The 142080-nt window shown below is 45.2% G+C and overlaps 5 protein-coding genes and 1 pseudogene across 17 annotated transcripts; 2 read left to right on the top strand and 4 right to left on the bottom strand.

Moving 5' to 3' along the window:
* Positions 1-27573: 27573 nt before the first annotated feature.
* Positions 27574-31327, bottom strand: ITGB1BP2 (integrin subunit beta 1 binding protein 2). The gene is made up of 11 exons (XM_006217646.4): positions 31035-31327; positions 30724-30773; positions 30577-30633; positions 30354-30499; positions 29576-29670; positions 29416-29474; positions 29203-29273; positions 28984-29083; positions 28602-28715; positions 28291-28353; positions 27574-27957 (listed from the first exon to the last, which is right to left on the bottom strand). Exons 1-11 carry the CDS (start codon positions 31096-31098, stop codon positions 27730-27732), a joined length of 1047 nt encoding a protein of 348 aa, XP_006217708.1. The 5' UTR covers positions 31099-31327; the 3' UTR covers positions 27574-27729.
* Positions 31328-31732: 405 nt separating this feature from the next.
* NONO (non-POU domain containing octamer binding) lies at positions 31733-44813 on the bottom strand. Its single transcript, XM_006217647.4, has 11 exons — positions 44678-44813; positions 39006-39164; positions 37939-38132; positions 36436-36737; positions 35745-35840; positions 35355-35551; positions 34937-35021; positions 34425-34527; positions 33809-33848; positions 33470-33579; positions 31733-32756 (listed from the first exon to the last, which is right to left on the bottom strand). The coding sequence occupies exons 2-11, from the start codon at positions 39154-39156 to the stop codon at positions 32622-32624; spliced, it is 1413 nt and encodes a 470-aa protein (XP_006217709.1). The 5' UTR covers positions 39157-39164; positions 44678-44813; the 3' UTR covers positions 31733-32621.
* A 200-nt stretch (positions 44814-45013) lies between these two features.
* On the top strand, positions 45014-68811 carry ZMYM3 (zinc finger MYM-type containing 3). 7 transcript variants are annotated; one of them, XM_031675262.2, is made up of 28 exons: positions 45014-45127; positions 45508-45639; positions 50832-51010; positions 52328-52605; positions 55184-55866; positions 56813-56856; positions 57175-57247; positions 57658-57952; positions 58189-58366; positions 58721-58939; positions 59235-59385; positions 59619-59734; positions 59904-59990; positions 60122-60272; positions 60509-60681; positions 60884-61049; positions 61720-61817; positions 61900-62062; positions 62340-62455; positions 62593-62767; positions 62951-63097; positions 63731-63834; positions 64184-64352; positions 64652-64803; positions 65412-65526; positions 66044-66298; positions 67099-67216; positions 67337-68811. In XM_031675262.2, exons 4-28 carry the CDS (start codon positions 52598-52600, stop codon positions 67527-67529), a joined length of 4149 nt encoding a protein of 1382 aa, XP_031531122.1. In that variant the 5' UTR covers positions 45014-45127; positions 45508-45639; positions 50832-51010; positions 52328-52597; the 3' UTR covers positions 67530-68811. The 7 variants fall into 7 exon arrangements, with proteins under 7 accessions (XP_031531122.1, XP_015106183.1, XP_072812755.1 ...); XM_015250697.3 differs by lacking the exons at positions 45014-45127; positions 45508-45639; positions 50832-51010; positions 52328-52605 and adding an exon at positions 53734-53805; XM_072956654.1 differs by lacking the exons at positions 45014-45127; positions 45508-45639; positions 50832-51010; positions 52328-52605 and adding an exon at positions 53818-53985 and having other exon boundaries at positions 57181-57247; positions 62343-62455.
* Positions 68812-78851: 10040 nt separating this feature from the next.
* On the bottom strand, positions 78852-111755 carry GJB1 (gap junction protein beta 1). 5 transcript variants are annotated; one of them, XM_072955727.1, is made up of 2 exons: positions 111619-111755; positions 78852-80380 (listed from the first exon to the last, which is right to left on the bottom strand). In XM_072955727.1, the coding sequence occupies exon 2, from the start codon at positions 80362-80364 to the stop codon at positions 79510-79512; it is 855 nt and encodes a 284-aa protein (XP_072811828.1). In that variant the 5' UTR covers positions 80365-80380; positions 111619-111755; the 3' UTR covers positions 78852-79509. The 5 variants fall into 5 exon arrangements, with proteins under 5 accessions (XP_072811828.1, XP_006217714.1, XP_015106199.1 ...); XM_006217652.4 differs by lacking the exon at positions 111619-111755 and adding an exon at positions 85782-85870; XM_015250713.3 differs by lacking the exon at positions 111619-111755 and adding an exon at positions 83471-83524.
* On the top strand, positions 82843-82967 carry LOC116279225 (U2 spliceosomal RNA; annotated as a pseudogene).
* A 7977-nt stretch (positions 111756-119732) lies between the features above and the next one.
* Positions 119733-141812, bottom strand: NLGN3 (neuroligin 3). 3 transcript variants are annotated; one of them, XM_006217654.3, is made up of 8 exons: positions 141689-141811; positions 138471-139127; positions 137768-137827; positions 133832-133891; positions 131962-132111; positions 125340-125525; positions 122422-123211; positions 119733-121609 (listed from the first exon to the last, which is right to left on the bottom strand). In XM_006217654.3, exons 2-8 carry the CDS (start codon positions 138925-138927, stop codon positions 120766-120768), a joined length of 2547 nt encoding a protein of 848 aa, XP_006217716.1. In that variant the 5' UTR covers positions 138928-139127; positions 141689-141811; the 3' UTR covers positions 119733-120765. The 3 variants fall into 3 exon arrangements, with proteins under 3 accessions (XP_006217716.1, XP_006217717.1, XP_006217718.1); XM_006217655.3 differs by lacking the exon at positions 137768-137827 and having other exon boundaries at positions 141689-141812; XM_006217656.3 differs by lacking the exons at positions 133832-133891; positions 137768-137827 and having other exon boundaries at positions 141689-141812.
* Between the last annotated feature and the right edge of the window lie 268 nt (positions 141813-142080).

Raw genomic sequence — 142080 nt, 5'->3', positions numbered from 1 at the left:
AAAGAACTTTAATTAGTAAGGAGATTTAATCAGTAATTGAATACTTCCCAACAAAGAAGAGCTCAGGACCAAACAGCTTCACTGGTGAATTCAATCAAACATTTAAAGAAGAATTGACACCAGTCTTCCTCAGACATTTCCAAAAACTTGAAGAGGAGGAAACAGTTTGTAACTCACTCTGTGAGGCCAGCATCACCCTGATAGCAAAGCCAGATAAAGACACCACAAGAAAAGAAAACTACAGGCCAACATTACTGATGAACATGGATGCAAAAATCCCCAACAAAATACTAGCAAACTTATTTCAACAGCACATTAAGGGGATCATATACAATGGCCAAGTGGGATTTATCCCTGATATGCGAGGATGGTTCAACATACACAAATCAATTAATGTGATACCTGACATTAACATAATAAAGGATTAAAATCACATGATCATCTCAGTAAACACAGAAAAGGCATTTGACAAAATCCAAAACTCTTTCATAATAAAAACACTCAAAAAAAAAAACAGGAAAAGAAGGGAACTTCCTCAACATGATAAAGAGCATATATGAAAAACCCACAACTAACATCATAAACAATGGTGAAAAATGAAAAGCTTTTTCCATAAGATCAGGAATATCTACATTTGTCACTCCTATTCAACACAGTAGTGGAAGTTCTAGCCAGCAATTAAGCAAGAAAAAGAAATAAAAGGCAACCAGTTTGGAAAAAAAGAAGTAAAATTATCTCTGTTCACAGATGACATGATCTTATGTGTAGAAAACCCTAAAGATTCCAGCAAAAAAAAACTATTATAGCTAATTTGAAAATTCAGCAAAATTGTAGGACACAAAATCAACACGCAAAAATCAGTTGCATTTCTATACACTAGCAATGAAAACCACAAAACATTTTTGAACTAAATTAAAGAAATAAATAAATGGAAAGACATCCTTTGTCCATGGATGGCAAAACTTGATATTGTTATGATGAAAATACTCCTCAAAGTGATCTACAGATTCAGTGAAATACCAATCAAAATTCCAATGAAAGTTTTTGCAGAAATAGAAAAATCCATCCTAAAATTCACATGGAATCTGAAGGGACCCTGAATAGCCAAGACAGTCTTGAAAACATATCAAAGTTAATAAGGGAGGAAATAAATAAAATAGAGATTAAAGAAACAATAGAAAAATCAATCAAAGTTAGAGGACCCATACTTCCATATTTCAAAACTACACACTATTACAAAGCTACAGTAGTCAAAGCAGTGTGTTACTGGAATAAGGAAAAACACATAGACCAATGGAATAGAATATGGAGCCCAGAAATAAAGCCTCACATATATAGTTAATTGATTTTCAGCAAGGTGCCAGAAGATTCAATAGGGAATTGCCAAGCTTTTGAACAAAAGCACAAGCAACAACAACAACAACAACAACAACAAAATAGATAAATTGGAATTTGTCAAAATTAAAATCTTTTGTACATCAAAGGATACTATCAAGAGAGTGAAAAGACAATATATGGGATGGGAGGAAAATATTTGCAAATCATATATCTGATAAGGGATTAATACCCAGAATATAAAAAGAAATCCCACAACTCAAACAAAAAGTCCAACCCAATTCAAAGATTGGCAAAGGACTTGAATAGATATTTCTTCAAAGAAGATATGTACAAATGGCCAATAAGCACATGAGAAGATTTTCAACATGATTGGTCATTAGGGAAACACAAATCAAAATTACAGTGTGATACAACTTCATACTTATTAAGATGACCATGATTAAAAAAATGGAAAATAACAAGTGTTAGTGAGGATGTGAAGAAATTGGAAATCTAGTCAATTAATTTATGACAAAGAAGTCAAGAATATACAATGGAGAAAGGACAGTCTCTTCAGTAAATGGTGTTGGGAAAATTGGACATCCACATGCAATAGAATAAAACTGGACCACCATCTTACACCATACATAAAAATTAACTCAAAATGGATTAAAGACTTGAACATAAGACCTGAAACCATAAAACATCTAGAAAATGTAGGTGGTAAGCTCCTTGGTATAGATCTTGTTGATGATTTTTGAATCTGACATCAAAACAAAAGCAACAAAAGCAAAAATAAACAAGTGGGACTACATCAAACTAAAAAATTTGTGCACAGCAAAGGAAACCATCAACAATGAAAAGGCATCCTACTAAATGGAGAAAATAATTGCAAATCTTATATCTGATAAAAGATTACTATCTAAAATATACAAAGAATACACATCAATAGCAGAAAAAGAAACAATCTAATTAAAAATGGGCAGAAGATCTGAACAGACATTTTTCCAAAGAAGACATATAGGTGTCTAACAGGTACATAAAAAAATACTCAACATCATTAATCATCATGGAAACACAAATCAAAACCCCAATGAGATATCCCCTCACACTTGTTAAAATGGCTATTACAAAAAAAAAAAAAGAGAGAGAGAGAGAAATAACAAGTGTTGGCAGAGATGTAGAGAAAAGGGGAACTCTTGTGCACTGTTGGTAGGAATGTAAATTGGTGCAAGCACTATGGAAAACAGTATGGAGGTTCCTCAAAAAATTAACAATAGGACTACCATATGATCCAGCAACTCCATTTCTGGGTATTTATCCAAAGAAAACAAAAGCAGTAATTTGAAAAGATATATACACTCCCATGTTCACTGCAGCATTATTTACAATAAGATAAAGAAAAAATGTAACTGTCCATTGCTGGATGAATTGATAAAGAAATTGTGGCATACATTTGCAGCAACATGGATAGAGCTAGAGATGGTCAGACTAAGTGAAGTAAGTCAGACAGAGAAAGACAAATACCATATGATATCATTTATATATGGAATCTAAAAAAATAATATAAATGAACTTATTTGTAAAACAGAAAGAGATTCACAGACATAGAAAACAAATTTATGGTTACCAAAGGGGAAAGCAAGGAAGGGATAAATTAGGAGTTTGGGATTAGTAGATACAAACTACCATACATAAAATAGATAATCAACATAGTCCTATTGTATAGCACAGGGAACTACATTCAATATCTTGTAATAACCTACAATGAAAAAGAATATGAAAAAGATATAACTGAACCACTATGCTGTACACCAGAAACTAAAACAACATTGTAAACCAACTAAACTTCAATTAAAAAAATAAATTGTGGTATATATATAAAAATATATAACTATATATATAATACATACATATATATATATATAAAATTCAGCCATAAAAAGAATGCAATCTTGCCACTTGCAACAACTTGAATGGACCTCAAGGGCATTATGTTAAGCAAAGTAAGACAGAGAGACAAACACTATACAATTTCTCTTATATGTGGAATTTGAAAACAATAACAACTAAAAAACACAAGCTTATAAATACATAGACCAAACTGGTGGTTGCAAGAGGCAAAGAGGGGTTTCAAGAAGTGGGGGGAATTGGGTGGGAGAAATGGGTGAGCTGTATGGTTTAAAATAAATTGAAGAAATTTTTTGAATTGAATAAATTGAAATAAATCTATTTAAATAAACTGAATAATTTTTAAAAGGAAATTAGAACTTTTGTGCTTTGCTGATGGAAATGTAAAATGTTTGCAGCTGCTGTGGAAAATAGTTTAATGGGTGGTTTCTCAGACTTACCATTTGATACAAAAACTCCACTCCTAAGTATAAACCCAAAGAAATTGAAAGCAGGGACTCAAACAGATACTTGTACACAAATGTTCATAGCAGCATTACTCACAATAGCCAAAAGGTAGAAATGACCTGTGTCCATCAACAGATGAATGGATAAATAAAATATGATATGTACATGCAATGGAAAATTACTCAGCCATAAAAAGGAATAATATTCTGATACATGCTACAATAAATATGAACCTTGAAAACATTATGCTAAATAAGACAATTACACTCATATGAGGTACCAAAAAAGGACAAATTCATAGAGACAGAAAGTAGAATTGAGTTTACCAGGGCTGTTGGGAAGGAACAATAAACAAGTATTGTTTAATGGGTACAGAGTTTCTCTTTGGGACGGTGAAGAAGTTCTGGAAATAAATAGTGGTGAAAGTTTTACAATTCATTAATGCCAATGAACTGTACACTCTAAAATAGTAAATATTATGTTATATATATTTTTCCATAAAACATGCAAAAAGAAAATCAAAGGCTAAAGGAGAAATTTAGAAAATGTATTTCAACCCATATGACAAAGACCTGATTTTCTTAGGATACAAAAAGCTTTCACAAATTGATAAGAAAAGAGAATTAGAAATAGACAACTAGGCAAAGGACATGAGCCGTACACACACACACACACACACACACACACACACACACACACAAAAGGAAATATATGTGACTTTTAAGTATATTAGAAAGCTTAATCTTACTCATAAGAAAAAGATTGTGTTAAGATATTACTCTTATCCTATAAAATGGCAATATCAGAAAGTTTGATAATATATTGTTTAGGCAAGGCTGTGGAGAAACATTCATTCTCATATTTTGTTGTTGGATTGTAAATTGGTATATCTTTTGTAAGGCAACTTATCAAAAAATGTTTAAAGTTCATATGCCTTTTTATTGGTAAGTAACAGAAAACCCAACTCCAACAGGCTTAAACAATAAAAAGGATTTATTGGTTCAAATAACTGCAAATTCAAGGGGATGAGTGGGCTTGGAAATTGGTTTGATTCTGTGAATCAGCAATATCACCAAGGACCTAATTTCCTTCCATCTGTCAGTTCAGTCTTCTAAAGTGTGAGCTCCATTGTAAATGTGACTCCCCTCTTGGTAGCAAATAGGCTTCATCACTTGACGTCTTCGTGTCAGCTACACCATACTGTCCAAAAGAAGAGACAAAGCTGGCTTTTGTTCTCTCTCAGAAGAGCAAAGAACAAAAATAAAGCAAAACAAAACAGTAAAAACCTTCTTCCCCCCAAAACTTCAAAAAATATTCTCTAACATTTCATTAACTTGAACTGGATCACTGGTGCATTCCCAAACGTTCCCCTTGACAAGACCGTGGTATGCATTGATTGGCTGACGCCTGTGTTGCCTGAACCGATCACTGAAGCATGGTGGTGGAGGGGAGGACTTGCCCTGATTGGGTTTCATGGGTAGTGCACCCCCTCAAGAAGCTTTGGGTAAGATCAATTCCACCCCTTCAAACTTTATGACTGCTAAACAATGGGGAAGCTATGGAACAGATGTTGGGCAGGGAATAACATCAACCACTATATACTTTGATCCAGCAACCATACTTCTAGGATTGTATCCTAAAAATATACTGACACATGTATACAAATAAGTATGTTGTAGGAGATTGTAGTAACAGGATATTGGAAACAACCAAAATGCCTGGCACTGGTTGAATAAATTATGATATAGCTATACAAAAGAATAAGGCAGCTGTAAATGTATTGATATACACAATCTGAAAGATACATTAAGTGAAAAAAGCAGAGTGAATAGCTGCTACCATTTGTGAAAAAAGAGAGAGGAGATGGACGTATAGATATGATGTATCTTAAGTGAAAAAAGAAAAATAAACTTACATTTTTATCAATAAACCAGACCAGATAAATTTCCAAACACTTGTGCACACACACATATACGCCCATTTATATTTGCATATGCATGATTTGCATGGAATATACCTGGAAGATAAACAGGAAACTGACAGTGGGAGGTCTCTGGAAAGGGAACCAAGGGAACTAGGGAATAGGGGTAATATATAACTTTAATTGTATATCCTTTTATACTGCTCACATTGGTTTTTTTATCATATGCATGTATTTTAAGTTAAAAAATATATACTTATAAGTTTCTATATTTTACCTGTCAGATTGTCAAAGATAAAAACATTTGTTAATAGATTTTTTTTTTGGTCAAGATGGCAGAGTAGGAAGACTCTGAACTCACCTCTCACAGACACACCAATATAACAACTATTTACAGAGCAACTATTCATGAGAAAGATCAGAATCTAACAGAAAAGATCTTTTACAACTAAAGAAATAAAGAAGGAACCACAACGAGATGAGTGGGAGTGGCAGAGTCACAGTGTAGTCAAGACCCATACCTCACACATAGAAGAATAATTACAACTGCAGAAATTCTCCCCAAGGTGCGATGGGTCTCAGCCCCACATCAAGCTCCCCAACCTGAGGGCCCAGCATCAGGAAGATGATCCCTCAGAATGTGAGGCTTTGAAGGCCAGTGGGGCTTACAGGGCTGTGGGAAATAGAGACTGCACTCTTAAAGGGAGCACACAAAATCTAACACATTCCAGGACCCAGGGCTGAAGCAGTGATTTGAAAGGAGCCTGGGTCAGACCCACCTGCTGATCTTGGAGAGTCTCCCAGAGAAGCAGGAGGCAATTGGAGCTCACCCTGGGGACACAAACACTGGTGCTGGCAAGTGCCATTTTGGGATCCACCCTCTAGTTTGTTAGCCTTGGTACCCAGCCCTGCCCGTGCCCACCAGCCTATAGGCACTCATACTGGGATGCTTCAGGCCAAGCAACTAACCAGACAGGGACACAGCCCCACCCATCAGCCGGTAGGCTATCTTAAGACCCCCTGAGCCCACAGCCATCCTGGGAAATGGCCCTGTCCACAGAGGACCCAGGACCTAGCCCCAGACACCAGTATGCATGCACTAGACCTGGAACCCCCAGGGCCCTGCAGCCAGAAACCCCAGGACCCATCTCTGCCCCACAATGGACAGGTACCAGCCCCAGGACCACTGCAACCCTACAGTCTGTCATGGAAAGACCCAGCCCAACCACCAGCAGGCTAGCACTAGCCACAGGACCCAATGGGCCATGACTTTACCCACCAGCAAGCCAACACCAGCTCTGAGACACCTTGAGGCCCTCAGCCAGCTGCTCCAGGATCCAGCCCCAATCATCAGGCTGACACAAGCTTCAGGACACCCCAGACCCTGCAGCCATGTCAAGAACTGGCTCCATCCACCAGTGGTGTGACACCAGCTCTGGGACCCCTGGCCCTGCAGCCAGAGGCCCCAGGACCTGGCTCTGCCCACCAGTGGGCCGGCACTGGCCCCAGAACCCAGCTTCACCTGTGAGTGGGTGGGCACCAGTGGCAAGATCTCCTGGACTCCTAACCCATCCAACTAGTGGTCAGACACTAGTCCCAGGACCACCGTAGCCCCAGAGCCTGCCATATCAGGACCCAGCCAAAAGACCAGCAGGCAGAGAGCAGCCCTGATAACGTCTGGGACCCTGGCCTTGCCCACCAGCTGGCCAACTCCAGCTCTGGGACCTTAGGCTCTTCAGCCAGTGGCCCCAGGATCCAGCTGCACACACCAGTGGGCTGATACCAGTTTCAGGACCCATAAGACCCTAAGCCAGAGACACCAGGACCCTGCTCCGCACAGCAGTGATTTGGCACTAGCCCTGGGCCCTAGCCACACCTATCAGCTACAACACCAACTGTGAGATGCCTTGGATTCCTTAGCCAGCCATTCCAGGATCCAGCCCTACTCACCAGTGGGCCAGCACCAGCATTGCGACACCCAGGAACCTGCAGACAGCCATGTCAGGAACCAGCCCCACCAACCAGCAGGCTGACACTAGATCCAGAAAACCCAGTGCTGCAACCACATACCCTAGAAACTGGCTCTGCTCATCATTGAGCCAGGACTAGTCTGGGACCCCTCAGGGTCCCTCAGCCAGGATCTCGTGACCTGCCCTTGCCAACCAGACAGTAGCCTTCACAAAATACAGGGCCTGACACTCAGACAGACCAGGAGCCAGCCATGCCTACCAGATTGCCCACAGTAGTCAGCCCATCACAACAGAAGAGCCCACGCAGCCCATACAGAGGGCACCCCCTAGAGCATATAGTTCTGATGACCAGAGGGAAATGCACTGCTGGGATGCATAGGACATCTCCTACAAAAGGCCACTTCTCTAAGGTCGGGAAACATAACCAACCTACCAGATATATAGGAATAAAAATAGCAAAGTAGGCAAAATGTGGTGACAGAGGAACATGTTCCAAATGAAGGAACAACATAAAACCTCAGAAGAACTAAGTGAAGTGGACATAGGCAATCTACCCAATAAAGAGTTCAGGGTAATGATCATAAAAGTGATCAAAGAATTTAGGATAAAAATAGATGAACAGAATGAGAAGTTAGAATTTTTTAATAGACTTTATTTTTTTAGAGCAGTTTCAGGTTTATAGCAGAATTGAGTAGAAAATACAGAGTTCCCACATAGCCCTCCCCACCTACATGTATATACTCCCCTACCCTCAATGACCCTCATCAGTGTGGCATATTTGGTACAATCGATGAACCAACATGGGCACATTATTATCAACCAAAGTCCATAGTTTACATTAGGGTTCACTCTTGATGTTGTACATTCTATGGGTTTTGACGAATGCATAATGACATGTAGCCACCACTATAGTATCATACAGAGTAATTTCACTGCCCTAAAAATCTATCTATTCATTCCTCCCTCCCTCCATCTCCCCAAACCCCTGGAAACGACAATCTTTTTATTGTTTCTGTAGCTGTGCCTTTTCCGGAGTGTCATTTGGTTGGAATTGTACAGTTTGTAGCCTTTTCATACTGGCTTCTTTCATTTAGTAATATGTGTTTTTAAGTTTTTTCTGTCTTTCATGGCTTGATAAATCTTTTTTTTTTTACTGTACATATATTTTTTAGTATATGTGCTGCCAAAGCGAGCACAACTGCACATATATTTTTAAATTTACATATATGTACTGTTCGTTGCTTCTAAGAATGTTTAGGGCTTTAGCTTTTTAAAGTTACATAGTTATCAAAGGAATAAAGCCAACCACAAAATAAGAATTAACTCAAAAAGATACATACACCTTGCTATTAACAGCAACGTTATTTACAATTGCCAAGATATGGAAGCATCCTAAGTGCACATCAATAGTTGAATAGATAATGGAGATGCAGTGTGTGTGTATATATGTGTATGTGTGTGTATTTTATAGTTTTATTCATATATATATATATAAAAAGAAGGATATTTTGCCATTTGTGGCTCTTCATTCACTTTTTTTTTACTTCAAAAACCAGAATTTTATAACTGGCAGAGACATTTCCATTACATCAAAAACAACAAAACACCTAGAAATAAACTTAACCAAGGAGGTTACCTATACTCTGAAAACAGAAATGACACAAAAAAAAAATGGAAAGATTTCTTGTGCTCTTGGAGTAGAAGAATCAACACTATCAAAATGGCCACACTACCCAAAGCAATCCACAGATCCAACACAACCCCCATCAAAATACTCACAACATTCCTCACAGAACTAGAACAATTCCCAAATTTATAAGGAACCACAAAAGACCCTGAACAGCCAAAGCAATCTTTTGTAGGTCTCTCTTTTTTTTTTCTTTCTTCTTTTTGTTCTCTTTTCTTATGATTTGATGACTAGAGAAGGTCCTTTAACATTTGTTGTAAAGCTGGTTTGGTGGTGCTGAAATCTTTTAGCTTTTGTTTATCTGTGAAGCTTTTGATGTCTCCATCAAGTCTGAATGAGAGCCTTGCTGGATAGAGTATTCTTGGTTCTAAGTTTCCCCCTTGCATCACTTTAAATATATTGTGCCACTCCCTTCTGGCCTGTAGAGTTTCTGCTGAAAAATCAGCTGATAATCTTATGGGAGTTCCCTTGTATGTTATTCGTTGCTTTTCTCTTGCTGATTTTAATATTTTCTCTTTATCCTTAGTTGTTGTCAATTTGATGACTATGTGCCTTGGTGTGTTCCTCTTTGGGTTGATTCTGTGTGGTACTCTGTGTGCTTCCTGGACTTAGGTGACTGTTTCCTTTCCCAATTTGGGGAACTTTTCGGTTATTATCTCTCCAAAATTTTTCTCAGGTCCTTTCTCTCTTCTCTTTCTGGGACCCCCATAATTAATGCAAATATTAGAGCACTTCATGTTGTCCCAGAGTTCTCTTAAGCTACCCTCATTTATTTTCATTCTTTTTTTTTCTGTTCTGCAAGAGTGATAGCCACCAATTTGTCTTCTAGCTGACTGATCCGTTCTTCTGCCTCTTAATCTATTCTTGCTTCCTTCTAGTGTGTTATTCATTTCAGTAATTTTATTCTTCAACTTTGTTTGGGTATTCTTTATATTTTCCTACTCTTTGCTAACAACTTCGCTCTGTGCATCTATACTCTTCTTCAGTTCTCTGAACATCTTGGCCATCATTACTTTAAATTCTTTCTTAGATAAACTGCCTATCTTCTTATCATTTATTTATTCTTCTGGGATTTTATCTTGTGCGTTGGCCTGGCAGATATTCCTTTGGTGCCTCATATCATCTATCTTTCTATGTGTTTGTGGATTCCTTCCACAGGCTTTGGGATTGCTGTTTTCTTATTTCTAGTATCTGCCCCTGGTGGATGAGGCTGGACTAGAGGCTTATGTGGGTTTCCTGGCAGGAGGAGCCAGTGCCTGCCCACTGTTGGGTGAAGCTTGGTCCTGGACCTCTGGTGGGTAGGGCTATGTCTAGAGGCCTTTGTGGCTTAGGAAGTCTTCTGATGGCTGTTGCTGTGTTCCCACCCTGTATGTTGTTTGGCCTGAAGCTTCCCTACAGGCTCTTGGGTGGGGCTAGGTCTTGGTGCTAATGATCCAATCAAGGTGTCAGCCTCCAGGAAAGCTTATGTAGATGGACACTCTTGGAATGTCTGCCACCAGCTTTTATGTCCCCTGAGTGAGCCACAGCCATCCCTCCACATCCCCAGGAGACCCTCTAAATCCAGCAGGCAGATCTGGCCCAGGTTCCTATGAAAACACGGCCTCTGCCCTTGGATGTGGTGCACATGAGTTTCTGTGGATGCTTCTCCAGTTAATAGAGTCTCCGTTTCCCCCAGTCCCGTGGGGCTCCTGGAGCCAAGCTCCCCGGCCTTCAAAACCAGATGTCCTGAGGTCTCCTTCTCTTCCCAATGCCAGGACCTGAGCTGGAGAGCCTGACGTGGGGCTTAGAGCTCTCACTCTTGTGGGACTTGTAGGATACGAAATTAATACACAGAAAACTGTTGCATTTCTATACACTAACAATGGATGATCAGAAAAAGAAATAAAGGAAACAATCTCATTTATATTGAATTACAAAGAATAAAATACCTAGGAATAAATCTAACTAAGGAGGCAAAAGACATGTACTCAGAAAACCAAAAGACACTGATGAAAGTAATCGAAGATGACACGTATAGGTGGAAAGATATACTGTGTTCATGGACTGGAAGAATTAATAGTTAAAATGGCCATATTACTCAAGGCAATATACAGGTTTAATGCAATCCCTATCAAAATATCCAGGGTATTTTTCACAGAACTAGAACAAATAATTTTAAAATTTGTATGGAAACACAAAAGACCCTGAACAGCCAGAACAGTCTTGCAAAAGAAGATCAGAACTGGAGGAATCACACTCCCTGACTTCAGTACAAAGCTGCTACAGTAATCAAAACAGTATAGTACTGGCACAAAAGTAGACACATATGTCAGTGGAACAAAATAGAGAGCCCAGAAATAAACTCACGCACTTATGGTCAACTAATCTATGACAAAAGAGGCAAAAATATACAATGGAGAAAAGACTGTCTGTTCAATAAGTGGTGCTAGAAAAACTGGACAGCTACATGTAAAAGAATGAAATTAGAACATTCTCTAACATCATATAAAAAATGCAAAATGCATTAAATACCTAAATGTAAGACCAGAAACCATGAAACTCCTAGAACATAGGCAGAACATTCTTGGAGATAAATTATAGCAATATTTTTTGGACCTATCACCAAAGGCAAAGGAAATAAAAACAAAAATAAACAAATGGGACCTAATTAAACTTAAAAGCTTTTGCACAGCAAAGGAAACCATTGACAAAACAAAAAGACAACCTACTGAATGGGAAAAAATATTTGCAAGTGACATGACCAATAAGAGGTTAATATCCAAAATATATAAACAACTCATACAACTCAATATCAAAAAAACTCACAAACCTGATCCAAAATGGGCAGAAGACCTGAATAGACATTTTTCCAAAGAGGACATACAGATGGTTAACAGATGCTCTACACTGCTAATCATCAGAGAAATGCAAATCAAAACCACAATGAGATATCACCTCTTACCTGTCAGAATGGCTATCATCAAAGAGACAACAAATAACAAGTGTTGGTGAGGATATGGAGAAAAGGGAACCCTCGCTGTTGGTGGGAATGTAAATTGGTGCAGCCACTGTGGAAAACAGTATGGAAATGCCTCAAAAAACTAAAAATACTTAACTACCATATGATCCAAAGAAAATGAAAACACCAATTTGAAAAGATATATGCAATATTCATAGCAGCATTATTTACAATAGTGAAATATAGAAGCAAGCTAAGTGTCCATCAACAAATGAATGGATAAAGAAGATATGGTATATATATATATACAATGGAATACTGCTCATGCATAAAAAAGAATGAAATTTTGCCATTTGCAACAACAAGGAGGGACCTGGAGGGTATTATGCTTAGTGAAATAAGTCAGAGAAAGACAAATACTGTATGTTATCACTTACATGTGGAATCTAAAAAAACCCAAAAGAATGAATATTTTTAAAAAACATAAAAAGACTCACAGATACAGAGAACAAACTAGTGGTTACCAATGGGGAGAGGGAATGGGGAAGGGGGAGGGGATTAAGAGGTACAAACTACTATGTATAAAATAAATAAGTACAATGCCATTTGCAGCACCATGGATGGACCTAGAGATCATCATTCTAAGTGAAGTAAGCCAGAAAGAGAAAAAAAAAACCACATATCACCCATATATGGTATCTTAAAAAAAAAAAAGGGACACTATGAACTCATCTACAAAACAGAAACAGACTCGCAAACTTAGTAAACAATCTTATGGTTACTGGGGAAAGAGGGTGGGAGGGGATAAATTTGGCAGTTTGAGATGTACAAATGTTAGCCACTGTATATAAAAATAATTTTTTTAAAGTTTCTTTTGTATAGCACAGAGAACTATGTTCAATATCTTATAATAACTTTTAATGAAAAAAATATGAAAACGAATATATGTATGTATATGCATGACTGGGATGTTGTGCTATACACCAGAGATAGACACGTTGTAATTGTACTTCAATAAAAATTAATTAATTAATCAATCAAGTTAAAAATAAATAAGTACAAGAATATATTGTAAAACACAGGAAATATAGCCAATATTTTACAACTTTAAATGGAGTTATAATCTATAAAAATTTTGAATCACTATGTTATACACCTGAAACTAATATAATATTGTGAATCAACTATACCTTAATTTTTAAAAATTGTTAATAGTTGGCAAGGATGTTGGGAAACAGACCCTCATGTATACTGTTGGTGGGTTTATAAATTAATACATCCTCTTTGGAAGGCAATTTGGCAAAATCTATTAAAATTAATAATACACATATTTCTCCTAGTACTTACACATCTAGGAGTTATCCTGCTCATATACATATTGGCAAAGATGCATGAATAAACATATGCACTGCAGTAGTGTTGTAGTAACAAAAGACTAAAAACCATTTAAATATCTATCAATAGAGGATTTATTAATTACATTATGATATATCCATAAAATGGAAGTTAATTTTAAGAAAGTAGAATTCTACACAGCAAGGAAAAAGAACAAACTACTGATATATTCAACACAGATGAAGCTCACAGACAATGTTGAATGAAAGTCGGAAGCAAAGAGTACAAACTCTGTATGATTCCGTTTATATGAAATTCAAACACAGGCAAAACTAATCTATGACCATAGAAGTCAGAAAGTGGTTAATCTTGGGAGTGGATAATGACTGAGAGGGGGCTCATGGAGATAGCCTCTGCAGTGCTGGAAATGTTTTGTATTTTGCCCTAGGGGTTGGTTTTACAGACATATACATATGTAAAAATGTATACTTCATATTTGTACATTTTACTATGTTATACTTCAATCAATAAAAAAAAAGAAATGAAGTGGTATATATAATATACTGATACAGAGTGAATTTCAAGATATATTTTAAGTATGTGTGGAGATACATACATATCTTTATCTGTACCCGCATATATGGTGCACTGGCAGAAAGCAGAAGAAACAATGAGTAACTAAAACTCTACTGGGTAATTGCTGGAGCAGACTTTTGCTCTGAAGTCATCTGGTCCCTGGTGGCCTACAGCCTAAGTTTTAAAAGCCTCATGTTTACAGGTGGTATCTAATTAGAGTTCAGGCAAAGAACAGAGAAAATAGTGGAGCAGCAGTATTTGAAGAGTAATAGCTGAGAACTGATGAAAAATGTCAGTCTTCAAAACTCAGGAATCCCAAACAGGAAAAAGAAAACAAAGACAGAAATCCCCACCCAGACACATTGTAATGAAACTTCAGAACATCAAAGAGAAGATCTTAAAAAGACCAAGATACTCTGTGTCTACTTATAGAAGTATACAGCACTACGTATCACATATTCTTGCCCCCCAACAATAGAGGAGAAAAACCTAAATCTAATCAAGCATCTAGACTTAATCAATATTCAGGAAATACAAGGAATAGGGGAAAACCACCACAGGGATGCAATTACTAAAATCCATTTTATGTAAAGTGCTATAGGAAAACCATTCCGTTTTTTCAACAAATAAATCCTATGGGAGGATAAAAAAGGGAGAGAAGGAAGGGGCACCTATAGATTAATAGATTTAAGGAACATATCAACCAATTGCAGTGTATAGTCAGTATTTTTTAATGTTTTATTTATTTATTTATTGTTTGGTTTTTTGTTTTTGTTTTAGCAGGGAGATAATTAGGTTTGTTTGTTTGTTTGTTTGAAGGGAGGTACTGAGGATTGAACCCAGGACCTTGCGCATGCTAACTATGCTGTGTATCGCTGAGCTATACCCTCCCCCCTAATCTGTATTTGGATACCGATTCAAACAAACTAAAAATAAACACACACTTATGAGACAATCAGGAAAATTTGAACAATGATTGTACATTTGATGATATTAAAGAATTGTTAATTATTTAGAGGTGGTAGTTTTGTTGTAATGTTTATGAAAAGTCCTTATGTTTTAGAGATATATACCAAAATAGTTATGGATGAGATAAAATAACACGATGTCCGATATTTGCTTCAGAATAAACTTGATGTGTGGGTAGGGGAGCAGGGATTAGTGGAATATAGATGAAACAAGATTGGCCATGAGTTAATAATCACTGAAGCTAGGTGACAGGTACGTGGGAATTCAGTATACTATTTTCTTTACTCTTGTATGTTTGAAATTTTCTATAATGAAAGCAGGGGGAAAAAACCCAAAAGAAAAGACAGATTGATTACCTATAAAGAAATGGCTGAAAGCTGATCTATCAACAAAAAAAAATCAGGATATAGAATCGTGTTTATAGCATGCCACTATTTGTATAAAAATAACATATTCACATATATGCTTATATTTGCATTGATTTATCCCTGGTAGTTCACGTAAAAATTGCTACTAGGAATTGCCTCTCAGTAAGGGAACTACAAAACTGGGGAATACAAATGGGCAACTCTTCACATAACCTTTGGCACTATTTGAATTTTTTATCCTGTGCTTGTATACCTTAAAGATATTTTCTCAGTAGGCTAGGGACAGGAGAATTTTATAACTCGATAAAGAACATAGAAAAAAACTGCAATCATCATACTCAATAGAGAAATACTAGTGGCATTCACCTTAAAGTCAGAACAAAAACAAGAATATTCACCTGATTTCACAACTGTTACTGAACATTGCCCTGCAGGTTCTAGTCAAAACATTAAGACAAAAGAAAATGAAAGTTATAAATGTTGTAAAGGAAGAGCCATAAAATGCCCTTGTTTATATATGATATATAGACAGTCTAAGAGAATGAACTGAGATACTATTAAAATTAAACAGAGACAGAGTTTAATTTTTAAATTAGTAACTTCTCTCTATAAAAACAGTATCCAATTAGAACACAGAACGGGAGAAAAAAGTCCCATTCACAGCAGTGAAAATAAATTATAGGAATAAACCTAACAAGAACCATACAAAATATTTACATGAATAAAATTACAAAACACTACTGAAGACTGTAAGTATGAAGATTTGACAAATGGATAGATGTACAATATTTCTGAATAAGAAGATTCATAATTGAAAACAAATGTTCAAATAAGTATAAATTCCTATAATAATCTCATTAGGATTTGGGAGGAAAGGGTAGGAGTACTAAATAAATTGGTTCTGAAGTTCACCTGGAAGGACATATAAAAAGAGCCAAAAAAACTTAAAAGATAGAAATGAAGGAAGACTTATTTAATAGATTATCAAGTTATTATATAAAGCTGTGATATGTTTCAAGAATAGATAAATATATCAATAGAACTGAACAGAGAGGCAGTTACATGTGAGAATTTAGTATATGACAAACATAGCATTTCAAATCCCTTCTGAGGCACTACTAAAAGTATACTAAAATAATATATAAAATATGTACAAACCCCAAAGGACAAAAAGTTCTGGGGGTTCTCTAGATGCAGGAAAGCCATTTGAGAAATGGTAACTGAAATAGTAGTTGGGAAGAAATTTTGGTATAGTACAGAGAAGGATACAGATGAGAAGGTGACATTTTACCAATAAAACCATGGAAAGGCTCCAAGATCCAAGACATCAGGTACAGCAGAAGATCGGCATGACATATGGGGCTGAAGACAGAGTTTAACTGAAATTCTGTACATGAATATAGTCATCACCCCTTATCCGCAGGGAATATTTTCCGAGACCCCTAGTGGATGCCTGAAATCACGGATAGTACCAAACAAACCCTATATACATATACTATGCTTTTTTCCTATACATACATATCTATGATAAAGTTTAATTTATAAATTAGGCACAGTAAGAAAATATCTGAATTGTCAGCATCTACTCTTGCACTTTGGGGCCATTATTAAGCAAAAGGCTTACTTGGACACGAGCACTGCGACACTGAGACAGTTGGTCTGATAACCTCCAGGATAGCTACTAGTGACCAATGGGGGGGTAGTGTATACAGCATGGATAAGCTGGACAAAGGGAAACTGAAACCGTGGACAGTGAAACCATGGATAAGGGGGACCACTGTATTAAGTAAAAATATGCTTACCCTTTCCTGTAACCAGAGGAAATACAAGATAAAAACGAGATACCATTATTTGCACATCTGGTTGGTAAAAATTATTTTTTAATTGATAACATAAAGTATTGATGAGTGTATTGGGGAAACTGGTACCTCATACCCTGTTGGGTGGCCATGTAAAATTGAAACAGCCTTTGTGGCGGGAAATTGAGCAATATCTATTAACATTTTAGATGTATAAGGATGTATATACCTTCTTCCCAGCAATCCCACTTCTAGGAATCTATCCTCAAGAAATATTAGCACAAATATTCAAAGATACCTGTACAATGATTTTCATTGCTGCATAATTTGTAATAACAGAAAATTGGAAACAACCTAACTGCCCACCAATAAGGAAATAGATAAATAAATCATGGCATATCCATACAATAAAGTACTATGCAGCACAAGCAAGAACGTCAGAGATCTATATACATTGACATGGAAATATCTTCAAGGACTTTATCTTCAGTAAAGTCATATGCTTAATGATTAAGTAAGTTATAGAAAAATATTATAGAATGATTCCAAATTGGCCAAAAAGAAAAAAACAAACTTCTCCATATGTATGTAGGTATCTGCTCAAACTTAGTGTCTCTACATGTTATATGCCTATCTCTGTTTGTAAATGCATAGAAAACGTCTGTAAGGATACACACCAAACAGCTAACAGTGATTTTCTCTGAAGAACAAATTTAAGGGTTCAAAATATTGTATTTTCCATTTCATTCACTTCTGCAAGTTTTTTTGTTTCTTAAAGATGAAGGAAAATCATACCAATAAGTTGAATGTTTAAGTGTCAGATTGATGCAGATAATACTCAAATCTATCTTCAGTGCCGACTTGTCTCATGAACTCCAGTTTTGCATTGACAATTAACTGCCTGCCAGTATTTCCATTTGTATGCTTTGCCATCATTTCAAACTCATACCTAAAATAAAGTTCACTATGAGAATATTCAAATAATATTCGTTCTAGTTCCTGGTTTTCCTATTTCTGTTAAAAGCACTAGCCTTCTACCTGTTACTTAAGCTTGAAGCCTTGGAGTGGTTATCTTATACCCATCCCTCCCCTGTTAGAAGAAAAAAATCAAGTCCAAGGTTTTTTTTATTCTTTTTAAATAATATCTTACATGTCTCTTTCCTGTCTTTCTTTGCCACCCAAATTCAGGCCCTTCATTCAACAAACACTTATTGAGTGCATATTATGTATGTGCTAGGCAGTTTTAGGTGCTGGGAATTGTGCAGGAAGACCTATATGCTAGTGAAATAATATACAAGTAAAAAATTATTATGTAATAATGTTGTTAGCATTTATAATGCTTATCCTGTGCCAGGCACTGTGATAAATTCTTTAGATATGTTAATTCATTTAATACTCCCAATGACCCCATGATACAGGCATTATTAACACTATTCTGTAGTTGGGGAAACTGAGGTCCATACCTCTTGAGTAGTTTAAAGTCAGAGAGTTAGTAAGTAGTCAAGATTTGAACCCAGGCAGCCTGATGGTATAGTTTGTCCTCTTAACTGTTATGCTATATTGCTTCTCATGTAAGGAAACCTCAGTTGATGAAAGGGCTTTGGAGAAAATCAAACAGGGTAATATGATAGTAACTTGGATAGTTAGGTGCCAATTTGGAGAAGATGGTCAAGAAAGGCCTCTCTGAGAGGTGATTTGTTTATGGAAGGACTCAAGTTTGACCTGTAAAGTTGCTCACTCTGCATTTTGCTAATTGCATAGGCATCGTACAGTTTCTATGTCTGTATTTCCTGCAATTGGCAGCTGGACCCAAAGGCTAGATCAAACTCAGGCTCCATCCCTTTTGTATGACTATAGGATAGACATAATGTCTGATGTCTTTTTATAATCTGAGAAGCTGTTGATGCTTACTACCTCTATCTATTTATTGTGGATTGCAAAATGGTGATATTCTACCTTTATTTCTTTTTATTCATTGTACTAGTTTTGGAAAAAGACATATCCCCTAATCTACTATTTTGTTACCTAGTTTATCTAGGAAAGGCAGGATAAGTGCTTGCTTCTCTCCCTTCATTGATGAATTTTTGAGATTGTGAATTGTTTCCATATCATGAGTGGTGATATTTGAGCTGAGACGTGAATGACAAAAAAGAGCCAGCTACTCAAAGACCTGGAGGAAGACTATTCCCGGCAGGGGGAGCAGATAGTACACAGGCACTGAGGAAGGAGTGAACTGCTTAAGTTTAAGGAACACAGAAGACCAGCAATGGCCACATTATTTTTACTCCTACCTTTGTTATGGACTGAATGTTTGTGTCCCCCTAAAATTCATACATCGAAATGCCATCCCCCCATGTGATGGTATTAGGAGGTGGGGCTTTGGGAAGGTAATTAGGATTGGATGAGGTCACGAATGGGACTAGTGCCCTTCTAAGAGTCATGAGAGAGTTTGTGCTTCCTCTCTCTGCTCTCCACCTGGTAGAGGTCCCTTGCCAGAACTCGACTCTGCTGGCACCCTGATCTCAGACTTCCAGCCTCCAGAACTGTGAGAAATAAATTTCTGTTGTTTATAAGCTACCCAGTCTATGGTACTTTGCTCACAGCAGCCTGAACTGACTAAGACATATCTCTTAAATCTATTATTCTCTCCTCCATTCTTATTAACCCACACCCACTTAGTCTGGGGTCTCATCTTTCTCCCCTGGCCCACTGCAATTCTCTTCAATTGGGTGCGCTGCCTCCAAGCCTCTATCTCTTCCACCCTAGTCAATTAACTTCTTACTTACAAAAAGCTTTCAATTCGGTGTATAATTTTTTTGGTGAGAATGTATCCATAATTTTATTAATGGATGTTATTGGCAAAAGAAGATCGATTTAATGGAGGGAGGTGTTTGCTAGAAAGTATTGCTGGACATCAGAGAGCACAGGCTTTGTAGTTAAATCTGGATTTGAGTCCCAGCTCTGACGCCTGACAGCTGTGTGACCTAGGGAAAACTATGTAACCTCCCTGAAGCTCAGTTTCCTCATCTATTAAAAAAAATAATCCTTTAATACACTGTTGTGAGAATTAAGTGAAAATATATATCCTCATTTGAGATATATGTACATATAATATAGAAATATAGATCAGAAAATATGTGTATGTATACACATATTTTATTACAGTGCTTAGATCACAGTAAAGGTTTAATAAAGAGTAGTTTAATTTTTGTATTCCCCTTCCCACCATGTATCTTGCAGAAGTTCTAGTTTCGGTGATGAATTCCACCTGTTTAAACCTCAGTCATTGCTAAGAGCTGTCCTAGAGCCATCTGAGAAGATCCAAAACCTAAGGACCCAACTGGGATCTTAGAAGAGCTTGATACCACACACCTCTAGCCCAGCAGAGTCTCTTTGAAAAGCCTGCCTGGGAACCAGTGAGGCCCTTGGTTGATCAGTGATATCTCACATTGATTTAATGCTTTTCCAAACCACTTTTAGTCTCTGATCACCTCATCCCTAACCTCAGCGGGATCTCTAGAGGTACTTTACCTCTCACTTCATCCAGATCAGTAATTATCTCCCAGTTACACCAGATTCAGTGTTACTGACTCTGGGACCCCTGCCTTTCTGCTCCTGAAGTCCCAGAACACTGCCAGAGGGAGAACCAAGCAGACCAATATAAATTCACACTGTCCAATTTCAACTTGGCCCTTGCAGCTGCTCAGCAACCCTTCTATTTGTCTCATACATTCCCTGGCACTCTCCCCATGGAGGCTGTTCCAGACCTTCCTCTTCTCAAATTCCAGCTCCTCCTGTTCCACTCCTTCAGACTAGTACACGCACTTTCATCAGATCTTGACAATTCAACGACATTTTAAAAAACTGTTTAATGGAGAATTTAAAACATGTACAAAAGTAGACAGAATAGTATAATGAATCCCCATTTACCAAACACTCAGCTTCAACTAGTATTGGTTCTTAGACACTCTTGTTTCATCTATTTCCTCCACCCCATAATATTTTGGAGCAAGTCCCAGATACGACATCATTCCATACCTAAATATTTCAGTATATATCTTTAAAAGGTAAGGGTTCTTTTTAAAAAAGCATAATTGTAATACCATTAGCACAAATAAAATAAACAAGCAATATTTCCTTAATATCATCAAATACCAAGTCAGTATTTAAATTTCCAATACTTTCAAAAATGTCAGAAGAATTTTTTCAGTTTTTGTTTGAATTAGTATCCAAATAAAGTCCACACATTGTGATTGGTGGATATGTATTATATATCACTTTTAAACTGAAAGTTCCCCGTCGTCTTTTTTTTTATCCTTACAATTTTTTGTTGGGGAAGTTGGGTTGTTTTTCAGTAGAGTTTCACAGTCTGGATTTTGCCAATTACATCTCTGTTGTATAGATTAACATGTTTCCTTGACCTCTGTTTGTTGTATGTAAGACCAATAATGTCTGTACAATGCATACTCTATATTCATTGACCTGTTTTCAGTGTTGTGGGGAAATTGTCCATGTGATCAAAGAAGTGGAAGCTCTCTGGCCCGTAGAGTGACTCAGGAAGGAGCTAGGACCTCTTTAGCAGGACTGAAACAGATGGTTGGGGTCAAAGCTCAATAAATAGTAACGGAGGTCCAGGCAAGAGAGGATGGGTGAGGGGCCATGTAGTGTCAGATTTCTACTCTGCTGGTATGTAGAGCAGGACAGTCAGGGAAGCAATGATCAGGCTGAATTCAGAACTAGAAAAGGAGAGGAAGCACTTGAGGCGGCAGCTGGGATTATTTCTCAGGGGATTACTCTACTTGCTATACCCTATTTTCTAAATATATCTTATTCATTTCCACCTCTGTGCCTTTGCCCAGAATGTTTCCTCTGCTTGGAATATCATCTCCATTCTCTCCATTTATCAAAATCCTACATATCATTAATGACCAGTGCAAGTTCCCTCTTTTCCATATTTTTGCTGGTAGAGTCATAAAATATCTCTGAAAGGATAAATAAGAGATCAAGAATGTTGATTGTTTTCCCAGGAAGGGAATTGGATGGCTAGAGGACAGGGTTGAAATGGAGAAAGATATTATTGATTTGTTGCAGGAGGGACAGTTAATCTGATGAAAGTATCTAATGTGAAATCTGTGGAAGTAGAGGCAGGGAGATTGGAATTTGTGGTTTGGGGAAAAAGAGGAAGGTCTGGAACAGCCTCCATGGGGAGAGTGCCAGGGAATGTATGAGACAAATAGAAGGGTTGCTGAGCAGCTGCAAGGGCCAAGTTGAAATTGGACAGTGTGAATTTATATTGGTCTGCTTGGTTCTCCCTCTGGCAGTGTTCTGGGACTTCAGGAGCAGAAAGGCAGGGGTCCCAGAGTCAGTAACACTGAATCTGGTGTAACTGGGAGATAATTACTGATCTGGATGAAGTGAGAGGTAAAGTACCTCTAGAGATCCCGCTGAGGTTAGGGATGAGGTGATCAGAGACTAAAAGTGGTTTGGAAAAGCATTAAATCAATGTGAGATATCACTGATCAACCAAGGGCCTCACTGGTTCCCAGGCAGGCTTTTCAAAGAGACTCTGCTGGGCTAGAGGTGTGTGGTATCAAGCTCCTCTTCTAAGATCCCAGTTGGGTCCTTAGGTTTTGGATCTTCTCAGATGGCTCTAGGACAATGACTGAGGTTTTAATCAGTAGCTGTGTGACCTCAAGCAAGCTATTTCTTTCTCTAAGCCTTGGTTTCCTCATCTATAAGAATTTGGGATAATAATGCCTCACAGAGCAGGTGTGTGGATTAAGTAAAATAATGTGGGTAGAAGTGCCCTGCACAGTGGCATTCTATACATGATACTTTACTCCCTCAGCAGGTGAATACAATTTTCCTTAATCCTGAAGTTGATGCAATGGTATGGTAAATATGTTATCACTTTATAGAGTAGCAAACCTGACAGTCAAGAAAATCCTATTTTCTTACTGAAATAAAAAAGTGAATATTAGAGATGTGTCCTTCCTCTCTGAGGGAAAAAAAAAACACCCCAACCTTCCCAATAGGCTGAGGTGCAAGCTTTTGGTGAAGAGAAAGAGCAGTAGTAGTGGTACTAATAATAGCAAACACTTATATAGTACTCACTATATGCCAGACACTGTTCTAAATCTGCATTAGCTATTATTATTATAATACACAGATCTGGACCTCAAAGGAAAGATATGGCCTAGAGATAAAAATGTGTGAGTCATTGCATGTAGGTGGTATTTTACGTCATGGGCCTAACTGAAAGTGTCTAGAAGGGAGTTATATACATGGAGACCAAGCCTAGACTGAGTCCTGAGGAACTTCATCACTGGAATGCCAGGTAGAAGAGGAGGAGCCTGTAAAGGAGACTGAAAGGAATGGTCAGAGAAGTAGGAAGACAAGCAAGAGGAGTGGTGAGTCACAGAAGCCAATGTAGGAAATGTAGTTCAAGAAAGAAACCATCACGAATGTCAAATTTTGCTTGAGAGATCAAGTGAGATGAGGACTAAAAGTATCCATTGGATTTAGTGACTTGGTGGCCAATGGAGACCTTACCACCACAGATTGAGGGGGTTGGAAGTCAGATCGAAGTATGCTGTGAACGGAGTAGGAAGAAGGAAATGGAAAAAGAGGGGTTATTTCAAGAAATTTGGTTATAAAGGTAAGTAGGGAGTTAAACAGTAGCTGGAGAGGGATGTGAAGTCAAGAGAAATTGTTTTTTTAAGATTGGAGAAACTGGAGCATGTTTAAATGTCAATGAAAATACCCAATGAGAGGGAAAGGTTGAACAAGCAGGAAAGAGAAAGGATAATTAATAGTATAAAACAGACTCATAAACATAGAATACAAACTTGTGGTTGCCAAAGGGGGTGGGGAGGTGGGAAGGGACAGACTGGGAGTTCAAAATGTAGAATAGATAAACAAGATTATACTGTATAGTGCAGGGAAATATATACAAGATCTTATAGTAGCTCACAGCAAAAAAACAATGTGACAATGAATATATGTATGTTCATGTATAACTGAAAAATTGTGCTCTACACTGGAATTCGACACAACATTGTAAAATGACTATTACTCAATAAAAATGTTAAAAAAAATAGTATAAGGTTTCTGGGAAGGTGTGAAGGGATGGGATACTATGAAATGAGAAGTACAAAAGGAGGTAGGGAGAGGATTTGTGCTATTGTGAACAAATATGTAGATTTGATGGTGGGAAGTGGGGGATTAAATGAGATAATACATGCAAAGCATTTAGCATAGTGACTGGCAGGTTAGCTTGTATCAGAAGTGGTAGCTGTGGTTATTGTTATTGTTGTCGTTAATAATGTTATACACCTGTTTGAAACTTTCTTACATTCTGGACTTTGGGCTATGTAAAATGAGCTAGCACATTACTTTACTAATGATGCAAATTTGAAGTTTTTTATATCAAGTTTATATCCAACAAGCGTTACTTGAACTTTTTGATTCCTCACCTCCATCCTCTCCAGGAATTCTGAGTAGTTGCTGGTCCCCTGATTTTGATAAGATAGAAAAAAATTTGGACATTTAATATTAGTGCACTTTATGCACTCTTCTATATACATTTTACACCTCTACATTTTAAAAAAAAGTCCTCCAAAGCCCCTATTGATGTTAACTCACCCGCAGAAAAATGACATTAAAAGTAAGCTGTTGCCAGGATTAGAAAGGATCTGAAGGGTTTGGTTCAAGGGGGAAACTTGATTTGCTCTTCAAATCCACAGAATGAGAGCAGAGAGCTGATCCAGAATTGTTGAATATCCTGGAGGTCCAGGAAATCCCTTTACCTCTGATCAAACTTCTCTGCAAGGTGGAGGTCATACCTTTGGATGCATTCCCTAATATCCCCTTATCTTGCCTCAATCTCCAAATCCTTAGCTATGCTATGCTGTGATCCCTCATCTTTGCTGCCCATGTCCACTCTCCCACCCTCATTTCACTTCTAGCTCCCAGTGAAACCTTATGTTCCTTGAATCTGACCTGGGAGGAGAGGGGGCTATGAAAAATACTTAAGACCATCTGAGGCTTGGTGAGCTTCCTAGTTTGATGTTTCTTGGAGGTTGAATCTCCTAGGTTCTTGGCCACCCTGTTGAGGGAGTAAATCTGACTCAAGGGAGACTCAAAAAAGAGACATCACTCCTCTGATTAAGAATCTACAGTTAAAAAGAAAAGGTCTAGAAATTGACACAACATTGTAAACTGACTATAACTCACTAAAACAAAATTAAAAAAAAGAAACGGTCTATTGTGCCTTTTAAACTTTCTTTTAAATCCTTGATCTAGAATTTTAAGCTCCTCCCAATCCAACCACACTCCACTTAACTTTTTTGTTCCCTCCCCTAAACATACCCTCTGATATGTTAGCAGTGGTTACAAGCAGCAAAAGGACTAAGCTTGGAGAGATTCTGAAGAGAAGCATTTACTTCTTCACTGAGTCTTTTACAGTAACAATGTATTGTTTTTGGAATTTAAAACAAAACACAAAAAGTAAAATAAAACACCTTCCTACCCAAGCTTGGCTCTCTCTACTCTTCCATACCCATCCAAATGTCTCATTCTTCAAATTTCCATTCAAAATGCATTTCTTAACCCTCACAGTTATGGTTAATTGATTTTCAACTAGGGTGCCAAGGCAATTCAATGGGGACAGAACAGTCTTTTCCACAAATGGTGCTGAGACAATTGGATATCCATATGCAAAATGTAAATAAAGTTGGACCCCTACTTTATACCACATACAAAAACTAACTCAAGAAGGATCAAAGACCTAAATGTAAGGTCTTTGAAACTATAAAACTCTCAGTTGAAAACATAGGAGTAAATTTTCATGATCTTGGCATGGTTTCATGACATTAGGCAATGGTTTCTGGGATATGACATCAAAAACACAAGCAACCAAAGGAAAAACAGATAAATTAGACTTAATAAAAATGAAAAACTTTTGTGTATCAAAGGACACCATCAAGGAAGTGGAAAGACAACACACAGAATGGGAGAAAATATTTGTAAATCATATATCTGAAAACAGACTTGTCTCCAGAATACATTTTTAAAAAAACAACCTTTTACAACTCAGTAAAAAGAAAAACAACCCAATTAACAAATGCGCAAAGGATCTGAATAGACATTTCTCCAAATAAAATACACAAATGTCCCATAAGCACTTGTCAAGATGCTCAGCATCATAAGCCATTAGGGAAAAGCAAATTAAAACCACAGTGAGATTCCACTTCACACCTGCTAGATGGCGACAAAAAAAAAAAAAAAAAAAAAGACAAACAAGTGTTATCCAGGATGTGGAGAAATTGGAACCCTCTTACACTGCTGGTGGGAATGTAAAATGGTGCAGCCTCTTTGGAAAACATACTGGCAGTCCCTCAAAAGGCTAAAAGTTACCACCTGACCCAGAAATTACACTCCTAGGTATATATCCAAGAGAAATGAAAACATGTCAACATAAAAACTGGAACATGAATGTTCATAGGAGCATTATTCATAATAGCCAAAAAGTGGAAATGACCCAAATGTACCTCAACTGATGAAGAGATAAACAAAATGTGGTATATCCACACAGTGAAATATTATTTGGCAAAAAAATGGAATGAAGTACTGGTACATGTTATAACATGGATGAACCTTGAAAATATTATCCTAAGTGAAAGATGCCTGTCACAATCAACCACATAATGTATGATTCCATGGAGGCAGAAGATAGATGAGTGGTTGCCTAGAGCTATGAATTTGGGGTGAAATTAGGAAGTGACTCATAATGGGTACAGGGTTTCTTTCTGGAGTGATAAAAACATTCTAAAATTGATTGTGGTTGCATAAGTCTGAGTATACTAAAAAAATACTGAATTTTATGCTTTGAATGGGTGAATTGTATGGGATGTGTATTGTATCTCAGTAAAGCTGTAAAAAATGTACTTCTTCCACGGAGCTTTCCCTTTCTACTACAGTCCACATTAATCACTCCATTCTCTCAACTCCTACGATTTTTAAAAACTGTACTGTACAATGTAGCATTCAGTTAAACTACCTGATAATGTTTATTATTATTTCATGGAGAATAGCCTTGACTTGTCAGCCAGACTGTAATTTTCTGGAGAGGAATGAATAAGCCTGTTTCTCAGATACCTCTAAACCACCTAACACATAACTGGGTGCACAGTAAGTACTCAGTAAATACTTGGTGGTTGTGAAGAACAGACTGAATGTGCATGTGCTTGTTTTCACCCATGTGTGTTGAACACACATGGAAGTTGGGGGGAGTGGATATAGTCTTGGATAGTGAGGTGAGAGAACGACACTATGTGAAACTGCAGAATACAAGATTTATTTAAGGGAAAAAACAGCATGGTTTGGACACTTGTTCTCCCCTCCTTCTGCCTCCTGCTGCTCAATGACACCACAGGGCCAACCTAAGGGAGTCACTGAGAGCCTATCTAGACACTTAACTGTCTGGTGTCACTATTCCCCCATCACTTCCTCCTCTTCCTCCTCCTCTGTCCAGCTCAGATCATCATCTGAATCCTCAGGTTCTTCCTCATCCATCTCTAACCCAACCCCTGCCTTAGCCTTCTCAGCCAGTGCATCGGGGTGCTCCAGCTGGGCCCAGGATCCTGGGTCAGCCTTCACCAGGGAGATTTCAACCCGAGATGGCATCAAGGAGACAGAGCTCTGCTCCACGTTTATGACCTGAGGAGGAGGGAAAGATAGAGGAACACAGAAGAGAAAATGAGGAAATCCAAGCGATTGGGATCAGGGTGAGGTGGTGATGAATGACAGGGAGAAAAATTTTAAAAGGTAAGGTGGGAGAAAATATAGGGGAGGAATAAGATCATAGGAAGGTAGAGAGGAAAGCAAGGGGAGAGGGGAGGGGGAGGAGAGGGAGAAAGAGAGAGAGAGAGGGAGAGAACATCAAAGCAAATGAAGAGAAAACCTCCACTTTCCCACTACACTCTTTCCCTCAAGACACCCCCTATTCACCCCATCAGCCTCCCCTTCCTATGCCCCCTTATCTTCACTTACCCCCCAGAGCTTCATCTGTGCTTGGAACACACGGTTACCATCAAAGACAATGTGGACGTGAAGCTGAGAGAAAAGAATGACAGGGGTAGTAACAATCCCCGAAAGTCAGAACAAGTCATTATGACAGAGAAGCAGGCCAGTGGTGTGATCCCTACATCCACAGGTCAGCCAGATACCCCCAACCTAACAGCTCTACCTTCCCCTCACAGGATAATGGAGCCTACATGTTAACTGCCTACGCCAACTCTGCCTGGAAGGTTATAATATCACCCAATTCACTGGCTGCCCATCCAGCATCAGACATTCCTCACCTCAGTTTGACTGGCCTTCACCCAGTTGAAAGCAGGAAGTGGAATCTGGCCATATACAGTCACCACTACTAAGGAATCTGTCTGGTGCCAATCATGACGGCAAGATGCTGGCAGCTAAAGAGAAGGTGTGAAATGTGAGTGGTAAGAATGAACTCTTAACCCAAGAAGAGTTCTCATGGTGTATGTGGAGAAGAGACAGAGTCTCCAAAAGATTAACACTGCCTCAAATTGCAAAACCGCTGGGCTGGTGAAGGATAAGGAGCAGACTCTTATTTGGTCCACGAAGAAGGGAAAGAGAGAGAGCTTGGCCATGAGGTACAGGGAGGAGAAATTATTTCTGGAATTGGGTTTGAATCAAGAGTTCAGGAAAGTCAGGACTTACATGCTTCCCCCAGTCATGTCTACCAACTCTGCATCCTGGCTGTGCCAGGAATGCTCCGAAATCCAGGGTCTGGATGCCACAACAGCTCCAAGACTTCATCCTGAGGTAGGAATAGAATTCAACTAAATATCCTTTCCCCTCCCCATAAGCCACCACTTCCATCTTATGATTAACATTGGGAGAAACCGGTCTAACAGCCCACCCACTCCCCTCCATCACCCCTCATGGAATCGAGGTGCTCCTGGGTGGTAGGTACATGGAGTAGCATCACTCTCTGGGCCTTGGTAAACCTAAGACAGATAAAGGAGAATCAGGAAAAGAATCAGGTCATTTAAAAATGTACCCCGTGCAGCCTCATATCTATACTCAGTCATCTGTCAGGTTTAGCATCTCTCAGTCATATGCTTGAGTCCTCCACGAACTCTCACTTACAGCATCACATCCTGGATTCTGGCAGCTGGCACCAGTCCGGATCAGGCTACTGTCAAGTCCTGGGCAAAGGAAATAGAGTTAGGAACCTATTCATTTCCTCTACCTTATTGCCACTTTCACTAAATTCCACTCTGTGAAGCCTGTCCTATTAGGCACTCACCTGCTCCGGGTTCTTGGTCTAATTCCTTCTGTTCCAGTGCCATTTCCAGGGCTTGGGATATATTTAGTGGAAGCAGTTTTGGAGGCAACTCTGACCTAGAGGGTATGGGTGGTCTGATTTAGTCCTGACCCACTAACTGTGATCAACGGCTCCAACACTCCCACCAGTGGTAATGGAATCGAAGAAGTCTAGTGAAAGCGGGGCAGGGTTGGAGAAGATGGCTAGCAACCCCACTGCCTTTGTTGCCTGTGGACATGTCAAATCCTTGAACCCCGGGTAATTCCCCAGGGCTTCTCTTGCTCATTTACTCAGTTGCTCTAAATCTAATCACATTTCTCTGCAGAACTGCATCATTATTAATTGCAGACCTCATATGACTTTTCTTGTTACTATTTCCACAAAATTAACTCACTCTTTTCTGCAGCCTCCTAGCTGCCAATATATCCTTTGCTTGATGTAGAACTTATTTTAAAGCTCTTTTCCAAAAAGAAAAAAAAGTCATACTCAACAATCCCCCGCATATGATCGCTAAGTACGTATTTGTGAGGGGCTATCTACTGTTGACTCAAAATATCTATCCCATCACCCCATACTACCTTAGAGCAAAGGACGTAATTTCCAGACACGAATTTCCCTTAAGGCATAAAATGTACCCCAAACCTTGACACTTGGGTCTCCTCATATCTCTAGTCCCTAGTTCCCAAACCTCAGTGACCCATCAATCACTCCTAGGAAGCTCCATGAAGTAGGAAAAACCCAGGGATCTCCTCTTCTTTACTTGGGCCTCTCTCGGCGCAAAGTCTCTGCTGACTTTGGAATCATATTCGGAGGGTTTTGCTCCTGAAGTGAGCTGCTTGTGGCAGGGCCCTCAGGTTGAGGGGCCTCAGAGAGCTTCTCAGGACAGTGTGGTCCCACAGTACAGCCCTAGTACAGACAAGGAGAGAGGATTAGGGATAGAATCTTTCTATTAGGGGCAGAATCTAAGGAAGTAAAGAATTTACCTTAATGTTTAAGAACTCAGAGAAATCTACAGTTCGCTTCCGGCAGCAGGACCAACCCTGATAACAAGAGACCCAGCTCAGCTTAGATTCCTGGGTGTGCTTCTTTGGGGAAATGCTTTCTATCCCCCACCCTTGCCTATTCCTCACCTTAAGTGCATCATGGAAGACTGGGACCCCGGGGTGATGGCAACAGGAATCTGTGGATATCAATAGAAGGATCAAGGAAAGAAAGGTAACTATATCAAATATCACTTACCTCTTCCCCAGGTTTATATGCTTACGGTTTTTCCGGATGATGCCAGAAACAAACAAAAAACCAGTAAAGCATGAAGCTCACCTAGACCAATTAAATTAGGGCAAGTACACTAAATTTCTTTCTCTGTTCCTTTAACAGACTACCCATAGCTTACCACTCCCCCAGCACCCAGAGCCCCTTTGGCAAGGTCAGGATTACTCACCAGGAAGGTTGGTTTTGGGGTCAAAGTGCTGCCCGCAGCCTTTGTTATGACAGAGAAGAGACATGGAGGCGTTGGTAGAATGAAAGGGTATTTCAAGGAGTCTGGCTGCTGAGTGGGGAACACCTCTTAGTCCGGAGGCTTTTAGCTGCCTGGAAGGGCCAGCTGTTTCTATCTTTAGTTCAGGAGGCGTACACCTCCTAACATGGGCAAGGGAACTTCAGTTGGCCTCCCCAGCCAATAGGAAAGAGCTCAGGAACATTTTAGCTCTGAGGCTCAAGAAAAAAGGATCAGGCAGAGTAGGACTTGGAACTTGGGTGAGGTCAGCTAACCACTGCTGAGACAGTTTTAGATTTACCATGCCAATTCCAAGCCTCTGACCTACCAGCAGCTGCTCAGAAATGAATACCAATTTTGAGACCCCTCCCAGCGTGGTGAGGGTACCCCTATTCCTCCAGCCCATTTTCTTCCTCTTTCAAAGCAGCCACTTTCCTCCTACCCTCATTACTTCTGTCTACCATGAATAGCCCTGGACCTTTTGTCAAACAGTTCAGCCATAGTATGTACCCAACTTTCGTGTTAGCCTAAATGGGTGATTAATACTTTAAGCAAATGGTCATAACGGATTATTCTTACAGCCTTGTGCTCATCCAAGACGGAACTCCCCTCCCTCCCTTTCCCTTCAAAAACAGCACAGAAAATTAAAAGGTTTAAAATGTATTTTAATAAGTTGCTGTTGCATTACTTCTCCATTTCTCAGAAAACTCCAAAGATATCAGGGACAAATCAAACATGGTACACCAATAAAAAATGCACAGCGTAACTACCTAAGATAGGCGAGGCTAAGAGCTACTGTCCGACCATCAGCATACAGCAACCCTGTTCTCAAGATTGTACTAGGCCTATCAAAAAAAGCTGTGAACAGCAACATCATAGACACAAAAGGGCCATTCCTGGGTTGTTCTTACCCAAGAAAACGATGGAGGCAAGTTAACACAAGATTTTTTAAAGATATACTAAAATGAAAACCTCTAAGAGAAAATGTCTTCCGTAGGACATGAAGGGGTAATATATGGGATACAACAGAACCGTATGTATGCTCTCTGTGACCTCTGTGGACATTTGCCTGAATTCCCACCTGGGAGTGAATGGAGCAATGGGGCCAAGGTCATTGGGGTATGTTTGGTTTTTGTGGTATATGTGGCAGTGTCTCTGGGGTGGGGGGGTGTAAGAACAAGAAAGCAAATAGAACAGGATGGACAAAGAGTGGAATGATTAAGATTAACGGGGGGCTCTAACTGGATCCATTTTCCATGGCTCCCTGCCCCTCCCGGACTCTCAACAATTACATGAGACTTCAGGAATGCACCACACAGAAATGGCTAGTTAAAGGATATACCACACAGAACTGATTTGTTAAATATCGCCCCTCCCTTACCCTCTGCCTCCAGCATACTCCCTAGAGTAGTACAGGCAGGGAAGACCTAACTATTGGGAGGAATCCCTAACACTTTTCCAGGGTAGAATTCTGGCTAGTCCAAAAAGGGTCCTTCTTTTAAGGGTTTTGGGAAACTAGACACTGCAATTTTATTAGTATCGGCGACGTTTGTTTGGAGCAAATTCAGCTCCAGGAGCTGCACGGTTGAATGCAGGAGGGGTTCCACCAATTGCCCCAATTCCTTCCATTGTAGCAGCTTGGCCAAAGCGCTCAGTTGTTGGTGGGGTCTTAAAGAGAAAAAAAGAGGAACATTATAATAGAACCTATGCCATAAGCTTCCCAATAATCTGTAGTCCATTTCCACTCAACTATTCAAGGCTTCTGATGGTAAGGGTGACTAAGCCTGTCACTACTGAATGTCCCTGAAAGGAAGGCCTGAATTAAGGACCCACCCAACTATTCTACCTTTAACTTTTTATCCCTATTTCTATAGGCTAAGCATTATTACACACTAAATTCCTAGGCTGGTAAGTTCTAAGCTAAGTCCTTTTTCCTGAACTAGGTATATGGACAAGGGCAGATCATCACTCTTGACCTCAGCAACTTTAAGCCTATCCAATTTTAACAGTTTGACACTAGAACTAAAAGCACCTCAGGATTGTATGAGCCATATAGCTTTTGGATTCACGTCTGTTTTATGTGGTAATGCCTAGCCTTCATTGCCTTCCCTCTAAAAAAGAACCTATTCACCCAGGGTAGCAACTAAACAGTCAATCAAGACTAGCCAGTAAGACAGAGGTATTTGCTTAATTCCTAGATAAAATATAGTTTAAGACTGGGTTTCCACAAGATTCAAAAACAAAGATCTTGAGGTAACATTTTATGGGTAACAACGATCCTAAAAACTGGTATCTGTTGCAAGATCATGGCAGGCCCAGGGACCACGAAAGCAAAGTCCTTTCTCCTATCACCAGAGTTATTAGGCCCTGAAGTTTATTACCAATCCCAAGGTTCCATCTGGCATCATAGTGGCAGGTCCTGGAGGAGCTGGGGTACCAGCTGGCACAGGAGCAGGGGGCATGGCGCCTCTGTTGTTTATGCCCATAGCACCTAAAACATAGTAGTGTGATCAGTATAGGAGACAGAGATTGTCAATCTTTTTTGTGCCAAAGGAAGCAATTCAACAAGACCTCTGGGTTAAGACATGTTACCCTCCCTCCAAGATGATGCTCCCAGAAATGCCAAGCCCTTAAATCTGGACTAGGTAGGAGAAGCTACATAGTTCACCAGAGACAAAACAAAAAAGGAAATCAGAGCCATTAACCTCCTAAGTCCTTACCTCCCATAGCCATCTGGCCCATCCGAATCTCCTGCTCTCTCTGAAAAACAAAAAACACTCAAGACAGTCCAAGACAGCACTGCATTCATTCTACCACAATCCACTGAGTACCATATACTGAGGGAAACAAGAGTGATAACACATCCTAAATGCACTGAGACCAAGCTGAGGAACATCAATAGCTCCTTGCTAGTTGTACAATGAGTTCAAGGTCAGAGCTACTAGGACACAAGTCAGTTTCCTACTAGGAATAGAAGGAGATGAAAGGGGAGAGAGAGTTGATTTCTTCTAGGGCTCCAACCTGTACAACTGCCGAGGACATCAGAAGACTAGTCAAGGCAGGCTGCTACAGGACTGGATATATTTCATCCTGTAGTCACTGAGTTTAAACAGCATACACTGGGCCACAGCTTTTCATCCTAAATTGCCTGTGAGGCAAGAAGAGCTCCTCTTCAAACCTTACCTTTCCGTCTTATGAATGTTTCTTTCTAAAAAGAGTGTCAGAATGAAAAAATCGGTCATAGCCTGGTGTGTTTTATAGTCCTAATGGACAATTCATGGTGGGTTTGTCATATCATGACTGGCCTAGTATACCAAGGGCACATGGGAGATATACCGCATCAGGGAAGGTTCCCTTGAATCCTTCCTGCTGTCGCCGCATCATTTCTTCTTGTTGCCGCCGCATCTCTTCCTCACGGCGCCTGCGCTCCTCCTCCTGCCTACAGAGTCACCGTGATATTTAAGCAGAGGCATTCCAGAACTTGAGCAGATTATCTTAATAGGGGACTCGGCCAAGGAGATCAAGAGCCTACTGAAAACTATCATCTCTCCAGGAAACTCACTGTTAAATGTGCCCAGCCCTAAAGCAACCCACGTGTGTCCTTCAGGGGAAAAAGTTCTTTCCCAAAGGAGCCAGCCTCATGAGACCAGCACTCAGCTGCTTTCTCTTTAGGTGCGGTCCCAGGTAATTCCTAGAACCACAAGCTGAAACACCTCCCATCTAAAGAGAGAACTTGAGAAGCAGCCAGCACATTTACAAATGCATGAGGGTAGCATGGCGGTAGGAAGCAGGAGTGAGACATTACCTTTTAGAGTTGTCAGAGAAAGAACATTTGGAAAAAGAGTTACCTGAGCTCCAGCTGCTTTCGTTTTTGCACTTCTTGGTTGTGCAGCTCTTCCATCCTCCGAAGTTCTTCTTGACGTCTCATCAAATCTAGAAAAATAACAGATTGAGAGTATTCTTCATTCTCCTCATACAAGCCCAATTATTTTCCAAAGATACAGAAAGCAAAGGGGATATTTAATCTGAGTGGCCATCTGAGGTATCCAGATTCCAAAAATGAAGTCAAACCTATTATTTCCTTCTCCACAGAATCCAGTATCCTCTCCCACATCTCCAAGCTCATTTGCCTACCAAGATCAATAAAATATTTCAGAGAATAAAAGTAGAAGTTTAGGTCTTTCTCTACTGATCCATACAAAGAAACACCTGAAAAAAGTTATTTTGTCCTTCTTCTAGTTTTAAGACTTACAGGCCTATACTCACCCTGCCTCATTAGCATGACCTGGTGCTCATGGCGAGCAGCCTCCATCTCCATCTCCAGCTTCTCACGAGCTTCCTTGATGTTGCGGTCCACTTGGTCCTGCTGCTGCTTCTCCATCTCAATTAGTGCCTTCCAGCGCATGGCATACTCATACTCAAAGGAGCCAGGCTGTGCAAATCTGGGTGGCTGCTCTCTCTCCCTATGGACAAGGTTCCTGGGTTACTAAAACTGTCCAAGATTCCCCCAGCTAAGCACTGCATTCCTCCTGAGGGCCAAGATAATGGCTGCCAGTGAACACATATAGCAAAGACATGCCTCTTTTATATATCCCTTTACAAGCTTCCTTAAGAATAGGCAAACACCCTAACAGGGAATCTGTCATGACCACATACTTGTGAAATTGTTGGTTCTTTATAACCAGCTTCTCTGGAAGTCCCTCTTCATCATCTAACTGGTCCATGGGCTCCACAGTCACAGGCCGAGGAAATCTGGGAGAAAAATAAACTCAGTGTTAATCAAATTATACCCTACATTAGGCTACCTCTCTACATGTGTCACTGGCACAATGAACTAGTTGGGGTCAGGACTAGACAATTAAACATAATTCTGAAGGGGTTTTTATACCCAGCCCCAAGTAACTGAGTCCTTTTAATGACATTATGTTGAATTATGTGGTTGACAGGATGAAGTCAGGTTTCAGATCTCTGAATACAGCCTTTAAGTAGGTAGAGTAATTAAGTGCAGCCTATATATCTGGTATCCACAGAACTCAAGATAATGACTTTGGATAAATACTGAGATGATGCATGCACAAAACAACTTTTCAGAGTTCTAAAACTTCAAAGTAAGGGGAGATTTAACACTGATTAAATAAAAACCTTCCAAAAGACTGAAAAGGTTTTTATTTCTTAATTCTCATACCATTTCCATTCATTTAAGATTACACTGAAAACCTTACTACAAAGCTGAATTGTATCAAGTCTTTAAATGAACACAGGAACACGGTTCCTAGAGGTTAACTCCCAAGACCACAGAAGGAAGTAGCAACCTAAGGTATATTTCTAAAAATGACCCTTCACTCACGTGGTTAGCAGGAAGGAGCCTTCACTGCATCTGTCCAGAGCTTTCCGAGCAGCTGGCTTCCCTGAGAATTCAACAATGCCTTTTCCTGAGGGCCTTCCTCGATCATCCACAATGACCACAGCCCTCTCCACTTGGCCAAACACAGAAAAGGCTTCCTCCAGCAGTTCATTGGACACATACTGAGGAAGGTTTCGGACTGTAAGGGATGCACTATGGCAGGCAAAACGCACACGCAGCTGCTTTCCACGGAGTGGCATGTTGTCCAGCTCTACTTTGGCAATCTCTGCGAGGGTCCGGGTTTCCTAGGAAGCAAAGGACGTCAGAATAACAGTTTTTGTCAGTTATTTTGTCAGTTTTGTCTAACTTTGTCAGTTAGACAAAGACCACCTGCATAGCCATCAAGAGTCTGAAGTAGCATAGCTCAATACCCCAATGTCTCAAAACAAACAAACAAACCCCTTGGCAACACACATACAAAGAAACATGACTAGAAATGGAAGAATGGAGTCATGTGTTTCAGATAAGTCTTTGGTTAGCCTAATTGCTCTGATGGCCTTGCAATAAATCAATTGGAAATTCTAGAGTTAATACCACTTACATGGTCATCAGTATCACAGGTTATTCTCTGAAGTGGTAGCAGATCATCTGGGCAACAATGACCAGCATAAAACCTACCCTTACAATATATCAGCCACAATATTTTAATTTTAGCTAGCTATATACAGGTTTAAGCAGAACCATCAGGCCCTCCAAGAGGCTTCTTTAGAGCCACAGACTTTGATGGGATCCCCCTCCATGTTACTAATGAGAAATCTGAGCCTCAGAAAAAATGACTTGCCTACAAAGTCTTGATTAGTGGTAGACCTGGAATGAAGACTAGTTCTGATCATATCCAGTGATCTTGCTAGCACATTATGTTCCTTATTTACAGAGATAGATAATGACTAGAAAGGTTTCCCTCCATATACTTAAACACATTTCCTAAATCAAATCAGATTTTAAAAAAAGATCTACGCTTAAAAACGGTCATGATAAAATAAATGTTACATTATGTGTATTTCAGCACAATCAAAAAAATTTTAAAGTAGATACAATTAAAACTGTCTTCTCATGGTTTTGAAGAGTCTTAAGTGAGACAATACATGTGTTAGGGCTTTGGAAATAAATTATATAAACCTTGATCATTACTAAAACAAAAACCTTTTTCCATTTTTCTGAAAAAAATCTAACTTACTCAAATATTTATGGGGGTAGTAAATAGGGGAAGAGTATAAATAAAACAGTATTAACTCTGAGTTGACCTTTGAAACAAAACAAAAACCTATGAGGAAAAATAAAAATAAAATCTGCATTTTTCTGTCCTGTTCCACCAACTATATAATCACAAAGCTTTTAAAAAAACACCATCTGAGAATTCTTTCTACTTCCTAATTTTCCATATCCATCATTCCCCAGCTTCCCCATATTTTAGAGTACATGCTGTAAAAGCCCACAGTTGCTCACCAAGCGGATAAAGCCAAAGCCCTTATCCTTATGAATGAAGACTTCGCCTGCCTTCCCATATTTCTCAAATAGTTTCCTCATTTCCTCCTCAGTGATGTCAGGAGGAAGATTGCCTACGAAGAGCCGGCTACGTTGGGTGAAGGTCTTCTCTCCTGGTTTCCTAAAATTCTTCAGGTCAATAGTCAAGCCTTCATCTGAAAGACGACACACAGTCACTCAAAAGATTGGGGAAAGAGATTTACAGTCACATTCTTATAGTTACAAGTGCAGCTAGATTAGGAAACTTAATTGCTATAGAGAAGTCAAACACTATTTCCCAATGAAATCCATCCACCAACCACTTATAAGTAAATTGCACCTTAGAATGTGAAAGCAGTGTGCAGAGATCTGGGGGACTTCTCAACAGCTGTACTATGGGCCAGGAGTCAACACAGAACAAGTCAGAGACAGAAAGACAATACAGGAGCTTTTTGGTCAAACATAAAATTAAGCAAGTCCCTATGTCAGAAGGGATCAGACTTTTAAGACATAATTGCTCCATTTCCCATCTCCCACCAATCTTCATAATCTTAAGAGTTCCCACTCTTTCAGGCTTGGGGTAATGGAATGAAATGAAATGAGTTAGGAAAGAGTATTCTTTGTAGGACTCTCTAGAAATAAAGAGGGTTGAGGTTGCTTCTAGTCTTGGAGGCATACAACAGGTGCTCAAAGTTTGCTGAATGGATGGGAACATACTTTAAAGACTTTTTACTGATTAAAAATGATTACCTCTAAGAACCAAGCTCTGAGGTAAAACACGCAGCCATGTGTTTAGCAGTAAAATGTGCCAATACAGCAAAGCAACCTGTACTCAACTGCTATCCTTACAACATGTCTGTCTGCTCTTTATTTCAGAGAATCAGCCCTTTTCTATCCTAAGAAGCCTTAAGAGGTAAATAGTGAAAAGAACAACAAAGGTGTGCCACAAAGGCCTATTCCTTTATAACCCCAAGAGTATAATCTAAAAAATCAAGAAACTGTTCCCAAGAGGGAACCTATTTCTACCCCATTACCTAGCATGTACTCACTCTGGCTGCTGGCTTGCTGCCCATTTGCAGGTATTGGTGGAGGTGGTGGCTGCTGCTGTTGCTGCTGGTGGTGCTGCTGATGGTGATGCTGATGATGCTTCCTTGGAGTGTGGTTTTGCTTTTCCAAGTTAAAAGTCTTATTGCTCTGCATTTTTACACCTTGAAAAAAAAATGTGTAATGTCAAATACATTCAGTGCCAAGAACACAGTCAGTCATCTTCCTGATGACTTACATGTGGTATCTTGGCTTTTGCCAAATCCAAACAATTGGTTATTTTGAGCAAGTATGGCAAAGGAGTACAATTCAAAAGTCTAAAAACAACCAGCACTAGCAGTTGTGTTGCACACAGAAACCATAGTCAAGTACTAGATAAAAACAGCTTGCACTAGAATGACTTGAGGAAACTTCCAGTTCAATAATTATGTGCATCAATAACAAACCTCCCCCCAAAGCTTCTACTTCTTAAAAATTGGCCCTATCATATTAAAGCCAGGGGATAATAACATTAAAGCACATTTAAAAAAACACTATGATTGAAATAGATTCTAGCTATCACAAAAACTAATAAATAAGTTATTCTTCACTGGCACCTCGCAGTCCTAGCCTACTGCAGATACTGTGAAATGAACAGCAGGAAATGTATGGACAGTGGAGTTAGCCATACTTAGATTTGAAGCATGGTCTTAACACTTACTTACTAGCTATGTACTACTCAGTAAATTATTTCACCTGTTTCTTAAGCTGTTATAAAGGGGATAATAAAAATACCTATCTCTCAAGGTAGCTATGAAGATTAATTAAATGTGAAGACGCAAGTTCTGTACTGGCATATAGTAAGCACTCAGTAAACATTGTTACTATTCACAATGGAAAGATAAATGACTACCAAAGCAATAAAAGCAGCAAACACAGAAAAGAATATACAATCACAAAATCTTAAATTCTGTCATTTGATGGTTTAAAAATGGAAATTTCCTAATGGATCAAGTTAAGCTGAGGACCATCTTCCTCATCCAAAGGCAGTTCTCCAGTAAATAAAAGGGCAAAATCAATCCTAATCTTTCCCCCTAAACAAAAGACCCTCCAGCCAGATTTAACTTAAATTGCAGAAAAGGACCTTTTTTTACTGAATACTGTATTGGTAACATTGTGTGAGTCCTTTAAAATAAATTATATTCCTCAGATGAAGCAAATGTGACAAAGGCTTGGTAACTGGTACTTTTTTATTGAAGTATAGTCAGTTTACAGTGTGTCAATTTCTCATGTACAGCATAATAGTTCAATCATACATATACATACATGTATTTGTTTTCATATTCTTTTCCATTATAGGTTACTGCAAGATGTTGAATATAGTCCCCTATGCTATACAATAGAAACTTGTTGTTTATCTAAGGCTTGATAACTTGATTTTGGATGATGCGTATTAAGAATACTTTTACGTGTATCAAAGCTTTAGTACATTTCACATCATATCCTACCAAAACTGAAAACATCAATGCAATTATTAATTTCTGTATCTATAAGTTGTTTCATTAAGAAAATAGGTAACAAGAGCTATAAAGATGTTCATATTCTTTAACTCAGGAATCCTACTTCTAGAAATTTATCCTAAGAATTTTAAAATATAAAAACTATATCCATGAACTAATCAATGTAATGGACTCTATGGTAAAACAATAAAAATGACTTAAATATCCAACACTAGGGGCAATGTTTTTAATAGGTTATGTACATCAATACAGTAGAATGTTACACAGCATTAAAAATATAAAGACTATGTAAACATGAAAATGTTTGATGCTTTAAGAGGGAAGGGGTTTTACTAAAAATGCATGAATGTAGACCAGAAACAGAAAGCAGGCAAAAATGAAAACTGTTCTGCTTGTAGGTTATTCATAATTTTTTTTTTACTACTTCAACAAATAGTCACTGAATGCTTACTATTTGCTAGGCACTACTGTAGGTGCTTGGGATTCATCAACAAACAAAGCAAAGATTCTTGCCTTCAGCAGGGATAACCTTCCAGTGAGAGACAAAGCAAGACATATAATAATTAAATTAGATAGTACTTAAGAAGAGGTTAACTACTGGGGGTAAATAAAAGAAGTAGGGGAGCCAGAAAAGTGGACAGGAGGTGAAGGGGGAAGACTGCATTTTTAAATACAGCTGTGAGGTTATTAACTACACTGGAAAATAAGACGTTTAAGCCAAGACTGGAATTTTCACATTTATATCATTTCATCAATCTTATGTTTCTCATTAATAAGGTACCTATTACAAAATGCATCTTTAATACAGAAAACTTAGAAATAAAAACAAAAATAAAACAAAAACCCAAAGACCGACCACTAAACACTGTTAATTTTGGTATATACTCTTTCATTGATTTATGTATTTGTACGTACTGTAAATGGGATATTATAAAAACTATTTTGTAACCTACCTTTTCTACTTAATGATACACAACGGACAGCTCTCATATCACTGAATCTTTCACATTAATTGTTAATGAACACAGTATTCAGCTGTCAACCAAGCCCCTATTGTGTTGGGCACCTGGACTGTTTCTAATTTTTTGCCATTATAAACAATGCTCACAGCTAAATCTTGGGGGCACATCCGTGAGTAAATACTCCTCCCACAATTTCCATTTTTGCTTGTCTACCTTTAAGACATACATTATCATTTCAATAACTGCAATCATAAATGCATCATTGTATATCACCCCTTCATTTCTACAGTGTCAACATAATTCCAACTTTTAATGGCTACATAAAGTCCACGTGGGTGTACACTAATTTACTCTACTCCCTACTATGAGACGTTTTGGCTGTTTAGTTTTTTTCCTATTATAATGCCACAATAAATATCTTCTTGCTTACAGCTTTATGTTTATTTCCTTAGGAAAAATTCTAAACATAGAACAATTCAATGTCTTTGTGACTCTTGCCACATAGTGTAACAACTTTGAATACCATGAGTAAGTTTAGCAGTTTCACAGCAAATGGGATAATTTTAAAAAAAAGGAAATCATGTTTTTAAGAATAAGATAGAAAAGTAGAAAATTAAAACATACAAAATTTAAAGTCTACTGCAGCCACAGCTGGGGATGCATAAGGTGGACATTAAAATCAGATCTTTTCCTATTTGGGTCCCACGTATTAAAACACCTCCCCAGTCCCTTGACCCCAAAGTGGTCTATAGCAGAAACGGAAATTATTTTCACAGCCATCTCTCCAACTAGTTCTTCTTACCTCTGGCTAGAATCCAAAGAGCCTTTTTTCCCCTCCAGCTTTTAATTTAGGAGTCATTGGCCCTAGCCTCAACACCCCAGCATCCCACTCAGGAATCCACAACTTATATGCTAATAGAAATTCTTATAGAGATCCATTCAAAGCTGAAAAATTATAAAAACTCTGTATTTAAATCTTAACCACACCTCACCACTCCATTTCAAAAAGGCCATTTTACAACTTGTTAGTAGAAATGATCTCCTTGAGGATAAAGCACTGGGATGTTGTAAAGCATTTAAGATGACTTCAAGGTAGGTTACTTTTGGTTTTAGAAAGTATAGCCTGGTAGTTAAGATGATAATACCAGATATTTATCGATCACTTTATGTCGAGCACTGTGCTTAAATCTCTATTATCTCATTTAGTGTTCACAACTATTATTCTTCTGAATAAGAAAACTGATGCACGTCCAAGATCACACAAATGTGATGGAGCATGGAGTAGAACTCAGGTCTGTTGAACTGTAAAGCTCATATTCATCAATGCGACAAAATGCACTCACCTTGATTTTAGGGTTTAGAATACAAAAACTTACTAGCATGTCAACCTCTGGGCCTCAGTTTCCTCACCTATAAAATGGGGGTAACATCTATCTCACAGGGCTGGTTATTTTAAGGATTAAATGAGACTATGTACACAGCTGTCACTTGTTCTGCTGGCAACCATTACCCTTATTTCTACATATGGTGGGTGCTCCAGTTAGACAAATGTCATCAATTACATTCTTCCCCTCTTCTGGATTCTAGCAAAAATCATGTTTTACAACCAAATTGCCTACCTTTGTGTTTTTTAAAATAAATGTCTCCAGAATGCTAATCTTTATCATCTTTCCCTTCAGGTTATTTCCCAAGCAGGCATTCAATGATGAACCCTAATCATTGTATAAATCTCCTAAAACAGTGCCCACAGGGTAGCAAGTACTCAGTAAGTATTGTCCCTATCTATCATCCACTTCTGATGATGACCACCAATGTAATTTGGAAATATGTGCAGATATCTCTTCTGAGTAATAAATTCACTGCCCCCTGACCACTGGGCCTCTGGGAAGAGAACAAAGCACAAAGATGAGCAGTAAATATTTTGGTCTACTCATCTGTCCTAAGGACTAACTCTGATGGACTTTCTGGAGAGGAAGTACGTATTGTTGTTAGAAAGACTGGGGCTATCAGGCACAACGCAGTTGCACAAATGTTTAGATACAGGACCAAATACTAAATTACACATTCTGAAATCTAAATAAATGTCCCCTTAATTTCCAGGAAAAGGATCAACTTTTTAAGTGGAAACTGTGGAGGAAAATCAGGTAAAAATCTCCCAGATGGAGAGCCTGAAAGCTATAGGAAGCACTGGTATGGTAAGGTCCCTTCCTAAGAGTCTCTTAGGGCCTTTCAATCAGTAACAAGGAAGTTGGATAAGAACACAGTATAAATCTAGCCAATAGCCCCCCCTCCATTAGAGTTGCCAAATTCATCAAATAAAAATACACTACAGTTAAATTTGAATTTCAGATTTTTAAAAAATGAGTGGTTTTTGGTGTAAGTCCCACGCAATGTATACTAAAAAATAATCTGTCGTTTTTGTGAAATTCACATCTAACGAGGTGTCCTGCATTTTATCTGGTAAACCTTACCCCCTACCTCAAGTTAAACTGAAGATAGCAAGGTGCCTCCCAGTCCCCTCTAACCTCGACTTGTCTGTTAAGAACACAAAGAAAAGTGTCAGCTTACGACAACAGTTTCTCCAAATGGAAAATACTCGATAGGAAATCCATAAAATTAATTTTCATTTAAAAAAGTGATGCCATAAATGAGTCGGGTAGCTAGGCAACAAGAGTTAAAAAAAAAAAAGAGGCCTCCAGGAACCTGCCTACGAAAGCGGCGGGATCTGCACTAGCAAATGAACTTCCCAGCTAAGAGTTCTGACAAAGAAACATCGCTCGGGGGGCCCCAATTTCTCCTTCGGAATTAATGGCCTCGCTAGGCCGAGAGGAGGAGCGCCCGACAAAGCGCCTCCTCCTCCAGCCGCGACTTCAGGGCTCTCGGATAATAGACCCCACACCCTCAGGCCCACGGCGGCTCCAGGGCCAGGGAACTTACTGACAGGGCTTAGATTCCAGGATGAGTCGCACAAAGGAACAGGGCGGGAAGGGAAATGCGAACCAGGTTAAAGCAGAAGGCGAGGCGAGTTGAGAGCGATGGGCCCCCGCGGGTGGGCTGAGGAGGCCGTGTGGCGGCAGGGACAAGGCCTCAAGGGGCCTCGGAGCGAACGGCCCATCTCCCTCCAAACCCAGCCTTGCCCTCGGCTCTTCTTTCACAGATTGTCGCGAGAAATGTTACTCCCCTCTCGAACAAGAACTCAGTCGTCCCCAAACTCACCCTCTACCGACTGTTTTCTCCTCAGAGTAACGGCGACGCTACACGGCCTCTACCGTCCCGAGAAAAGAGCGCGCGACCGCCGGAAACGAGACGACGGAGCTCGGTGCCTCCCAAGGGGTACAAAGGGGCATTCTCAATTGGCTAGCCGACCTGCCAATCAAGGTTTATCTCCAGAGGCGGAATCGTTTTTCCACCATTCCTTCGATCTTATTGGCTACTGAATGCGAAAGACTTGAGTTCGTGTGAACGACAGATGGGGACAAAGAGCGAAGCTTTATACCGAATGCGCATGCGCAAGTTGCGTCCGCTAGAGACGGAAAAGGAAGGGGGGAGGGGGATAAAGCAATAGGTGGGTGGAGGGTCGGAGGGAGAGACATCAACGGACTAACGGAAAGACTGAAAGACCAAGTGATGGGAGGAGGAAAGGAGAGGGGGAAAAAAGGGAGAGAGGTGAAAGTGGAAAGAGAGAAGGCGAGAAAATGTGCGCGTAGGCGTGCTCTGAGAATCCCTGCACTGCGCCTGTGCAAGCAGCAAGAGTAACAATGTCATTGTATTCAGCGTAGTTGATCTAGCCTTTTCCTTCTGAAAAAGTGCCCCGCCATGTTTCTTTTTTCACACTCCTCATTAGGGCTTGCACTCTGACACTCCTTACTTAATCGGATTTCTAGTTGCTTCTGCTGCTGCCAGGTCTACTCCTGAAGCCCAACCGAAATAGTCGTCACTATGGTTACGGTTATAGAAAAGTGTGGGGGAAGGGAGGGTGGATCGATACTTTAGTCTGCGTGATTACACAGAATTGTAACTAGCACTTTCGTTTCCATGGTAACCAGGGAACCCAGCAGTCCAAACACCATTATTGTTCCTATGATTTACTGAGAGATTCAACAGGTGTCATCTTTGCCATGGATACATAGTAGGCCTCCAGAGAAGACTGATTCTGTATTCCACAGGATGCCAATCAGGTAATCACCTTCATTTTTCAGTAATGCCTATTAGCCCTGTGGTTAATCCAGGGCTACAAGGCACAAGTGATAGGTGTTTATAGTTAATTCCCACTGATTAATTAACATTCAAGGTTTCAGGGTGTCCCAACTGGCACCATCTTCTGTGGGAACTCAGTGATCTTGATCTGCACTGTCCAATAGAATCTTTTGCAACAATGGAAATGTTCTATATCTGCTCTGTTCAGTACAGTAGCTTCTGGCCATATGTGGCCATTGAAGGCTTGAAATATGACTAGTGTGACTGAGGACCTGAATTGTTAATTTCATTTAATTTTAATTAGCTAAAATTTAAATGGTCACATATGGCTAGTGGCTACCATATTGGACATATCCAGATAAATGGTTCCCATTTTGAGAATAAAGGATACCTCTGTTATGAAAAAGGCATTTTTTTCCCTGCTCACAGAAAAAAAAAATCAACACCCAAGAGTAAAAAAAGAAAAGTCTCCGTGTACCCATTACAAACAATGGTTACAATTATGACTACATTCTTGCATTTCTATTTTTTATGTTTGTACTGTCTTGGTCAAACAGAAAAGTTTATACCTTTTATACATGTAGGATTAAGCTATACATTTCTGAGCCATGACTTTCTCACTTAAAAAGTACTTTAGCTGTCTTTCCATATAAATGCATAAAGATCTATGAGGACTTTTAATATCAAATATTTTAGACTCCCACATGATTGTTTTTGTGTCTGTGGAGTGAAAAAATACATAATTACAAACAAGCTACAATAACATTTTAGTGAACTTATTCTTTGTTAATCACATCAGTTGTTTACACCATTGGAAAACTAAAATAACAAAAGATAAAATGCACCTTGGTGTTATCTCCTCAAGGCAATCACAACATAGCAGAGAAATGTTAATGGAAACAATTTCAGTACTGTAGGCAAATAAAATCATAGTATCATATTAGAGGTAAAAGTAGTGCAGCTCGGCTTGAGTGGATTGAGAATGGTTTCATAGAAAAGAACACCCTGAACTGAGTCTTAACAGACTCAGAGATCAGTGTGCAAAGGGTCAGAGTCAGAATGACTTATGTTTTAGGTAATTTGTCATGGCTGAAGAGAAGTGGGGAGGCTGAGTGACAGGAAGTCAGGCTAGAGAGAAAGGCATAGGCCAAATAATTAAGGGCCTGTGCCATGCTGAGGATTTTTTATTTCATAGGTGATGGAGAGATATTGAAGGGTTTTTTTCTGATTATAAAAGTAATATATGCTTGTTGAGGGAACAATTCAAAAATACACAGAAGTGTAAAAAATCATAATAATTTATTCCCACTATGCAGAAATAACTGTTAACATTTCGGTATATTTTCTTCCAGACGATCTATCACAGATATACACAGACGCATATGTGTGTGTTCATATAGAGAGGGAGAGAGCAAGACAGAGGCAAAGACACTGAGAGACAGAGATAAAGAGAATAAATTTTTTCCATGTATGATAGGTTTGAACTGCATAAAGATCAATGTATTAATGTCCTGAGGTTGCTGTAAAAAATTATCACAAACTTGGTAACTTAAAGCAACAGAAGTTTATTCTCTTACAGTTCTGGAAGCCATAGTTCTGAAGTCAGTATCATTGGGATGAAATCAAGGTGTCTGCAGGTCCATGATCCCTCAGGAAGTTCTAGGGAAGACTTTCTTGTCTCTTTCAACTTCTGATGGCTGCTGGCATTCCTTGGCTTGTGGCTGCATCACTCTTAATCTCTGCCTCTGTGGTCACATGGCCTTTTCTTTTTCTGTGTATGTCAAGTCTTCCTCTGCCTCTCTTTTATAAGAACACTTGTCATTACATTTAGGGACCACTTAGAAAATCTCCCCACATTAAGATCCTTAACTTAATCACATCTGCAAAGTCCTACTTTTTTGCCATATAAGGTAACATTCACAGGCTCCAGGAATTTGGACACAGGTATCTTTGGGTGGGGGTCATTATTCAGCTTACCACAATCACCCCAGCAACAGTGCATAGAAAAGATTGGAAGAGATAAGCTAGGAGATGGGGACATCATTTAGGATACAATCATAATTTCAGGTGAAAGATGAGGAAGTCCTAAACTAAGACAGTGGTTGCAGGGATAGAGAAGAGGAAACCAAATCTAAATATTTAGGGGGAGGGTATAGCTCAGCAGTAGAGTGTGTGCTTAGCATGCACGGTCCTGGGTTCACTCCTCAGTACCTCCACTAAAAAAATTGAATTGAAAATTAATTTAAAAATACATTAAGAAACCTAATTACCACTCCCCCCACTGCAAATAAATAAATAAATAAATACATACATACATACATACTTAGAAGGTAGGATCAAGGGGACTTAGTTAAATGTAGAGGGTAAGGAGTAGAAGACGACTAGAATGATTCACAGGTTTCTGGTATGGGTGCCTGGTTGTCTGGTATTGCCATTAACCAGGTTTGGAAAGAGAGGAGGCAGAGCACCATTGGAGGGAAAGTCAATCAGTGTGGTTTTGGTCAAGTTGAGTTTAAGGTGAGAGGAGCCAGCCAACAGAGCAAAAGGTTCAAAGCAAGGCTCTGAGAGGTCAAAGTGTTTTCTAATTATCATTATCAATCATATAATATTTACTGAATATTTCAAGGTACTAAACATAATAATATGGGGGTTTTCAGTACTAAGGATGATTTCTGTCCTCAGTAAATGATCAAGTAACTAGATAAACAGGTAACATCAAAGAAAAGTGAAAGGGGGAGCGTATAGCTCAGTGGTAGAGCACATGCTTAGCATGCACGAGGTCCTGGTTCAATCCCTAATACCTCCACTAAATTAATTAACCAAATTACCTCTCCCCCCACAAACAAGTGAATGGCCTAGTATGCAAGACTGTCTTAAGAACTATAAATGGATGCCACCTGTATTCAACATTGCACTAGAGGTTCTAGCCAGGGCAACTGGCAAGAAAAAGAAATAAAAGGAATCCAAAATGGAAAAGAAGAAGTAAAACTATCTCTACTTGCAGATGACATGATCTTGTATATAGAAAATCCCAAGGAATCCCCTAAGAAAATGATTAGGACTAATAAATGAGTTCAGCAGGGTTGCAATATACAAGATCAATATACAAATCTCAATCGTATTTCTATACATTTGCAATGAAGAATTTGAAAATGAAATTCTATTTATGATAACATGAAAAAGAATAAAATGCTTAGGAAAAAAATTAACAAAAGAAGTAGAAAACTTATACTCTGAAAACTACAAAACATTGTTAAAAGAAATTCAAGAAGATCTAAAAATATGGATTTTGAATAATCAGATGACAAATGTTAGCAAGAATGTGGAGAAACTGTAACTCTGCTGGTAGGAATATAAAATAGTATAGCTACTTTTTTTAATTCTTATTTTTTATTGAACAGTAGTTGATTTACAGTAGTAATTTAAGATGTACAGCAAAGAGATTCAGTTATATATATATATACATACTTTGTTTTCTGTTATAGCTCATTATGAGAAATTGAATATAGTTACCTGTGTTATACAATTGGTCCTTGTTGTTTATCTGTTTTATATGCAGTAATGTGTATCTATTAATCCCAAACTCCTAATCTATCCCTCCACTCCTACTTTCCCCACTAGTAACCATGGTTTGTTTTCTATGTCCATGAGTATATTTCTGGTTTGTAAATAAAATTTGTATCTTTTTTTTAGATTCCACATATAAGCAACATCATTATGGTATTTGTCTTTCTCTGTCTGACTTCCTTCAGTTAATATGATAATCTCTAGGTCCATCCATGTTGCTGTAAATGGCATTAAAATAGTGCAGCTACTTTGGAAGACAGTTCCTCAAACAATTAAGCATAAAGTTATCATATGATCCAGAAATGCCACCCCTAGTTATTTACCCAAGAGAACTGAAAACATGTATTCACATAAAAGCTTGTAAAAATGAATGTTTATAGCAGCATTATTCATTATAGCCAAAAGGTACATCAACTGATGAATGGTTAAACAAACATGGTGTATCCATGCAATGGGATATTACTCAGTTATAAAGAAGGAATGAAGTTCTGATACATGCCACAACATGGATGAACCTTGCAAACATTATGCTAAGTGAAAAAAGCCAGTCATAAAAGACCACATATTGTATGATTCCATTTAAATGAAATGTCCAGAACAGGTGAATCTGTGGAGAAAGAAAGTGAAATAGTGCTTGCATAAGGCTTTGCAGAATGGGGAGATGGGGAGAGATAGCTAAAGGGTACAAGTTTTCTTTTAAAAATGATGAAAATGTTGTAAAATCGACTGTGGTAATTAATGGTTGCATAGATCTGTGACTATACTAAAATCCATTAAGTCATACACTTTATCTTTTTAACTTTTTTGTGGGGGGTAATTAGATTTGTTTATTAACTTTCAGAGGAGGTACTGGGGATTGAACCCAGGGCCTCATGCATGCTAAGCATGCACTTTACCACTTGAGCTATACCCTCCCCCTAGTCATATACTTTAAATGGCCAAATTGTATAATATATGAATTCTATCTCAGTAAAGCTCTTATTAAAAAAAAGAAGTGTCAGTGGGACCTGAAGAAGTAGTATTAACCTAAGTTGATTTCCCAAGGGACAGCACCATAGCAGAAAGTCCTGTGGAGATCTTGGGACCCACATAGACCCTAGGGCATGTGTCTCATAAAGTCAGTTGAACTTCTGTGGAGTAAATTAGGGTATGTTGCCTTCTTAGCTGAGAGAGATGTTTGGACAGGACAGAGTAAATGGTAAAGAGTGGAGTGTAGTCAGGATCACACTAAGTCAGACTGCCACCATTGGACTTGCTGATGAGGAATAGGTGCTATTTGACTACATTTCACTTATCCTTCTTTTTAAAGATAAAGATGAAGATTCCTTATCTTTGCCTGCCTGCCTTTGCTCCCCACTTGTTTCACTCATCTCTTTCCTTCTTAAGCCTTATATTACAGAAATATTACTGCAATTTGAGTTTATTGAGGCTTTGTTCCCCCCTTCCTGATTCATTCACCAACCAATTCATCTGATAAACACATGAGGGACTATGCTAGATGCTGGAGATAGAGATGAGTAAGAACTGGTCCCTATTGTTGAGGAACTCATAGTGTACCATTTCCCCAATGTTCCTCTAAATGCACATTTCTCCTTCTTCATTCCAGGGTACTTTAGACTGGTATAAATCATTAAACAAGAATCCATGTGTTTCTGGAGGTGGTTCTACAGAGTGAACCTCATTCTAATCAAATGGCTGCCAAATACTACCTCCATTTGTTTGATCAAGTTATATGTAGACTCGCCTGTCATGAAAAAATGATGCAAGTTTGACATCCAGCAGCAGGTAAGTAAAGCATGGCACATGCAGATGTGGAATAATATACAGCCATGAAAATTATGTTATAGAACGTATTGTGTAAGATAATTCTAATTATGTAAAAGATATGTATGCAAAAAGAAAATAAAGGACTGGAAGGAGATACATCAAAAAGAGTAGTGGTTATCTCCAGGAATGATAGGTAGGATAAAAGTGATCATTGCTTTCTTCTTTAGACTTTCTATGCTTTCCAAAATTTTTACTGTGAACATTTCTATTTTTGTAATCAGAAAAATATACATATAATTAAAATGAAAGAGCTCTCATGAAGACAGGGATTGAGTTTTTAACCTGTCTTACAGTGCTTTCAGCACTTTTAATTAAGAGTGCTTTATAAGTGGTGAATAACAAGTAATAGCATTGAGTACTATGCCATAACTGGAACAAGGCTGAATATGAGTGTTGAATTGCAGGCCACACTCTTACTCAACACCCTCCCTCTACTCCCCTGTCCCCCATCAGCCCATTCTGTGTTAGAGCCTTTCATCTGTAGCTATACATAGTTAGACATATCAACTGTGGGCACTCTTGGCTTAGTCAAAAAGAAAAAATATATATTTCTTGTAAGGACATAAAGGCTCCAGGCTGTAAAGACCCAAACCATGTCAGCTGTATTTCTCTTATAATTATAATAGTAACAAGTATCTATTAAACACCTGCTATGTGTCAGGCAAGTGTACATCTCACTTCATCCTAACAGCATCCCTATGAGGTATTATTATCTCCAGTATTTCTTTCTAGTCTTTCTTTCTATGCATACAGATATATAGAATTTCTCTACAAAGTTAGTATCATATTTGAACTCCTTTTAAAAAATGTAACATATCAGGAATGTTTTCATGTGTCATTTTTTGGATAGACTTTATTTTTTACAGCAGTTTTAGGTTTGTAGCAAAATAGAGCTGAAAATACAGTTTCTCATATACTCCCTGCCCGCCCTGCCTCCCCCATGCACAGCCTCCCTTGATTGTCAACATCCCCCACCAGAGTGGTGCATTTGTTGCAACTGATGAACCTGCATCATTATCACTCAAAGTCTAGGTAAGAGTTCACTTTTGATACTGTGCAGTCTATGAGTTCTGACAAACATATCATAACATGAATCCACTATTATAGTATCGTACAGAATAGCTCCACTGCCCTAAAAATCCTCTGGGCTCTGCCTCAATCATTTTTTAAAATGTGGTTGTTAATGACTACATCCATTGTACGAATACAACCAAAACTGATTTGACCAATCCCCTATTTGTACATTTAAATTGTTTTCTTCTCTGTGTTTTAAAGATGAGAAAAATAAGACCTGGTGACTCGACAAGTGATGTATCCAAAGTCAACTGGCTAATAAGCAGGCAGTCGAGATTAGAATCCTGGTCTGTCTCCAGAACCCACACGCACTGCCTCTGAATACGCCATCAATCCCCTTTAGATTGTCTCCCCTCGACTTGAAACCAGGCATTCTCCACCGCCAGAGCTGCCAAGGATCCAAGCATGTGTTGAGAAGGGCAGGCAATACAAAGGAACAAGGTGGCCCAACTGCTATGGAACAAATTGAAAATGCAAAAGTAGGTACAGGGACATAGAAATAAGCAGAAAGTGGGAGATGGGTACACAGAACACTGGTTAAAATAAAGGGGAAGCTGGGTTGCGGAAACCTGAAGGGGAAAAACTCTTGCTTTTATCACTGTACATAGGAGAGAGCAAAGATACCCTCAAGGCCATGGGGGGGAGCCAGGAAGGATAAGGTTTCTGGGAAACTGAATGAGACGAGGGAGGATAAAACTCCCGAGGACTATAAGGCTAGGAGAGGCTTAGTGTGGAAGAAAGGCCCAAAGCAAAAAGGCAGGCCAGAGCAGGCACTGGACACCAAACCTACGTGTTCCTAAAAATGTGGCGGGACTCCCTTCCAGCCTGAGCCTCTCCCAGTATCTCAGATACTAAATACTCTCCAGCCCTTAGGGGTTGGAGGAGGGAAGTGGAGAGCGGGGGACTGTAAAGTGCTCTAACTGAGAAAGGATCCTGGCACACATTTTTGAAAGCCACTAGGCCTAATGCTAATGCCCCCTCCCCCTACCCCACTTCTCTAGCTTCAACCCCAGCCACACCCACATGCTAAGGACCATCCAGGAGGGGGAGTGTGTGTGTGCGCGCGTGCGTGCTCGTGCCTAAGAGAGGCTGAGAGACAGAGACGGAGACAAAAAGAGACCCTGAGAGAGAGTGCGCGCCAGAGAGGGAGGGGGGAGAGGGAGAGAGGGACAAGGACAGAAAGAGAGAGGGAGGGAGGGAGGGAGACAGAGACAGAGACAGAGACACAGAGAGAAAGGAGGAAGGAGAGCTGTCGGCCTCGGTGAGGAAAACTACTGAAGAGAGAACGCTGGGGGCTCCTGCAGGAAGACTCAGGGAGAAGATCCCAGAACTTACCCTAAGACTGTTTAAGGAGTGGGGGAGTGTCTTTGCAGGACCCGGTTTGGGGGTCAGCAGGCAGTAACGGTTGCTGCAAAGGCGTTGTCACTGAGCCAGAGCCATTGAACCCACCCTGGGGGGCTGGAGACTAAGCTTAAGACACCCCACAACTATGAGTCTCAGAATGCTTAGTGGGGCCCGAGGCTGCAGACAAGGGGAGGAGGGGCACGTGAGGGCTGGGTCCCTGCCTCCCCCCACCCTCGGCTGTCACTCATTACCTCAACAGTCGGCCAGGGGGCGGGCCCCGGAGAGGTGGGGTTGGGGGGAGGGTAATCTTGGCAGGCGCCTGCTGCATGGCGTAGGTAGGGACTGGGGAGGGGGGCGGACGCCGGGGGGTTGAACACGAGTGGGAAGCGGAGAGAGACACGGGGAGGGGGAGGGGACCGGGAACCATTTGAATGAGAGGAGGGGATCACGGGTAGAGTGGGCTCCAGGAGGTAGGGCGGGCACGGGTGTGACGGGGGGCCAGACTCTTGAGCCAGGTAAGGGAAGCAGGTGCGTAGATCTGTTTTTTGTGGGTTAGTGTACTCGGCCCTTTGGTGGAAAGGGGGTGCCGCCTTCCCCGGGGGCTGGCTTCCAAGCTCCAGAGGCTATCTTTTCCTCTTCAACTAACGGGGCCCCGGGCGGGGGCTCCAGCTCCAGCTCCAGTGCCTGTGTTCCACTCCGCAATTTCCAGGCGTCCACTGGGCTGGGAGTCTCGCGCCGGGGGCCGGCGCTGTCTCGCGAGCCCCCTCCTCGAGCCAGCCAATGGGGTTGGTTGCTGGCGCCGCCCGCCCGCCTGGTGCAGAGCGCTGGGCGCTGTGAGCGGCGCTGCCATTTAAAGGGGCCGCGACCCCTGTCCCGGCTGCTAGGGAGGGAGGTGGAGAAGGAGCGCGGGGCCGTCGCTGTCTGCAGTTCTAGGCTTGTAGCCGATACACTAACCCTGCCGCAGGTAGGGGTCGGGCCTTATCAAGCCGAACCGAACCTGCAGGCGGGATCTCGCAGTAGCCGGGAGGGGGGTCTAAGGAGAAATCGTAGCTCCAAAATGTCTTCCTGTAAATGCCTAAGGTGGGGGGTGGGCAACAGGAGAAGGAGGACTGGGGGAGCAATAGGAAACGGGGACGGGGGCTGAGGAAGTGGGCGACCCTGAAAGGTAACTGGGGGGGGAGGGGTTAAGAAGGGCAGTTTGTGGGGGCGAGGGAAGGGCTGAGGGAGGACCATGCTACGCGGGGAGGGGGGGTGGGGCCAGGCAGGGTGGGTAAAGACCGGGGAGCTGGGGGGCTCTAGAAGAGAGGGAAGGGGAGAGAAACTGAGATCGCGGGGGCGGGAAAGGCTCCCGGTGGCAGCGGCCCTAGGAGACTCCAAGGGGGCGGTCAGCTCGAGTTGGGGGGGCTAAAGGGGAGGGGGAGGGGAATTGGGAGTTGCAATGGGGTGGTGAGGGGTAGGCGGGCGGGTGGAACGATGGACTGCCTGGCGAGTGTGGGCCCAGAGCCAGGGCGGGGAACGCCTCTCCCCACAGGGGGCGCTGTATGGGGGGGGAGTGGTCATTTGGACTAGAGCCTGTGGAAATGCTTGTCGGTTGTGGTGGGGGCGATTCAGGAGAAATCCAAGTGGATGATGGGGTGTGTCCCAGAACCTGTATGAGAAGGAATTCTGGCAAAGACCACCTCTTCTGCCCCCTCTTCTACCCCTCATCTACAGCACATACCCAGTCATCCTCATGGACCCCAGTGATTTCCCCAGTCCGTTTGACCCATTGACCCTGCCAGAGAAGCCCCTGGCTGGAGACCTTCCAGTAGACATGGAATTTGGAGAGGATCTACTGGAATCCCAGACTGCCCCATCTCGAGGATGGGCCCCCCCTGGCCCTTCTCCATCCTCAGGAGCCCTGGACCTGCTTGATACCCCTGCTGGCCTGGAAAAAGACCCTGGAGTCCTGGATGGAGCCACTGAGCTGCTGGGGCTGGGGGGGCTGCTCTATAAAGCCCCCTCTCCTCCAGAGGTGGACCATGGTCCCGAGGGGACCCTTGCATGGGATGCAGATCAGACCCTAGAGCCTGGACCAGGGGGCCAGACCCCTGAGGTGGTGCCACCTGACCCAGGGGCTGGGGCAAATCCCTCTTCACCGGAGGGCCTCCTAGAGCCTTTGGCTCCAGATTCTCCAATAACCCTGCAGTCCCCACATATTGAAGAGGAGGAGACCACCTCCATAGCTACAGGGAGAAGGGGCTCCCCTGGGCAGGAGGAGGAGCTTCCCCAAGGGCAGCCACAGAGCCCAAATGGCCCCCCCAGCCCTTCGGTGGGAGAAACTCTGGGGGATGGAATCAACAGTTCTCAGACCAAACCTGGGGGCCCCAGCCCCCCTGCGCACCCTTCCTTGCCAGGTAGGTTGCCTAATCAGCTGGAAAGTCAAGGCTGGGGAGAGGGTAGGGGTAAGGAGGGTGGCTGTGTGTTTGGGGAAGAAGTGGGGGAGTGGAGAGATAAGAGTAGGGTCGTGTATGGAGGAGCTGGGGGTTTGGAAAGGAGAAGTGGGGGGTGAAGAAGATTAAGGAAAGGAGGGTGGGGGAAGCTCAGTGGCTATGGGGGAGGACTGGGGTGGGTTGGGAAGAGTGGATTTGGCGGGAGAGGTTTCCTTCTTGCCCCAGTGGGCTTTTGGTACCAGGGTCCTTCCTTCAGGATTTGTGGAGGACACCAGGCTTCTTGGTTCTAAGATCTTTCCAGCTGTTTCGTTCTAGATGAGAGTGGGGTTTCTGGGTTCAATGGTTGATAAGTAGGTTCTGGAGCCATCAAGTGCATAGTGATTTCAGAGGAATGGTAAACATGCAGGGCCTAGGATTGTGTCTCCGATAGAGAAGGGCCAGCCTAGACCTGAGAGGCTCTGGTTTCTCCCCAATTCTGCCTAGTGGTGTGTCTCTCCCAGGCTGTGATCAGGGTCTTAGGGCTTATATAACCACCTGAGTCCAGGGGAACCTACCCATACGCTAATGCTTCCTTTTCCCCTTGCTACCTTTGGGTGGTTGCATTTGTTTCTGTTGGTAAACTAAATTCTTGATGAAAGGTGTGTTACCTGTGTTCCCTTACCTCCCAGCGATTGGGACAGAGAGCTGGTGGGAAGGTAGGATTTTTTTTCACGGAGAATAGCTGCACCCCCCCCTACTTAGTGCAGAGCTCGAGGTAACCCTGAGAGGGGCCCCAAGAAGCCACAGGCACTTGAGTTTTCCCTTTCAGTTTTGAGTAAGTTCTTCCCTAGGAATGGAGGCGGGGGTTGGGCCAGGGAGGGGGTGGTGAGGGCAGGCTCAAGCTTTAGGCTGCTTTCTGCTTCCTTTGCAGGAGATGGCCTGACTGGGAAGGCGAGTGAGAAGCCGCCTGAGAGGGTGAGGGGGGGAGGGGATTGAAAGGAGTCTGGTTCCCCCTATAGCTCTGGGAAGGACAGACCCTTCATTTTCCTTCGCAGATGTTGTTCTGTGGAGGGTGTGTGTGAGGAGAGTTAGGAGGAGGGAGGGAGTGCTTGTGTCTACTGCTTCTTAAGGAGAAAGTCCAGCCTCCTTTTCTCCCCTCCTCCTTAAGGGCTGGGCCAGGGGTCCCTCCCCTCCCCCTCCCATCTCTGTACCCCCCTCAAACCCTGTAGTAGTGCAGCTGGCCTTTTAGCCTGCCCATGGTGTCAGCTTTCCTCCCCTCCCCATGTTTCCAAGGTGCAGAAGAGAAGCGAGCGCGTTAGAAGAGTAGAGCCTCCCAAACCTGAGGTTGTGGATTCCACTGAGAGCAGTGAGTAGGACCTGAGGATGTGTGACGGTGTGGGATGTGGCGGGCCACAGGTCTCCTGCCTCCTGAATTGTGAAATGCCTATCTCCGCTGTGGGTTGGCATGGGAATCCCGGGCAGTGGGGGAAATTGAAAACAAGCAGTGAGAATGGAGTTTCCTATTTCCGTTCTGCCATCCCTGTCCCCCGAATCTTCTCACTTGGGTCCCACCCTGCCCCTCCCTGGGAGGTTACAGAGTAACGAAGGGAGAGTGACACTGGTGGCTGGAGATGCCAATGTAATGGGGGGGGCGAGGTGTAAAGCCAGTAACCACAGGGATTGGGATCTCAGGATCAGCTGATCTACCTGTTGGTCAGGTGATGACCAGAGGCCTGGTCCCTCAGCCTTTCTCCCTGCCCCCCACCACTCCCTCAGTTCCAGTGTCAGATGAGGATTCGGATGCCATGGTAGATGACCCCAATGATGAGGACTTTGTGCCATTTCGGCCCCGGCGCTCTCCTCGCATGTCCCTACGCTCGAGTGTGGCACAGAGGGCTGGGCGTTCCTCGGTTGGCACCAAGATGACGTGTGCCCATTGCCGGACACCGCTGCAGAAGGGCCAGACGGCCTACCAGCGCAAGGGGCTGCCGCAGCTCTTCTGCTCCTCATCCTGCCTCACCACTTTCTCCAAGAAGCCTTCCGGCAAAAAGACTTGTACCTTCTGCAAGAAGTACGTGAGGATTCGTTCAAGGGTGTGGGGAGGGCAGGGATCAGGCTGGGAATGATAGCTGAGATGGAGACTCTGTTGGCCAGAGCCTAGCAGAGTGGAACTGGGAGAGGGGGGCAGTTTAAGGAAGGGGTCCAAGAGTACTTTGGTTCTGGAGTCGTTGATCCTAGAGGAGGGGTGGAGGCTGATGAAGTGAGGGGTGGGAACGAGTGAATGCACCAACCTGTACCCCCCTCCAGGGAGATCTGGAACACCAAGGACTCGGTGGTGGCACAGACTGGCTCAGGAGGCTCCTTCCACGAGTTCTGCACGTCTGTCTGTCTCTCCCTGTATGAGGCCCAGCAGCAGCGCCCACTCCCCCAGTCTGGGGATCCCGCTGATGCAACCCGCTGCAGTATATGCCAGAAGACGGGAGAGGTGAGGAAGCTCAATGGGGGCTGCTTTACAGAGCCTGGCCAGCCCTGAGCGGCCCCTGCAATCCTGGGGCTGCAGGGGCCAGGCCCTGTGGAAGAGGGGAGTGGGGAGGGGAGGCAGCTATCGTGAGGGAGCGGATCCAAGGATAGAGCTTCTCCAGGATGTGTGCAGCTGGCCTTCCTTGCCTCCCAGGACCTCACCATCAAGTCGGCAGCCCGATGTGCAGGTTGAGGGGTCCCTGGGCCCACCGCCTGCTGTGAAGGTCTAGGGTGAGGTGGGGTGGGCCGTCCTCGCACTGGGTGGGTGGTGGTGGCCAGGCCCTAGCTCAGGGTGTGTGTGCGTGTGTGTGTGTGGCAGGTCCTGCACGAGGTCAGCAATGGCAGCGTGGTGCACCGGCTCTGCAGCGATTCTTGCTTCTCCAAATTCCGGGCCAACAAGGGACTGAAAACCAACTGTTGTGACCAGTGCGGCGCTTACATCTACACCAAGACCGGGAGCCCTGGCCCCGAGCTCCTCTTCCACGAGGGCCAACAAAAGCGGTTCTGCAACACAACCTGCTTGGGGGCGTACAAGAAGGTGGGGCCGAGGGAGTAGTGCATTAGAGGGCTATGGAAGGGGGTGCGGTTCTTGGGTGATAAATAAAGGTGCCTGATGGGTCGAGGGCTGGGATAAATAAAACAAATAAAGGGGGTTTCCATTGTATCTGTTATGTTTTATTTTTGAAGCTGGCTGGTGGATATACACAGGTCTTTGTTATATCATCATCTATACTTTTTTTTTGTATGCCTGAAATATTTCATGTTTTAAAAATTTAAAAAATAAAAGTGAAGGGACAAATCCAGCCTCAGCCTCTCCTTCCCCATCCTCACAGAAAAACACACGGGTGTACCCATGTGTCTGGTGCAAGACCCTGTGTAAGAACTTTGAGATGCTATCCCATGTGGACCGTAATGGCAAGACCAGCTTGTTCTGTTCCCTGTGCTGTACCACCTCTTACAAAGTGAAGCAGGCAGGGCTCACTGGTAGGTGCAAAGCCCTCTTCTCTGAGACCCCTGCTGGCCTTCCTCCTACCTCCCGTACTCCCTTCTTCTAAAGTAACCCCTGCTGCCCGACTTCGGCCCCAACCACATCTTCCCGTGGATTTCCTGTTCCGTCTCTGCACTGCCTTACACCTTCTGTGTGCTCTCTCTGTCTCTCTGTCTCTCTCTATTTCTCTCTCTCTCTTCCGCTCTCTCCTTTTCTCTCTATGCCCCAGGCCCTCCCCGACCCTGCAGCTTCTGCCGCCGCAGCCTCTCTGACCCCTGTTACTACAACAAGGTTGATCGCACAGTCTACCAATTCTGCAGCCCCAGCTGCTGGACCAAGTTCCAGGTACTCCAGACCCTGGACCAGGGATAAAGGGTGTGGCGGCATAGAGAGGGTATGAGAACTGGGGTAGGTAGGCCTGGGCAGAGCAAAGAATGAGCCTGACTTCCCCTCCCCCCACCCTGCCCACCACGCACATCTCGCCCCTTCCCTTACTTGTCTTCCTTCCCTCCAGCGCACAAGCCCCGAGGGGGGCATTCACCTGAGCTGTCACTACTGCCACAGCCTCTTCAGTGGCAAGCCTGAGGTCTTGGACTGGCAGGTAAGATCCCCCCCCCACCACCCACATCTTGCCATGCGACCAGACTTTGGTCTGAAGAGGCCCTTCCACTTGGCTCTCGTCAGGTCCAGATGTCACAGCCCTGTCCTCCCCGCCCTGTGCCCCCATCCCAGGACCAGGTGTTCCAGTTCTGCTGCCGTGATTGCTGTGAGGACTTCAAGCGCCTGCGGGGTGTGGTGTCCCAGTGTGAGCATTGCCGGCAGGAGAAACTCCTCCATGAGAAACTCCGATTCAGTGGGGTGGAGAAAAGCTTCTGCAGCGAAGGTAAGGAGATGGGGAAGGGGCAGAGGGCTGGGGAGAATGGTAGATTAAGGAGGAGGGCTTGGAATGTGGTCCGTGGGGCAAGGGCCTTCTACTCGGGATGCTCTACCCCGTCCATCCTAAGGCTTTGGGCATGAGAGGCTGTTAGACGTTTCTGGTGTACTGTCTTGAAAAGGTTGGGTCTCGCAGCCCTGGAGATCTCTGTGTCTCTGGACTCTTCCCCCTCACCCTCTTCCCAGGCTGCGTGCTGCTGTACAAACAGGACTTCACTAAGAAGCTGGGACTGTGCTGCATCACTTGTACTTACTGCTCCCAGACGTGCCAGCGCGGAGTCACTGAGCAGCTGGACGGCAGCACCTGGGACTTCTGCAGCGAGGACTGTAAGAGCAAGTACCTGCTGTGGTACTGCAAGGTAAGGGGGGCAGTGCATTAGAGAGGAGGGAGAGGGCAGCAGGGAGCGAGGGCTGTTGTGCCGCAATCAGGGTGTGGACCCATCTCCAGGGAGGGGGCTCCAGGTGGCCCAGCCTCTGAGGGGAGCAGCACGTCCCATCCCAGGGCAAAGGGCTCAGCACATTTGAGGGAGGCAGGTCTGACCATCTTGTTGACACCCTCAGGCTGCCCGGTGCCATGCCTGTAAGCGCCAGGGGAAGCTGCTGGAGACCATCCACTGGCGCGGGCAGATCCGTCATTTCTGCAACCAACAGTGTCTGCTGCGCTTCTATAGCCAGCAGAACCAACCCAACCTGGATACCCAGAGTGGGCCTGAGAGCCTCCTGAACAGTGAGTCCCGGGTAGGGGGCACGCTTTGTTAGGACTGGCCTCGACACTTCTAATCCTGGGCCCAGCCCCTCTCCTGCTTTCTTCCTCTCCTGCTTTCCCCTCATCCCTGGCCAGAACTCCTGGTACCGTGTCCTCTTTTAGCTTCTGGACTGTACAGGTACTAGAGGAGTCTCCTTTAAGGATTCTTAGAGTTAGAGCCTATTGATTTGCTGTAAGGGGTATATTTTAGGGAATGAGTACCTACCCCAGGGAGGGTGGAGCATATGGGGCTGTGGTTTCGTTTTCAGAGAGAAGGAAGTGTCAGCAGAAGCTCTACCTTTAGTGACAGTGAAGATTGGTGTCATTTCCAGAATGTTACCCTGGCCCCTCCGCACTCCAGGGTTACCAAACTCCTGAGGGCCATCTCAGTGGAAGATCTCAAATTATGGGTCATTGGGGAAACAACACTAATCTTCATCCTTCTTGGCAGCCAGGAAACAAAGAATCTTGTTGGCCACTGGTGCTGGGACCTAGAGAAGACTAGACCTGGGTGGTGTGGAGGGAAAAATTCTAGAACTCTATTTACATTTGGTGTTCCTCTTTAATGAGGCTCTCCTGGAACTGGGGTTGGGAAAACAGAGCTGATTCCTCAGATGAGCAGGTGAGAGCATTTGTTTGTTTTGATCTACAGGTCAATCTTCTGAGGCGAAGCCCCAGACACCCTCTCAAACCAAAGTGGAGAACAGCAACACCGTGAAGACTACAGAGGAAAATGGGAATCTGGGCAAGGTCAGGGCAAAATCTAGTAGGGAGGATGGGCTCGGAGGAGGGTGCCCTTGTTGGTGGCACTCATGTTCTTTTGTCTCTGCAGATCCCTGTGAAGACCCGCTCAGCCCCTGCTACTCCCACCCCTCCTCCACCCCCACCGCCCCCAGCAACACCCCGCAAAAACAAAGCCGCCATGTGTAAGCCACTGATGCAGAATCGGGGGGTCTCCTGCAAGGTGGAGATGAAGTCCAAAGGGAGTCAGACAGGTGAGTGGGGGTACCTGGATGCCCCGGGCTGTATTCCCTAGTTTTAGTCCTACAGCTCTGTGCCTGGGAGCTGGACGAGGAGGTTTCTTGAGGTGGCTGAAGTGTCCCACATATTGTTGTTCTAGAATCCCAGAGTTATCTCTCAACATCTGGTTCAAGGGCAGTTTTGTGACACTGAGCATGTGTTAGCACTTTTGGGGGTGACAGACAAGCATCAGGTCCTGGGTCGGATGTGACCCATCCAGCAGAGGCTCTGAGAAGATCCCTTTCTTGTCAGCAGAAGAGTGGAAGCCGCAGGTGATCGTGCTGCCCATCCCAGTGCCCATCTTTGTGCCAGTGCCTATGCATCTGTACTGCCAGAAAGTCCCGGTGCCTTTCTCCATGCCTATCCCGGTAAGTTTCCGCCCTCCCTGGCGGGGCCCTCCGTTACCCTCCCAGGCTGGGGGCCCGCCCCTCCCTCTCCCTCCCACCAGCCATCCCTCTCATCCACCGGGTGGTTCTTGGCGCTTAGTTGGGATTTGTTCCTCCAGGTGCCTGTGCCCATGTTCCTGCCCACTACCTTGGAGAGCACAGACAAGATTGTGGAGACTATCGAGGAGCTGAAGGTGAAGATCCCTTCCAACCCCTTGGAGGCTGACATCCTGGCTATGGCAGAAATGATCGCAGAGGCTGAGGAGTTAGACAAGGCCTCGTCTGACCTTTGTGGTATGCCATGGAAGGTGGTGATGAGGGAGGCGGGGTGCTCCCAGCCTGTCTCTGCTTAAGGGGGTGGAGAGTGGTGATCTCTGAGCCTGGCGGAAGCGGGGAATATTTGGGATCAGCCCCTGAAAGCCTGTGAAGGCACCAGGCAAGAGCTGCAGGGACTAAGCCAGCCTCTCTGCCTCCCAGATCTGGTGAGCAACCAGAGTGCAGAGGGACTTCTGGAAGACTGTGACCTGTTTGGGCCAGCTCGGGATGATGTCCTGGCCATGGCTGTCAAGATGGCCAACGTGTTAGATGAGCCTGGGCAAGACTTGGAGGCGGACTTCCCCAAGAGTGAGTAGGATGCACAGCGTGCCCACTGAGTACAGTACCATCAGGAAAGGAGTATTGCTTGTGACCCCGAGTGTGACCCTGAACAGAAGACTCTCCCAGAAAGCAGTGCCAGAAATACCGGGACAGGTGTACTCTTCTACACTTGAGTCTTGGTTTTTATTTATTTACCTTTTTTATTGAAGTATAGTCAGTTTACAATATTGTGTCAATTTCTGGTGTACAGCACAATGCTTCAATCATATAGGAACATACATATATTTGTTTTCATATTCTTTTTCACCATAGGTTACTATAAGACATTGAATATAGATCCCTGTGCTATAACTATAAACTTATTGTTTATGAGTCTTGCTTTTTTTAATCGTGGTAAAACACATAAAATAAGATGGACCGTCTTAACCATGTCTAAGCGTGCAGCTCAGCAGTGTCAGGAATATCCCCATTGTTGTCAGTTGTGTGCCTGTGCCTCTGAGCACATTCCCAGTGTATAGCTCTGCCGACTCCTAGTGAGTAGGATGAAGCTGTCTGGGAGGCTCCTCTCAAGTCTCCTGGGCAAGTAGCAGGGGTCAGGTGGGAAGACCACAGTGTTGAGGGCTTCAGAAATTGATTTCTTCTTCATTTCCCCTCTAACAGATCCTTTGGACATTAACCCCAGTGTAGACTTCCTCTTTGACTGTGGCCTGGTCGGGCCAGAGGACGTGTCTACTGAACAAGACCTTCCCCGAACTATGAGGAAGGTGAGGGCTGGGGCTGCTGTATCCACGGAAGAGGGATGGAGGCTCAAAGGGCGGGCGGGGGTGGGTGGCTTTTGTAGCCAAGTAGGCAGCCAGCCTGAGTTTGGCCTTCTCGAGCCTCCTTTCTCCACCACCGTGAGTGCTAAGATGCAGCCAAACTCTGTTCTCTCACCAGTTCATCAGAGGTCATCAGAGCTGTTGCTGGGGCTCTATGCTCTGGAAGCTGGCTATGTTCTTCCATCAGTCCCTGTCCCCTGATGGCGGACACTGAGCTGACTAGCTTCCGTGGTGCCCCTGGCCTTACCCCTGCTACCTTTCTCTCACCCACCTGCTCCTTTCTCTTCCCCTCTAGGGTCAAAAGCGGCTCGTGCTTTCAGAGAGCTGTTCCCGGGACTCCATGAGCAGCCAGCCTAGCTGTACTGGACTCAACTATTCCTACGGTGTCAATGCTTGGAAGTGCTGGGTGCAGTCAAAATATGCCAATGGAGAAACCAGCAAGGGTGATGAGCTGCGCTTTGGCCGTAAGTACCCAGGGGAGGTGGAGGGGAAGGGGAGAAGGGGCAGAGCTGTGATTCAGCTCAAGATGTCTATGAGTGATCAGGCTGTGATCAGTTAAGGGTAACCTGTGAAGATGGGGAGAACTTGCAGAATCAGGGGAGATGCTGTCTAGGTTTCCAGGCTGAAGACTCTTTGTATAATCAGTGGGTTTGTTCTGGAGCTGGATGTGACTGAGGGATGAAGGGGTTAATGGTGGAGCTAAATGAAATTCTCCATGTGGACTTGTCTTAATCCCATCCACCTCCACTGTATATCACTGCAGCCAAACCTATGCGTATCAAAGAGGATATTCTGGCCTGTTCAGCTGCTGAGCTCAACTACGGTCTGGCCCAGTTTGTGAGAGAAATCACTCGACCCAACGGTGAACGATACGAACCTGACAGTATCTACTATCTGTGTCTTGGCATCCAACAGGTACCCCTCGCCCCCTGCCCCACTGGCCATCACTCAACACAGCACGCAGGGTCCCCTCAGAAATAATTCCATCCCACTCCCTGTTCCTCAGCTTGAGGTTCCTACCCTGTTCCTACCCTGAACAGGCAGCTTGCCTTTCAGCTCCAGCTCCAGACAGGACAAGATATGGGCAATACGCTTCTAAAATCAAAGGCTGCATTCCAGGACTGTTGGCCAAGGAGCTGTCTTCATTGCTCTCCAAGTCCCCTTTGTCACCCTCAAACCCACTCTAGGAGGGGAAGGATGGGCAGAGCTGGGTTCCCTGAGCGGCGGTAAGGTTTAGTTCCCACTAGGAGAGGCCAGTCATGCATTAGCTGACAAGAGAGTCTGGGCTTGTGAAGAAGCAGCTGTGACCCATCTCCTCCAAACTCCCTCCTCTTCCAGCAAGGCCTCGGTACCGCGGAGCTGTAGGTATCCCTAGGGGAAAGCACGCAGGCTCACTCAATCAAGCAACTGTTTCCCATTGTCTCCTAATTGTCAAGGTCACTGTGCCTGGGGCCTTCGGCCTCTTGGTCTTTCGTCTGGGGCCTGGAGTCTAGCTCTATGTATGTCTGTTTTTCTTTTTCCAGTACTTGTTGGAAAATAACCGAATGGTGAACATTTTCACGGACCTTTACTACCTGACTTTCGTTCAAGAACTCAACAAGTCTCTGAGTACCTGGCAACCCACACTCCTCCCCAACAGTAAGGGACTGGGACTTAGCGACCCCTACACCCTTCCCTCCTTTCCTCCAAGTCCCAGGACATCTGGGCTGCCACTCTTCACAAAGGGTCTGAGGGCAAAAGAGTGTAGTTGGGTGCCTCAGGGTTTAGAGCTCTAGCAGCCGAGCCCTTGTACTTGAACTTGGGGAGGGGATAAAGAGTTAGATCTGAAGAGCTATCTCTGGGCCCCCAAAAAGTGACCAGGGTTTGAGTGGTAAGTGAAGAAAGAAAAGAAAAGGCTGTGGGACTCCTCAAGGTCTCCATCAACCTGCTGGTAAACTTGAGGACGGTGAGCGAAGCTCCAAATGCAGGTGGAAACTGTAGAGAAACATCCGTCCTCCTGTGCAGTGTAGTGGGGTTTCGGGGTTTCACACACAGTGGTCCCTTACAAACGAGTCTGGTGTGCTCAGTGCTTGTGAACAGGGCATCTGGGAGCAGAAGTGGTCTGGTTTGGGTGGTCTATCCCTCCTGACCAGCCTCTCCTCTTTGCCCGTTGCAGATACGGTGTTCTCCCGAGTGGAGGAAGAACACCTTTGGGAGTGTAAACAGCTGGGCGTCTACTCACCCTTCGTTCTTCTCAACACCCTCATGTTCTTCAACACTAAGTTTTTTGGGCTGCAGACAGCTGAGGAACACATGCAGCTCTCCTTCACCAATGTGGTGCGGCAGTCCCGCAAGTGTACCACCCCTCGGGGCACCACCAAGGTGGTGAGCATCCGCTATTACGCACCAGTCCGCCAGCGGAAAGGGCGAGGTACGAGGCTGCCCCCTCTGTGGCTTTTCCCCCCTTCTCTACTTTCCCCTGCCATGCCCCACCATGCCACCAGTTTGGCCCTCTCCATTGCCACTAGCTTCCCTATCCTTCCGTTCCTGAGTTTATAGAAAAGATCAAAACAGCCAGTCCTTCAGTCTGATGGATACTGGCTATTGCATCAACAGGAGGTCACTCAGCTGCCCATTTCCTGCCCTTCCTCATTTCAGAACAATTTCCTTGCTCGCCTGCTTTTCTGGGGAGTGGTGGACAGGTGGAAAGCTGTTGGGTGTGGTTGGCTGTGGGGGAGAGTTGAAAGGAGTGAATGACAGGCTTTCTATGGCTCTTTGCTGGTGGATGTAACTGCAACAGCACCTTGGTTTCCATTCTGGCCCTGGAATCAGGTCCCAGGGTCCCTTCCAGACCTGAGCCTCCACCAGGACTAACGTGCTGGGGGCTGGGGCCATCGCTATTTATCCCTGAAGGTGAGCCCAATCTTGCAGTAGGGTCCATTTTGTCAATTTGAACATGTAACTTCTGAGACCACCTCTTCAGGAAATCAACCTGGGGAAGATGCTAGAGAGAAACTAGCCTTGAGAACCAGGGTGCACTGCAGAGCAACACCCTCCAGAATGTTTGGTTGGTGCGGACAGACTGACTGACTCTTCTACCTGTTTCTTCACGGGGACTGCATTTTGTGTCCCGAGGCCTTACCCCCACCCCTATGCCCTGCATTGTGCTCTTGGAGGAGTCTCGACGAGACTGCACTTTTAATGAGTCTTGGTCACTTGCCTCCTCTACAGACACAGGTCCTGGGAAACGGAAGAGAGAAGATGAAGCCCCCATCTTAGAGCAGCGCGAGAACCGCATGAATCCCCTCCGCTGCCCTGTCAAGTTCTATGAATTCTATCTCTCAAAATGGTGAGTTGGCAGACTTGCAGGAATGTTGTTTGCATGGGGACCCACAGGCTCTACTTTGCCCAGGTACTGATCTCTGTCCTTCCGCCTTCTGCCCACCCCTGACCACCACCACCATTGCAGTCCCGAAAGCCTCCGGACTCGCAATGATGTGTTCTACCTGCAACCTGAGCGGTCCTGCATCGCCGAGTCCCCTCTCTGGTATTCTGTGATCCCCATGGACCGCAGCATGTTGGAGAGCATGCTCAATCGCATCCTGGCTGTGCGTGAGATTTATGAGGAGCTGGCTCGTCCCGGGGAGGAAGATCTGGACTGAGCCCATGTGCTGTCCGTATCCATCTTTCACACCAATGTCTGTCCCGTGGCCGCGTCCCACAGGGCACCTGGCCCTGGAACCAATGCTCCTCATCCTGAAGGGCCCTGACTGCCCTTTTCTACTCATCCATTCCCTGCCTTCCCTAGGAATCCCTGGCTTTTACCTTCTCCCAAACCACTTGACAACCACGGGGCCCCAGTCCTTTGGACTCAGGGACTGGTCTCCCAGTGATGGGCAAAAACCAGCTAGGCCATTTCCTTCATGTTGCAGAGTCAACCCCTCTCCTGGGGCCAGACTCTGGGTGGAGTGTTAATAGCTCTGGTGATCCTATTGGCTTTGAGTTTTCTGACCCGTCTCACATAGGTAAAGGCCCTTGTTCCTAGGTTTGGCCAAGGGAAGAACCCAGCTGCCTTCTCTGCCCCTTGCCCACTTCCTTCTCTACTCTTCCCTGGTACCACTCTGAAGGGTCTGGGATGAAAGATTCAAAATAAACTATGAAAGTAATGAGGGGACCATTTACCTAAAATACAGAGCTTAGACACTCTTCCTCTCCCAAGAGAGAACTGGTTGTTGGAACCCCCTCGCCACCTTGTTCCCCCTGCCCCGCAAGCACCAGCCCTTGGTGCTGCAATGAAAGTATCTTCCAAATGCTTTCTTTTCCTCAAAGGCAGAGAATGACTCTAAGTACGGGGAGCAGACTCCTGTCCCCTTGGTTTTTGTGTTTGTCTCTCTCTGCCATCTTAGGTTGGCATGAGCCATGGTGTCAACATGCTTAGCCCCCTTCTGTAACTGCCTCCCTTTAGTTCAGTGGACGGAGTTCCCAAGGCAAAAACTACCTTCTGACTCGGGTTGGGGCTGGGTTCCCCACTCTTGTTCTTCCCCCATCATAAGAGCCAGGCCAAGCCTGTGGGGGGCCCTGGGTCATGCAGGATGGGAATCTGTGGTCAAAGGATAGGTGAGGAGCTGTGGGCATGGGTCCTGCTCCCACTGCCTCCATCTTCTCCCCGCCCCATCTTGCCTCTGTAGTTCCAGAAAACTCTTAGCATCTGGCAAAGGGGGTACCCAGTTCTTTCCCTGTTGGCTTTGCTGTTCCCCAGCCTCCTTTTTGTGTTTTTATAACTGTCACCAGTTTAGCCACTGTTTAAATTGTATATATTGTTCTGAGGCGCCTGGCCTGTCCCTTCAGTGAGCCATGCCCGCCCTTGTGTTGTAGTGAGAAGCTGTTGTCACGACTAACCTTCTGTCTCTGGAATTGTTTGTTTCAAATAAAGAGTTAAAATTGTCTTTTGCCTTCTCTGGGGGAGGGAGAGCAGTGTTTGGAGGGGTGAGGGAGATAGAAGAGCAGTGCCAAACAACTTCACATCTCTCAGGGTGTAAAGAAGTGAGGTGTCCCACCTCAGTTTGCCAATCATTTCTACCCTCCTCACTGAATGAATCCACTGGGAATAGGGTCCTTGTTATAACCAGTTTCCAAACACTTAAGGGAAAACATGTATTCAACAGCTGTCTGTGAAGGACCTACTGTGTTTAAGGACCTATATGATATGTTTGAGAGAAGACGAAGATTAATTAGACCAGGATCCTATCCCCAGCAGGTTCCCAGGCTAGAGGGGAGACAGACCAGTCGGTTGCAAGACAGGCAGAATGAAATAAATAACCTCGTGCTGTGGGAGAGCAGAGAATAAGGAGCTCATTTCAAGTTTATCCAATGCAAGTTCACTGAGGGAGGTGGCATTTGACCTGGGCCTCAAAGAATAAGTGGGAGGGGTTGGGGGACCGGCACAATCAAAGGCTGTGATTTTCCAACCAGGGAATGACAGGATCAGATCTGTTGCCTTAGGGAGGAGATTCCCTAGAATGAAATGAAGGCTTGGGGGTGGGGCAGGTCTGAAGGCCAGGAGTTCAGTGAAAGGAGTCTGGCTAAGAGATTCTGGAGGCCTCGATGGGGGTTGTGGGCTTAGAGAAGGAAGAGAGGAAGAGTTCAAAATGAGTTTCAGACATTTTGAAGGTCAAGTCCTTAGGCTATGGAGAAGAGAGAACAGAGCATGAAAGCCCGGTTTCTAGACTTGATGATTGGGAAAGTGGGACACCTTTAACCAAGTTGGGAAATGTAGGGACAAAGTTTTGTTGTTATTTTGTTTTGGGTTTTTTGTTTTTGTTTGTTTTGTTTTTTGCTGGGGAGTAGGGGTCAGAGGAGGTTGGTAACAAGTTTGAGGTTTTGATCACGTTGGGTTTGAGACTCCATTGAACCATCTATGTCATGGGCTATGTAACATGGCATAGCAGAAAGAACACCCAAACTTGAGGATTTTTTTTTCCTTCTCCAGCTTTATTTTTTTTGTATAAACATACATATATTCATTTTCATACTCTTTTTCATTAAAGGTTACTACAAGATATTGAGCATAGTTCCCTGTGCTATACAGAAAAAACTTTTTTAAAATCTATTTTTATATATAGTGGCTGACATTTGTAAATCTCAAACTCCCAAATTTATCCCTTCTCATCCCGTTTCCCCTGGTAACCATAAGATTGTTTACTATGTCTGTGATTCTGTTCCTGTTTTGTAGGTGAGTTTATAGTGTCCTTTTGTTGTTTTTTTTAGATTCCACATATGAGTAATATCATATGGTATTTTTCTTTCTCTTTCTGGCTTACTTCACTTAGAATGACAATCTCTTGGTCCATCCATGTTGCTGCAAATGGCATTATTTTATTCTTTTTTATGGCTGAGTAGTATTCCATTGTATAAATATACCACAACTTCTTTATCCAGTCATCTGTCGATTGATACTTAGGTTGTGTCCATGTCTTGACTATTGTATACAGTGCTGCTATGAACATTGGGGTGCATGTATCTTTTCAAATTAGAGTTCCCTGTGGATATATACCCAGAAGTGGGATTGCTGGATCACATGGTAAGTCTGTTTTTAGTTTTTTGAGGAATCTCCATACTGTTTTACATAATGGCTTCATCAAACTACATTCCACTGAGAAGTGTAGGAGGGTTTCCTTTTCTCCACACCCTGTCCAGCATTTATCATTCATGGCCTTTTGACTGATGGCCATTCTGACTGGTCGAGCACCCAAACTTGAGTTTTTAATCATAGCTCTGCCACTGAAACTTGTGCAAGCCTACCTTTCTGAGTCTCCCCTAAAAATGCATTCCTATTCTTCGCTGACTTTCTCACAGAATTGTTGCAAAGATTAGATGAGAAAGTGGACATGAAAGAGCAATACTGATAGTAGATGTTATTGTATATCCTAGGCAATTGGAAATATGGGTCTGAGGCTTAAAAGAGAGATGAGGTGTCTAGTTTTTCAGCTTCATTAAGATATAATTGACATGGAACATTTATAAGTTTAAGATGTACAGTGTGTTGATTTAATACACATGTATTGCAGAATGATTACCACTGTAACATTAGCCAACACCTCCTGTCATGTAATGACAATTTCTTTTTTGTGGTGGGAACACTTAAGATGTCTTGTAGCAACTTTCAATTATATAACACAGTATTGTTGACCATAGACACCATACTATACATCAGATCCTCACACATAATCATCTTAGAACTAGAAGGGTACTGTTTAGCAAACATCCCCGAGCTTTCCCCACCCTCTGCAAACCACCATTTTACTCTCTGTTTCTATGAATTGGGCTTTTTTAGATTCCACATGTAATTGATATCATACAATATTTGTCTTTCTTTTAGCATAATGCATGAGGTGTCAATTTAGAAGTTATCTGCACAGGGCTCCTAGCTGAAGTTCTGGGAGTGGACAAGAACACTCAGGGGAAAATGGAGAGAGACGAGGACCAAAAAATGGTACCTTGGAGAATATCTCCAGTTAACCAGCGAAAGGAACTGAGAAGGAGAGATCAGAGAAGTATGAGGAGCCCCACATCTACCAGGTCCCAGATACAGAACCACCTGATGAAAAGCTATCCTCATACTCCAGGCCAGGATGAAGTCTATTAATTTGCTTTCTCCTTCTCCCATCCTCAGCAGGACTCAGAGCCATCTGGCTCTCCTACCTCCGTCACCTACTGGAACAGAGAAGGGCTTGGTGTCATTTGTTCGACTAGATTTCCGCTCTTTGCCCAGCCTTGTGCTAATCACTAGGGATACAAAGATGAGGAAGAACTTGAGGTTTGCTCTTGAGAATTTTTCAGTCAGGGAGGACCAGGGCTGGGACTGAAGTGAGACAATCAAGGTACTTAGGGTGCAAAGTTTAAGAAGACACTCATTGCCAGGGTCATGTGAGTACAGGGTTGGCCTTTGAACCACTGGGAGAGTGAGTGGCTCCTTAAATTTTTCACACTAGGTGCCTGGATTGCCTCACCCTAGTCCGACCCTGGTGAAGACTCATTTGCCAATAAGATGACCAAGGTAGAAGGTAATTGTTACTCCTTCCATCCCAGGAAATCAAAAAAGACTACAGAGGTGACATGGGAGCTAGGTTCTCATGAGGAGTGGGCAGTTTGTCAGGCAGAGGAGAGCTGCAGGGATCGGTGCGCACAAAGGTACAGAGGTAAAAGAGACCTGGGAGTGTCTTCAGGGAAGGGTGGTTGGGCTGCAGAGGAGGTGGAGAAGGCACAGTGAAAAGGGTGAGGAGTGGTGGGAGGTGGTCCTGGGGAAACAGGGATCAGGTGGTGAAAGGCATCAAATACCATGCCCTGCTAGGGTAAGCAACCATGTCTGTTTGCCCAGGGCCTTTCTAGTTTTAGCAATGAAAGTCCAGCATCCTGGCAAACCAAAACAGTCATACTTTATCCTCCAAGCAGTGGAAAGCCATTAAAGGATTTTCCCAAAGAATTGGCAGGACTGGCGTCATGTTTTAAGGTGACACTAGCGTGTCTGGGGGAATGGAGGAGGACTGGGTACTGAAGAAAGCCGGGAGGCCAGTTCTGGGGAGCCAGTGGTCTAGAAATGGGTACAAGCTTCACCTTTGGCATCTGGCCAACATGAGTTCCAGTTCCCCGGCTCAGTCCTCTTTCCTAGCTCTTTGGCCTGAGCAAGTTACTTAACCTCTGTGGGCCTGTTTCCTCATCTGTAAAATGGGGACAATAATGGTACTTCCATCACTGAAAGGTGAGGATTAAGGGAGATACTGATTAGCATAGGGCCCAGCACACAGCAAGCACTTAATAAACATTAGCTTTTATTGTTTTCCACGGTATCAGTTAGGAGATCATTTCAAGGCCTGAAGGAAGACAGCAGCACGAGGGGAATGTAGAGGAGGAAAGAGACTTGGAAAGGATTTGGGAAACCTTTCTTTGTTGGTTAATTGATTATATTTTAGCACGAATGAGTTTTTGTGGGCATAAATCCTCTGAGGTAGCTGCATCTCAAGACTTTTATCTCTAATTATGGAACGAAAGGCTTTGTCCCTTGCAGGGAAGGTGGAGGGGAAAGAAAAACGAATAAGGGAACTGCTGGAAAACCAAGCATGTGTTTGAGATCCCTAAGGTTAAGGGAGAGAAATAGTGGAGATTTCAAAAGCTTATCTTTTTTTTAAAACTAAGGTTTTTTTGGGGGGGTGGTAATTAGGTTTTCTTTTCCCCATAGTCAAATAAAAGTAGATTTATTTAGAGAGATGTACACAGGGAGGGGGGTGAATAAAGTAAAGGTAGATACACGCTCCATAGACAGAGTGCGGGCTGTCTTGGAAGGCAAGAGAGAGAGACCTTTATTTATTTTTCTTAACGGAGGTACTGGGAACTGAACCCAGGACCTCATGCATGCTAAGCACACGCTCTACCACTGAGCTATACGTTCACCCTCAAAAGCTTATCTTGATTGAGGAATTTGGAAGGTGAGGGTTCTGAATAACTCTCTCCCCACCTTCCCTGCACTCCCCAGATTCCCTTGCTTCCCAGAGATGGACAATTTCTGGATCCTGCTTCAGGCAGAGATCTCTGGAGAAGCCCCCTCCCTCCAGACTGCCCTACCCCGTCTGAGCACAAGGCAGCCCCTTACTCAACTTTCACCATTTCTGTCTTAACCTTAGGCATCCCCAGACGCACATGTGTGTGCAGACAGGCAGACTTGCCTACTTCAGCACACACACGGCAACTGACAACTAGACAGTCAAGAAAGCATATTATTTGGGTGAGACGGAGGTTAGCTCAGTGTTTGAAAGATTTGGTGAATCGCTGGAGGATGGCAAAGATGGGGAGAGGAAATAAAAACAGCACACACTTGTGCAGAATTTACTATCGAATAGGCCCTGTTCTAAGTACTTCATATATAATTAGTGCATTTGATCCTCAGTACAGCCCTGTGACATAGGTACTATTATTATCTCTGTTTTACAAAAGAGGAAACTGAGGCACAGAGTGGCCAGGTAACTTGGCGACAGTGACTATTACTATACGGACTTTTCAGAGAGTCTTCAGTTGACATGGAGAGCAGTTGGTCACCATCCTGAGTAATTACCCTTTCTCTTTGAAGTCTACTGTCAAATCACTCTGCCCTTTCTTCCATAGTTCACTGTCAACCTTAATGCATGGAATTGTGGGAAGGTCTGCCTTGACCTGGATCTCCTCAAGCTCTCCACAGTCTGCCTATGATGCTGAGTACAGAATTGGCTACAAGTATAGTAGGGGCCTAACTTTGAAAAAAGAAGAGTTCTTGGGGGGAGGGTATAGCTCAAGTGGTAGAGCACATGCTTAGCATGCATGAGGTCCTGGGTTCAATCCCCAGTACCTTCATTGAAAAACCAAATAAATAAATAAAACCTAATTACCTTCCCTTGCAAAAAAAGAAAAAACACTTAAAAAAAAGAAAAAAGAAGGGTTCCTCCAGGTGATAGCCGAGAGTTCAAATTCCGGTGCCAACTTCTACACATAGCATAGGAGACCCTTCATGACCTGACCCCAACCTGCTTTGCCAGTCTCACCTCCTACTACGACCCACCCCATGCACCCTCCCAGGCATTCTCTGCTCTAGAACACACTCTGCTCTTTTCAAGACTTTGTGCATGCGTATAACCTCTTCCCAACTGCCCTCCATTGAACAGCCTAAGCACCTACTCTGTGTTAAGGTTATGCAAGTAATTACTACACAATTTGATAAGCACTCTAATCAATGTGCACTCGGGTATCCTTCGGGTCTTCAGAATGGCGGGAAGACTCTTTCTCTTGGAGGGACTGGTGGGGAGGGCCAAGGAGAAGACCGTTGAAGGCTTCACATCGGAAATGACTTTGGAGCTGAGTCTTGACTGATTAGGAGGCTACTCATCAAGGAAGGGGAGGGAAATCGCCCAATGATCTTTGGATCCTCCATCTCCCCACACTCAGACATCAAGTTCTCGTGTTGATTCTACGTCCAGAGTGTCTCTCACCTTTGTCTCCTCTTATTCCTCCTGTCACAGTCCTAGTCCCATGGGCCCCACTTGGGCTATTGCCATAGCTCCACAGTGGTCATGTGGCCTCTGGTCTTCCCAACTCCTGGCCCACTCTCTCTGCGGCTGCCAGAGTGAGCTCCCAAAGCACAAAGCTGCAGGTGGCACTCCCCTCCTCAAAACCCTTCATGGTTTCCACCAACTATAGGACCGTCTTAACCCCTTATAATGACACACAAGGCCCCTCATAAGCTGGTCACAGTTTATCTTATCTTTCTTATGGTTTTATCTTTCCCACCTCCCCACGAGCTACTCTACTCCTCCAATCCTTTACAGCGGATTATTTTGTCTAACTCTGAAGACAACGGCACACCCTTTCAGATATCTGTGTGTTTTCTGCCTGCTTTATTCCCTGTTCCTAGAATGCCCCAATCCTTTCCCCACCTGACAAGTTCAGACTAGCCTAGTCCAGGAATCAAAGGGAGCCAAGTGTGGTGGGCTTTTATAGCCCCCTCTCTCTCACAGGTCTGGTCTGGCATTTAACTATTGTGGAATCAGTAAATGGTACAGGCATTCCCCTCTGGCCACCACTGTGTGCACCCAGGCTATCTGACTGGGCATCTGAATAAGTTCATGGTTGCCATGCCAATTCTCTATGGAGACTGCAGCCTGCTTGGAAATCCCAACTCAGCTGGCTGGGGCCTTGACTACTGTCCTAGTTGGGCCAGCCCCTTCATCCAGGAGCTAACTCTGTTCCTTTGCCCCTAACTCTGGGTATCTCTGCACACAGATTCCTCTAAAAGACCATGAACGTTCTTAGAAGCATCACTACCATGAGAGAGTGCAAGAAGCTCCTGTTACTCGGTCTTTTCTGCCCCTAAATAAGACCCCATAAATATTGATCCTGAGGGAAGAGGGAAATAGCTCAGTGGTAATGCTCATGTTTAGCATGCACAGAGCCCTGGGTTCAATCCCCAGTACCTCCATTTAAAATTAAATAAATTCTTTAAAAAATTGATCCTCAAATGAATCATGCACAAGAGAAATTTGCAACATCTCTTGGATTTTGCCATTTAGACAGCTGTCCATTCCCTGGGGGAGCTATCCCTATTGTTGCCAAGTTCCTTCTGCTTGCTCCAGTAAATGGCACAAGCATTCTGAACCACAAGCATAGCTGAACCAGCTTCACTCCTTTTGGCTCCTTGTGAGTTCTAGCATGCCCTAAGGCTGTGGTCTCAGCGCTTCTGATACTATCAGACCTCACTTTACAGTGTGTCACTGCCTTTGGAACACATCTTGTTTGATTCTCACAAAAGCTCCGTGCAAGCTGCAGAGAGATTCTCATCAACCCTCTGTTGCCGATGAGGAAGCTGAGACTGGGAGACCATTAAGCGTAAAGTGTCCAGGGTGGGGGAAGGTAAAGCTCAAGTGGTAGAGCGCATACTTAGCATGCACAAGGTCCATGCACGAGGTCCTGGGTTCAATTCCCAGTACCTCCTTTAAAAATAAATGAACCTAATTACCTCCCCCCAAAATAAAAAAAAAATAAAAAATGAAGTGTCCAAGGGGATTGAGCTAATAAATGGAGAACCAGGTCTCCTAATTCCCTTGCCGTCTTCACTATCCCAGTCACTCAACTGAGTGTCTACTGTGTGGCAGGGACTAAGCCTTACTTGCCTCCTCTTTCTCTCTTACACTCTTGTGATGGAGCCTCAAATAAAATCATCAGTCCTGGGGTTCACCTGACTCATCCTTCTCCCTCTGTGCTGTACTGCATACACCAGTTCCCTTCAAGGTTCCTTTGGCCTTCTCCCACCAGGAGACAAGAGTAAGCTTCATAGGACACAAGAGTAAGTATCCTTAGGAGAGTAGAGCTCAGTGGTAGAGCACATGCTTATCATGCACGAGGTCCTGGGTTCTGTCCCCAGTACCATCATTACAAATAAATAAACCTAATTACTCCCCCCTAGAAAACCAAAACATTTGGAGGGTGGGGGTATAAGTGTGTGCTTATCATGCACGAGGTCCTGGGTTCAATCTCCAGCACTTCCATTACAAAATAAATAAATTAATTTAATTTACCCCCCCAAAACAAAAAAAATTGCAAACAAAATTTTGGGAGGTTGTGGGTATAGCTCAGTGGTAAAGTGAGTGTTTGGCGTGCCCAACGTCCTGGTTTCAACCCCCAGTACCTCCATTAAAAAAAAAGGAATAAGCCTCCTCCTTTTGGCTGGAACACCCAGCCCAGGAACTTGTTTGTCCCACCACTGCCCCCTGGAGAGGAAAGTTTCAATCTGGACTTGGAGCCTCTTTCCAACAGGGCTTCATAGAATCTTTTGAAGAGAAACTAGATTTCTGAGGTGATGGATTGAACACTTCTCCATGTGGGAAGCACGTGAGGTTCCTTCGTGGAACCAGGATGGAATTTTACAAAAAATCTTTCTCTTGATGGCCTTTTGGACAGAGAGGAGATGCTGTTGTTTGTCGTGTTGTGTTGTGGAGCAGGGATGGATTTCAGTAAGAAAAGAAATCTCCCCCACAGTGACAGGGTGGGGGCCTCTCCTCTGACAGGGGATGATATCAGTTGCTAAGGAGGAAGGAAATTTCTTGCAAGAAAGGAATGCCTCTCTTTTAAGAAGGAAGCTCGCTCGCTCTCAAGATTGCTGGTTGTGTGGGAAAGGAATACTTACTCTCTCCTTTTCTAAAAGAGAAACCTCCTGGAATGAGGGAAACTTCCATGCTTTCTGTCTGAAGAGGAAAGACTGTTTCTAGAGAATAGCTCTGATAAGATTATGCCTGATTTTCTCTTCCTTTCTAATATACTTCCCACAGGGAGTCAGCATTCTCTGAGAGGGAGTGGCAAGGAATTTTTTCTGCTGAGAGGTAGGGAAATGGAGGGGAGAAACTTGCTGGGGGGCGGGAAACTCTTACTCTGAGGAGCCATCTGTGAGGCTAGTGACTCTGCAACCTGACCCGGAACCCCCACAAGACTGGGGAAGTCTTTGAGGAATCTGAGGAGCCCAGACTGTTAAAGGGAGCTTAGGGAGGTGCTAGACCCACCCTTGTTGGCCCACAAGGAGATTGAAGCTTGGGGGAAAAGAATGCCTTGCTACTAAAAGTGACAGAACCAGGACTTGAACCAGCTTTATCAAGTCCCAGCCTGGGGCTCTTCCCACCGCAGCTGACTGAGGGAGGGGAGGCTCCCTGCTGTTCCGGTGAGTGAGGCTGGCGAGGAAACTGCTGCTGGGAAACATTTGACCTGTGTTAGAGGCCTCTCCAGGATGGGAGGCATTGATTCCTGACAGAAGAAAATTGGGGAAGAAGGTCGAATCAGGGGCCATGTCCGAGGAAAGGGGTCAGAGTCACTGTACAATCCAACAGGTGGTTTGGGGGGCAGCAGTTGGCGGTGAACCCTGAGTTTCCAGGAAGGACAGGGCCTATTTCTCCCAGGAGTACCGGAGACAGGCCTCGCCAAGGGAATGTATGCTACCGGCTCGGACTTGGAAACTTTCTCTGTCATTTCCTGTCTCCAGAGGGAGTTGTCATTTTAATCTTTTCAAAATCAGAGGAAGGGGCCCAGGGAAACTTTTGGAGGTGATGTAGATGTTTTATAATAGATAGTGATCATGTTTACAAAATGGCACAAAATGACCAAAACTCAAGAAATTGTATACTTAAAATAGATGACAAAAAAATCAAATCAGAGGAAGGGGGTAAGTGAATTAGAGCCCCATAAAGCTATTATTAAAAAACGAAAGGAAAAATACCCACCCCCCAAAAAATAAATCAAGAAAGAATGGCTCAGGGCCTGGTTTTGCTGGGCCACGGTGGGTGGCTGATCCTCCTGTGCAACTCAAATCGCTATTTCTTTTACCCATTCCTTTCTTGGACAACAAAAAGCCAAGACCAGCTCATCCAAGGGGAGGTCAGAGGTTGCAGGAGAAAGAACTTCACAAACACACAAGCCACCTCTTCGTTTACTGTAAAATCCTGTTTAATGTGTAACATTTCAGGCAGAGAGAGGCCTTAGGGACTAGAGGCAAAGGCAGCCCTGACCAACCCCCCACTCCAACTGATCTGCCTGCTTCTCCCTCCCTAGCGCCTCCACCCCAGGCATGTCCCCCTTTTCCTCATGACCAGCAAGGGCTATTCCTCCTTCCCTGGCATTTACTACCCTCCCTCCTCCACCATGTGCCCACCGCACCCTCCCTCCACTCCACTTGCCTGCACCCCTCCCCACCGAGGTGACACCAGAAAGAGGGTCTCTGACAGCACGGGGTTAAGATTAGTTTCATCATTGGAGATGCCGTCAGAGCATCCTACCTCTGGTCCTCAGTGGTCCCAGGGAGAGGGAGAGGGAAGAGGAAGGGATACAGCAACGAGAGCTGCCCACATCCGGAGCAGCCTTGAGCCCTGGAGTGGGTGGCCTCCAGCTCCCTACCCATTCAGCGCCTGAGACGGAAGGCCCCCTGGAGGAAGGGAGGTCGGGAGGGAAGGAAGATTTTGATCTAGCGATCCCTCGCAGGCAGAGGCCTGCGCATCGCACCTGCAGGCGAGAGGGGGGCGAGCCCGGGGGCGGGGATGGGGGGGTGGGGGGAGCGTGGGATGGGAGGTTGCCTGGTCGGTGGCATCAGCAGGCCGAGCAGCGGTCGCTCTTCTCAGCCAGCCCAGCCCCGGTGCCGGGGCTGCGGCGCAGTATGTCTTTCAAGGAGCCGTCCTGCTCGCTCAGCAGCTTGTTGATCTCGTTCTGCTTGTATTCAGGGGATAAGCGGTGGCCGAAGCCCCCGGAGCCCTTGCGGGAGGGCGGATTGGAGCGGCGCTGGGCTCGGCGGGCACAAGCCCGGAAGATGAGGTACACCACCTCGGCCACGTTGAGGATGATGCAGATGCCGGAGGCGGCCAGCATAAAGACGGTGAAGACGGTTTTCTCGGTGGGGCGGGACACGAAGCAATCCACCGTGTTGGGGCAGGGGTATGCATCACACTTGACCAGCCGCACCATGGCATAGCCAGGGTACAGCAGATAAAAGACGTACATGAAGGCAGCCTCGAACAGCAGCCGGAAGACCACGCTGATGACATAGGTCCACCACAGTGTCCCTGAGATGTGGACCTTGTGCCTCTTGACCTCCTCGAGGTGTAGCGGGTCCCCATGGCCTTCAAGTCGCAGCATCTTCTTTTCTATGTGCTGCTGGTGAGCCACGTGCATGGCCACGAGGAGAGCCGGTGTAGAAACCAAGATGAGCTGCAGAGACCACAGACGCACATGGGAAATGGGGAAAAAGTGGTCGTAGCAGACACTGTTGCAGCCAGGCTGGAGGGTGTTGCAGATGAAGGAAGACTTCTCGTCACCCCACACGCTCTCCGCAGCCACCACCAGCACCATGATTCTGAAGATGAAGATGACGGAGAGCCATACTCGGCCAATGGCCGTAGAATGCCGGTTCACACCACTGAGCAAGGTGTACAAACCCGTCCAGTTCATCCTGCCTCATTCACACCTGCAAGACACAAGCCACAGAGCAAGCTGTCAGAAAGCTGGGCCAGAAAGCCAGACACCATGACACTGCCTGACACCCTACCCCTCCTCACCCCTTCCAAGAGCCAGTGACAAGAAAGGAAGAAGGAGAGTCAGAGCTTTCCTCGCCACCCCCCTCTCCCTTGCCAGCCTCTCCTCCTCGCCTCCTCTCCTCCTCACTCACTTGATGACTTGACCTCCCTGAGCCCCGTCTCCCTTCTTCACTCTCGTCCAACATTCTTTCCTCTCCAGCCCTTCTAGGCCAGGCCCATCTTGTTCTGCCATCGGCCATCCTCTTTAGCGCCCCCACCCCTGCCAGCTCCTTAAGTCTGGACCTGGGACCTACCCAACAAAGCCCCGTTACCTTGGGGAGCGCCTATCCCTGAGGCCACCCAGACAGGTCCCCTATGGTCTCATGTCTGTGCAGGGGGAGTGGTCCCTGGGTCCGCGCCTGCGTCCCAATTCATCGCCGCCCGGTGCTGGGGAGTCATATGCTGCTTTATACCCAGTGTCTGCACAATGGAACCTTTGTGGGGCTCTGAACAACGCCCTTTAGAATTCAGATCAAACGCCCTGACTTCCGCCCACCCTACACACAGAGCACTTGTGTCCCAGCGCCGGACACCCAGCCTGCACCCACCTGTTCTGTGCCCGCCCGGTCCATCGCCGCACCCGCCCCATAGCCCCACCAGAAGAATGGCCACGGTTGGGGGGAGGACAGAACAAAGGCAGGTGCATGTAAGAGGGGACCCTGGGTGGTGGTGGGGGAACCAGGAGGCTCTGGGCTGAGGCCCTCTCCCATGACCTTACTAGAAATTTAGATCCAGCAGGAATTTTCCTTGACTTAGATCCCCTTCAGCGTATGGGAGAGCTGGAGGTTAGGAAAGGGAAAGCACAGTTATTAAGCCAGGAGCTGTGCTAAGCATTTTCCCATCCATTCTTTCTTTTGACCCACTTAGCAAGCCTCTAAGGACTGTTAGCCCAGCTTTTCCAGCTGAGGAAGCTGAAGCTCAGATAAGTGAAGTAACTCACTCAAGGTCACACAGCTAGCAAGTGTTGGAGTAAGATGAGACACAAAATATCTGAAGCAGAAGTCTAGGCTCATTCCACCGTATACTCCTCATACTTTTGCAGATGGTGTCAGCAAAAGCCAAGGCTAGCCGTTAACAACAACAACAATAGCAAAGGCTAATGCTACTCATAAAAGCACAAGAAACAGGGAGGCTGCCAACCTGTGAGTACAGTCCAACTCCAGTGTCATGGAGCAAACCCTGACCATCCGTCCTTGAGCTTCAGGAAAGGGAACCCATACAGAGGGTGGCCAGGTGATTACAAGCCAGAAGGAGAAAGCAAAAGTTAACCAAGCAAATGGTTAGAAGGTGGAATGAATAAGTAAGAGGTTTGGATTTGGATTCTGGGTCTCCACGTACTAGACTTTGGGTTAGTTACAGTTTTACTCTTTGTTGTTGTTTTTTTTAATGGAGCTACTGGGGGTTGAAACCCAGGACCTCTTGCATGCTAAGCATGTGCTCTACCACTGAGCTGTATCACCCCCTGCCTCTGTGGGGTGAGTTGCTGAACTTCTGAGTCTGCTTGCTCCTCTATACAGGGTTATTGTGAAGTTCAGTGTAGCAACCTGCAATGGCAATCAGAGGAAGTAAAAACCTTATCAGGGAGAGAAATAATGTTGCTTCAGGGGAACTAGGTGGCCAAACCCAATATCCCCCTTTCTTTCTTCCCAGTGCTATTGTTGACCTATAGTGTCTGTCTGAGATAGAACAGACTGTTCGGTTGCTGCCCTGCCCCAAATGTCAAGTGTACGTTGTAACTCCTGGTCTCCTGAGCTGGCCAGTTGCTCCAGGGAAGAAATTCCCCTCTGTCCCTTAGGCAGGCAAATAAGGCCTCCCTCTACCTCCCACCACTTCTGCAAAGAAGGCCTCCCTCTACCTCCCACCACTTCTGCCGTTAAGTTGTAAGGAGATCATATGGGAAGCAGGGAACTGGCTGTGAGAACACACAGGCCTGGACTGGTAGGAAATAGCCTGCGTTTCTACCCCTCAACACAGGGGCAGTGGTTGTGGCAAAGGCCTATATTCAGTTGCAGATGGTCCTGTCTGTTGTCGGGGGAAGGGATAGGGTATTAGCAACTGGAAAAGTTGAGGAATGGAATGAAAGAGACTAGGGGACCCAAAGGGACAGTCCATGGGACATAGATTACTTCTCTGAACAGGCTTCTTCATTTAGCTTAAAAAAAAAAGCCTCAGTAAGTTCATGCTGTGGGCCTAAACCAGTGTGGGAAAGCAGGAACACAGGTGCCCTTTCTCCCAAACCTGGGATTCTGAAAGCAGAGCTGCTACAGCAGGTCCCACGTAAAGAAATGCTGCATCTAAGGAGACATGCTAGATTAAAAAACTGGTAGTTGAGGACCATTATTAAGAATAACCAATCGCCTCTCGGCCTTTTGGCTAAGATCAAGTGTAGTATCTGTTCTTATCAGTTTAATATCTGATATGTCTTCTATCTGAGGACAATATAGTAAATGGATTTTGGGGACTAGGGAAAAAATAACTGGGGGGGAAGTAATACACTCAGTGGTAGAGTGCCTGCTTAGCATGCACAAGGTCCTGGTTCAATCCCCAGTACATTCATTAAAAAAAAAAAAGAACAACCATTTACTGAGCACTGTGATGTGCCAGACCCTTGCACGCACACTAGCTCATGTAAACCTGAGAACAATCCCAAGAGGTAGGTGTTATTTGTAATTCTCACGTCACCCCTGAAAAAACTGAGGTAAAGCAAGATGAAGGGAATTGTCCCAGGCTCACAAGGGTCACATAGTTAGTACGTGACAGAGCTGGGATTTGAGCCAGGTCAAGCTGACTCCAGAGCCCATAAGCTTTACTGCCTCAGCTGCAATGAGAATTTTTCATCCTATGAGTGTTTTTAGAAATAGAGAGATTCAAGACTGGTCTGGCTTTTCCTCTTCTCCAGCCCTTCTTCCCTTTCCTGTCACTGACTGCTCTTTCCTTCTCCTCCCTTCCCAGGGCTTTCGGTTCTTTTTTTCCTTCCTTACCTGTCTTGGGCTGCTTCCCCAAAGCAAAGGTCAGCTGTTCTCTTCTCTCTGCCCCTCAGGTTGGCCCACAGACAGTCTGGCCACCCGTGAATTTCTAGATTCTTATAGCTCTCCGCCTCTCAACCTCCTAAGCCCTCTGGGACATAGCCAGTAGCTCCCTTTGGGCCCCTAAGGACACTTGTGTGGGCACTGGGATCTCAATTTTTGCTCTCCCTTTGGAAAGAGAGCTGATCCTTATGTAAACATCAATACCTCAAGGGTTTTGTTTCAAAAACATCCAGGGGAGTTACCTGATTTTGAAATCCAAACTGTTTTTGTGACTTTGGGTTAAAGTCCAAGTATTGCTAAGCTCTGTGTTGCTACAGGCATGCTTTGTGGTCATATTTAATTAGACAAGACCTCTCTGACCACGTCAGGCTCTAGCCTTGTCCTCGGTTTCTGACTTGCCCAAGTAGTCAAGCACAGATCAAAATCAGATGTCCTTAGTTCCTCCAACGAATGTTATACCCACTTCTCAGACAAGGAAGTTGAGGCTTAGAGAGATTAAATAAGTTGCCTCACTAGCAACTGCACTGCTGTTAAATGGTGGAGCCAAGTTTCAAATTTGTTCTCCTCTGACCCCAAAGCCTTTGTACATTGCACTGCCTTTGGCAGCCTCTCTTCCTTTAAGGACATGGCGTTCTGAGACCAGGCCCATAACTCAAAAACGTCTTCTTCTTCCCACATGTGCCTGCACACGTTGTTATGTGCTCTTCCTCTCTCACACACACACACACACACGCATACATGCACACATGCACACGTGCATGTGCACATATGTTCATCAGGTCTCTCTTTCTGCTCCCACCTCTCCCCTATCCCCTTTTCCAACTACAGGAAATCCTTGTGTTTTTTTGGTTTGGGGAAGGAGGGCCTGGCTGGGCTGGATGAGGTTATATTCAGCCTCAGGCTCCATGCTCCCTCCCCCATTTCACAGGCAGCCTCTGGCCAGAAAAGGACAGGGGGCTTTCTTTGAGATTTTGTTCTCAATTTTGGGCTGCCTTCATCAGTTTGGTGCCACGAAGACCAAACTCCTCTAGCCCTCTTCCTCTTCACCTGCTTCTCTTCCCTGCCTCCATCCTGTGGTTCCACAGCATCTCACTCACTGCACCGTCCCCTCCACTCTGCCATATGTATTCAGTGGCCGGGCTGGGATCAGTTTTCTCCTTCTCTCGCTCTGCCATGGTCTTTTCATAGAACGCCTGCTAATATCAGCTCCCTTCCTCACTGTTAGGACTATACCCTCTTACTCCTCCATCAGCTATCTGACTTCCTGCTGTTCTCTACTTGGATTTATTATCACAGCTACCGTTTATGGAATATCTATTGTGTGCTAGGAGCTGTATGTTCATTAACTCTCACAACAACCCTGTGAGCTGTGGGTTATTGTCTTCAATTCACAGATGAGGCAGTGGAGGCTGAAAGAAGCTGACAAACTTATCATACAGCTGCTAAGCCAGCATTGGAGCTCGGATAAGGACTTATATTGGCCCCTCACCAAAGCCTGGGTCCCTTCCCCATTGCTCCACCACATCCTCATCTATACTTCTCTCCATTCAAACCCCTCTTGTGTCTATTCTGCTCTCCTCATCTTATGTCTAAGCCCATGCATTCTGCTGTGCCATTCCCAACAGCTGGAACAACTTTCAGACAGCTGACGGGCTACCCCTCCTTTAGATCTCCAAATCATTAGTTACTCCAAGCTCAGCTGGAGTCTCCCTGCCTCCCTCAAGAAAATGGGAACACATGCACCCAAATCTTGGCCCCGCTGGCTATTCCTCTATGCCTGCTGAGTGCACTGTATGCATCGGCCCACAGCCCCCATGTCGGTTGCATGCCTGGCTTACCTTCTAATCAGGGAAGGAAAATAGCACCTGGCAGTGTCCGGCAGTCCCACCGAGCCCTAACCCTGTGTGGCAGGAGATGTCTCAAAGAGACAAACTTGGCCACCCTGTGCCTGGGGGGGTGCCCTCAAGTCTTCCTGAGGATTCCACCCTGTGGGGATGAGGGCAATCCTTGTCTGGGATTAAAAAGAGTGAGCAGTGAATCAACGTTCAACCTGAAAAGAGGTTGAAAGTTGGGGCTACCAAGAGAGACTGGCACCTGCAGGAGGGGCCTCACCCCAGCTCAGAGGGAAGCACAGAAGGGATCAAAGTGACTGAATGCTGAGGCTAAGAGAAAGCAAGACCCAGGCCTCGCCCCAGCCCCCACTGCTGACCCCTGGCTACACCAGCCCGCGGGGCCCACCTCCCTCAGCCCCCAGCTTCCTCACCTGGCGGCTGCTGCCCTTTCCCAAGGAATGTCTGCAGGCGTGTCTGCACTATGTCACTAGGTACTGTCAGCCCAGTCCAGGGGAGGGACAAAGAGCCCAGGGCTGAAGCCAGATATGGCCCACAGCCCAAGAGGAACCAGACAAACATTAACCAGCCCTGCCTCCTCCTACATACAATCATTAAATAAGATTGATCCCCTGAGCTCCCAGTGGCTTGGGAGAGACAGATCACATAATCTGGAGCTACTGCCCAGTCCCAGAGGAAGAGAGGCGTTATTATCACCCATGCACCCATGTTCAGCCCACCTGGGAGACTGAAGTGGGTCTGGGCTCAACACCAGCCCTCAGCCTTCCCCCAACTCCTGGCCATAGGGAGAGCCAGGGCATAAGCAAGCTCCAGAGTGGGCTCTGGCTCTGGATGCCATCCCTTCCAACCCTTCCAGCTCTTGGCTTCCAAAACGATGTGCCTATGGGGAGAAAAAATAAAGCCATGGGCAGATAAACAACAGGGTCCTACTGTCTAGCACAGGGAACTATATTCAATAGCTTGTAATAACCTATAATGAAAAAGAATATATATATATATGTATACATAATGAATCACTTTACTGTACACCTGAAACAAACAACATTGTAAATCAAATATACTTCAATTAAAAAAAAAAGCCATGGGCAATGCTTACTGGCACCTTGTGATCGAGGTGAGGGATGGCAGTGCTTCCCCCATATGGCAGTACCTGGGCATTCTTTGGCCCTCTGCTTGTTGTTCGTGTCCTGAGTGGCTAGGGCTGGACCAGAGTATTTCCAATCCCATCCCACAATCCTAAAACCTCTTCAAAAGTGCCTTCTACCCTCGGGGCAAAGGCAGTTGAACCACAAAGCATACCGTGCACAGTAACAGATCTTGGCAATCATTAAGATAAACAGAGACTGTCAACCATTAACTGAGGGATCAGTCCGGTTTGAAGGAGGGTTTACCTGAAGACCCTGCTAATTCTGTTGCCTAACTGGCAGTGAAGAAATAAGTGAAGTCAGCAGAAACTGGTCCTTTGCCTTTCTGCTCTTCACCCCAGCCTGAGCTCAATTCCAGAAAAAGAGCCTCGGCTCGGCCATATGGATACCTCAATTGATAAGTCTTGACTGGACACCTATTGGATACCTCGCCCTGGATACATGCCAAGGGCAAGTGGAAGAAGAGAGGGAAACCTCCTGATGGTTCTTAGGGATTCTATCAACTTCTTGAGGAGGTTGAGACCAAGACTCAAGAAGTTGCCATGAAAAATATCAGTGTGGGTTCAGTTATGTGGTTCTGCCTTGGATGGCTGAGGGAGTTCGAAGAAGGGGAAGATGAGAGGAGATGTAGGTAATCAGGGAAGGCTTCCAGGAGGAGGTGAGGCTTGAGTGGAGAAGTAAAGGATGGGTAGGAGTTGGAAAGGGTAAGGGTAGGGCTAGCATTCCAGGGAGGAGGAACAGTGCGAGTAAAGGCACAGAGGTTGGAATGAGCAGGGCATGTCTGGGAGACAGAAAGGAGGCAAGACTGTGTCAGGTGACTGTGGAAGATACCATCAGTCAGCTGAGTAGGAACAGTGTTTAAAGTCAGGTAGGAAATTCCTTTAGTGGGTGTCTGGCAGACTTGGTAGAATGCAAAACTGAGTTACACACCGCTGGGGAGAGGCTGAACACCATTCTTTGGTGCTTAGCAATTCCTGTTGAGAGTATGACTTGGAGCAGATAAAGAGAACAGCATTTCTTGAGTACTTAATGCGTGAAAGGCAACGTTCAAAGTGCTTTGCAAGTATTCCTTGGATCCTCAAAATAACCCTCTGCAGAGGGTATCATTAATATTACCATGTTACAGGGGGCATTAAGGCACACAGGGATTAAGTGACATAACTGAGGTCACCCAGCTAGCAAGTGGCAAAGAGAGATTTGAACCCTGCCAGTCTGGCTCCAGAACTTGTTCGGGGAACCACTACGTCACAGCTGATGGGCTCTACAGGTCCCGTGGAGAATCTGAGTGAGAACTAGTCCTTGACTCTAGAAGGTTCTAAGCTGGCAGGAAAGATGAGATCGATACCTGAGTACCTACGGCAAGGGAGTATGCCCTAAATGACACACGGAGATACGAGGGGCCAGAAGGCACTCAGATGTAGGAGTAAAAGGTAGCTTTTATTGGAAGACGCAGAGTCAGACGTGGGTTGTAGAGGATATGGAGAGGCCAGGCTTTCCAGGTGACAGGAAGCTGTGAGATGTGTTTAGGGAATGGTGGGCAGACCTGTTTGACCAGAAGAGAAAGCTCCTTAAACAGAGCTCCAAGGAAGGGAAAATACAGGTCAATATCAGTGTGTACTCATTGTGTCTTGGAGTTCTGGCAGGGTTTCTCTGGGGTGCTTGTAGTTCCAGGCTCCAGGAAGTCTTTTGGAGTAGTTTGTAGCTGTATAAAAATACCGCTGCTAGAATCAACTTGTCCTCTGCCTGTTTACTGCTACTTGAAGATATCTTCTGTGTGGGGTCCTGCTGCAAGAGAGAGGAGAGGCGAGGGGAGAGAAGGCAGGGCACGGGAGGGGAAAGAGGGGGAGGAAAACTGGACTATAGCGAGCAGTGCAAATCCATTTGCTTCTGGTAAGCAGCTAAAATCAGTGTCTGCCTTGAATCCTAAGCAGACTTTCTTTTTACAAAGGATGTTTTGGGAGAATATTTGAAAAATTTTCATCAGCCTGTTTACTTCCTCAGATTCACTCCGGGAGATCTTCATTCTATTTTTTTTTTTTAGCACTCAACATTCAGTTTATTTGCAAGATGTCACACAAGTAGCATTCTCCTCTGTTTTCATTAGATCTTGAAACATACAAGATAAGAGGCCCTAAACTGTAAGCCTGCTGTCTCTGGCACTGCTCAGACATCAGCTCAAACAAGGGCTTCCTCCATTCCTGTTCTGCCCAGGACCACGACAGTTGCTGGAAGAAACTGTTCATGTTATTTAAGAGCACATCTCTCCAAAAACACCATCATAGTTCAGAAGTTCGGACCTCATCAGCAGAATCAGCAGGCTGGTGGAAGCTCTGCTGTCGACATCCCGGAGCACTGCCAGCCGCCTTGGCCCGGCGATCTTGAGGCTTCCTCGCCTGGCATGCAGCAACTCTGCCTGACATGTGGAGTCCATCATCCAGCCCGTCCCTGGGCCTCATTACCGAACAAAATGTGGCATTTTGTATGGCTTTGATCAATGGGACAGCATCGCTGTATGGCTCAGAAATCAAAGGGGACAGCTTCCACTATAAATGTTGCTTAAGACACACAGGCACAAAACTCTTCCCAAATGGGTCCACAGGATTAAGGAAATGGCTCACCCTGCAAATCTGAAGAACATTTCAAAAGTGCCCACCCCAGCTCAGGCTGTGGAAGGTTACGCCAACTGTTTCCAGTCAGGGCTGCTAGGGAAAGATACAAGTTGTCCTGTATTCATAATCGTTATTGGTTTGCACAAATCCTCTTTAAAGGACACATAGTTATGTGAATGAGTTTGGCCCCAGGGATTCATATTCTTAGAACAGGTCAGGTAGGGGGAGTTATCACTATTTTTCCAAGAGGGTTTCTGAAGAAGTGTACCCAAATCACTTGACATTCGGCATATACCTTTTGCTCTACAGGCAGTTTGGAGTGAGGAACAAAGCTAATTTGCTTCAGCCCTCCCCCTCAAAAGACCTAATAGTATGAAATATCCTAAAACCAGCCACATGTGGTCAAGACAGCACACTCGTTCTATCAACAGTAAAGCCTGAAGTTGTGGTGGTGCTTCTTTGGAGCTTCTATGCTTGCTGGGAGTAAGAACATTAAGCAGCACGATATCCACTTACCGCGGTTTGAGAGTAATTTGACCTCTGTTTTTTGTATTTTATGAAGATCCAAATTCCTGGGGTTTGAGGACCAGGACTGTCTTTGACTGATGTCTGATCACTGCACTAACAGAGGGTCTACTTGCAAAAGACACCAGAAAGTTCCACATCATTTCACTAGACCAGGTAGCCAAGTGAAAACAGTAAAATGAGAACTTTTGAGATTAACTTTTTTAATGGAGGTACCATTGAACCCAGGACCTCATGCATGCTAAGCACACACTCTACCACTGAGCTACATATTAATGTTGCTCATATTCAGCCAATACAGCTTGATGTCCATTTCTTGATCTTTCTGCTTTGGGGTATAGGGCACTGTGGGACCCACAGAGTGTGATACAGGGGAAGAAAGTTCCCAGGTTGAATCCAGTCCCAAGGGGACTAGAGGTAGTATGGTGGGGGTGAGGAATCCGAGAGGCATCCAGGTCATAGCCGGAAAAATGGGGCCAAAGTGTCAAGTTTCAAAGGTGAAGCAAAAAGGATCCAGAAGAATTTAGCTTGTTCTGCTAATTGTCTACTTTTGTTGATTGTCCAACCTGATGGACTGATACCCTGCTCATTAAGCTCTTAACAGCTTAGTTCTTTCCTTCCAGTTTCCTTGTTTTATATACACAGCTATCACAGAAATCACATTGTATATAAAGGAGATTTTTTTCCATAGGATCCTTTTCCAGGAATTCCAAGTAGAACTGTATTGATCCATCACCTACCCCTCAAACTGATAATTCAATAAAACATATATACCAGGCTCCAAATAGAAGCCCTGGGGCTCATCCTTTCTGTCTAATCTTCGGACTCCTCTGCCCTTCCCTCTAACAACCAAGTTTGCCCACAATAACACCATGAATGCCTCCTCCAGAATCCCCCTGCCTCAGCAATCACAACCACTAACCCTGCTATTTCCCTGAACCACTCAGCACTCGCAGGTCAACACCTAGGGAAATTCCAGGCTACTGATGACACGCATTGCTCCTAGGAGGGACTGTGGGCTGTCTAGGTAGGAAACCAGGCGCTTTCCGCCTACTCCACCTGCCCCTGCCCCAGCCAACTCTGCTGCCAGTGAGAAGATTGATTCCTAGGCCCATTCAGATCCCTGAGATCATGAACTCCATTGCCTTCTGCCTGAAACCCACCCTCCTTCCTGTCCGCTCATGTCCATCCATCCTATCAGGGATGGGGAGTCAGCGCATGTGGTACGGGGATTCCTGGATGACCCCACCTATGTGGATTCCAGCATCTGGTCTAGGGAGAGAACTGTGGGCCAGACAGGTACCCACAAGAGCTTGAGTGCAGCCTTAACTCTCATCCATAATGCTTTGTGCTAACTCAGCTACAGCCCCAGCCAATACAGTGTGTGTGTGTGTGTGTGTGTGTGTGAAAGGGAAAATAAGATCTCCTCCTATAGACCCTCTTTAAACTGCCAAATCAGTCCCTGCAACAGGCTCCAAGCACTTTATAAAAGAGGGCACTCTCATTCATCTCCATCCTTCACAGTCTTCATTCTAAGTTACCTACTTTCCTTAATCTGTTCCTTGCATATGAACAGGACAATCTTGCTCCCAAGCCTCTCAGACAAGGTTTTGTCTCCCTTCCTATATCTGCAACTTCATCTTGCCTTTTGTTTAAAGATTTTGGCTCTCCACTATGGCTCTGCTGCCCTGGGCCTCCTCATGTGAAAATCTTTCCTATTTTTTTTAAACGGAGGTACTGGAGATTGAACCCAGGACCTCGTGCATGCTAAGCATGCGCTCTGCCACTGAGCTATACCCTCCCCCCCCAAACCCCTCCTATTTGGCTGCCCCTGTGATCCTTCCCTTCTGCTCATCCCAGAAGCAGACACATCCAGAACCAGGATTCCATAATCTGTGGGGCCTCTGCTTCAGATATCAAGTAAAAGCTTCAGATCCCGTCAAAGGACCTCCATTTTGGTAGTTTTTTCCTCCTATGAAAGACAGGGATGGTTGAGCTACTTCATTGTTTCCTAGGAAATGGGTGTTCAGTGGCATTGGATTAGTCAACATGAGGAGGCTTTTCAGAACGTCAGGCAGTTATTGATGGCTGAATCTGAGTTAGTGCTTTAATAAACACAAACTGCTCTTTCTCCTTGTTGACATTCCGCCTCCCAGGGTTGGGAATGGGTTGAACCACAGCAGGCACTGAGGTTTGGCATTATTCCTGGAGAACGTGCGAAAATGAGCTACACACCTTGACTGTTATCACATGAGTCATACGAACTTACCCAACTTTTTCATACTTATCACAAGCTTTCGGGTAGTGTTCTTTTCTAAGTATTAACCCACACTCTGAATAATGTAGCTGCACATGGAGCATTGGAGTGTTTTTTTTTAAATTTTGTATTTATATTTATTTGGGGGCAGAGGTATTTAGGTTTATTTATTTATTTAAATAATGGAGGTACTGGGGATTGAACCCAGGACCTTGAGCATGCTAGGCATGTGCTCTACCACTGAGCTACACCCTCCCTCTTGGAGTGTTTTGTTCAGTTCTAATGATGATAAGTTTGCTTCTGAGCCCAGAAGAGCAATTTCTGATGTTGATTCCTTGAGCTGGCTGCTGCTTCCAATTCCACACTACGCTGTACCCCTTGGACTGAAAATCTGAGTGTCCAAAGACCTTCATAACCTACATCTCTTCAGAGTACTCAAAGCCACCACACAGAGTGTGGGATTCTTAAACTGGATGGTATCTTAAACTCGGCTTCTGCCCTATCTTTTTTCCTTATTAACCACATTTTTGGAATGACACTTCTATACTTGCCATCTGCAATTCTTCATCTCCCATTCACTCTTCAGTTCCACTCCAATCTGGCTTTCCCCCAAGTCCCTACTCCCCTGAAATGGTTTTCACCAAGGCCATTTTGCTGCTCAATTCAATGGACACCCTTCAGAACCAGCCTTACTGCCTGTGAGGTGTTTGATCCAATTGACCACTCCCACCTTCTCTAAACTTTCTTTGATTTTTTTCCTCCTGTTCCTATTCATTTGTATGTTTGCTGTTACAACAGTAATGCATGTTCTTTATGGAAAACTGGAAAATATTTTTTAAAAATCATAAGGATGAAAATTAAAGTAGTCTGTAACACCACTACCCAGGGATAACCATTACTAACGGGTGTGAAATCTTCCATTCAGTTTTCAATGAAAATAAAATTGTCATTATATAATACATATTATTTTTGTTGAGGTATAACTGACATGTGACATTGATTAATTTCAGGTGTACAACATAATGATTTAATATTTGTATTCATGGTGAAATGATCACCACAGTAACTCTAGTTAACACCCATCACCACACATAGAATTTTCTTTTCCTTGTGATAAGAATTTAACATCTATTCTTGTAACAACTTTCAAGTATGCAATATGGTATTATTTACTACAGTTACCATGCTGCACATTAGATCCTCAGGACTTCATTATTTCATAACTGGAAGTTTGTACCTTTTGACCTCCTTCACCCATTTTGCCCGCCTTCCACCCACCCCCTCCACCTCTGGCAACCACTAATTCGTTCTCTGCAATGCATATTATTTTATATCCTCTTTCACTTGCTATTATATCATGGCCATTTAAAATGTCATTAAATTTTTCTCTAAAACATGATTTTTTTCCTTTTTCAGTTTTATTAGGTGGAATTATTACAGTTTGACTGCACATATACATTATATTGCATGTAGATACATATCTGTCATATACTGCAGATTTTTTAGTTTACGTATATGTACTGATCATTGTTTCTAAGAACAGTTTAGAGCTTTAGCTTTTTAAACTTACATAGTTATCAAAGGAATAAAGCCAACTATAAAATAAGAATCAACAGAATGCAGTAATCTAATCACATATTCAAGAAACCAATCATCTAAGTTATAAATAGTAAGTAGTTCATTTGTGTCCTTACTATTATTTTATTTAGATTCCTCATATAAATGATGTCATATGGCATTTTTCTTTCTTTTTCTGGCCCACTTCACTTAGAATGACGACCTTCAGGTCCATCCATATTGCTGCAAATGGCATTATTTTATTCTTTTTCATGGCTGAGTAGTGTTCCATTGTATATATGTACCACCTCTTCTTTATCCAATTATCTGTTGATGGACGTTTGGGTTATTTCCACGTCTTGGCTATTGTAAATAGTGCTGCTATGAACATTGGGGTGCATGTGTCTTTTTGAATTTTATTTTTCTCTGGATATATGCCCAGGAGTGGGATTGCTGGATTACATGGTAAGTCTATTTTCAGTTTTTTAAGGAACCTCCTTACTGTCCTCCATAGTGGCTGCACCAATCTATACTCCCACCAACAGTGTAGGAGGGTTCCCTTTTCTCCACACCCTCTCTAGCATCTATCATTTGTAGGCTTTTCAGTGATGGCCATTCTGGCTAGTGTGAGGTGATATCTTATTGTAGTTTTGATTTGCATTTCTCTGACAATTAGCAATGCTGAGCATTTTTTCATGTGCTTATTGGCCGTTTGTATGTCTTCATTGGAGAATTGTTTGTTTAGGTCTTCTGCCCATTTTTGGATTGGGTTGCTTGTTTCTTTGATATTAAGGTGTATGAACTGTTTGTATATTTTGGAAATTAGTCCCTTGTCAGTCGCATCATTTGCAAATATTTTCTCCCATTCTGTAGTTTGTCTTTTCTGAAACATGATTTTTAATGGCCACATTAGTCTCCTTTGAATTTTGTTACACTTCTCTCTATTGATCTCTCTCTTATCTCTCCGACTACTCCATGCTTTCCTTGTCTTCTGCCCCTTAAATGTTGATGCTCCTCAGAGTTCCATGCGCTCTGTTCCTGCCATTTTTTAAAAGATTTTTTGTGGGGATGAAGGAGGTAACTAAGTCTACTTATTTATTTATTTTTAAAGAGGAGTTACTGGGGATTGAACCCAGGGCTCATGCATGCTAAACATGTGCCTTACTACTTGAGCTATACCCTCCCGCCAATTTCTGTCGCTTTTCAGACTCTCCCTATGCAGTCTCATCTAACCCATGGCTTCAACTACTGATAGATCCAAATCTGTGTCTTCAGTCCAGACCTCACTTCTCATCTCCATATATATATATAGTGTCCATCTCATTTCTTCTGCTCCCACACCTGCTGCCCCTCCAATGTTCCCTTATCCCATTGAATGGTCTCATATCCACACAATTGCCCATGCCAGGGATCTGAGGAGTTAGCACTAGCTTCCTACCCTTGCTCACTGTCTTTAGGATAAAATCTACCTATAGTATCTTTTTCCAATTTCTTTTAAAAAATTTTTGGAGGGGAGGTATTTATTTATTTATTTATTTATTTATTTATTTATTTATTTATTTATTTATTTATGGATCATGCATGCTACGCATGCACCCTACCACTGAGCTACATCCTCCCCCCACATTTTTTTCCTATTTCTTTACCAACTCTTCTTCATTCTTTGAAACTCAGCTCAGGTAGTCTGCCCTTCACATACAAAGGCTGAGGAGTCATGAGAGGTAGTCAGTGGCCTTTTGTGCTAAATTCGGGTGTTTAGGTTTTATTCCCTCCACTTTGTCTATCCCACGGTTTCTCTTGTGCTGTGTATCTCTGTGATCGCACTTATCATAGTTCATCATATTGGCTGTTTACTTGTGTGTCTCCATTAGAATTATACTTTTTAAGGGAAGGGACCATTCATCTCTGTTTTAGCACCTACATACCTGGCACATAGTAAGTGTTAAGAAAACATTTTATGAATGACAATTGAATTAATGAACGGGAGTGGACAAAATAAAGAAATGAACTTGAGGACTCAACTTGTCCTTAAACTGCCAACATGAGAATGCAGCCATCTTTTACCTTGGCCATACTCCAGGCATCACTTCCAGAACTGGAATGATCAGCACAGTAGCCTTAGCTAAAAGCTGTGTCCAGTATGGCCTGGAACAGACCCTGGTACCGAGAGACCCTGACACCATAAAGATGTGGCACACATGCCAACCTACTCAGCCTGCATCACCCATCACAGTTACCTACTCTTCCAAGGGAAGTGATCCAGGGAGCTCGGTCAAGAATCCTTTTTGGGGGTGAGGGTAGAACTCAGTGATAGAGTGTGTGCTTTGCATGCTTGAGGTCCTGGGTTCAATCCCCAGTACCTCCATTAAAAAAATTAAAAGTGAAAAAAGGATCCTTTTCCAGGGAAAGATTAATTTCTGGATCATGGTAGCCTCCTTTTGCAAATGGCTCCAAAGAGGTTCCACATCCACCTTCTCCCCTCTTCAACACCACTGTGCTCTCCAGCTACTTGTAAACCCACTGACTAGGGACAATGGACCTGCCTTGACATCATCTTATTTTAAACCATGTATGGATAAGAACTTAATCTAAGTTGTGTTACGTTTCCTACCTTATCACCCTCAAGCAAACTGTCAGGTCGAAAGTTACCAAGGCTTCCCCAAAGCACATTGTTGAAGTTTTGCCAACAAGGTTTCCTGGATTTTCCTTCTCTCAACATGTCACTCCATGTTCAGCAACAGGAGTTGGTCTTGCTGAATTACTAATGAAGTGATGTCTCAAGACTTGACTCCACAGTTTTCCTTTCCTTTCATTTCAATAACTATTTGTTAAGTACCTGTTGTGTGCCAGGAACTCTGTTAGGGGCTACGGAGGATGCAAAGATGAATGACACAAGTCTTACAAGTTGTCGAAATAACCAGTTTGAATATAAGGTAAGTGAAATAAGTGTTAAACAGAGGTATCAGCAATATGATGTAGGAACACAGGTGAAAAAAGGAAGGGAGACAGGAACTCACTAAACACCTATCTGTGTTGAGAACTCCTGTCACATAATATACATGTATATTATCATAGAGATGAATTTGGACTAGGAGAATCTGAAAAATCTTCATCTACTAAGACATTTGGTTGGGCCTTGAAAGATGAATAAGAATTCGATAGGAGGAAAATCAAAGTCAGGCACTCAAAGTTGAGAGAACATTATGTAAAAAGGCAACAGGGCATGAAAGTGCAGGAGCTGTTCAAGGAACACAGAGTATGGGGCATGGCTGGGCCACGAAGTATGAAAGGGTAGTGTGGGTTATGAGGCATGGAAATGTGGATTGGCACCAGATTTTGGAGGAGTTTTGATGCCTAGCTTGGACATTTGAATTTTATTTAAGAGGCAATGAGGAGCCACTAAAAGCTTTTCTTTTTTTTAAAAAAATTTTTTTAATGGAGGTACTGGGGATTGAACCCAGGATGTTGTGCATGCAAAGCATGTGCTCTACCACTGAGCCGTACCCAACCCCCTAAAAGCTTTTTGATGAGGGGAATGACAAGATGGAAATGATGCTTTCGGGAGATTAACTTGGCAGGATGAACTGAGGATGGGGTAAAGGAGAGGTTGCAAGAGTAAGCAGAAGGCTGGGTCAATAATCCAGGCATGAAGCTGTAAATATTCAATCTAGGGAGGGGGCAGTGGTGACAGATCCAATAAGATTGCAAGAGGCAATATGGTGTAGTCCAAATGCATTGGACTGGGGCGGCAACAGCCTTGGCTTCCAGTACTAACTCTGATTTACAAGCTGTGGGGATTTCCCTTTTATGGTTCAGTTTTCTTTTCCCAAAAAGGTGAAGCTTGGAGAAGTAATTATCTTTAAGTTCTCTTCCAGCTCTAATGGCCTCTGGTTCAGACTAAGTCACTTGCCCAATGTTACAGAGCCAGGATTGGGTCCCAAGCAGTCTTGTCCCTAGAGGCAGTGTGCTTAACTACTGCACTACGTGGACAAGTATATAGGCTAATTGATCAGATTTGGTAAGGGATTAACTGACTAGGAGAATGGAGGTGCCATTGAAAGGGTGATGGAGCAAAAGAGGAAAGTTAGCCTTGTGGGGAAAGATGATATTTCAGACATGCTGAGCGTGAGGTTTCAGTGGAACATCTGACTAACTGTTGAAAGGGTGGGATAGCAGCTCTGGAGAGAGGCAAGGGTGTGAGATTTCAATTTGGCCATCAAAAACCTAAAGGCTATCCAGAAGCCATGCAAACAGATGAGTCTTTAGAAAGAGGAAGTGAGTATAAGAGAACAAAGAGAAAAGAACTGTGGGAAGTGAGAAAAGGGAAAAAAAAACCAAAGAAGGAACAACTGACTGTGAACCTGGAACAAGCTACTTCCATTTTCTGGCTCTTTAGTCTCCTCATTTGTAAAATGAGGGGGTTGGCGCAAGAAAGTGATAAGGCTGAGACATCCTATGCATAATCAGAGAAGCTAGGATGCCATGCAAACTGAAGAAGAGTTTCTAAAAGAAGGCTTGAAGGGGTCACTTGCATCCAATGGTGCAGAGGTGTCAGGGACTGAGGACTTAGATGAAGCCACTGCATTTAGCAATTTAAGGATCCTCTCCAAGGTAAGGACCTCTCCCTCTCTCTCTCATGCCACTAATTTTCTGTACTCTACCACTTCTAAATATGAATATTCTGCAAAATTTTGTTCTCTGCCTGTCACAGTGGCTCAGCCACTCTCCAAGATCAACTATTATATTTATAAGGTGAATCAGAAACCTCTGGTCCATATCTTCCTTTTACACTTCAACTCACATTTCCAACTGCCTCTTGGAGATTTCTGTCAGTCACTGAAATTCAGTGGGCAATAAGAATAATCATTAAAAATAATAGCTAATATTTATTGAGTACTTACTCAGTTTTGTCTTATATGGTAGGCATTTTATTATTCCCACTCTGCAGATGAGGAAGTAGAGGCTCAGAGATGTTAAAGAACATGTTTAAGTTAAAGAGATGTTTAAGGACACACAACTGTGATGTTGCAGAACCGGGATTCTTCCCGATTCCAGAGCTCGAGAGCTTAATAATTTCACTATGATCAATCTCAAGTCATCATCTTTATTTTCTAAATCAAGTTCAGTCAACTACCTTACTTTGCTATTTCTGTTTCATTCTCCTCCAAGATCATGCCACTCTCTTAGAACAGGTTCTCATCCCCTCGTGCTCGGATAATTATGGAAGTCCCTCAGTGGGTCTCCCCACTTGCAATTTTATCCTTCCAATTCTGGACATGTGACCCATCTAGCTTAAAAAAAGCTCTGAAGCTTCCCATGATCTATGTTAAAGTCCAAACCCACTAACATGGCTGAAAGACCCCCTTTACAGTCCAGCCATGCCCCTGCACTGAGTCACTAGTCATCCCCATACATGGCAGAGACATTTCCACCTACAAGCCAATGCCTATGTGTCCCTCTATCTAGAATGCCCTCCCAGCCCTTCACCAGGAGAACCTCCACTCATTTTTCAAATCCTAGCTCTAATGTCATTTCCTCTGTTAAGACTTCGCAAATTCCCAGCCCCTTCTTCTGGCAGAAACTGTTTCCTCCTCTGGGCTTGCAGACTGCTCTGTCTCCTACTACACTAGGAGCGCCTTGGGAGCACTGACCTCACCTTGTTCTCCATATCCCCAGTGGCCAAAGCACCCCAAAAAATGCTTGCTGGTATTGAATGAAATTATAACACTCACTTTCTGTATATTTGTTATCTAACATAGGGTAACTGGCATTGCTACTGTGAAAAGAGATGCCCAGATTCTGATTTTCAGAAAAAATAGTTCCCATTCACTATCTTTACTGCCTTACTTCCCATAATAATTCAATTGTTGCATTCTGGTCTCTGCCCCAACCATCAGCTTTCGTTATGCTCATAAGTGACTTCCATATCAGAAAAGCCACAGACATACTTCAGAGAGAACTTCCCAGTAGTAACTGATTCTATGAACAAATCCCATTTCTAGAAAATTACTTCTCTTTTGGCTGCCATGATATCATGCTCATGATTTTCCTCTGCGTTGTCCTCTGTAGATGCTCCCCAGAATTCTAGCCTCAGTGTCTTCTTACTCTAAGACTCTTGCTGAGTGATTTATTTGAGTCTTTCCTTTTTTTAAGTAGAGGTACTAGGGATTGAACCCAGGACCTCATGCATGCTAACCGTGCACTCTACCACTGAGCTATTTCCTTCCCCTCCAAAAATACTTTTAAAGAGATCTTTATATATTTTGAATGACAGTCCTTCATCAGATGTGTCTTTTGCAAATATTTTCTCCTAGTCTACAGCTTGTGTTCTGATTCTCTTGACATTGTCTTTCATAAAGAAGTTTTTCATTTTAAGCTTTCTTTCTTTCATGGATTGTGCTTTTGGTGTTGTATCTAAAGTCACTGCCATACCCAAAGTCATCTAGGCTTTCTCCTATGTTATCTCCTAGGAGTTTTATAGTTTTGAATCTTATGTTTATGTCTATGATCCATTTTGAGTTATTTTTTTGTGAAGAGTGTAAGATCAGTTTCTAGATTTATTTTGGGGGGATGTAGATACCCAGTTCTAGCACCACTTGTTGAAAAGATTACCTTTGCTCCATTTTATTGCCTTTGTTCCTCTGTCAAAGATCAATTGACTATATTTGTGTGGGTCTATTTCTGGGCTTTATATTCTGTTCCATTGATCTCTTTGTCTAGTCCTTCACCAATACCACAATGTCTTAATTATTGTAGTTTTATAGTAAGTCTTGACATTGGATAGTTGGTCCACCAACTTTGTTCTTCTCCTTCAGCATTGTATTGGCTATTCTGGGTCTTTTGCCTCTCCATATAAACTTTAGAATCAGTTTGCTGATATCCACAAAATAATTTGCTGGGATTGGAGTTGCTTTGTGGGGTTTTTTTTGTAATTTTCTTTTACTTTTTAATGGAAGAATAGTCTGTTTATAATGTGTTAGTTTCTTGTGTACAGCATAATGATTCAGTTATATATATATATATGTGTATATATATATATATATATACATACACATTCCTTTTCATATTCTTTTTTATTAGAGGCTATTACAAGGTATTGAATATAGTTCCCTGTGCTATACAGTAGGACCTTGCTGTTTATCTGTTTTATATATAGTAGTTAGTATCTGTAAATACCAAACTCCCAATTTATCCCTCCACCTCCTCCTTTCACCCCTGGTAACCTCAAGTTTGTTTTCTATGTCTGTGAGTCTGTTTCTGTTTTGTAAATAAGTTCATCTGTCTTATTTTTTACATTTCATATATAAGTGATATCATATAGTATTTTTCTTTCTCTTTCTAGCTTACTTCACTTAGTATGACAGTCTCCAGGTCCATCCATGTTGCTGCAAATGGCATTATTTTATTCTTTTTGTGGCTGAGTAGTATTCCATTGTAAATCTAAACACCACAACTTCTTTATCCAGTCATCTATTGATGGACATTTAGGTTGCTTCCATGTCTTGGCTATTGTAAATAGTGCTGCTATGAACATTGAGGTGCGTGTATTTTTTTGAATTAGAGTTCCCTCTGGAATATATACCAGGGAGTAGGATTGCAGGATCATATGGTAAGTCTACTTTTAGTTTTTAAAGGAATCTCCATACTGTTTTCCATAATGGCTCCACCAAACTACATTCCCACCAACAGTGTAGGAGGGTTCCTTTTCTCCAAACCTTCTCCAATATTTATCATCTGTGGACTTTTTAATGCTGGCCATCCTGACTCATTGTAGTTTTGATTTGCATTTCTCTAATAATTAGCAATTTTGAGCATTTTTCATGTGCTTATTGGCTATCATTTGTATGTCTTCATTGGAGGAGGTGCTTTGAATATACACATCAAGCTGTGAAGAACTGACATCTTGACAATATTGAGTCTTCCAGTCCATGAACATGGCACATCTCTCCATTTATTTAGTTCTTCTTTGCTTTTGTTCATCAGAATTTTGTAGTTTTCCTCATATATATCTCATAATTATTTTGTTGGATTTATATCTAAATATTTTATTTTGGGGGGTGCTAATGTAAGTGGTATTGTGTTTTCAATTTCAAATTTCATATGTTCATTACTGGTATTTAGGAAAGTGACTGACTTTTATATATTAACCTTGTATCCTGCAACCTTGCTATAATTGCATATTAGTTCTAGGAGTTTCTTGTTTATGATTCTTTCAGATTTTCTACCTAGATGATCATGTCATTGGCAAACAAAGACAGTTTTATTTCTTTCTTCCTAATCTGTATAACTTTTCTTCTTTTTTCCTGTCTTATTGCATTAGGTAGAACTACCAGCACAATGTTGAAAAGGGGTGGTGACAGGGGACATCCTTGCTTTGTTCTTGATCTTGGTGGGAATGCTTCAAGATTCTTACCATTAGGTATGATGTTAGCTGTAGGTTTTTTTGTAGATATTATTTATCAAGTAGAGGAAGTTTCCCTCTATTCTTAGTTTAACTGAGAGTTTTTATTATCAATCAGTGTTGGATTTTTTCAAATGCTTTTTTTGCATATATTTATATGATCATGATGGGATTGGCTGTATTAATTTTCTAATGTTGTACCAGCTTTACATACCTGGGATAAATCCCACTTGGTCATGGTGTATAATTCTTTTTACCCATTGTTGAAGTTGATTTGCTACTATTTTGTTGATGATTTTTGCATCTACATTCATTAGAGATATTTGTCTGTAGTTTTCTTTTCTTGTAATGTCTTAGTCTGGTTTTCATATTAGGGCAATGCTGGCCTCATAGAATGATTTAGGAAGTATTCCTTTTGCTCCTAACATCTGAAAGAGATTGTAGAGAATTGGTATAATTTGTTCCTTAAATGTTTGTTTGAATTCACCAGTGAACCCATCTGAGTCTGGTGTTTTCTGTTTTTGGAAGGCTATGGATTCAATTTCATCAATAATTATGCCTATTCAGATTGTCTGTTTCTCCTTGTGTGAGTTTTGGCTGCTTGTGTCTTTCAAGGAATTGGTCCATTTCACCTAGGTTGTCAAATTTGTGGGCATAGAGTTATTCGTGGCATTCCTCTTTTATCCTTATGGATCTGTAGGAATGACCCCTCTTTCATTTCTGATATTAGTAACTCTTTTTTCTTAGTTAGCCTGGCTGGAGGCTTACAAATTTTATTGATAGTTTCAAAGTCTCAGCTTGTTTTTGTTGATTTTCTCCAATCATTTTCTGTTTTCAATATCATTGATTTCTGCTCCAATTCTTGCTATTTCCTTTCGTCTGCTTATTTTGAATTTAATTTGCTCTTTTTTCCTAGTTTCCTATGGTGGAAAGTTAGATTATTTTGTTTATTTGAATTATTTGGTTATTATTTTATTAGTTTATTTTTTGTTAGTGGATATACTGGGGATTGAACCCAGGACCTCATGCATGCTAAGCATACGCTCTACCACCACTCCCTAGATTACTGGGTTTAGAGCTTTCTTCTTTTCTAATACAAGCACTCAATGCTATAAATTTCCCTCTAAGTGCTGCTGTTGCTGCATTCCACACATTTTGATAAGTTGTGTATTCATTTTCATTTAGCTGTAAATTTTTTTTTCATTTTTCAGTTTTGTTAGGTAGAATTGTTACAATTTGACTGCACATATACAATATATTGCATATAAATACATATATACAATACACTGCACATATTTTTAAAATTTACATATATATACTGTTCATTGTTTCTAAGAACACTTAGAGCTTTAGCTTTTTAAATTTACATAGTTATTAAAGGAATAAAGCCAACCACAAAATAAGAATTAATTTAAAAAAGATACAGTAACAGTGAATGTATGTATGTTCATGTATAACCGAAAAATTGTGCTCTACACTGGAATTTGACACAACATTGTAAAATGACTATAATTCAATAAAAAATGTTTAAAAAATCAAATCAATCCAGCTTACAGATAAAGTACGATAAACAGTAAAGTGGTTGATACTTAAAAAATTTTTTTAAAGATACATACACCCTGCTATCAGCAGCAACATTATTTATAATTGCCAAGATATGAAAGCATCCTAAGTGCACATCAATAGATGAATGAATAAAGAAGATGCAGCATATATACATAATGAAATACAACTCACCCAGAAGAAAGAAGGATATTTTGCCATTTGTGGCCCTTCATTTGCTTTTTTTCACTTCAAAAACCAGAATTGTGTAACTGGCATAAACATTTCCATTGCATCAAAAACAACAAAATACCTACAAATAAACTTAACCAAGGAGGTTGCCTATACTCTAAAAACTGTAGAACATTGATGAAGGAAATTGAAGATGATATAAAGAAATGGAAAGATATCTTGTGCTGTTGGATTAGAAGAATCAACATTATCAAAATGGCCATACTACCCAAAGCAATTTACAGATTCAATGCAACTCCTGTCAATATACTCAAGATGTTCTTCACAGAACTAGAACAAACAATCCCAAAATTTATATGGGACCATAAAAGACCCCGAACTACCAAAGCAATCTTTTGTAGGTCTTTTTTTTCTCTTTCTTCTTTTTGTTCTCTTTTCTTATGGTTTGATAGAGTTCCTTTAACATTTGTTGTAAAGGTGATTTGGTGATGCTGAATGCTTCTAGCTTTTGTTTATCTGTGAAGTTTTGATATCTCCATCATCATTTAGCTGTAAATATTTTAAAATTTATCTTGTGATATCTTCTTTGACCTTTGTATTATTCAGAAGTGTGTTGTTTAATCTCTATGTATTTTTGGATTTTCTAATTATCTTTTTGTTACTGATTTCTATTTTAATTCCACTGTGGTCTAAGAGCAGCCATTGTTTGATTTCTATTCTTTTAAATTTTTTAAGGTGTGTTTTATGGCCAGAATGTGGTCTATGTGAATGTTCCATATGAGCTTGAGAAAGATGTGTATTCTGCTGTTGTTGGAAAAAATAGCCAAAAATGTCAATTATATTCAGTTTTTTGATGGTGCTGTTGAACTGAACTCTATCCTTACCTATTTTCTGCCTACTGGATCTGTCCATTTATGATAGAGGGGTTTCACAGTCTCCAGCTGTAATAGTGGATTTATCTATTTCTCCTTGAAGTTTATAGATTTTGCCTTACATAATGATAAAGAAGACTTTCAGTATGGAGGAGAGATTGGGCTCAAGTCTGAACAAGGATGAGTGGGGATTTATAGCCCAATGACCAGAGTAAAGCAGTCAGTGGATGGACAGTTACTAAGAGGAGATGTCAAGGATGGGGGATTCTCACTAAACTGACCTAACACTCTTGCTAAAGGCAGACCAAGGACTTACACATCTAAAGTGGAGGATGAAGAGGAGGGAATAGCTCAGTGGTAGAGCACGTACTTAGCAAGCAGGAGGTCTTGGGTTCAATCCCCAGTACCTCCACTGAAATAAATAAATAAATAAACCTAATGACCTCCCCCCAGAGAAAACAAAACAAAACAAATCCCCTTAAAGTGGAGGATGAAGAACCTGATCAGATATCAAGGGTGATCACTCACCAAGGATGGGAGGATGACTTAGCAGAATTCTTTGCTAAGACTGGGCTGGACAGACCAAAGAAGAGACATGCTTCTTTCCTCTAAACAATTTAAATCCATTTCTCATCTGGTTGCCTTTTGTTTATTAAGGATCAACTGAACCATATGTTTAGACTAGGTAGTAGAGGATATTCATTGGATAATGTAAACCATCGGGCATTTAATGAAGGGGATTTCTATGAATACAAAAGAAATAGAAAGATTAGTGGTTGGAGCAGATTATAAACCCAGTTTCTGAGTCCAGAAGTCAGCCAGTCACAAGATTTCTATACACTGGACTCAAAGAAGCTTTCTATACATTAGTGGAATGAGGACGGTGGTGGCTATCTGACGGGTTTTCTAGTTTGCAGTTTGCATGGTTATTTCCTGGAGCAGAGCATGGAAGATGCAGGTGTTCCAGTGAACTTCCTGAGTGGCCCACATGAGAGTAGGCACCAATGCCCATATGTGATCTGCTGTGGTGATGACCCCTTTGAGGTTTATATCAGGTTGTCCAGTTTCAGCTTACGTGGCTTCTTTAGATCCTGGGGGGATGTTCAGGTACAAGACAACCTTGAACCCCAGTAAGGATCTGGAGAGTCATGTTTTAGTTCTCAGTGGTACCAAGTCAAGAGGGTGGGAGAAAAATTTGAAATGCCAATTTGGAGAGTAACCAGCTATTGAGGGACACTAGGAGAATTAAGAAATTGGTAAGGGCTGACAAAATGTGCAAGATGACAGGATCCAATCCAATTTACAGGTAGATAACAAAGTAGAAAATAAAATGTAGTTTACCAAGAGGTGAAAAACAGCTCAATGACAATGAACAGGACTAGAATCTAATAACCCATAAAAGTGTACTCTAGTTTTCTCTGGAACGCAAAATTTCTCTCTACAATCACCCCCACCTTTTTGATTCTTGTTTACAAAATATGTCTCATCTCATGAGATTTGGCCTGATTATTTACATAAATGCAGCAAAAGTGGTAATTTACCACGTAGGCCTTTTAAAGTTTGCTTTGCTGGAGCTCTTCATGAAGAAACTCACAGTAGACTTTCAAAAACCTTCTGGAAGCCAAGAACTTGCCACCAGATTTCACCTGCAATCCCTATAGATGTGGGTGAATTCCTCTTTTCCTGAGGTCCTTAAAATAGCCCAAGATTCCTGAGCCTTCCTTCCAGGACCTTCCTTTCTCACCTGTAAGGCTGGGGACCCTGTAAGTCAGGTACCAGGCCAGTTTTCTCAAGAGGGCTTTGTAAGCATTGGCTCCATAAAGTCAACCTGAGTTCCTTAGAACTGTCTGGCCATATCTGATTCTGTGCACATCATTTTCAAATATGACATTTCAATCAAAGCCTTGGTTATATATGCAATGTTTCTAATTATGTCCTGTTATAAGGAGGATAGAGTCTTATTCAACTTATGCAACTAATCATATTGTCATAGAAATAAGAATACTCAATACAAGTTTTCAAATTCTGGTGAGATCAGTTACAGAGAAAAGGTAAGTTTCATTTCCGTTTACAGAAGTATTATCTACTGGTTTGGTGGTAGAGCATTTGACTGCAGAGGTATAATCTACTGGTTGTTATGAGTACAGATAACTTAAGAGAAAAGAGAAAGGGGTTCCTTAAATCCAGCAGCAATATTCCAAACAAAAGCCACAATCATTCTTCATCAGTTCATTCAGCACCATATAATTAATTCTTGCTCTGCTTGATCTTGGGTTAGCTGCTTAAAGAACCCATTAGCTTCTCTACTGGAGTTCTGAAAATCCTGACTCAGTCCAGTGGTGTGGTCTCAAAATTATTTAACTAATGCCATCATAACCCTGTGCCCCAGATAGCCTAGCACAGTCCTTTCCAGGTTTCTGAGACTGATTGTTAAATTTTCAGGAATTTTGTGAGCAGGTTGACATCACATTGGGTAGCTTGAAATTGGCCATGGTAGGTGTATTTATACCACAGAAATCAGTAAACCAGAGTCTCATCACTACCCAGAGCTGGTAGTTAAACATTTACAAGCACAACACTGGGCACCTCTGATTCAACAGATCCCAAACTGAACTCTTTCTCCTCCCATAAAACCCACTCCTGGCCCTAGAGTCCCAGTCTTTATGTGAATAATGTCACCCTAGACTCAGTTGTCAAGCAAGAAATCGTTGGCGTTGTCCACGACTTCTTTCTTCCCATCAGTCACCAACCACATCAGTCACTGAGTCTTGTCAGCACTCCCTGTAGAAATGTTTTCCTGAACTAATCCTCTCTGTCACTGTCTTAGTTCAAGCGTCCATCATTTTTTGCCTGCACAATTTCAATCACCTCCTGAGTGATCTGCCTGCCTCCGGTACATCTGGGCACTATTCCCATGCAGTCTTCCTGAAACACCTCAATGCAATCCTGTCACTTGCCCACATAGAGCCCACAGCTGGGTCTCCTCTACCTGTGGGAGAATGTCCAAGATTGCCAGCAGCAGCCACAAAAGCCTCCATAACCTGGCCTCTGGTCTTCTTCAGATGCATATTCCCCTGCTCCCTGCCGTGTATGAATTGCTTATTGTTCCCCAAATGTGGCTTACTCTTTCAAGACTTTGTACCTTGGCCCAGGTTATTCCCTCTGCCTGAAATTCTCTCCACCACTTCAGAGCCTGGGAAACTTCTCATCTTCCTTGAAGACCCAGCTCAGAGTTCATATTCTTTGTGAACTCTCCCAAGGAAAGTTACTCTCATCTGCCTCCTCCACACACAACAGTCCATTTGTGCCTCTAACAGAACTAATCATAGTATTGTAGCTACCCGTTTTATAGGTCTGGCTCCCCTACTAGACTGGGTCTTACCCCAGAGCCTCGCATGGCACTTACCACCTAGGGAGAGCTCAAAAAATGTGGTTGAAAGAAGAGATGGGAGGATGAATGAATGGAGCTGATTCCTAGCTCTAATAACTGGGCTGTTTCCTGGTTTGTTATTGAACAGCCCATACTTGAAGCCCCTATTCAAGTGCCTCCAGCTCCTTAGTCTTACCTCAGTGCCCTGTCTGGTACCTTAGTCATTGCCAGAATAGTACTTCATCTAGCTCTTGCCAGACCTTTTGACATCTGGCATCCTGCTCTGTAAGCCTAGGCCCCATGGCAGAACCTCTGTTACTGGCTGCCAGAATCTCTGGCTGCCAACCACCTGCCTGGCTGGACTTCCTCCTAGTTTCTGCTGCATCCTGGTTACCCAGAAGCTTGCTCTACCTGTCTGTCTAAATAGCTGGCCAGAGGCTCTGCCTTTGCTTCTGGGAGCTTCTGCTTTACCTGGTCTGCTTTCAAAGTCCTGGTCCTCCCTCTTCAAGCTTCCTCAGCCACCATTTCTATCACTGTCCAACTAGTGGGGAGGGTATAGCTCAGTGGTAGAGGGCATGCTTAGCATGCATGAGGTCCTGGGTTCAATTCTCAGTACCTTCATTAAAAACACAAACAAATAAATCTACTTACCTCCTCCTCAAAATTTAAAAAAAAGTTGCATTCTATCATTGTCCAACTAGAATATTAGGTAGAGCACACTGATTAAATTCATCGGTTCTAGATGCTACCTGCCTCTATTCGAATCTCACCTCTTCCACTTACCGCCCGCTGCGTGATTTGGGGGCAAATCACGTCACCTCTTTGAACTAATGTGCGACATGGGCATAATAATGATACCTACATCATAAGACAAATGTGAGATGTATATAAGACAACATGTTTAACACAGTACCTGGCACACAGGACATACTCAATAACCACTTGCGATCATGAGTATTTTTAGGTTCCCTGTGTCTAGGACAGAATTGGCACTCAACACGTGTGTTGAGAAGGGAGGAGGAGGAGGACTAACAATCAGTGGTTATTCAAGCTTTCCTGACCAAGGTCTAGTCCATCTGCTAATTCCACTCCCACCTCAGGATGTAAATACCTTATGGCCATTCGGTCCTGTCACTCAGCTATTTCTGAAATCTCACCTCCTCTAAGAATCCTTTACAGTTGAGAGCCAATAGTTTTGCTTGCCCCAATCTACCTAGATCTAAAACTCTCACAATTGCCCACTCTGACATTTCATCACAATTACATGCATTTACCCTGATTCCTCAGCCCCAAACTGCATTGACCCCCCAGATACGACACCGGCATGAACATCTCTGGACCACACATCTGACCACATTAGCCCACTTTTCCCCTCGGCACCACCTCTATGTGTAAGTGCTTTCTGCATTGTCAGTGTCACTCAGCCTTTGTTGCCTCTGATTGTCAGGGCCAAGACTGGGTGTAAACTAATGAGGACAGAGCCTTGGGCAGAGAAATGCTTCCTAACTGTCTTGTGATGAAGATGAAGGAGAGGAGGTGGGAGCAGAAGCTGGGGAGGGGATAAGATTTGTGTCTCCACTTACTTTTCACCCCAGCAGGGGCAGAAAGCATGCCGCCTCTTTCTTGTTCATTGGCTACATTCCTCTCAGAGGCCGAGGGGCAAGCCTGGACAATGCAATTGAGCTGTGGACGGGACTTAGCCCAGGGGCCTCCAAAGGGAGAGCAGCAGGGCCGGCGAGAAGGGAATAGAAAAGGAAGGTGCCTACCTATTTCTCAGCACCTTCTTTCCCCCAAGCGACAAACTCCTCTCTTTTCCCAGAGACACAATACCCAAGCATATGAATCCCCTCCGAATAGATGCCTGGGTCTGAGTGCAGTCTGCAGACTGGGTTGTCCCTGAGTCTCTAGCCTTTGGTATGATGCTCAGACTCCAACTACGCCCAAAGCCCTGTACAGGCAGTGTTAAACCTAGGTGAACTGAAGCTCTCAGTCACAGGCTTTAGCTGTGGCATAATACACAGCAGAGAAAGGGTGATGAATGTGTGAGCACTAAAGAGCAACTGAGCCTACAAGCACCCAAGGGGGACAAACTTAGGCCGTTCCTTGCCAACTTCCTACTGGCTTCACTGGCCTGTCCAGGAAAGCATGCTGTGAGGACCCTTGCCCAGGTGAAAGTCCATTCATTCACCTCTTTAAATAGACTGGGTCCAGGACAACTTCTAAGTTGTCTCAGCCCCCTACTTGCCCACCCTCCACTTCGCTCTCCACGCCGGTAACGACTCAAGGTCTATTTCCCCTTTAGGGCTGCAGTCCCCAGCAAAGCTGTCATATGTACCTGATGCAGATGCCCCAGAGACCCAAGGAAGTGTCTGAAAACTTCCAACCCTGGTTGTTGCCTCCTCGGACTCCTCCCTCAGCGACACCAGCAGTTAGAACGGGGCTGCTTGACCTTTGCTAGAAACTCAGAGCTGCCTGGGGTTTGGAGTGGAACTGGAAACAGAGGCAGAAGCCACCCCCATCATGAGAAAGGGAAACCTCACAGAACAGTCACGGGTTAAGCTCCTTATAAGGAAATGAACGTTCACTTTTCTGCGCGGAAATTATGTTTTTTGCTTCTATACGTTTAAAGCAAAAACTACACCAGAGAGGATTCACAAAAACCATTCCCTTAAAGGTGGGGGACAACGAGGAGCCAAGAGAGAAAGGACGGGTGGGGCGAATATAAGGAAGGAGAGAGCGCGAGGAGTTTGAGAGATGAGTCATCAAAAAGGAGCTGGGAAGGAGAGCGGAACTTGTAATCTGAGCTGGGAAGGAGAAGAGCATTCATTAGACACAAGCCGTGTCAATCACGTCTCCTCCACAAATGACCTGAGAGCCTCCCAGGCCTCTCAGACCGGAAAAAGGGTCTCGGTGGGCGGTCTTAAGGCTTTGAAATCGGAAAAGACCGAGCCGCGGGTAGCCGTCAGAGGAGTCTGATGCAGCACACGCAGGCTTCTTAGGAAGATGGCGTTTGCCATCAAGGTCACATGGCCACTTTAGGGGACTAAACGGGACACCAGTGAGAATAATAGGAACGGCCACGAAAGGAAGCAGGTTTTCAGAAGCAATCTCGAATCCAAATTTTTTTTTTTCCGATGAGGCTCACAAGCACACTTCTATTTGCCAGAACATATGTCCTAAGAAACATCAGAACAATATGTGAACGGGTGGAGTTTCACTGAGTCTCTTCTCTCTCACGGAGCAGGAAAGGGTTGGGGAGCCCAGGGGCCAGGGTGACTGCAGAACCAGAAGGCAGCCCGGGGCCAGGAAAGAAGGCAACGGTGGGACGCCGATTCTGCCGGGGACCGCCAGGCTCATCAGATCCATGTCAGGCTGAAGTCTAAGCAGCTTGGTCTAATCTCTGACCTCTCACCTGTTTTGCAAGGTTGCCCTGACACAAAAGGACTTGGTTGGGTGCCCTGTATAATGCACCAGATAAGTTCACCTACAGTTAGACTTTAGCTGATCTAGGATAGGGTAAGAAATGTTAGTTAACCCATAAACCCATTTGTTTGTGCTTTCTTTTGTTCCTGTTCTTATCTGTTAGTTTCATAGCAAATATTACTTAAAAAAAAAAGGCAACCCTGTTGTAGCTAAACTACGGGATAAAAAGAGATTTGCTAAATTTTTGGCCAGTCCAGTTAGGGGGACTTCACTCCTGCCTCTCTGTATTGTAGGGACCAGGGAAGAGCTGGGACTTAAAAAAGTTGGGATCGGAGAATTGAAGCATTCTAATCTTACCGATTCCTTCTTTTTGCACTTCAGTCATTTTCATGCTTCCACGATCCATACTCCAAACTGAGAGCTGGCCCAGGCACTCAGAAGAGCCCGCAGAGCTGTGCCTAAGAAGATGGGGCACAACAGAAAAGCAGACTTCCAGGGTACCTTAGGATGGAGGCAGTGCCAGAAGATGCACCTTTTCGCTAGCCCAGTCTTGTCCTTACTTAGCGCTGGCTTCAATCTACCCTCTACTATTACTCTATTTTGAGACCTCATCAGACCAATCCGGTTTTTAGTTTTAATGATCACTTTGGGTTTTTAAAATTATTTATTTAAGGGAGGTAAGAGGGATTGACCTCAGGCATGTTAAGCATGTGCTCTACCACTGAGCTATACTCTCCCTCCCCCTACTGATCACTTTGACTCTGTTCAGGAATGGGGTTTGAAGGAAAAAGGGGCCACCACCTGTTCTATTCTCTGAGGCCCCCCATTCTCTCTCACCTAGTCTTTTAGAAGTGTAGGGAACAGATTTTTTTAAAATAGAGGCACAGAGGATTGAACCCAGGACCTGAGGGATGTTAAGCATGCACTATACCCACCTTCCAGCCCCCTGGGAACAGATTTCTTATGAAAGAGTTTGGGCCTAGTTGTTCTAGAACAGTATAGCTGCTCACTCGGAAGGAGACACTTAAACCTGAGCTTGTAGGGGGAACCAGGCCCTTTTACTGTTACCCCCTTGGCCACCCTAGAAGCTCACAACAGTGTCTCTTGGTCAAGTCTGAAAAAGAGATCTTGTAGCATTAGTATCTGTTATAGGTATTCAAGCCATCTTTAAAAATGTGTGAATGGCGGGGGTGGGAAGAGGGGGACATGGCAAACACAATCCTGTAGTATTTGGGAAAATACACATCTCCAGGGATAATCTGGGGAGAATAGAAATTTTAGCGACAGAGGAAAGGACGGCCATGAGACCTAGAACAGCACTTTCCCTTTCTCCCTCTTCTTTTCTGTTACCCAGACCCAGGAGTGCCTCCGAATGGCTAGCTCTACCCAACTGGAAGGAAGCTAGCCCCATCCTAGATGATGGGTGCCAGTACTGCTCTCTAACTTTGGGAAGGCGGGAAGGTGGCTGCTATAGTCCGTCTCTGACACTAGGTGGCACCAAATTATAACCATAACTCCTAAGAACCTGGAAGGAAATGGACCTTGAGAGCCCTTGAACTATTTTCCTCTCCCTCCCCGCTCCCCACATGGAATTGAAAAATAAGAAGCCTTTCAGATATGGTGGATGACTCTCATTCAATGAAAACACTTAAATCCTTAAGCTAGAGCCACTTCCAGCTGAAGATTCCTAGGATTTAAACACCATGTTAGTTCCCACCCTTCCTGGAGACCTAGTTCTCAGCTGCAGATAAGGAAAATGGTGACTTTCCTGGAATCATTTCAGATGGATAAGGAAAATGGTGACTTTCCTGGAATCATTTCAGATGCCTCCACCCTCCAGAAGAGTTGTTTTCCTTCAAGGAGGTCAGCTGAAGAGTGGCAGACATGAGACCTAGGGAGCTCTGTTCAAATGCTGGTCCTCCTCCTGGAGGGCTGAGCGCTCCATCATCGGCATGTCAGCAATGACCAGGTCTAAACAAGCTGTGCTGTGGCCAACCACCCTCATCGCCTCTTACTGTCAGACAGGGCTGCTTCCAGCCCCTCAAACATGCTCCATAAATTCCCATTCCAGGCTCCACCTGGAATGCGGTCCTCTCTCAGCCATTTCTCTCTGTCAGCTCCAACCAACTTGTTGAGGCGCGGATAGAAGAACTCCATGAAGCCTTCTTTGATGTCCCCCAGCCCGAAGGGACCTCCGCTTTTCTAAATTCCCATGACACTTTGTGCCACTTGCCCTCTTCTTCTAGTTCACGTTACAGTTGTTTGTGAACATACCTCCGCTACAGAACTGTGAGCTCCCCCAGGGGAAGGATCATAGCCTACTTATCTTTTTATACCTTCTATTGATGAATAGTCAACCCTCAATAGATAATAGTGATAATCATATCTTACATTTGTATGGTTCTTACAGTTTACGAAGCACATTCACATCCATTTTCCCACTGAATCTTCACAACAACCCTGTGAGGTAGGTGTTAGCATCCCTATTTAACAGATGAGTAAAGAGGCCCCAAGAAGTTAAAGAACTGGCCCAAGGTCATACAGCTGGGAAGAGGCAGAGATGGGTCTGCAGGCAGGTTCTCTGACCCTAAATTCAGTTCTTTCAACTTTCTCTACCTGCGCTGTTGGCTAGAAATTCCTTCATGGAGACTGAGGTCATGGAACTCATCATGGGACTGGGGAAAAGGGAGGGGGAAGATCTAAAGGTCAAACTCCTTTCATCTCGGCTCTCTTTACTCCCCTCTCCCATGTTTCCAAAGAGGATTTCAGAAGGCAATCTCACTTTGTTTAAGAATGCCCTGGTGTGAGATGTCCTTGTGGATAAGAAGAAAAAATGTGGGGTGAAGATAGGACGGTAAGGTATATTCACAGCCGGTGATTAATGGCTCTTCAGAGGCCCCTGGCCTGTCCACTAATTTAATTAACATCTTGGATCAGGACACTGATGGCATGCTGATCAAATTTGTAAATGACATGATGCTGGTTTCAGGAAGATCCCAAGAGGCCATAATGAACCAGGAAAATGAAATGTTAAGTTTCATCATCAAATCTGTCAAAAACAAATGCTTAAGTGCAAGGTAGGAGAGACATGACTCTGTGTGAAAAGGTTTCAGGTGTTTGTGGTGCTTGTAAGCTCATTATTTTTGACACTGCCTGCCCGAAATGCTAATGAATTTGGGGCTAGGATGCGGGAGATTACAGTTGTGCTTTCTTCTCTGCTCATTAGACCACAGCGGAGGACTGTCTTGAGCCTTGGACACCACACAGGAACAGGGACGTTAGCAACCTGGAGCATGCACAAAAGAGAGAGGCCGGGAGTGTGAGAGGACATCAGAGTCATCGTATAGGAACCACTGGAACTGTTTAACCTGGAGAAGGGATCAATAAGGGGGATGGTGGTGGTTTGGGCTCAAGTTTTCAAATACTGGAAGGTTCATCATACGAAGAAGGAGTCATCTTGTTTTGCTCTAGAAGATGGGCAAAGGGCATGTGCTCTGGGAAAACATATTTTGACCCAACCTGAAAAAGAACTTTATGATAGTTTAAGATGACCAAATATTATGCAACGGTCTGCTTTGAAAGGACAAGATATTCCCATCACTAGAGGTATTTAAACAGAGACAAGATAACTATTTGGCAAGGAGGTTGCAGAGGGAATCAAGCATCAGATCATAAGGGTGAGGAATTAGGCAACCATTAAGTCGGCTTCTGACACTGTAATTTGGGGATTCAAGTCAAGGGTAGGGGTGGGGGCTAGAGGTGAAAATAGTTGAGGCCCTCAGAGTAGGTACCTCTTGGCTAGTAATTATCTTTGTTTCCAGCCTACCGTGCCCATAGGCTCCAGAAATATTTTTCTGAATACTTTATCATGAGACTTTCCAGCTCACGTATCATCAAATCCCAGAAATGCTAGAGGTCATCTGGCTTAGTCCTTTATCAGATGCTTTGAATCACCCACGTTGAGCGGTTGTCCAGTCACTGCTTGAATATCTCTGGGGATGGCGAGCTGCCTACCTTTTGGGGTAGTCCCAGTCTCATTTCAGAGAGCATGACTAATCATTAGAAAGGTCTTCCTAAACACAGCAAAAATGCTTCTATCAGGATGTTGAGATTAGGAATTTTTTCTTCTCTGTTTTTGAAACTGTCGGTAATCAATTTTATTTTATTAAAGAATTTTTTAAATAGAGGTACTGAGAATTGAACCCAGGACCTTGTTCATGCCAAGCACGTGCTTTACCACTGGGCTATCCGCCCACCCCCCTGTTGATGTTAAATTTTAAAAAGACTTCAAGAGGCTGGAATCATGAGCCAAAACTTTTATTATCATTTTTTCATTATAAAAAAGAAAGAAAAAAAAAAGCCTCTTCCTTATGTTGAACCCAAATCTGCTTTCCTGTAACTTCTACCCATTAGATCCCGGAACCCTTGGAGTCATACACAGAATAAATCTACAGCTTCCTCTTCACCATGAGCCCAGTAATGATTTGCTGACAGTAGACAACCTTCTCTTGGGATTTGCTAGTCCCCTCACTGTTCTCACCACTCTTTCTCTGGCTATACTTTTGTTGACATTTCCCTTGAAGTGTGATGTCCGCACTGAACAGAGGGCCTCGACTGTGGTCTGACCAGAGCAGAGTAGCACCAGATGATCACCTCCTTTTTTCTGGACATTATACTTCCATTAATACAGCCCAAGGTCACAATATTTTCTGTAACAACCAAACTATACTTTTGACTCATGGCTCACAATGGGCTTTCATTTACTCTAAACCCCTCTAAGCCCCATCTCTCACTTCCTACAGTTGTACTGTTACATTTTGGAACTCAAATAGGTGACTTCATCTTTGTCCTTGGAAACTTTGATTCTGCTACAGTGAGTCCATCATAGTGGCCTCTTGACATCTCTATGAATTCTTATTCTGTCATCTCACATTTTGGCTCTCTCTCCCAGCTATGTGTAATTTTTCAAATTTGATCTAGCAATGTGAAAACAGAACCCCTTTGTGTGTAGTCATTCAACCAGTTAAGAATCTGCCTAGAATCCCCACATTTCTTCATATTGTCCCAAGAGTGTGATGAGTGAATGTTCCATTGAATGCCGGATACACTGTAGGTGTAGCATTCTCCTCATCTACCCATCAAGTCACCCTATCAAAGGAAATGAGCTGATTGGGGAATGATTTTTTTTTCTGGAATCTGTGCAGGGGCTGAGTGATCTCTGCCTTTTGGAAATGCTCACCAACCCTCCTTTTCATCATTTGTTCTAGAATCTTGCCCTCAATCAATATGAAACTCATTGATCTCCGTGAAGCGGCTGTGTGTTGTCCCCTTCACTCTATGTGGGATTTTCAAAGCCACCACCAGTTGTCCTGCAACTTGAGCTGCAGGTCATCACAATGCCTGAGGCTGTTATTGACCCAGACTATGAGATGGAGGTGCAGAGAGCGGCTAAGGGCTCCCTGGGACTGGACTGCCTTGAGGAGCCTGTCTCTGGTGCCCACTTTGTCCCTTCTACTCCAAAAATCCTTCTCCTTGCAGAAGACAAGGAACACAAGAGTTGCTGAGGAGGTTTTGTTTCCTCTCTGGAAGATCATTAGCCAAAGGAAAAGTCAGGGCACCCCATAACTCATCCAGGAACACTCAGAACTCCTCTGCTGTTCTGAAGACCACCACAGCCTACCTCTCCAATCTGATTTCCCACCATTTAACTTGAACCCTCTATGTGGATCAAGTCCGACCCCTCACTGCACCTCATGCATGTCTCAACCTATCTCCATGCTCTGGCTGAGGCCTTTCTCCCAATTTGGGATCCCCACTGTTCTACCCACCCACCCAAATCTCACCATAGTCTTCCTTGCAACTTCTCAGCCCCTTTAACCTTTACCATACAATTGAAGTCACATAGATTATACATTGCATTCATTTGATCATAGTTCAGCTTTGTCTTCCTGACAGTATGCACCTCAAAGGGGTATCTTTTATCTCTCATAGTATATAAATCAGCACAGGGCCGGGCCTACAGTCCTGATAGCCATCCTTGTTTCCTCTGGATAGTTCCACAGTGATCAACCTCTGGCCTTTCACACCCACCACAAGTTCAGATCCCAAGATAGCTGTGTCCAGCTCCCCAAAGGACTAATAGAGAAACTAGATAAATCTAGGGATGCAGACTGGACCCAGTCTAGGCACCAGTGATTTTTGCAGTGTGAAATAAAATCCAAGTATATTCCCACCCTTCTTCAAACAAGGACCTGGGCTTTTTAGCGGGACTCAGGGCTGGCTGTCAGCAAGGGGGCCGAGAACACTCAAACCCCTCTCTGGGCACAGTGCTGACTGCCAATTCGACTGAAACCCTGCCTGCCTTGGAGGTCACTTCTACCCAGACCTTTCAAAGCTGTGAAGACCAACTGTAATCTCTCACTGATGGATCCTAAGCAGGATTGGAGCTGGGTTTGCTATGGCACCTTGATTTCTTAGAGGAGAGGCAATGTCTAAATCCTCCCCAAATAGAAAGCCTCCTAATATGGAGGTACACACAGACAGACAGACAGACAGACACACATACCCTAGAAGAGGAGGCCCAATTTGGTAATATCTGAGCAATGAAAGGATCCTAACAGCAAAGACTCTGAATCGATCTAAAATGGTCATGTAATCCAGCCCTCTGCTTTCAGGAAGATGAGCACCAGTGCTTCCCTTAGTGTCATTCATTCAATTCGGCAACTGCTATGGAGGACTTACTCTGTGCCGTGATCAACTCCTATCTCCAGCCAAGTTTGGCCCTGTGTCTAACTTAATCTTTCCCCCTCTATCCCTCTCAGAAGAAATGGAGACTAGATCATCAGCTCTGTCCTTATTTACGAGTTCCATTTTTGAAGATGCTATACCACACTTGTCAAACAGTAGGTGCTCCACAATGATTGAATGTTACCTCATTGGCTTCTTCCTTTCTAAATTAAAAAACAAAAAGACAAAAACCCTAGTCCTTTGGTGGGTTGATTTTGCTCTTCTCCAGACCCTCTCCAGCTTTTCCACGGTGAGGAAAATGGGTTGACCGAGGGCAAGATCCCTTACTGTTCCCAAAGAACGAAGTGATACTAGGTAGAGTGGGGAAAGTTGAGGACTGTGGGAAAGGTCCCACATTACTGGCCGGCATTCTAGGTCTGTTTCTAACACTAACTGTGACATTGTGCTTTTCTGAGCCCATTTCCCCAATTATAAAAGAAGCGGGTTGGACTAGATGACTCTGAGGTTACTTCTAATTCTAAAAACTCAGACTCTGGTTACTTCCCAGCAACTCCATGCTATCTTATATGCTAGTATTCGCATTAGTTTTAGAAAGAAGGGAGGGAGGGAGGGAGGGAGGGAGTGGGGGAGGGGAGAAGGGAGAGGGTGGGAGGGAGGAGGGAGGAGGAAAAAACCAGTTCTACACTATGAACTCTTTCAACTCGTGACCCACCCTGACACCCTCCCCCCAGTTTTTTTTCTTTTTGAACTAACCTGTGTCAAGTCAATCATTGCCTATCTCTCTCGTCCCCCACGTACCATATTAGTATATTAGTTCTCGGTTTTGGTCTTTGTACCACCTCGTGTTCGTCCCCTCTGAACATCCTCCTGTGGTGTTGGTTCATCTCCCTCATTTTGTCAGGGTCACTTTGAAAAATTCTATTCCCGGTTTCTGAGGTGTCAGCAACCCCGCCCAACTGTCACACTTGATGAGCAGACTCCTGGTTCAGTCCTTCAAGTCACTGAGGAGAATGTGAGACACCATAACGTTAACTCTGTGGAGCCCATTGAATCTGTCCCCCAGGGGTTGACAGGGAGCCACTGATCACAGTCCTGGAGAGAAATCGCTCCCAGGGCCCCAAGGGCTTCTCCAATTCTAAGTCACAAAACAGAAAACCAGTATCCCTGGGGAGGAGAGGGCCCCTGCCCTGTCAGTCACCCAAAGCCAGGGAGTCCACAGAGCTGATGCTGCACTGGATTCAGATACGAAAAAGGATTTCAGCATGTTAGAGGGCAGACCTCCTCCCAGCCCCTGGTCCAGGAGGAGGGCATGGTGGTGGCGCCGGTGGCAGTGGAGAGGCAGCGGTGGCGGTGGCGGGTGGCGCGGCGGTGGCAGCAGTGCAGCAGAGAAGGAAGTGTTATTTTTGCCGTTTCATTAGGAGGCCCGAGGTGCTGAGAGAAGGCTTCAGCCGCAGGAACCCAGAGCGTCGGGGGGCCGGGGGTGGGGGGCTGGGGACAGCAACCTGATTAAGATTGGAGAGGTGCCTGCCCGGACTTGTCTCAGCTTAAAGGCACAGGATGCAGAGGGAGGCTGCGATTCCCAGCCCCGCTGAGGCGCCCTACTGGGAGGTCGGTTGGGGCTGGGCCTGTGCAAGGGAGGCAGGTTGGGAGTGCTAACTGGAATTTTTATTTTTGTCAAGACACTGTGTTTAAAATTTTTACAAAGGACAAACTCCATGGGTTTCCGTTAGTGTTTTAAGAATTTTTCTTTAAAAAAAAAAAGCCAACAACAACCAAAAAACACCGCCTTTTGGAAAGAGAAATGACAGACACAAAAGAGACTCTGGTAAAGAAAATGGGGCGAATTTCTGATAGCATTACCCCAAGGGCAGAGGCAGGACCCAGATTATACCCGGGGGCCCCCCTGATAATAACACGGCCTCCGCAAAACCTCGTTCGCCACATCTGGGGTCCCCTTGTCTAGCCAGGCCGATGTACCTGGTCTCTGGGGGCAAGCAGGTCTCTGCAGCCCTCCGCAGGCATACAGAGATGGCTGGGGAGTCGTCCCCTGCGGCCCTCCAACCCCATCCAGTGGCAGCCCCTTCCTCCTTCTACCCCATAGTCTTGCTCAAAACTGTTTCCTTCTTGGGGGTCATGTTCCTTGGTCGGATTGTGTGAGCACTGGGAGTTCCAGAGCCAGGGAGACCTGGGCCTGGAGCCCTCCCTTCCGGAGCCTCTCTGCTCTCACAGGTTGGAGATGCATTGGTTCCAAAATTTGTTTTTAAAAATCAACAAAAACAAGACCCAGAAAAAGACCAAGTCTGGGGGAGAAAGAGCGACTCTGCTCTTTAAAGCTCCCAAGTCTGGAGTTGGTCGGTGGTGCAGTTCCAAGAGAGGCGGAAGGTGAGCACCAAGGGAGTGTCCAGCTGGTGCTTCAGGCTCCCCAGGAGTGACTATGGTCAGGCACAGGAAGCCAGCTTCAGCTGCTTTTCCACAGGTCCTCGGGTTTCCCCGAGGACTCGTTTGCGTCCCCATTTGAAGGGTTTGTTCAGGTTCACTTGCTTATTTGTGTCATTGTACATGCGGGTGCATGTCCACATCTGTCTGTGTTTGTGCAGGTGGGTCTGCTGTAGGGTGTGGGGGTGTGTGTATACATATATGTCTCTGTTGGGGTGGGGTGGGGGGGAGGGTGTGTGTCTGTGTGCGCGCGTGCGCATGTGCGCGTTCGTGGATCTGGGCGGGACGGAGCCGGGATATAGGCTGCGCTCTGGGCTGGAGCTATACCCGGGTAGTGGAGTGTGAGTGGGGCAGCCCGGTACTGTTGAACCCGGCGGCGAAGGTGTTATAGGGGTGCAATGTCTGCAGCCCCACCAGGGAGTTGGGGATCATAGTGATAGTGTTGGGGGTCATGAGTGGGATGTCATCCGGGGAGCGCCGCAGGGTCAGCGTGTAGTCGGGCAGCGCAGTGAGGCGCAGGGTGTCATGGGGGGGACCCGCCTCGCACTCGTGGTGGGTGGGGCCCAGCTGCAAGGCGGCCAGCTCCTCCTCAGGAGCTGCTCCCAATTCAGGGGCCCCGGCTCCCCTCTGAGGGCTCGGCTGCCGCAGGGGCTCCTGACGCCGCTTGTCCTTCCGGTAGTAGAGGGCAGCGAAGGCCAGAACGTTAAGGAACAGGAGGGAGGCCCCCACAGCGATGGTGACACTTAATTCAGTGGAGTAGTCACGAGGGTTCTCCACCAAGAGTGGCCCTGCATCCTGGTCCCCATTCCAGGACCCTTGGGCGTTCTCGTTGCTGTAGGCAGGGGAGATGGCTGGCCGCTTGGTGCTCCAGGTCTTGCCGTTGGGCCTGCGGGTGATGTGGGAGCTGTGCGTGGTATCCGGGGGCGGCACTTTGGTGGTCGTGGACGTGTAGTGGAACATGTCATGCAGGTTGTATAGGTGGGGCACCAGGTGTTTCCAAAAGGCCACCTTAGTGGCCCGGTAATGATCGCGGACCCTTGGCTTCAGCCCGATGTGAAGGTAGAGCTGGTCTCGGGGATTGTATTTGGACCAGGCCACTTCCTCAAAGCGGTTGGCCTTGGTGTGAATGAACTTGGTGTCCTGGGGGACCGGCTTGTTGGGATCCCTGAAATACCACATGGGAAATCTGGGGTCACTACTCTACCTAGATGGGCAAAGGGCCTTCCAACATTCTTCCTCTCCCACCCAGCCCTCAACCTCTTCCCCAGTCCAAAACTTCCCACCATTTCCATCTTTTGCAGGGTCCCTCCCTCTGTCCATACCCCTCCTCTTCCCCAGGCGTTAGCTCCAATAGCCCGTGGCATAATGGAAACCATCTCAACCTTCCCTGTACCCGTCCTGTAAGATCAAACTATCGGACTCTCACATGCTACAGAGCACCCGTCAATCTTCTCAGCTGCCCAGTTTCTCCAATAACCCTTTAAAGACTTTCTTTACGGAGGGAATGGGGGAGATAATTAGGTTTATTTATTATTATTATTATTATTATTATTATTATTATTATTATTATTATTATTATAATATTTAATGGAGGTACTGGGGATTGAACCCATGACCTTGTGCATGCATGCACTTTACCACTGAGCTATACCCTCCCCCGCTAAAGACTGTTTCTGAATGGAGTTTATTCCCACTTCACAGGGCCTCCAACCATCTAACCTTGAATCCCATAGTTCTACCAGTAACTCTCACTCCTGCTTAGTCCTAATGCTAACCGAGTTCTAAGCCTCAGCAAAATTTTGGGGGGAAGAAAACGACATGAAAGACTCAAAAGGGGCATGTAAGAGGTGGGAGAAGGGTTACCAATCAAGATTTGGGGACTGTCTTAGGAAGGGAGCTAATGGAAGAGATTTAGATAGAGGAGCAGAGGGGAGGGTGTGCTGGGGTCTTGAAGAAGAAGAACTACTTTCTCCTTACCCGGTCTTGGCAAAGTTGGTCCAGTAGGTCATGACAACAGCACTGAGCATGACGTCGTTCTTGGAGAAGTTGCAGGGGAAGAGGTCAGTGGGGCCTACCATGGGGACACCAAAAACATAGGGCACTTCATCCCCATGAGCTGCATCTGACCAAGCCGGCTTCATGAGGCTCTGGCAGTGATGGTAGAAGGCGTAGAAGTAGGTGGGTGAGCCGTAGCGAGCATGCAGATCAGCTGTCACCACTGAGGGCTCCACCCACTGGTGGTCAGTGAAGAGCGCCACCAGGGTTTTCCGGCGGGTCTCAGGATTGTCCCGATCTGCCCAGTCTGTGTACATGAACTTGATGGTCTCCCGCAGAGTGTCCTTACCCTCAGGATAGCCATACAGATTGTCCACAAAGTTGGAGACTGAGTAGTCAAAGTCGGTGCCAGAGACCCCATCCTCAGGGTCCACCACCCCTTCCACAAACTTGAGCCCCTCACCCTGGTTGACACCGAGCATGATGTCATAGTTGAGGAACTCGCCCTGTTCCATGAGAATCTCAGGGTCATCGGGAATTACATCTCCATCAATCACGGGGCCGAAGGCCACGTGGTAGCGGGCTGGCTGGATGTCCTGCTCCACCAGCTCCTTAGCACTCTTTTGCCGAAGACAGTCCACCATGTCCACTGTGTCAAGCACGTTACAGCCCACTTTGTCCGCCAGCAGGCTGGTGTATTTCACTGGTTGGTAGTTTACGGCCCAGCTGGACAGAGCAGAACCGCTCTGGATAATGGCCCTCTGGAAAAGCCCTACAGAAAATCGGCAGCACCAGGTCAGATCTGTCATGTCACCCACGACCCAGCCCCCCCCCCCGGGCTTGTCCCTGACGGACAAACCAGATGGCTTCTGACTCCTCTGTTACCAAGATTGCCCTCTGGGTTGAACGGGTTGTGAAGGAAGAATAACCCTTTTGGCCGGAATGATGGGTGAGGACCAGAGGAGGGGTTGCTGGGCCCCTTTCCCGACTGGTTCCTGCCTGCTTCTCGCTTCCTTCTTCTGGGGTGATGGTTGGTAACTTGGGGGTTAAGGACATGCCAGGAAGAATTAACCCCTTGAGTCCCAGACATCAGCTTCCTGATACTCCCTCTCTTTATCTCTCCTTGTCTTCCCCTCTTGCTTCCTGCCCAGCTGGGCCCAGCTCTGTGCCAGCACACCACCAGGGAGCTGGCGCTTCCACCACAAAGGGGTCTTTTTCATGAGAGATGAGAAATGCAGGCAGGAGAGAGCCTCACATGCTGGGAGTTTGGGGAAGGAGTCCCGAGGGCAAAGGCCTTGTGGTCTGAAAGTCTCCAGGGAACCTGACCTCCCAGTCCATAGTCTCCACAGAGAATTTGCTTTTTCTGAAGCTACTGCTGCCTCAGATCCATATTTTCCCCTCACTGAGAGGAAGCCAGTCCCCCGAACTCAAAAAGGAAATGATTCCTCCCCGCAAGGGAAAAAAAAAAGGCATCATTCTCTCTCCGGCCCCAACATTCCCAAGGAAGGGAGAATCCAGCACTCAGGTGCACAGTTCTGCTCCTCTAAGAGGAAGGCGGTGTGCACAGGTGAAAAGATGGGTAGAGAAATGTAGATTACTACTTAAGAGAGCCTCACTTTTCAAAAGATTATTCTCCATTGATCAATTACAGAAAGACAGAGAGAACAAATCTTTAAAGCAGCAGGGCTTCCAGGGTCACAGGCCCGCTGTGAGACAGAACAGCAGCACACCGAGCAAGGCTATCTCCTCCCAGGGAAATAGAGCCTCACAGAGGAGGCACCGTTCCTCTTTTCCGAGAGAGAGGCACCCTCATAGCCAGCCACTCCACCCTCCTCTGTGGAAGAAAGAGATTTCCATGCTCCTGCTGTCACCTAGGAGCACATTCTAATCTGGGATGTAGATCCTACATCCCCTACATCCCACCTTAGGCTTCTCTCACCAGGGGAGTCCCTGGAGGGACTGAGATAGAATTTCTAGGTCAGAGAAGGTGATTTTTCTTTCTCAGAGAGACAGGCCTTCCTCAAAGAGAAACTGCAAGTCTTCCTGTGAGACTATCTCGATCTCCTAAGGTTGATCTCAGTGAAAAATCTCCTGTCTCCCAGATTTCCTTACTTCATAGAAGGGCACCTATTTCGGGAAGATCTCTTCTTTGTGAGAAGCTCAACTTTGCCTCTCAGAGATCAAGAGTGCTCTGTAGTCCAAAGGTGAAGAGAAGACTTCCTGCTTCACAAAAAAGGGGTCTTGTTGGCCGCTTTGGAGGGGTCACTGGCAGAGGGACCCACAGCAAGGAGAGAGGCTTCCCTTCAGGCTAAAAATGAGTCTCCCTTGGTGTGGGGTCATACTGCCATGGCGGGCAGATCTGGAGTCTGATCAGAGTTACCCATCCCTCAGAGAAAGCCCACTTGCAGGTTAGTAATCCCTACTTCGGTCCTACCTCCCGCGTCAAGGACAGTCCCCTACTTGCACAGACTTGTTCTTCAGAGAGAAGGGCAGAGAATGAGTGTTTCTTACACCTAAAAACTAATTTTCACTCTAGATCACTCCCCAAAGTCACGTGTCCTTCCCACACAGAAAGATTTCCCCCGCCCCAAAAGAGCCATTGTCCCCCCAGAGAGAGACATTCTACTCCCACACTCCTAAATAAGACTCCGTTAGAAGGACAACCCTCCTCTCTCAAGAGGTAAATGGGGTCCTTTCCTTCGCTCTCTCACACTAGGAGAATTATGTCTACCCCTAGAGAAACATTTCCCCTCCACTTCTACCCAAAGAGATACCCAGCTGGCAGGTCAGGGCTACTCATTCCCCTGGATGCTCTGAGGACATGGAGCTGGGCACCCTGGATCCTCAGGGCGGGCAGCCAGCACTTGGCTAGTTCGTGTTTTGTCCCAAGAGCTACTCACCCTCAGAGTGATGTGACAGCGTGAGGAGGCTGACACAGGACGCGCCGATGCCTGAGCCAAAGACAGTAATACGGCGGGGATCACCACCGAAGAAGGCGATATTCTCGCTCACCCAGCGGAGGGCCTGGATTTGGTCAAGGAGCCCATAGTTGCCCTTGGCGGCCTGATCGCCAGTGCTCAGGAAACCTGGATTCAACAAAGGGCATGACGGTGAAGGCGGAGGGATGGAGGATTTGGACGACGATGGCAGTCAGGGGCGTGAGGACAGAGGATGAGCATGCAGCATAGTTCTTTCCACCGAGCTATTGTTAACCATTGCTCTTTTCTGCAAGGTCCAGCAGCATCACTGTAAGAAGGGTCTTCTCCCTACCTCCCACCCATTCTCCAGTTCAGAAGGAGGGGTCACCAGACCACTCAAAGGGGATGCCTCCAGGTGGGAGACAAACTGCAGGAAATGCAAATGGCCAGGACCCAGCATTCCCTGCCCTGATGTGTTAGCCAGGACCTTACCCTAGCACCTGGCAAGAGAGAGGGGAAAGAGCAGGGACCCTGGAGTCAAATAGTCCTTGGTTTGAGTCCTAGCCCTACCACTTCTTGGCCATATAGGTTTGGGCAAATTATTTACAATCTCTGGGCTCTAGTTCCCCCTTCAGTGAAATGGGGATAAAATACTTCAAAGGGGGAGGGTGTGGGTATAGCTCAGGGGTAGAGCATGTACTTGGCGTGCACGAGGTCCTGGTTTCAGTCCCCAGTACCTCCATCAAGGGAGAAAAAAAACACTTCAGAGGGATGTAACAAGGATAAAACCAACAGGAACATCTCTAATATGCCCAGCATATTGTAAATCTATAGTTACTTCTCTCTCTCCTTCCTTTTCTCTCTGGAGGAAGTGAAGATCCCAAGAGGCAGCAATCCCTAAGCTCTCCTTGCCCTTCCTGTCCAAGTTCGTCCATCTCCACTTCCTTCCAGGGCCTCAGATGCCCCCTTCTCCTCATTCTCAGGGCAGGTCCTCATCTCCCCCGCCTCCAAGACCTAGTAAATCAGAAACTTTGGGGAGGGGACCCAGCAGTCTGTGTGTTTAACAAGCTCGCCAGGTAATTCTGCTGCCTCCTCAAGTTGGAAAACTGCTGGGTTAGACCATCTTTTTTGTCGGGTGGAGAAATGGGGAAGTCAGTGCAGCACGTTACCACAGAAACAGGTCTTCCCGCCCACCCACTGGGATTTGCTGCTGAGGAGACATGTCACCATGGAGACTACCTTCCCACCCACCTGCTGGGATTTGCTGCTGTGGAGACTTGTTGCCATGGAGACTACCTTCCCGCCCACCTGCTGGCTATCCCACAGAGATGTCCTATATTCCCCCCCCCCCCCCCGCTTCCATTTTAGTCTGATCTTGCTGCTTCGTTTCATCTCTCTTCCTTGATCCTTCGGCTCCTTGGAAGGCTCTGTCTTCTCCTGCCTTAGGCTTTCTGAAAGGTTCTTTCCAAGTGGGTAGTTGTGGCACTCCTATGCACTGGAAACCCACACCCAGGTCAGTATTTTTTGACTCCACACTTAAAAGCTCATTCACGGCACCTGGGATCAACTTTGTGGGAGGCCACATTTGAGGAGGCTCCCTCAGCTCACAGAGTGTTCTCTGATGGTCCTGGCAGTCCACGGGGCAGAAGCTGAATTCAAACAGACTCAAGCAGGCACAAGACCTCATCACTGTCTTTCTCAAGTCCGTCTGTTTCTAGCTTCTGCAAAAGAGCTCATTTCCCCCTCTTCACGTGTGTTATTAATTTACTCTTGGTGCATTTAAGTATGTAAAGTACTTAGTTATTCCTCTCAGGACCTAGTCGCAAGCCTCTTTAGCCCCAGGTTCCCGATGAGGGAATGAGAAGGAATTAGAGAAAGCCTGAATGAGGATGAACGGTGGAGCCCGTGTTCCTCTAGACAAGGGAACCAGCTTCTCCTCTGCCTGGCCTGTTCACAGGCTGACGCTGCTCCTGCAAGTCTGAAAAAGTGTGCTGACCGAGATCCAACCTGGCTGTCCAAGCCTTAAGACCCTCCAGCAAAAATCACTACGTGCTTCTCTCAGCCTGCCTGTCCTCCCTCCCGCCTCTCTCCTTCCCCCATTTTCTCTCTTCCTGTTCTCTTATCTAGGCAACAGCAGACTCGACTTCAGCCTTTGCCAAGGTATCATTCGGTGAAATGTGTCAAATATGTCCATCCTAATCAGCAGGTAGAGCCTGCATTGGGATGTAGTAAAGTCGATTTCTCTGACATGTACCAATTTTCTGGGTTAGGAACAAAGGCCTGAAAGGGCAGAGTGGAGGATTTAACCATCACTCTCTGCTCTCTCTCAGATCCCACAAACCTCGGGATAAAAGGCACTGAAGTACGTGGATGACGCCATGTCAGCCATCTTGCTACAAGCATTCTCCTTGAAGTGCTCTATCCAACAGGCTCAGGTGGACGATAGAGCAAACCCCACTGACCACAAGCACGCAAAACCTGGCAGTCTGGGAGAGCAGTCACTTGCTGCTAGTTTCCCAGTAACTCAGCCATCGACAGAAACCATGTGAGAATGAGGGCTGAAATACCAAACTCCAGAAACTGTCAGAGCAAATCTGAGCCAGTCTTCCTGGACCCAAGTTTCTACTGCAGTACATGGTAAGCTTCTTGTCAACAGAAGACAGAGGATCTGGTGCACTGTAGCAAAACCAGATATCTCAAGGCTTGATGTTGACCAGGTTTTCAGTTTGCCTGAAGGGTACCTGAGCAAGGACGTAGTATCAAATTCCAAAACCCGGAATAAAACTTGGCAAGCCCCTAATTTCTCAGCCCCAGGGATAACCACAGCCTAAATCCTGCTGGGGTCCCTTTCTTTTGTGGGTCTCAAGGTGTCGGGGCATCTGAAATAATAGCCACCCCTCTGCCTTGGACGGGATCCACGGACTAGCCTGTGGCATTCTCCAAATACATGAATCACCCAAGATGTCTAAAGAAGCTCCTTAGAGGGAACCAGAGAAGCTCAGGGCTCCAGAGAAGCTGTTGAGAGGGAAGGTGAATGAATGCATATAATTGAGGTCCAAAACTGGCCACCTGTTCCAGGATGTTTTGGGAAACAAAACAATAAAGCCTCAGCTATACAGCAAAATCCCCGAAAGTCAGGGCAAACCCATCTTCTATATCTGGCTCCAAGAGACCAAACCATCTTGTCTGGACCTAGAATCCAATCAAGGGCTTACTGATTACATTTGTGTTCCAGGGCAGGCACTGAAGGGGACAGAGAAAGTGGTGGAGAACTTCTGGCCAAATCTCGGTTTATGGCTCCTTCTGAGGTTTGGGTAATATTATTTTGATTATTAACTATTTAAGCCCAAAGAATAAAAATCCTGCCCCAAGATGTGCTGTTCGGGTTCTCGAAACGAGAGGAAGTTGTAAGGGGGCGGCAGTGGTGGGGTCTCAACCTGAATTTCATGGATGAGTTTCAGTGGGATATTTGTGTGCGTGTGCGTGCGCATGTGCATTTTTCTAGGGGAGAGTCCATAAGCTTTCATCAGAATTTTCAAAGGGGTCGAAGACTCCCCCACAAGTTAAAAACTTCTGATATACAAGCTTAAGGATTAGGGCAGCTGAAGGGTTGTGAAGTAATCAGCAAACCAGGATATCATTTCTGTACGGCTCACAGCTCCCAACTGACACTTCAGACCCTGAGTCTCTCCTCTGCCTCTTCCTTGCCTCCTTCCTCTGTGTCACTCGTGTCCTCTTTTCTCTCCCCCATCCTTTCCTTCTCTTCCTTAGTTTCTCTCCTCTTTTCCCCGATCCTCTAGTCTCTCTTTTCCTTCATTCCTGGTCTGATCATTTGGAACTGAAGCATATTCTTAGCAGTCTCCGCGCTTTCCAATGATCCTTATGACATGGTGCTTTGTATTGTTAATTTTTTTTTCCCTTGAACTGATGTGGGAATAGATCCCACTTTTGAAGAAATCTGAACTGTTTTGTGAGACTACGGTGAAAGAATCCCGCCACCCCCATCTAAGCTGAACATGCACTAGGTCTGACTGACCTTGGAGGAGACGGGGGTCAGGCCCAGTCAGGCCCCGACACACTCATGCTCTGGGGCGCAGACCCCCAGCCGTGCAGGCCTTACCCGCACTGGGGGGACGTGGGTCATCACCTGGCCCGCAGTCCTGTACAGCTTTCAGTTCTCCTGCCACGCCAGGCCTGATTCACGTTTGGCCCAACCCTGGGGGCTCAGCCGGACCCGCACAGTGGCTGTATTGATAATTTTTAAAAGCAGCTGAGTTGCACATTTTCTATCACTTTCATTAAGAAAATAAAGTAACCACATGGCTTCTGGCCTTCAACTCCCATGCTCATGTGTCTGTGTATCTAGGTGTGATTACATTTGTATATTCACTACTCTTCAAGAACTGTGCAGCCCTAGCGTGTGGGTTTGCAGCCACCTTCATGGTACCATTTTTACTGTTGGAGACTCAAGACAGAACATGTTACAGGAGCTTTGCCATGATGTCTGGGGCAACTCAGTGAGACAGACGAGCAGCAGCAGAACCCTGAAACCCAAAGCCCACTGGACTGTAGTGAGACCAGGGAGACGCCCCGTGTACGTCACACCCAATAGCCAGACACCCCTGAAGGGGACGCAGGCTCCACTTTTCTCAGGGACTATCCTTTCTCCAGCCTGAACCCCCAAAAGATGTCCTGCTATCCCACATGGCATTATGGGGAAGTCAAGAGGAGATGGACTTTCTGCATACATAATTGTACCCAGAAGTGAAACGCAGCTCCAGGGCCCCTGGGATTTGAACTGGCAAAGCAACATACTCAAAAGCAAATTAAAATAAGGTCCTGTCAGCCAACCAGCCCTGGCGTCAGCCAGGTCCAATTGCTGGTTCAGACCCCAGGCCTGCAGACCTGACAAACCGCCTAGACCTAGACTCCCACCAGGACTCTGAGGACACCAGCCCTCTGGGCAAGAAGTTGGCTTCTTTTTGCACCACTCCAAGGGCTACGGGCCGTGCGCACCCTCAGCGGCCTAGGTGGGCATCCGGCAGGGAGCAAGGCCCTGTGTACTTAGTTGCTCTCTCTGAGGCACTGGTCTACCTCAAGGCCTTGGGCACAGTTAGGAGTTAACAGTTACCAGGGAAGGCACAGGCTAGTGGGGCAGCCTAACTAAGCATATATAATGACGAAATGATATATAATAAGCATATATAATAATCAAAATAAGCCTGTGGGTGACAGAGTATGTGTGGGGAAGGGCATGTAGGTGTCTGTGAAGCCTTTGGGAGATAAGTGTATAGGGGTGGGCGTGCATTTGTGTGACAGGTGGGAGTGTATGGGGATGTACGTGTGGAGAGAGTAGAAGATGTGCAGTGTGTATACCTGGGGTGTGCACGAGCATGGGATGAGTGGAGGTGCGTGTATAGGTATGGATGGCCAGGTTTGGGGATATGGATACGTGGATACATAATATATTTGTGGGGTAGGGAGGGGGAATATGTACATATGTATGTATTGAATATATATGTGCCAAATATTTTTTGGAAGAATGTGTGTATGTGTGTGTGTGGGAGTACGGGGGGGGTGGTCTGCGGGTGTGTGTATATGGGGGATATAGAAGTGTAGTGCATGGGATGTGTGTGTAGATGTGGAAGCAGGGATAGGAGTTGTGTGGGGGTTGCTTTTGTATATTGTGTTGGGGGGTGTGGACATGCAGGTATGAGTCCTGTATGTCTAGGGAGGGGGGATGTTGGTTTTTGTTTGTGTGGGGAAGGTGAGGGACATCTGTGTGTATGTAGGTGTTGGAGTAGATGTGGAAATGGGGTGTTTTGGGGGACAGGGACATGTCTGTGTATGTGCCGAAGGAATATTTATATACATTGAAGGTATATATGTGTGGGGTTTGTGTGGGGTTTGTGTGTGGATGAGAATGTGCAGGGCGTGGATCTTTGTGTAGTAGGTACATCTGGGGGTAGAGGAAAGTGTGAGTGTGGGCATGTGTAGAAATCTGTGTAGATGTGGGGTACAGATGTGGAGTGTCTAGAGGTATACGGGTCTGTGGACATGTGCACAGGGGAGACTACCTGTGTGGAGTGTGTATGGAGCAGTGTGGGAGTATATATAGGTGAGGGGTCTGTGGATGTGGCTGTAAGGGTCTATAAGTGTATGGGTATGTGTATGTGCTTGTGGGGGGTGAGAGAAATAACTGTATGTGTGCAGACATGGGAGGGTATGTGGGTGTGTGGATATATGATTAGCTAGAAGGAATACGGGTGGATGGGTAGGGATGAGGACAGGACACTAGAAAATTAATGGACTCTCCAAAGCTCAGCCAAGCACAAGCCTAGAAGCAGAGATCTGGCTTCAGACCCCAGAGAAGGTGTGAAGTTTGACCTGAATTTCCAATGGCATCTCAACATTCCAGGAAAGGACCTATGGAAGCCGGGAAGCTCCCAGCCCTTGGGCAGGGGCCATGGGATAACGACATTGTGACTATGCTTGTTAGCACTAGCTAGAGAACCCAGGTGGCCTGCTTTTAACTCCTCAGCATTCTGAAACTCCCTCCCTGAGAACCCAGGCTTCCCTCTAGGCCTCCAGCTGGGAACCATACCTAGTACCCCAACCCGATAGTTGAGGGTGATGACGATGACATTGCCATAACTGGCCAGGACGCTGCCATCAATCATGTTGCCCGTGCCTTCCATGTAAGAGCCTCCGTGGATGTAGACCATGACGGGCTTAGCGCCGCTGTCCCGGATGTCTGCAAGGAGAAGGGGTGAGACGCGGGCTGGGTAAGCTGCCCGTCCTCCCCCACCCCCGCCAGCCCTGGGGGGGTGCGGGAAGCAAAGCTATCCCAGGTGCCAGGACACCACCACCTGCTCTGAGGGCGGGACTCATCCGGCGCTCAGCCTGGAGCTCAAGCATTGGCCAGAGACAGTTTGACTTCAGTGATGTTTTTAAAGACTCTGGTTTCAAGTGCCTCCCAGCTCAAGGCAGCCAGGCATGCCTGGTACAGCTGGGCCTAGAGAGGCAGTGGCTTGGCCCTGGGGACAGGGAGCAGGAGGAAGAGGAAGGGCTGGTCCCTTAGCTGGATCAGTGAGTCCCTGCCCTGGGCACCCAGGAGTCCTGGGACCTGACATGGCTTTAGAGAGCAGGGACGGGGGAGCCCTGAAACCCCCGAGACTAGACCAGTTACATGGAAATACGGCCATTGGCAGCAGCTGGCCCCCCAGTGCAGACAGAGACAAGAGGGGTGGGAATCAGGGGTGGCACAGGGAGAGAACAAGGGAGAATGTGGGGACAGGGGAGTGAATGGCAGAGATGGGGTGGAGGGGACCTTACTGACATGGTTTCTCAGCCATGTGCTCGTTTACCCCATTCTACCCGGGCATCAGGCTGACTTAACTGGCAACGCTGGGGATGGAGAAGAGGAGGGGGCAGAACTAAGAACGAGAGAGCCTCCCCCAGTCAGCATTAAGATGAAGATGGTGCCTCCACAGAGGCTATTCAACCACGGACCTTTAAGCGGCCGCTCCCAAGCCCCAGGCAGGGAGGCATCAGGGTGGGGCGGCCACTAGAAGGCTCCCAGCCTGATCACCTTGACCTGCAGCCTCCCAGTCTGTGCGTTGGACCAACACTCTGCCACACCAGCACAGCCCTTCCAGCCACCAGTGGGCCCCCCTGAGCTGTCTGGCCCCCGGGGCAGGGCCAGGGCCTGGAGGTAGAACGGAATGCTCTCTGCTGCCGAGCAAACGCCACCTGTTTTCCCAAGGAGGAAGGAAGGCTGGTTCCACTGTCACCCAAGGATCTTATGCCATCCACGGACTGGGCTGCGGTGTCCTGGCCTCAGCTTGGCGTGGCAGCCCAGTCCTTCGAGCCCTGTCCTGAACTTATTGCAGCCCCTGGCCCCCAGGCCATCTCTAGCTTTCTGGGAGAAGGCTGAGGAGGTTCTAGGTGGCGCTGTGCCCCAGCCCCTTCAGTGGTCACTGCCTCCCTCCTCAGTTCAACCGCCTGCTGGGCCCCTCTCCCAGGAGCCAGTCTCCCCACAAAACACAGGTGTCTCCTCAATGAGAGAAACACAGGCTTCTCCTTGCCATCCAGTTTCCTTTGTGCCTCTCTTTGCCCTCCCTCAGCCCTGCTTTCTCTCCACTCTCCATGCTGCTCGGTAGGGGCAGGTGCCCGTGAACCACAGAAGATGGAGGAGGAAGCTGTCTCCAGGCAGTGCTAGTGGAGGACCCGGGCGAGGAGGATGCCCTCCCCATGGCTCTGCTCATGGTCCCCTGCTCCCCCCAGCCGTGTCCATCACCCTGGAACTCCCCGTGGCCAACCAGGCCAAAGATGGATGAATAGCCCAACGGCCTTGTACAGGAACAGAAACACACCAACGGACGGACAGACAGACAGACGGGGCTTCTCCCCATCGAGAGGGGGAGGGGCTCTGTGCCATGCACCAGCCGCCGCGCCCTGCAGCCCCCAAATACCTTCATCTTCATCCCCGTCATTATCCGCTAAGTCCTCGCCCTGTTTCTTAGCGCCGGATCCTGGGGACCAGACACGGGGAGACACAACAGCACAGAACAGAGAACAAAACAGAGAGAGAATTCAAAAACAGCATGATTGCAGTGTGGCCCAGCAAGCCAGCTCTGGGCCTGGGCCCAGGACAGGCAGGAGGGATGGCAAGAACTGAGGGAATGGGTGGGCTGAGGCCCAGACCTTCATCAGGATGATGGTGTTGCAGGCCCCTGCTGTGCCGGCCTCCCTGCACCTCCCTGTCCCCCCGCCCTGTCCCCAACAGCCCATCTCAACCAACTACCTTCCCAGCTGGGAAGGAGGTAGCAGTGGGTGGGCCCAGGCACAGAGCCAGAGACCCACTCGGGGAAAGGACTTCTCCCGGGTGGAAGAGGCTGCACGTGTGTACACAGGCCGGCCGAGCTGGAGAGCAGGGGCAGGCACCGAAGGTGAGAGGCGGCGTGGCCAGCACGTGTAGATATGGATGTGGGCTATTGGGGCAGAGCCTAGGATCCCAGCCCTGAGCTACCTGGGCCCAGTGGGCGGGCTCAAGCTGGGCCTCAGCTGACCCTGATTCCCACAGGAGGAAATGGGAGATGAATATTTCCCTCTGGTCTTCCTCGCTGGGGCCTGCTCTGGGTAATGGCAAATGGGGTTCCTGCCCACAGGAACCAGGCCTGAGAGCAGCAAGCATTGCTCTGAGATCTAAAGAGAGCCAGAGAGGGAGGGAGAGAGGGAGAGAAGAAAGGGGAAAAGGAGAAAGGGGCATATGAGAGAGAGAGAGAGAGAGAGAGAGGAACAGAAAGATAGGAATAATGGTAGTAGCTCCTACCATGTACCGAATAGTTACCATGAGCCCAACACTACTTCTGCCATATTGTTTGATCCTTACACCCCAGTGAGGAATATACTATCTTTATTCCTGTTTCACTGATGGGGAAACTGAGGTTCAGAGAGGTAAAGTGACTTGCTTCAGATCTCACAGCTAGGAGGTGCTAGAGGTGAGATTCGAACCCAGGTCTGCTTGATTCCAAAGCCCATGGTCTTTCCACTGCATCATGCTACCCTTCTGGGATGGGGGAGAGGGATGGGGAAAAATCAGGCAGGAAAGAGGTGGAGCATGGAGGGGAGGGGAGGAAAGGAGAGAAAAGAAGAGACTAGAGAAGAGAGACCTTTAGGACCCGCGGGTGAGCTGGCACCAATTTGCCTTCCTGGTCTAAGGAGACGAGAATGGCTTTGAGAAAGAGGACCCACTGCCTGGATGCTGGTCAGTGTTTGGAAACAGAGCTCATTCTGCTGGCACCCTGGGGCTTCTACCTTCTTGCCTGTGACACCAGATACTCTCAGCCCGGAGGCAGCAAATAGCCCTCTTTCTCAGCTGGTCTGGGTTCCTGTGACTGAATTCCCTTACAGCTATTAATCAAAACAGAAGCCGCCCTCATATTACAAAATGGCTTTTCAACTAGGGCAAGAGCCCAGCCTGAGGGGCAGAAACTGCCTCCTAGCTTCCCGCACCTCCAGTGGCACCTACTGTCCTCACACTTGCCGACGGTACTGCCCTCTGAAACTCCAGGGGACTTGGGGCATCATCACTCACCCAGTGGACAGCCCCCCAGCAAATGGAAAGGAATCACTCATCCTGAAACACGAATTCCCTTCAACTTGATGGGGATGAAGGTTAGGGGGGACAGGACACATCTTCAACTCCCCTGGGCCCTAACTTTGAAGCTGCGTCCCTCTTGCCCCACTTTAGGAGGGTCCCCGGGTTGCTGCCTGCCTTGTCTCAGCCTCCTCCACACAGATGCCTTTGCTCCCTTGGCTTAGCACTCCTTCAGCAACTGCTTGCGGCCATGCCTGTCTCCCAGGCTAGTTCAACAACCGTCCCTCATCCCAGCGCTGGGCTGCTGCTGCAGGGTCCCTGTCTGCCCTGTGCCTACCACAACCCTCACTGCCTCTGGGGCGGGTCTCCCTGCACCTCCCAGGAGGCAGGCTTTTTAAGTCTGTTCCAAATGGCCTACAGGCCCTGGATAGAGAACAAATTGGAACAGCTAAGTGGCCAGATCCCCTTTTCCATGCTGTCTGGAACCCACTTCCCAGCTCGGGCTGTGGGGCTTAGCTAAACTAGGCTAGGAACTTTGGCAGAGTAGCAATCAGCTCTTTAGTTATTTCTAACTCTTTTTCTCTCCTTCCCATCCCTCCACATCTCAACAATACCTAGCACATGGCCTTGCCCATAGTCAACAATCATGATTGGTAAATGTTTGGATTTGGAGCTTCCTGTCAGCTCTCTAGGCAAACTCTCTGGACTGGACTTAGGTTCTGGCGCCAGGGGCTGGGGTAGGGGAAGGGCTCATTGCTCCTAGGAACTGGTTGCAGTGAAGGGCACCTCCTCACCTCTGTGCCCAAGTAAGTCACTCATAGGAGCAGGTTGAGGACACCCTCTTCCTGGACTCATGTCTAGGTTAATGGAATGTTAAGACCAGAATCGTCTCCTACCACCTTCCGATGCGGAAACAGAGGTTCTCAAAGGAAAAGACGTGCCTAAGGTTTCCCCATGAGTTAGCGGCAGGGCTGGGACTCAGTCAAGCTAGTGGCTTCCAGACCCAGACTCTTTTTGCAGCATCACAATATTTCATTCGTGCGAAAACGTGTTTACTGATTGCCTCTTGAGTGTGAGGTCCTGGGCTGGGTGCCGGGAGGTGATGGACCACTTATCCTCAGGGCAGCAGACCTCACTCAAAGCTTCTGGATGCATTGAAAGCACTCAGTGCACCTGCTCGACACGCAGATTGCCAGGCTCAGTCCCCAGAGATTCTTACTCAATAGGGAGCATCCAGCCCCAGGAATCCTGACAACCCCATTTGGGGAACCCTGCCCCTACTATTTCAAAGGAAAACAAACTGCAAGCTTGCCAAAGGGTTATAGGGACCAGGCTGTGATCTTCCACCTGTTCTTGAGTCTGTTTCTGTTTCCAATTCGACCTAACCCATCCACATTTCACCATTTGTTTCAGAGTCAGGGAGGTGGGAATGACCAGATGAGAGTGGCCTCACATGCTACAGTGGAAAGAACGTCACCCTGAGGGTCACGAGACCCAGGTTTGGGTCCCGGCCCTGCCACAGACCAGCGACTGGGGCCTTGAGCAGCAGCAAGTCACTCTCCTGGGCCTGTTTCCGCATCTGTAAATTGGGATATCAATGCCTTCCTCATAAGCTTCCAGAGATGTGGAGAGGATTTTCTGAGCTAAGTAGGCAAGTGCTTTGCAGAAACCATAAAGGGGGATTTGAACAGGGGGCACAAATTCCTCCCAGCAAGAGGGTGAATTTGAAATTCAGGATCGCATGCATCCTGTAGAGTCCACAGCTCCCCAGAAACCCCCAAGGTCTGCCACCAGACTAGCCCAGCTCAGCTATGCCATGGTCAGAGGTGGTGGGCGGAGTCGGGGGGGCAGCGTTACTAACACCTGGGTGGTTTGGTCTCAGCTCCAGGGCTGGAGAGTTGAATCTCCACTTTGTCCCCAGGAAAGAGCACGAGAGGATGAGCTGGTGGCTCCTTCACCCGGAAAAAGGTCGGAGCCTCTGGCTCCATCTTGGCGGCCTAGAGTTTCTCCTGAGGTGTCCCGGAGAGAACCTCTGGCTCTCTCTTTAACATACACTTTAGGGTGTAATTTGGGGCTGGGGAGGTTGGAAGAAATGGGGTGGTTGCTTCTGCTCTGAATCTGACTTAGGCCACCAGATCCTCCCTGAAGAGCAGCCGGGCCCCTGGCGGAGGTGGAGCTTATGCCTGCTCACCGACCGCCCCCTTAGCCCGGGCTACTTGAAGGAAGGCTGGGTCTTCAGGGGCAAAGGCAGGTGGGCAGGCAGCCCTCCCTCTCTCTCTCTCTCCCTCCCCGCCGGCTCGCTACCTACCTCCTTTCCTACAAATTTTCTTGTTGGGCTTTCGGGCGCATTCCTTGGAAATCCGCTTTACTGTAAAATGAATAAAAAACTAAAAAATAACAGGAGGCCTCTGCCCAGGGGCATGCACCCCCCCACCCCCCCAGGCCCCAAGAGCTGCTCTGCAGGCGGCACATGGCAGAGAGCCTGTCCCACCATCTCCTTGTTTCTGTCACTTACCTTAGTGTGACCCCCGCGGGAGGAGGCATCAGCTAGTGAAAGAGGAGGCACCTAAGCACTGCCCACCGGGCTTGCCCCCCAGCCCCCCCACACACCCAGCTTCCTCGGCCACACGCACCTACCACCCCTCAGAGCAGGTGGAATGGTGATGGGGGTGGGTGGGCCCGGTGGAACCAGCATCCTCCCGCGGGCAGCTGCCAGCCGTGACCCATACTCCCCCAGGGGACCCCCAGCCAGCACTCTGGCCCTAGACCTGTCAAAGCTCTCAGGCCTGGCCAGGCCCCTCCTGGTAACAGTTCACTCACACATGGGAGCTCAGACAATGCTGGGAGAGGGAAGAACAGGGAGGAGGAAGGGGGAGGCCAAGCAGAGTGATGGTGAGAAGCCTTTTTACAGACAGACAGAGGCATGCTGCAGGGCACACCACCACATGCAAGCCACAAACACCACAGGGCAGGTGGGAGGCGGGGAGGGCACAGTGCCTGGCCGCACTCACCATCCTCCGTGGGCACATAGACGTTCAGGTAGAGGCAGTCTTCGTTGGGCTCCTGGATGTAAGTAGCCACGATATCCAAGTTGGCCGTGAACCAAACAGGCAGCATGACTTCGGGCACCGCTGTGTGGATGTTCTGGGGGCACACTGGGGGAAAGTGCGTGGCGTTCCGGATGCCCGACCAGGATGGGGGTGGTTCAGGGGGCAGGAAGCGTTTCTCGCCGATTGGGGGAGCTGCGTAGGGCACCCCCAGGTACTGGTCCACAGGCCCCAGGATCTCACTGGGCAGTGGTACCCGGGCACCCCTTAGCTTCCCAAAGTGAGTGTTGACCGTGGGTGCTGGAGCCTGGGTACTGGCCCTCAGCACCAAGCTGAGGAACCACAGGGTGAGACACAGGCTCCGGCCAACTGTGGGCTTGGGGCTCAGGGACAGCGAGGGCGGGCCAAGCCGCAGCCACATGTTCCGGGCCGGGGGACTGGCAGGAAAGGCAGATTCCGGGGTCACAGCATCAGCCCGACAGGCAGCCCCTTCATGACCACACTGACTTGAACCTCAAAACTGAGCTCTCGAGGGACACCTACAGGTGCCCAGCACCGTGGAGAGCAGGTCGTCCAAGCACCACAGCTTCAGAAAGGGGACTCCCTCAGGGCCAGACAGGCCTGTGGAAAGAGGGAAGGATGCGTCATCCAAGATGGTTGGGGAGGGCTGGGGGTCGGGCTTGGGGCCCCGCTGGGCTTGGGCTCTTCTCCTCCTGGGAGGAGGGGTTTCCAGTGCCCGGGTTCCAGGGACCCACAGATGATCTCTGTTGCCAGTCAGAGCCATTCGCTGCACCTGGCTGCAGTTGGAAAAGCCAAAGGGGATGGACAGATGGACAGTAGTTGCCACTGCAAGTGCCCAGTCCCCAACTTCAACTCCTCAGCCAGTGGAGCTCACTGGGGTCAGCTGGAGCCAGAGGAGCACAGGGAAGTGGAGCTCTGGTCCCCGGGCACACTGTGGGGATACTGAGCTCTCTAGCCCCTGGGACTGTCACCCCACACAGGGACCGCTACATCAGGAGAAGGTAGAATTGAGAACCTCATTCCAGGACAAAGACAGAAGAAGGGAAAGCAGTGGATAGGCAAAGGGTCCCACGGAGAGATCCCCCCTCTCCCTCAGGCAGGGCAGGGGCAGGATGGCCATTCATCAGAATCCCCAGACCATCCTGTACATTTCTCCTCAGCCCTCACTGCTCCTAAATCCTTAAGCCTTGGTCCTTTCTGTGGGCTATCTCTAATTCACATGGGGTGCCAGAAACTGAGGCAGAAAGTGTTCTGCCTAGCACCCTAGGCATTGTGGTTGCTCAGCCAGTGTAAAAGAAACAACGGAGTGTGGAGGACACACACTCAGAAAGTCAGAGAAATAAACTCACAAAGACTCAAAGAGGGAGTGACAGAGACCAAGCCAGGATCACAGACACTGTGATATTCACTCACAGAGACATACATTCCAAATCCATAGAGATCCCCTCGTACAGTCCCACGTTCTGAGACAGAGAGCTTCACAGAGCCAGAGAATCACAGAGATACATTCAGCGACACACACAGACTTACTGAAACGTAATCATACACACCGCATAGGTAAATATCCAAAGACACATGCAGCATGACGGTGACACATAGGTGGAGACAGGAACAGAAATAGCCACACACTCAAGGCACGCAGGCCTTCTGACACAATGGTTATACGGTCAACACATATACACCAGCACACACAGACACTCCCACGTGGACACACACACAATTTCATTTCCCCCCATTTCTCCCGCCTTCCAAGATTGTAGGCCTGTTCCTTTAAGAACTAGCTGAAGGGGTGGGGGAGGGAGATTGGGAACGCCCGGCAATCGGCCACCACGAGAGGGGAATGAGAATGTGTGTGTGTGTGTGTGTGTGTGTGTGTGTGTGTGAGAGAGAGAGAGAGAGAGAGAGAGAGAGAGAGAGAGAGAGAGAAAGAGAGAGAGAGAGAAAGAAGAAGAAGAAGAAGAAGAAGAAGAAGAAGGAGGAGGAGGAGGAGGAGGAGGAAGGGCGGGCAAAGCAACTAAAGGGGTGGGGGCTCTGAGGAAATGGGGAGCAAAGTATGGGTGGTTAGATCCCAGACACAGCCCAGAATGCACCCGGGGTGGGGGGGAGGAGGGGAAGGGGAAGGAAGGGGTAGGAGTAGGGAGGTGGGGCAGGAGGGAGTGGGTGTGTGTGTGTGTGTGTGTGTGTGTGTGTGTGTGTGTGTATGGGGGGGGATAGTCCGCAGCTGAGTTCACACAATCCCCCCATTCACCGTCTCCATGGCAACTCTGGGGCACAGACCGCTCATTCACACGGCTTCCCCGCCAGCAACCCCCCCCACACCATTAACCCTTTCGGTGCCACCCCTCCCCGCAAATTCCATTAACCCTTTCAGGATGCCTCCCTCTCCAGTAACCCTTCGGCGCCAAATGCCATTCCCATTTGAGTCAATTCCCTGCAGCCCCTCCCCCGGGAACACCTAGACAAATCGACCGACCCCCAAACGCCCTCTGTACCCTAGGACCCACTGTGAGTCCCCAAGGCCAAGATCTCCATCCTGGTCCAACTTGCAATTTGGGAGAAGACAAGGGGAGGCGGCAATGCCGGGGATTAGAATGGCATCTGGAGGTACTTCTGGGGCTGGAGCAGTGTTGGGCGAGGGGCATTGTGCAGGAATGGACTGGTGTTGAGAATTGCAATTTTGGGGGCTACGCGGGTTCAGAATGGTATTGGGGGACGGAGCTGCATTGGAATGGGGGAGGATAGGATAAAGGCCTCTGTTGATGGGGGGGGCTGCAGAGAGTGGGGGAGGGAGCCTGGCTGTGAGATGCTATGATGGAAGAGGGATGGGGCTGCACTGCGGGGGAGGGGGACTGTCGATGTGCAGTTCAGGAATGGGGCTGGGGGCCCTCAGGAGGGGTATTTTGATGAGCATGCGGCCCGGGCTGTGGAAATAGAGGGACCACGGACAGGAGGATGATAGGGATGCAGGATTCAGGGAGGAGGTGGAGAAGAAAAGAGAAGCGGGGGAGGATTGCGGGGTCAGGGGTGCCGATGGAGAACATGGGGTTGAGAAGGTTGGGGAGCACTGACTGGGGAGTGGAGGACCCCGGGATGGGGAGAGGATAGGATCGAGGCAAGGTATGGGCAGCTAGAGGATGAGAGACCGGGGCAGGCGGCCTCACCTGTTCCCCAGGCTGTTGCGAGCGACTGAACCGGGCCACGGACCACCCATATCGCTTCCAGGCCAAGGGCTCCGCACCCGAATCCCCGAGATCTGCTCTCCGGCAGCCTGGCTGCTGTGCCCGCGCACCAAGGGGGCGCGCTGCGCGTGCCCGGACACGGGGGGCGCGGTCCCTGCCATTAACTCCTTTTGTGCCAGAGATGGCTCAAGTCCTGGGGCATGGCCCACTTCCTCTCAGGCTCAAGCACGCTCTGCTTAAGCTGTCTCTCCTTCTCTCTCCCACATACCCCTCAAATCACAGACAGGTGATCGTCCTAGGCAGCGAGTCCAAACTTTACCTGCAAAGCTTGAGACCTTGAAACAAAGGGAGAAACTGAGGCACCGCCTGCAGCA

This window comes from Vicugna pacos, chromosome X (genome assembly GCF_048564905.1).
Source record: "Vicugna pacos chromosome X, VicPac4, whole genome shotgun sequence".
Lineage (NCBI taxonomy): Eukaryota > Metazoa > Chordata > Mammalia > Artiodactyla > Camelidae > Vicugna > Vicugna pacos.
This window is presented reverse-complemented; position numbering and strand designations above follow the sequence as displayed.

Excerpts from the sequence above, each read along its gene's own strand:
- ITGB1BP2 (XM_006217646.4), bottom strand. The coding sequence starts at position 31,098 with ATGTCTCTTCTCTGTCATAACAAAGGCTGCGGGCAGCACTTTGACCCC. Across the intron at positions 29,671-30,353 it reads TTGCGCCGAGAGAGGCCCAA|GTCAGAGTTGCCTCCAAAAC; the intron begins GTAAAGAAGAGG and ends CATACCCTCTAG. Across the intron at positions 27,958-28,290 it reads CACAGATGAAGCTCTGGGGG|GTCATAAACGTGGAGCAGAG; the intron begins GTAAGTGAAGAT and ends CCTCCTCCTCAG.
- NONO (XM_006217647.4), bottom strand. The coding sequence starts at position 39,156 with ATGCAGAGCAATAAGACTTTTAACTTGGAAAAGCAAAACCACACTCCA. Across the intron at positions 35,841-36,435 it reads GGCTCCTTCCTGCTAACCAC|ATTTCCTCGGCCTGTGACTG; the intron begins GTGAGTGAAGGG and ends TTTTTCTCCCAG. Across the intron at positions 33,849-34,424 it reads AGGGAACCTTCCCTGATGCG|AGAGAGCAGGAGATTCGGAT; the intron begins GTATATCTCCCA and ends TTTGTTTTTCAG.
- ZMYM3 (XM_031675262.2), top strand. Across the intron at positions 55,867-56,812 it reads TGCGCACCCTTCCTTGCCAG|GAGATGGCCTGACTGGGAAG; the intron begins GTAGGTTGCCTA and ends CTTCCTTTGCAG. Across the intron at positions 62,768-62,950 it reads GGCCTCGTCTGACCTTTGTG|ATCTGGTGAGCAACCAGAGT; the intron begins GTATGCCATGGA and ends TCTGCCTCCCAG.
- GJB1 (XM_072955727.1), bottom strand. The coding sequence starts at position 80,364 with ATGAACTGGACGGGTTTGTACACCTTGCTCAGTGGTGTGAACCGGCAT.
- NLGN3 (XM_006217654.3), bottom strand. The coding sequence starts at position 138,927 with ATGTGGCTGCGGCTTGGCCCGCCCTCGCTGTCCCTGAGCCCCAAGCCC. Across the intron at positions 133,892-137,767 it reads GAAAATTTGTAGGAAAGGAG|GATCCGGCGCTAAGAAACAG; the intron begins GTAGGTAGCGAG and ends TCTGGTCCCCAG. Across the intron at positions 132,112-133,831 it reads TGACGGGGATGAAGATGAAG|ACATCCGGGACAGCGGCGCT; the intron begins GTATTTGGGGGC and ends TTCTCCTTGCAG.